The sequence below is a fragment of the Haemaphysalis longicornis genome, unplaced genomic scaffold (assembly GCF_048455015.1).
Source record: "Haemaphysalis longicornis isolate Haplotype H1 unplaced genomic scaffold, Haemaphysalis longicornis Haplotype H1 scaffold_1, whole genome shotgun sequence".
Lineage (NCBI taxonomy): Eukaryota > Metazoa > Arthropoda > Arachnida > Ixodida > Ixodidae > Haemaphysalis > Haemaphysalis longicornis.
Window position 1 is genome coordinate 12,467,454 of NW_027526203.1, and position 144,179 is coordinate 12,611,632.

The 144,179-nt window shown below is 46.5% G+C and overlaps 1 protein-coding gene across 1 annotated transcript; it reads left to right on the forward strand.

Annotated features, from left to right (window-relative positions):
- Window positions 1–9,160: 9,160 nt before the first annotated feature.
- On the forward strand, window positions 9,161–84,868 carry Cdk9 (Cyclin-dependent kinase 9). The gene is made up of 6 exons (XM_077704297.1): window positions 9,161–9,350; window positions 9,616–9,697; window positions 9,890–9,980; window positions 27,122–27,288; window positions 45,342–45,749; window positions 73,036–84,868. Exons 1-6 carry the CDS (start codon window positions 9,226–9,228, stop codon window positions 73,306–73,308), a joined length of 1,146 nt encoding a protein of 381 aa, XP_077560423.1. The 5' UTR covers window positions 9,161–9,225; the 3' UTR covers window positions 73,309–84,868.
- Window positions 84,869–144,179: the final 59,311 nt, after the last annotated feature.

The following is a 144,179-nucleotide window of genomic DNA, read 5'->3' on the forward strand; positions in this document are numbered from 1 at the left end:
ACGTCGCAAAATAATCGGGAGCGTCGAGCTCAGTTTGCTTCTGTCAACACGGGATCCTATGGGACCCGCGCAGCTTTGTACTACCCGGAAGTACTGCCCGGAAGCCGCTTGCGCAGCGCCCCCTGGGCAGCGCAGGAGGCCTATTCGCCGCGAGCTCGACATGTAGGTGGCGACACCGTCGCGCTGCTAGTGTGGATGCTCCGCTGAGCGGCCCGTAAGAATGCACACTGTGGGCGCGCTTCGTGCTTTTCTCTCGCAGTATGTGCGCACGAAAGGTGCAAACAAGAGTTGTATGCTGTAGTTCGGCTCCTCAACGTTCAATGTATAGCATGGAAGCGGCAGTCAGTTTTCATTACTACGCCAAAAAAAGCGACGGCTCATCGGGAGTCTCAGAATGGCCGTAATAGTGACAATGAACTTGTACGCTGTGGCTCGTAGCAAGCTCGATCTTTCCAGACTATGGCTTTGAGCCTTCAATAAAAGCATAAATAGAAACAAATCAGGAAGTTTCGATCTCTGAAATTCAGTTTACAACGGCAATCTCAATCGCTTTCACAGGTAGCATGACGCATTCTTGCATTTGTGGGATGCCCTGAAAATAACACTACTTACTGCCCCGAAATTCTTTCTGAGAGCTTACGATATTTTTTGTGTGTTCAAAAGGCAACATAAAATTACTGAATTTTGATCAGTGCAGAGATATAAATGTAACCGCTCTAACGGGTCTTTTAAATGAAATTTTAGCGACTCTGAAGGAAGGTTTGGTGAATAACGGTTTCAGATCACTTATTTAGGGCTTTCGTCGCAAGTGAACTTGCGAATTGAATTGTCAACGCACGCAGTACAATCAACATCTCATGTTTAGCTAGGTTTTCGCAAAGTGACAAGCTAGCAGTGTGCAAACCAAGCTTCTGGGACCTCACAGTGAGCACAAATTTTCTGTGACGGCTGCTCTGTTGACGATTTGCGTTCCTTTTAAAAGCTAACAGGTGCCTGCAACAGCGAGATGTGTTTGCATTCTTGCGTATAAGGTCGCTTACGAACCCTAAAGATGGCAATAAATGAAGTTGCGCTGTTGCAGATGTAGTAAAACATTTCCTTTTTATTTCTCGTTGCGAATCAGCGCAACGGGTTCCCGGTGACTACTTTGTTTTGTAAACTGAATATCGCTTTTGTCTTGGCATTTAATTCTTGAGGATTGGTTAAAAAATGAAATTCTGTGCATTTAGTTTTTTTTTTTCGGGAAGGGGGGGGGGGGGGTCCTGCCAACTTGCAAGACCAGCGAGAAGAGAACGCGTGTAACGCGAAAAGCCAAACTATAGTTATCAGTATTACTTACAATCGAAACTACACTAGGCGTTGTGTTCTGTAGCGGTGAAAAAGCAGTACTTTAACACGTATTTTCAAAATTAATTAACCCCCTTTGGTCCGAGATTGTCCAGGCACACACCCCTCACACAGGTGGGCAACAACGTGCATTATATTACGTGTTTTCTCCTCTTTCTTTAAACTTAGGTTCACCTTAAGAGGTTAAGCCGTGAGCATATTAGGCATTTGGTTATGCTGAGTGAGACACGTTTCTGGACAAGGTGATTCATGTCGCATTTGAAAATGATATATATGAAAATGACACACGAAATGCCACATGACAGACGCAAACTCACAACTGCTTAATTTTACCGAAAAATCCCCCCTAAATACTCTTGCGCATCCATAAAAACGTATTTTAAATAATACGTAAAATTAGCAACTCGATACAGTTGAATAAATGTTTATTCCTCCTCCGCAGGATAAACAACGACTGTCCAAAAATGGTATTTATTTTAGAAATATACGGGAAGGACACGATCACACAGGCGCTTGCTGGTGTAAAATACGTGTCCGGTAATGTATGGGCGATAGCTCAGGGGTCGTGTGCAGTGTAAATGTTTTTGTTTGTTTGTTCTTTCTATAAGGACACAGCGCAGTTTTACAAGGGTGCGGAATTTGCACGCGTATGCACAGGTCTTGTCGCTTCTTACCCGTTTCGCGTACTAAACTTTTAATCTTTTAAATAATCACCACGCCACCTTCAAAAAGCACCCTTCGACGTTCCTGAAACGGCAGACGACTGCACTCAACAATAGGAAAAGTGCAATGTGTGGAAGCAATCTTCACACTCAAGCGGTGACCACGGCGAAGTTGTTTCGTGGAATTAAACCAGCGCATTAACCCTCAACGGCCGCTGATTATTGCGTTTCTAGAGGAAATGCGCAAGCAGAGGTAACTATGTCATTGCTTACTGCCAAACGAGCACACATATTGGTTGTTTTGTCGTGTGCAGCACGCGTCTTGCGCCGCACGCAACGTTAAAAAGCAGACGACGCGAAAGCGCCATCCACACTAGGAGCGGTTCGTCCCGCCGCCGCCAGGGGCCGACTCTGTTCGCGCTCGGGGCGAATACGGTGTTCATCAACATATCGTATGTTGGGTCGGGCCGGCCGCGTCATTTTTTGTTTATTTTATTTTTTAGTTTTGTGTAAGCAAGTATGTGTAGCCCTGAAGCTTCATTCCTGGGTATTGCCAACTCTCTAAATAATATCCCACGGTGGCTTTATTCGCCTTAATAAGATTTATCAGGCGCCAGGTTGCTCAGATCTCGCATGGTCTCTCATGGCTGCAGGGGGTACAATGTCTCGGGTTCGATTCCCGGCAGCCAGGGCTGCGTTGAATTTACGATGAAGGCGAAAAATTACTGCGTGTACCCGATGTTTCGATCAACACTAAAGATCCCTGAGTGAGATACGTGTCTACAACGCTGCCCCGTGCCTCTTAGCGCGTTGTGGTTTCGGCGGCGCACGAAACACCAGTTTTGATTGACTACGCAGCTGTTAACTAAAGCATGTTCTACAGGAACTCCTGAGTACAAACGGGAGAACATGCACCTGTGCTCATATGTGTTTGTACACCTTGCCTCGAGCTGTTAAAGTTGGCTTTTCCGCGTGGCGGTTAAGCTGTGCAAGAAAGTCACCGGGACTAAATGTGATAGTAAGAAACGCTTCTGATGTAAAGCAGCTCATCCATAGTGTTTAAGAAACGCTTAGAAAACATTCCTTTGCAATGTGACCTTTAAACGTTTCACATCCCTCTTCCCACTCGGCCTTCTTTTGGTAAATAAAGGCGCTTTCAACATGCAGACACAGGAAAAGGAAGATGTATAGAACTTTTTTCTTTCACGTACATTATGTCACATGCTAGCAGTGCCATTTGTCCACCACGTTTTACTTTGTGCATTGTAACAGTTTCTTACCAAGATCCAAAGACTCGCCTAGGAAATTTCACATCACGAATGGTAAAAAAAATTATCTCTGTAAATTATGTGGAAGCAATGCCCATCTCTTCATTGTTGACACTTTCTAGTTTATCAGAGCTGCTGCAGCCAAGCGTCATGTTACATCTATAAACTAGAAAATACAGGAAAGAGGCCATTTCTAAGCAGACGGAATTATATTGATTAGCATCTGCGTTGTTTGAATTGTATGTTTTCCAACTGGCAGGGCAACTGCTACTATTTCTATGCACATAAGATGCCCATGATTTTGCTCCAGTATGTGACTCTTAGGTAGTTACATGCTGATAAAAGAATTCTGTGCTATCTTCATTCATACAATGCAACTCGTCCGTGCTCATGGTGAGCATGCAGGGTGCACGTGTGACGCTTAGCATGGTAAACGTCAGGCGATGTCTGCTCAGTTGTAATGAGAATATGTCTACTCCAGAATGCTTAAATAACTGAACCAATCGTGAAAAACAGTCAACTCAAAACAACCTGAAAAAAATAGGAGCACCCTCCACCCTAAAAGAAAAAGAAGACAAGAAGAAACGAGTTAACTATTTCACATTATTTTCAGGTTATCCAAAAATAAGTCTCCATGCAGAAGGTCCAAGAAAGCAGGGGTTTCCCCAGGCATCGAATCAAGGGGGGGGGGGGTGTCTCAATGGCTCTGGGGGGGAGGGGTTCATATAATAGAAAAGCTGTTTTTTATCCCACTAGTTAAATAATAGACGTCTGCTAACCAAACGCTCATCCCCGTGACGTACGTTTTTCATTTTCTATATATATATATATATATATATATATATATATATATATATATATATATATATATATATATATATATATATATATATATATATATATATATATATATATATATATATATATATATATATATATATATATATATATATATATATGTGTGTGTGTGTGTGTGTATATATATATACACACACACACTTGAGAGGCGGTGCTTTCTATTTAATCTAAGAAAAAAACAAATTTAGAGAAATTCATTTTTTACCATGAAACGTATTCCGTTTTTTTTTTTTTTTCATTTCTCGCCATTTTTCAACGTATAAGGACATTTTCGAACTTGTTACCAGGGCCAGTGACGAAATTTGAGTTTTTGAAACAATGTTTAGGTAGTACACGAATTATGCAGCACTTATACATCAGGCACCGATTGTACGCTCCCGATTTATTAAAACGCCAGGATTAGCTTCCGTAGCGCTTCGCCTCGCCAAATTGCCCATTTTAAATGTACATGCTGAAAGAGCTTCTGCAAAGATTACGGTTGTAAACAAAGAACGGCATCGAATCAATGAAGAAAAGTAATTTTATATGTGTGTTTATGTGCGGGAGGAAAAGGTCCATACAAGGACTGACAAGAGTGAAATTTGGGGATTCAAGGGGGGGTGTCCAGAAAAACTAGGGGTGGTCTACACACCCCCTAGGGGGAGTGTAGGGAAATCACTGCAAGAAAGACTGTTGTTTCTTCCACTTTCAAGAAGACATCAACACTGCCATTGTTTTACAATATAAAGTAAATTTTTATTACACCATATCCTCAGCTTCAGTTGGTGTTGTCCTTTCTGGGTGACCTGTAAAACCAAAGGTGCAATATAATTAGCAATACGGCTGTGTTCCTTCTATACATGATAGAAAAAGAGCAAAAAAATATGCATGGCAAAACCCAGGATCTTCTTCATTTTGTGTTATTTTTTGTTCTACTGGCCCAATTTCAATTCTTGAAACCAACTTTCGTGAAAAACCTATTGAGCATGATTTTCCATACCAACTCTTATTACATGAAATGGCTGTACAATACTTTTTGCCTGAATGTAAATGTGGCTAAGAAATTTCTTCATTATTATTTTGAAGCAGCCAGTTTTTATTGCCAGTCACAGAAAATTGGGGCAGATGGTGCAGAACTGTATGCGACCACACAGTGTGAAGTGGTGTCCAATTTTTTTGCAAATCACTTGTTAGCCCAACTGGAACCACACCACATACAGAAGCTGTCGTAGTCTTTGACACAGCCTTATAAATTGACGCGAACCTTTTTCCTCCGCAGTTAGAACTGATATCCTTTTTTTGCTGCCTGGTGCTGTTTACAGTAAGAACTACATTTTTTTAGGAAAAAGTAATTGCCACCCAAAGAAAACCACTTCTGATTCAAAATAGCAATGTACAAGATTAGAATCATATACTGCAGAATGGGAACGTATACATGTTGCCCCCCCCACCCCCCCTACCCCAGCACTTGCACCTTCCCCCATGCCCTCTGCCTCTTCCTTCGTGAAACTGGATTTGCCGGCCCCCTCAAGATAAAATCCTGCTGACGCCCATGCATAAGGAACCAATAAAGTGTGCCGCTGGCCGAACTGGTTCTCAATGCATAAATACGAGACCGATTCAAAGAGAAACGATAAGAAAAAGGGCACGGGTGCCTTCATGGTCTGTTCCACAACTTTCACTACAACTTGGAACGATGTTTTGGCCTTGAGAAAGGTATACGCCTCCATGCCTATTCGGCACTAGGAAGCGGATCCAAGCATCAGCACTGACTCCCCCCATCTATCATTACTAATAGCGTCACACTTGTTGATTAAAAAAGTGCTTGTCCTTATGCGTCATCCCACTTGTAACAATGCATGCAACGACATTTAACAAGGCGAAGGGGAACGCGCTGAAGGCATACAATACGCGTTCGCACCGTTCAGTTGCACGGGCCGGCTGTTAACTCTTTCGTTACCACGCCTATTCAAATCGATCACCGGTGATCGATGATTTATATTGCCTATTTCGACATGTTGTAGTCATTTCTCGTACACCTAATGCAGCCAGTGATTAGTCTAGGCATTGCCCTTTTAGAATCAGTTTAAATTTTCCCGCTCCGGCGACATTGAGATTTTTGGCGGCGTTTTTTGCGAGCTGAGGTGCGCGTGTTTTTGGCGAAGGGGGCGTGGCTGCTGCACTTGAGAAAAAAAGATGCAGGTCGTGGTTAGGCTGCATTACCATAATATTTTTTTTGTCAAAAGGCTCCTGGCAAGTCAAATACCAAATAATGGGGTCAGCTTTGTAATCCGGCAGCGTTGAGAGGTGATAATTACTTGAAAATGGCCCCAGCTATTCACTAATGATCTTTGGTTCGGCCAAAGGGCAGCTTTATTCTCCCAAATCTTATTTCTGGTGGTCCCCCGCATGTCTAGCAAGTGTGCTTGACATTTTCAACCAGTTTCCAGCAGTTTCGGTTTCGTTTTCGCATTGCGAAATTCATATTTGGCGCTACTACGCAGTTACCCAACTACAAGCTCATTGGCCATGGCGCCTCCGTTGCCCGCTACTGCTCCTCAAAACAAGCATGCCGCTCGCGCTTCCACTTTATCTACGCCTTGCTTCTGCGATAAGAGCTTCCGCTGAAAGTCAAACGATAACACCAAGTCGTCGGGTATCAGTTCAGACGAGGAGAACGCTTCCAATTGGCCTTGAACACCGCCAGCTGTTCACCAGCCAGTTTCGGTTTCATACGAGGTTATTTCCAGAAGTCTAGTGTCGCTTCTTAGTAGTACTGTTTATTCTGACAAAGTCTCCAACAGCCTTGTATTTGTTTCTTTTCGGAATTGTTAGGTGGCGCTGCAATGTAGTAGGCTCGTAGTGCTGAACTCGCTTCACAGTCCGACGGCGGCTTGGTGAAAGCTTGCTAGACATGATTCTAGCGCATGGTACCTTATTCCTGCAAGCAGGGCTACCATAGTGAGTCAGAACATGATAATAAAACGCAAATGAAAGTTCTGACTGATGAGCGATCATCAGAACGTCAACAAGCATCCACCAAAGAGTTTGGTTCTCAACTCCAAGCGGATTTTTTCACATCGCTTGCTTGCCTTCAATATTGTGCCGGTCATAATCATTGACAAGGTGTTTTTACATCACGCGGAGGCTAATTTGGGCCTTTAATAATGTCAAGCCACCAGATTTCTTCTAGAGAACTATCCAAAATAGCAAAACTTGAAATAGAGGTTGGGCTTCACCACATGGCATGGGCACCACGTGGGCTAACATTTTCTTTTATATCTGCCAAATTGTACTGCGCAACTCAATTTTTTTTCTAGGACGGGTTTTTGAAATGTCTACCTACCAAATGTATATTCTAAATTTTTTCTACTGCACGTGGTTTATTATACATAACTTACTTTTTCCTTTTTTCTTCGACGCGCGTACAGAAATTTTGAATTTGATCATTTTTTTTCGGAATCATTATTTAGGAAAACATTAATAAAACTGGTGTCATTGGAAAGCGCCTGGAATAATCTGCATTGTATGTCACTGCAATGTGTGCCTAACCAATATGTATAGCACAAAAAAAATGTTTTGTTAGACCCTTCAAAATTGGTCAATTTCCCGCGGTAACACGAAATTTCAAAGCTGAGATAACTATGTAAAACGCTTCCTTTTTATCAGGAGATATCTCCCAGCAAGTTTCAACAGCAACCGTTCAGCGAAACATATTTAAAATCCATTTTAATCTTCGCCCGCACGAGAAAGCCCAGAGCGGGCCGACGTGACATCATCTGCTACGTGCCCCAAACTGCCGACGTCGGGGCTCCCGTGACGAAGCCGACGCGCTGGCTGTGGTTGGCGCGCGCTGCTCGGGAGTGTGTACACGTCATGGTTTTTGGACTGACGTCATGCTGCCCGGGCCTGTGGGGACGGCGAAAACCTCGGCCGGTCTGGGCGCGCGCTTCCAGAGAGGCAGCGATACGGCAAGAATGGTGACGTACATGCTGTCATGGCGGCCGCTCGGCGTTTTTTCGTCGAAACCGAAACTGGCACGAATAAACGACGCCGTAAATGAATGTTTACGCTGCGCTCGACCGTCTGTCATTCTATGATTAGTGGGCCGGTAGGCACGCATAGCAGCGAAAAAAACGTAACATATACAACGCATGCATGCTCGCGCATCGGCTGGAAAGGCTGGTGACGGAAACACAAGCTCGGTGGTCGATGCGGGTCTCCTACTTCAACATCAGTAAAGCAAGCGTTACGGGACAAACCAACGAGGCCAGAAATACCTACCTTCAGATTGGGCAAGCCGTCTTCGAACCACTGCGGTGTGTTGACGGCGCGATCGGAAAGTTGCCACGCCAGCTTGATGGCCCTGGCGCGAATCGTGTACATCAGCCCGGCCCACGACTCAAGACTTGCGCTTTATTACCGTGATTTGTCGCAACAAGATTGGTGGGATCGATCCATCCATGGATCGGTCAAAAGCACGTCAAAAGCGACGAAAAGCAGCCATGTCGACCGGCCGGACGCTTGAGACCACGTACGTTAAAAAACATAAAAAAAAGTGTTTTTGACAGCACCCATAGATGGCGCTGTATGGGTAGTGCGTATAGCAATTTCCGGTGGGACTTCACTACGTAGTACATATAGCATCGTCCATAAACCAAGGCCAAAAATAAGTCTTGATATTGTAATATTAATGTGTCACTGCCAAAAATATATGCAACAGTATTGAAATAATTGCATTTTAATTACAATTACGCAATTTTTTTGTTGAAGTACGTCACTTCTGTGGGGCGCAGCAGCCAGTTCGAGGGGAATCGGCTCGGAAGCCCCGGGTTGCAGCAGACGCAGCCTTCCGGAAATAAATTAGTATTTTGATGTCCTCACAAACTTCAACAATTTAGCCCTTACCAATCTCCCCTTGCGGGTACGTGCCAGAAACTTTGAGTAGAACGAGTACAACACTGTACATGCACTGTACTTTGAGGGCACCTTCATCATCATCATCCTTTCTGCTTCCGCTTGCAACGTCGTTCCTCCGTCGATCGGAGCGTCATGTAGCACCAGTAGCACCACTATTCCATTTCGCTTCTCTTCACTCTCGCAGATGCGAGATGAGCTCTAACGCCAGCAACCAACAGCAACAACTCGTGAACAAACTCGAAGACTTCGAATTTCCCTACTGCGACGATGTCGCAAAGTACGAGAAGATCGCGAAGATCGGCCAGGGAACGTTCGGGTAAGTTTTCTCCCCTCACACACGTCGCAGCGCGTGAGGTCATGCCGCCGTTCCAAAGACGACAAAGTTCGCTGCGCGATGACTACTCGCGGCAAACTTCCAACCAACCAACCAACTTTCGTCGTATGCATTGATCGAAGTTCACTGCGAGCGCAGTGGTTGTGGGAAGGATACGCTGGAGCGGTGCCTTGTGTTTTCTCTTGCCTCACGGATGCGGACACTTGTTATTGCTGATTGGAACTTTAAATGGACGTTCCGTTCGCAGCGAGGTGTTCAAAGCCGGGCACAAACAGACCAAAAAGCTTGTCGCCCTCAAGAAGGTGCTCATGGAGAACGAAAAGGAAGGGGTGAGTACTGCTTTTTCTTTTTCTCGTCGAATTCTCGCGAAGTGTATGCAGTTAGAAATGTTGCTGATCCTCGCGCAGTGCGTTGTCATGGCGCAAGGAACGGCTACCAACAAATGCGGGCCGCGTGTCGCGATGTGATTATGTGACTGAAACGAAGCGCGCTCATGTTTCTGCTCGGTGTTTCCGTCTCAGTTTCCCATCACAGCGTTGCGGGAGATCAAGATCCTGCAGCTGCTGAAGCACGAGAACGTGGTCAACCTAATCGAGATATGTCGGACCAAAGGTACGTGAGTTCCAACCCTAGCAGGGCTCTTCACGAGCCGTGGCGACTGTGTTATTTTGAGAATAGAGCGCAAAATGGAAGGCGGAGAACCGAGGGAGACAAACAGCTGACGTGACTGTGTCAAGATCCCTCCGTACCCTTTATTTGTTAATGAGGTTCTCGAGGTTTCCCCGTTGTGAAGCTGGGCATTCTGACTGTCTTGGCTTGGCTCAACAAGAATTTTAAACAGAAAGAATTGGCGCCGCTTGCGGAACTCGAACTGGAAAAGGCAAGGGTGCAGCTGACTGAAAAGGAACAATTTAGCGCCCCCAAAGTACGTACAGAAACGTGCGCAGTGGCAGGAAAAGTGTATAAAGATGAGTAAACAACTAGAGGAGGAAGACTGCAACACAAATTCAAGGTCTACAAGCAGGGATTCATGGTTACTGGTCGTGCTGGGCTGTGAACAAACTGGGGTACAGGGAGATAAAACTGCGTAGAACTCCCGTGGGTTGGAGGGGGGGTTGGCCTATTAGTGGCTGGGAAGCCAGTGTAGAAACGCAAAAAAATAACATGCCTAGAAAAATGGTGCTGATAAGTTTATCACTGATTAATGCCCACATTTAATGCATGAAGTTGGGACTAATAAAGTAGGGTTAATAAGTGTGACATGCCAGTAGCCTGGAAATGCGGTAAGATGCAGTCCAGTGTAAGCAGTAGCCTACTTGTTTTGAAAGTTTGTGACATGGTGTAGCTGAAATTAACATAGGGGAGGAGTGAATAACCAGTCTAGACAGTTGTCTGGAACTCAAAACACTGAATGTAACAGTTATAAAACCAAAACTGTGGCAGTTTCACTGTGGCAATTGTGGCAGCGCTGTGTGTAGCCTCCTCCTTTCTGTCCCGCCTTGAGCGCTGTTTTTGTTTGAAGTATGAACCAACAGGCCCAAACACTTCCATTGCGGCAGTTTCACCTTGTGGCACAGTGAGAACACTGCTAAGCCCCCTATTTTGGGGGTCGTAACTTTTTTTTGCAAATTGGGGCATATGGTACATATTTGCGATGAATAAATTTCACTAGTGAAACCAAACTTCGCCACTTGAAGTGGACACTGTAGCAAGTAGCGCCGCTGTCTTGCTACAAAATTTGGAACATGCTACCAAAACCAGCAACAGTCATCATACCAAAATCACCCAGGAGCCCTTTTTTTTTTCATAGGGAGCTAACAGCCACATGTGAACAACTCCCTTTTTTTTTTTTTTTTTTTTTTTTTTATTGAGAGTACCCTTAAAGGCCCCGACAGGGGTATTACATAAGGGGGGGGGAATACAGATCACGAGAAATGAAGCGAACATGGGGAATATTTAGTGCAAAATGGTATGAATATTTACACATAGGTGAAGTTCACAAAATGAAAAGTATACAGATATCCAGACAGCATAAAAAGACAGTACTACTGATATACTGACTGCATTGAAAGAAAGTGTGTTTACAGCTGTGATAAGGCATTGCAAAACGCGTCGTAGTCACTTATTACAGCAGTGTTACAAGGCAGGTTATTCCACAGTTTTATTGCCAGTACAAGTGGTGAATATTTATACATGTTGGTACGTGCAAACGGTAGAAATACTTTCAAGGGGTGATCGGTACGGGGGGAGATGTGGTTTGCCGGTTTGATATGCAAATAACGAAAGGTTGATGCGCCATGGTATAACTTGAAAAAATGCTGCAACAGGAAATTTTCGCGACGCTGTTCTAAAGTGGGTAATTTCAAGTTGTTTCGGAGTAGTGTAATGCTTTGATGTGTGTAATTACGTAGAATGAAGCGGATAGCGCGATTTTGGACTGCATCGAGAGATTTTTTAAGGTACATCTGATGAGGGTTCCAGATGATAGCCGCATATTCGAGCTGTGGACGTACAAATGAATTGTATGCCATGAGTTTTGTCTCCCACGTTGCCATATAAAGGGATTTACGTAGAAGTCCCAAAGTCTTACTTGCTTTGTTTGTGATGTGGTCAATATGGGCGTTCCATGATAGATTAGATGTCAGAATTACCCCTAGGTATTTGTAATGGTCTGTACGTCCAATGTTGGAACCGGAAATATAATAATCGCAGGAGAGAGGAGAGCGGACACTAGTAAACGTCATCACCTTTGTTTTTTCAGTGTTTACACGCATCAGCCACTTGGAGCACCATGATGATACAGAGTTTAGGTCGTTTTGAAGCAGTATAGAATCGTTGCAGTCTTTAATTTCGCGGTACAACACACAGTCATCAGCATAGAATCGGAGTTTGGATGAAATGAAATCTGGAATATCGTTCACGTACATCAGAAACAAAAGCGGACCCAAAACGGAACCCTGCGGCACTCCAGACGTGACAGGAACAGATGAAGAGACGATATCATGAATTGTGACACACTGTGACCTATTCAATAAGAAATTTTGTATCCACAGGATCGTGCTGTTGTTAAGGTAAAAACTGTGTAGTTTTGATACTAGGCGCTGGTGAGGAACTAAATCAAAAGCCTTGGAAAAATCAACGAAGACTGCATCGGTTTGGTTACCCGAGTGTATACTGGTGTGTAGGTCGGTAATAAATTCAAACAATTGAGATTCGCAGGATTTCCCGCGTTGAAAACCGTGCTGATTCGGGAAAAGTAGATTATTGGAAGAGAGGTGTTGCATAATTTGCGTGTACAAGATGTGTTCCAAGATTTTGCAAGGTATAGAGGTCAGAGATATGGGCCTATAATTGGAAAAGTCAGTGTGGTCCCCTGCTTTAAAAATGGGAACAACGAAAGCGAGCTTCCAATCGCCAGGTAGTAAATTCTCGTCGATGGATTGCTGAAATAACTTACAAAGAAAAGAGGAAGATTGGGTTACCGTTAATTTTAGCAATTTAGATGATATTTGGTCAGGACCGGGACTACATCTGTTTGGGAGACGCTGTATGGCTCTCACCACACCTTCTAATGTTATCAAGATATCGGGCATTACGGCACACTCGGGGTGAGAGGTGACATGCGGAGGCGGCAGAGAGCTTTCTGTGGTGAAAACAGAGGAGAATGCTGTGTTATGCGATTCGGCTATTTCCAACAGCGAAGGTCGGTTTGTTGAAGCATGGTTTTTGCTGTCGTTACGTTTATTAGGATCATATACTGCCATATTTCTGCCTCATCCATGGTGTGCACAGTGAAATTTGCAAGTAGGGAAATTCGTTTCTATTGTGTGGGTGACATGCTGTGTGAATGACAGCATAGTTGCTGATTTCAGTGAAAGTTTACTATTGCAATCATAAAAAAATTTTGTTTGCCTTGGCAGAAGAATGCGTTCTATGGTATGGTAAACTGATCAGAAGTATCCATGGAAAGCTCACAGGGGCAAAGGAAGAAAACTGCTCGAAAGAGACTAAGAGAAGGTCAGGTGGGGAGAGGACACTGAAATTGGATAGGCCATGAGGGAAGTCTAGAAGTCGAGGGTGCCCCATGTCAGGTGTGCACGTGATTTGAGGGCTGGATATCAGGTGTGTATAGGAATAGCAGAGTCACTCTGAGGGAGTGCTGCAGTTACATAGTGGGGGTTCCAAAGTCCTTGTGACTAAAACAGGTGACATAAAGGACTACACTGAAGTTAATGAGTGTCAGATACTGAAGGAGAGGGGAAGCACATGATATTTATTTGATTAGCTGCACAAAAATTGACAAAAGACCTCATCTTGCTCACGCAGCAAATAAAGAAGTCAGCAAATTGAGAGCTTAAAGGAGCCATGAAGAGAAAACAAAAGTTTGTTTTATTCGAAAGATTAGGTGTTTCATAGTACCCTAAGCGCTTTCCCGGAAGCAAATGATGCTTTATTCACTGAGAAATAAGACAATTTAAGCCAAAATTTTAAATCTCCCGCTAAAATTGAACATTCCGTGACGTGTACAATGGCGTCATAGCGCCGGTCCATGAAACAAATACTTAGGGTCTATTCGATTCAGCCTGCACCTCTTGAACCAGTTCACAGCGGTGCAAAGTGGGTTCCGCCATCGGCGGAACCAGCCCTGCACTTTTTTCGTCTGCTTCTGCACCTCCTCGGCAGGGAGTGCAGGCAAAGCTGTGAACCCGTCCTGCACCCGTCGGCACCACCGGTGAATCGAACGGCGCGGTTCAGGTGCCGCGAGCTGCACCGCTGAAACGAACGGCGAAGTGCGGCACCGCCTGAACTGGTTCACGCGGTGCAGGTGAAACGAATAGACCCTTAGTATGTCGACTCCATATAGCACCCACACGCAGTTCGATCGAGACGGCGGCCATTTTAAAAATACTAGTAAAACCTAGTGCACCCGCAGCCCTAGTCATGGAATCGCCTGATCCGGAGAACAAAACTCTCGCCGAGGAGCTCGGGCTTGCATTTAACAACCTCACACCACTTGAACGCTCAACGCTTCTAAGTGCACGAGCGGCAAGAGTTGTGGGATACGCGGTGGACGGGAAAGCGACCATTCCGCGATAGCCACAACAGACGAACGCCCTGCCGTCGGCACCGCTGCCTCGTCAGCGCCGTCGCCACGGACGAATACAGACTGGTACGTATGTGCCGTATTTTTATTACGGTTAATAATAGTTCAACTTCAGTAGCAGTATCGCTTATGCCAGTTAGCCGGTGTCGTGTATGGAAAGCCGTTCGCGCGAGCTCTCTGCTTCGACCAGAAAGATACGAGCGTTAATGCGCGGTGTTTACGGCATTTTTCCTCCAAGGTCAGAGCGCTTCGAACTCGAAAATTCGTCTGCGCGACGGCGAGATGTCGAGCTCGGCCAGGCGGTTGTTTCGTACGCATTGGCGCACACGCTTGCGTGTTCGTTCGGAACTTCAACCGTTTACTCCACCGTTCTTTGTCATAAAAAGAATGTGCAGTATGTTTCACGGGCATTTAGCTCGCTATGCAAACTGTAAGCCCTGCCTAACATGCGTTTGCTTTTGCCGGCCTCCGCCAATCGCAGAGCTTAGCCCATGTGACGGCATAGGTTCTGTTGCGGGAAATGAGCTGGTGGGTCGCATGACCATTCCCGTTTTTCCTAATTATGTAGCTTATTTGAGCGAAGTTTGCGTTATAAGTGGTGTCGTTATGGTTCTAACGAGGCAATCTTTCGAATGAACCAAACTTGTGTTTTCTCTTCATGGCTCCTTTAAGTTAGACTTTACTTGTGAGCATTACAAGTAAAAACATGTTCCTTGAAGGGTCCATGCAGACTAGATACAGGTTTATTTGAAAGGTTTCATGTTTTATAGTGCCCCCAGTGCTCCGGCAGCAAATGATGCCGTATTAACTGAAAAGTTTATCAATTTAGATTAAAATTTTGATTTTCCCACCAAACCATTCGTTTTCGTGACGTCAGCAATGAAGTCATAAATGCGCGTATTCAAATGAACTTCCACTGCGTCATTTGGCTCTCAGCATGCTTGCCGTCAGTCCTCCCACATGGCGCTGCCATACTCAGGCACAGACTGTTGTCCGCCGTTGCTTTGTTTTTGGCCTTATTTGCACCTGGATTGTTTTTGTTACTGCAAAAAGTAATCGTTTCGTAAAACATTGGGTATTCTCGACAAACAAGGTCACAAAAGACGTCACTTAAGACAACTCCAAAGCGGTGGACTGTTGTGCAGCGAAAACAAAGCATAGTGCGCCCAGTACCAACAGCACTGCGCATCGGTACTTCTATGATTACGTGTATTTTCGTAACTTCATTGTTTACCACACCATTCTTACTGCTGTAAACTGAATATGCATTACATAAATTTAAGTGCCAGCTTATAAGCCATGCCAAATTTGCATTTGCTTTTGCCAGTCTCAGCCAATCGCACAGCTGGGCATTTATGACATCATAGGTTCGGTTGCGGGAAATGAGCTACTGGGTCGCATGGCCATTCCCTTTTTTTCTAATTGTATAGCTTATTTGAGCGAAGTGTGCGTTAATACTGGTGTCAGTATGATTCTAACGAGGCAATCTTTCAAGTGACCCAAGCTTCTGTTTTGGCTGTGTGGCCCCTTTTAAAGGAGCCATGAAGACAAAATACAAGTTGGGGTTATTAGAAAGAGTGCTTAGTCCCGATAACAATGATACCAATATCATCGCAATCTTCGAACAAATAACGGAGATATTAAAGAAAACGTTTGAAGCAGTCGCGACCCCCTAGCCAATTTCCTGCAACTTTTCTATGACGTCACGGAACCTTGTTTGTGCGATTGGTGGCCGCCTAACTGACCTGTCGCAACGGCACATGACTGGACGTCTGTAATGGGGCCTCTAGTTCCATTTGACTGCATCACATGAATGCTAACGTGCAGTTAACGCACTGAAAATTATGTTTTATTGTTGGCCCGTATGACGTCATTCTTGCTCATAACACGTCACTGTGGCGCAAAATTTGAAAGTTTTTAAATACTTCTTGCGTTTTTTTCGTTCAAAAACAACTTTTGTGGCTGTAATGGAGCTGAGTGAGATACTGAATCCTCGTTCTTTCAAATTAAACGAAGTTGTATTTTCTCTTCATGGCTCCTTTAAATACAGCAGAGCGGGTAAGGCGTTGTGCTGCTAAGTCCAAGAACATGAGGCCAGTCCCAGCCGCAGTGTCCAAGCTTTTTTTTTGATAGAAGAGAAAAATGCTTGTGTGTAAAATTATGGGCACAGACGAAAGGTGTTCAGGTGGCCTAGTTGTTCTGTAGCTCCTCCATGAGCTGCCTTATAGCCTGGGTGTAGCGTTGATCATAAAAGACCCTAAATTTGAGGTCCTAATACTGTATTTACTCGCGTAATGAACCCACTTTTTTTTTTTTTTTTCAGAAAATTAGTCATTGATTCGGGGGAGGGTTGATTATGCGGGAAGAGTTGCAACAGATTTTTTAAATTTGAAATTTCATACAATAACGATGCTATGAGAAGCGCTGTCAAAGCCCTACACTTCTAGCAAAAACACGTATGTAATTATGTAATAAAATTTCTTTTTTATTCACAACATGCTAGTGGCCTCCTCGCCACGAAGCTGTACTCACTGAATTTGCTTGGCGCTTCACATTTGTCGTCGGCCCACAGGGCGTCGTCTTCCGTGCCGTCAAGGCACTCCAAAACTTCTTGTCCCACAACCAGAAACTTCCCTTCTTACACGCGGTGATCCACCGCCAGCAGCATACACGCACTGTGTCAACACTGAAGTTCCGCCCAGATGCGCGGTTTCCGCGTGCATCAACACGTGCTCCACAACCTTCAGTTTAAAACCGGCTTTAAGGTCATGTACTGGCCCATCAGGCGCCGCGCACCAGGAGCACAGAAAAAGGTGGCAACACAGCTAACGGTAATGGTAATGGAGCGTAACGGTAGAGTGAACTAGAGGATAGAATGGTTCAAATGCTCCATAGGGCCCATGTATAAAAGTGAGGCAAAAAATTCACTGCATATCCACGGGGTGAATGATGATGAGTGGGCAAAGCTCCTGAGGGGAAATCATCGGTAAAACCGTGAATCTTCAGTGAAAGTTCGCCCACTACATCTGTGTCCGAACGTAACGTCTAGAAGGTCTCGCTTAAACCGCGCGTCGGCACCTTGGGGCTGAGCTCGCCTGATGCGTTTTGCAGACGCCTCACGAGCTCTCACTGCATCGGGGTCTGCCTGCCGATACGCGCGCTTTCTCGCCGCTTCCCGTTCTCCGACGTTTTGGAGATCCTCTTCGCGTACGGCAGGGTCCTCGCGCCGTTGCTGTGACACTTGGGCCTCTCGTTCTCGAACGCTGGGATCTTGGCGGCGGCGTCGCGCAGCCAGACGACACGCTTCGGCCTCCCGCTCTCGTACGGCAGGATCTTGGCGGCGGCGTCGCGCAGCTTCATGGAGCGCTTCTGCCTCGCGGGCTCGCACATCTGCAGCCTTATCCATCGGGCGACTCCGAGCGCGCGCCAACAGCGAACGGATTTTATTACACCGCTCCCCGCCATCTAGTAAACAATCCAAGAACTAAACTAGAGGTAGCCACGCCATCTAGTAAACAATCCAAGCGCATCTTTTCATCATATACAAGTACCGCCATCTAGTAAACAATCCAAGAACTAAACTAGAGGTAGCCACGCCATCTAGTAAACAATCCAAGAACTAAACTAGAGGTGGCTACATACATACGTCGAGGATGGACAGACCCACGCCCTAAGGAGCTTCGCCCCTAAAAAAAAGGGTCTAACCGGTTAGGGGCGCTGCGACCGTTACCCCTCCATCGTGGCGCAACGAAAGCCGGTCGTGACGAATACAGTACTCAGCTTCTACGCAAAAGACCTGGGTTCAAATCTCCCTGCATTACTTTTTCTTTTTGTTTAGTTGGGTAAACTTCTGGAGCTGTAACATAGTCAGTGCCTTTTATTTTAGTACGAACAAAAGGTAACATAAGCTAACCCCATATGCAGGGGTGGAACTGCCGCGCCAATTGCGCCATTGTGCGCCAATTCGCCCTGCTGCGCCAAGCTGCGCAGAAACGGCAATTTGCGCGATTATTGTCCATTGAGAGCATACAACGCCAAATTTAGCCGAGTCTTGTCGTCCGGGCAACACTGTGCGCTAACTACACAGACGCAGCTGCATCCACGCCGCATCCATAGCCACGGCAGTTCGGTGCACTCATGGTTCTCTCGTGGAGTTCATCACAACGTTGTTAAGGCCCGTTCACACTAGCGACGAAAGCGACGGGAATTCCGTCGCTTTGTCGCGCGACGATCATTTTTGGCGAATGGTCGGGACCAATTCTTGTTGTCGCGCGACTAAGCGACAGACTTCCCGTCGCTTTCGTCACAGTGTGAATGGGCCTTTATCGCCGTGGATTTCCCGGAAGGCTGTCACCAGCATGAGTAAAAGTACTTTGAACAGTTATCTAGTGGTATAACTTGAGGCATAGCCTCAGGAATTTGAAGTAAGACGAACGACCGCTTCGCACATCCTTCGCATCTGTAGTTTTTTTTTAATCATTATTGCGCGAGTGCGCAGTTGCTGTGGTGAATGAAGTCTAATTTTACGAGACCTGCACGAACTTTTTTAACAACAAAAATATAAGGAAGCTTGCACTCGCGCGCAAGACGTGAATCGCGAAGCTGTTGCAGGCGAGCATTAGGGAGTTTTAGTACAGCGTTTGTTGCCTTTGCGTACGATAAATGCCAAATTTTGCGTCCCGCTACGTAAACACCGCGAGCGGAGTTTTAGTATGCTCGGTGACAACTTAAGAACGGCACCGGAAGTTGCCGCTGTGCCTTATCACTGTAGCCGGATGTTTCTCCGCGCGGCGCAAGTAGGGCGTTACTGGGATAATTTTGAGCATGGCGTGAGCCGTTCCCGTGATTTTTTTTGGACTTAATATGCTTATAAACGACTCCAGTGACGACAAACAAACTGCGTGAGACAAGGCAGACGATATCACGCATTCATAGCAAACCCCTTTCAAAACGCGCGCGCACTGACGTCACAGGTCCGGCGCTTTGGCGAAGTGATACACTACATGAGGTGGTGCCGTTCTTGAGTTTAAACCACGGTGTAGTTTTAACCGAGTATACATGCCTTGCACCGACGTCACAACGAGGAATGCTGGGATGCATAATCTCCATTTTGGAGCACCGCCGCCTCCGCGGATACCCTACACGGCGCTGTCTCCGCGCGGCTGTGGAAGCGGCAGCGACTGGACGGCGTTTCCCAATGGTGTTGCGCGGCGTTGTCGGCTGCTCGAACCGTAGCAAGTCGAATTCGAGGGAGAAATCGGCGAACAGCGGCCTATTTCGTCTACCGAAAGTTGTATCAAATCAGTGTGAGCGGACGAAAGACCTCAGTGCGAGACGGCGAAGTCTGTGGCTATCACGTATAAAACGTGCTGATCTCGATCCAAACAGCCGTCACATTCGAGTCTGCGGTGCCCACTTTGTGACAGGTAAGCTAGCAACGTCTACAGCAAATCCAAGCGCCGCGTACAAATGTAGAAAATGCGTATTTTGTCCTTGTAGGCAGGCCAGCCAAGATTTGGGACGAGGTACATACTTACTTGGCGCCGTCGCTTGCGCTTGGCTACGGCACGAAAGCTCGTTGTACCGATCGTTACGAACAATCGAAAAAGCGGCGTACAGGGAAAAAAAGACCGCTGAGACCGCGCGACGCAGCCACGGTGGCGTCCACGCTGCCGACGGACCCCAGCCACGGCGACGTTGCAACCGTTCTAGATAGCGACGAAGTTGACGAGAACGAAAATGACACAGGTCACAAAACTGGAGGAGTAAACAAGATAGTTTCGAGAAACTTCGGGAAACTCGGCAACATCGGTCACGGTGTCCAGTCCTGGCCGCAGCGTGTAGGGATCCACGCTGTCGCACATCCGAATCTTTCCCTCGTAGCGTGCGCGGGCTGATCCGATCAGCTGCGCACGATACGCCGCGTCGAGAGCCTCGACTCTCGAAGCTGGGGGCATCTTGCTCAGAAAGCGGTAAGCCTGTAGTGAGTCGGGTGCGTCAGCCGAGAAACGTACACACACTACGCATAGCGAGCGGCGCGCGGTGCTCCAACATGGGCGGAGTAACTACGCATTAACTACGAGCGGGCGCAAGTGACGTCACGTGCAAGCCATGACTCGCCGGCTGATCTGCGAGCGGAGTGCTTGGAGATTTTACGACTAGCCAAACAATTGTAAACAAACGCTTTCCCGTTAGTATTGAATGCAACACGGCCACAGCACGGCATGAATATTCTGTTAGGGTGCGTTCCAATTTACCCTTTAGACGGCTTTGTTGCCGTCTTCGAGGACACTCCGCCATGTTAAGCCCCGTTCCAATTCGAACGAAGCTTCGAAGAGACAGCATCGAAGTCAACAACGATGCAGACTACGGCATGAATATTCTGTTAGGGTGCGTTCCAGTTTACCCTTTAGACGGCTTTGTTGCCGTCTTCATCTTCGAGGACACTCCGCCATGTTAAGCCCCGTTCCAATTCGAACGAAGCTTCGAAGAGACAGCATCGAAGTCAACAACGATGCAGACTACCTTCCTGTCTAATGCTGCGTTCCAATTCGCAGACAGCTTGGTAGACAGTCTACGAAGCAGTCTAACTAGACGTCTAAAGGAATGAAATTGGAACGGCGCCGCGGTCGCAAACGCAACACCAGCGCAGACGACCAGCAGACGACAGCGTCGTTGCAGACATGTTGAGATGAGCAAGCCGCAAGTTTCGTAACTAATCTTACCGTTGTTATTATAAACGTTACGTAATTTAAAAACTAGGCAAAGTCACCTTCATGACTAGTAAATTTTACTAAATATTTAAGTAAAGGAACAAGTGCTTTTCGTTCAACATAAAATCGCAAAAAGGTAGCGCTGGCGTCGCTTTTCAGTTCAGACAGGAAGGTAGCCTACATCGTTGCTGACTTCGATGCTGTCTCCTCGAAGCTGTCTTCGTTGACTGCTTCGTTCGAATTGGAACGCGGCTTAACATGGCGTACTGTCCGCGAAGACGGCAACGAAGCTGTCTAAACGGTAAATTGGAACGCACCTTAAACAACTTAGCGACGCCAGCGCCACCTTTTTGCTTATTAATGTTGAAACAAAAGCACTTGTTCTTTTATTGAAATATTTGTTATAATTTACTAGTGGTGTAATGACTTTCTTTAATTTTAAAATCACGTAATGTTTGTAATAACAACGGTAATATTGGTACGAAACTTGCGGCTTGCGTTTTTCAACTGTCTGCTACGAGGCTGTCGTCTGCGCTGGTGTTGCGTTTGGGACCGCGGCGCCGTTCCAATTTTATTCCTTTAGACGTCTAGTTAGCGTAGGCTGTCTACCAAGCTGTCCGCGAATTGGAATGCAGCCTTATACTCGGTGACAACTTAAAGGTGTTGTGCCACCAAATTTGTTGCTTGTGCATTCTTTGTTGCAAACGTTTTATAATTCGTTAGAAAGCATGATACATGCTCTCACATGCACATATTCTGAGTAAAAAAATTATTATCGCACGATTCATGTGAACAGGATTCGGTTTCTGGGCGCCGATTCAAGCAGTGACGTCGCAGTGTTGCGAGGAGGCTCTGCCACGGCGGCGCTGCGGTACGTTGCGACTTTACTGCGGCGTCTGCTCCCCCACATACGTGCTTCACCACGGAAGTAAACATGCCGACTCGTCACGTCAAGCCGCGACAGCTCCGACGCGGATTCTTTGTCTGCATCCTCGGATGCAGACAAATGAAAACCATGGATATGCAAACCATGAAAATGCTAAAAAAACGCTAAAAAAAAAAAAAAAAGAAGTTGCCCCCGCCGCGAATCGAACCCGCAATGTTGACCGGGCGGGGGAACGCGCGAGACCACTGAGCCAGCGAACAAACGGTTTCACACAGCGCTATGGGCCTCGTGCACTGCAGTTTCAAATAAACATGTGGCGCCACCTGGGAGCGGCGGCGGAATTTTTTCTGAAGAACAAAATCAACATATACAGCAGTTCGCTACACGGCTTAATTTAAACAACAACCGTAAAATAAGTATACAACAATTACCACGTTTTTTTTTTAAATTCACAGTTGTTATAATAATAGAAATATTACGCTGACGAGTTGTGCGGGAATACAAGCCGAAATAATTTAGAAAGCGCCTCTTCTCCAATAAAAGCAGACGACAGTACACCGGTCAGCTGCCTGCGACGCCGACGTTCACGAAGCACATAGTAGCCGAAAAGAAATAAAAAGAACAGATCCATAAATGCATTTCCGTATGTGCACGCTACTTGGCGTAAGACCGCTGCAAAAAAAAAAAAAATGCCGTGTATCCAGTGCATATTTTTGTAGCGCCTCAAATAGCCTTTGGTGTGCACGCATCTGTGCACGCATATGAAAATACATGGAACAACCCACGGATATGCATGCTTGAATTGCAGGTAGTCATACCAGCAAAATATGAAGCTCTAAAATGAAAACAGAAACGTAAATATTCACGCTACACTGCGACAAAACCGTAAACAGATGGACACACACCAGCCACAATTCGGAGACTCGCATCTACACTTTTATTGAAAGGACTCTCAAATATCTCAAACATGTACAACTTGTAGTTTGCGTTTGAAAAGCGAGTTCAAGTGCGGCTTGTTGCGCAAAATATTTTTGCTGACAAAGATAACTTGCACCAGCACAACTATTCACGCTGGCATGTAGTCATGCCAGCGTAGTCACACAATAATCACGTACAACTGTCAGCTTTGAAACAATCTCCATTATTCAAAATGGTCTTATTTTATCAAGGGCACTCCGAATGCGAGAGGAATCATTCGCGCACAATTAAAGTTCCTGTTCGATCTACCATTTCTGTGCCCGTGTCTATGTCGAGCGATAAACAAGGTAAATAAACATTCAGAGGCTTTCATGAAAGCCTCGTCTCGCGCATCTACGTCCAAAAGTATTCGCATATTAAGTACGCATTTATAAACCTATGAAAGCACTTCAAAAAGTATTGCGATATTTTCATAAGCGCATCCAACGAACTCATCGTAGCTTCAGCAGTTTGAGGTAGAGTTTACTCAAGCAGTTGGCATTTTCAAATACCTGCCTCTACAAACCTGAATCTTCGGGCTCTTGAAGCCGCTTATCCATCGCAATATACACACAAACCTTTTGCCGCTATTTCGCACACACAACACATCAAATCACTTCCTGACGTGTATACAAGGCACAGTGGAGTGTATACACGGGAGAAATTCGCTTCTGCAAGCACCATGAAGTCGCGTAGTCGGTCTTCTCCTCACAATAAACTGACCGCCAACTGCTTGGTTATGCCAGCAGTTCTAACCCAGCCGTTCTGATCTAAAGCTCAATAAATGAAATGCACCAAAGCGACCACAGCCACAGCAACCAAGGCGTTCGTTACTGCCGTGGTTGGGACGTTATGCCTGGTTATGCCGTTATTTCATGCTCTTCGGGGGCCGGCGGCCCCACAAAAAATTTTCCACCGGTGGAGCGATCACACCCTCCCTCACGCATACATTATCGCTTCCGGGAGGCGATGCACACACAGACGCACACTCCTGCCCTCCTCTCGTTCTCTTGGTAACATCGCGGGCTTCCGTCTTTTTATTTTTATCTTTTATTTGGGCGGCGCTGCTAGTGTTCAGTGGAAGCCGTTGCGAAATGACAGCGTGACCGCGCGCTGCGCGGAGACAATCCCGCGCTTATTTAGAACTGTTTTTTGTGTGATGCATCGCTTTCCTGTCGCCTTTGCGAACCATATTCTATTTAATAAAGTACCGTTTGGCTGTTTGTATCGCATGGCAACCGAATAGCGGTTGCCATGCGATACAAATGCGAGGCCTGGTGGGGTGAGACGACTGTCACTTCACTTTGCACAACTTTTGCCGGGGCTCTACACTTGTGCGTAAAGCCGAGTCTGGGATTACAAAAATAACAATTTCGGCATTCACATAATGAAAATGCTTTACGATTGCTTAGTTTTTCAATTCGATATTTTCAACGGCACTGCACACTATCTACACGTAGAGACTAAGAATTTTAAAATGGTTTGTAAAAAGGTAGTGCAGTTCGTACCTGGTGATGCTCTGGTGGAAAAAACTTTATTGATAGGTTGTTTTAGTATTATGTACGCTCAAAACTGATTAAAAAGTGCACTTTTCCCTCGTGAGTTGTCAAAAATTTGATTTTTTAGGCTCCTAAGGTGACATAATAAATGTCGTTCTTCTGCTCCAGATCAAGGTTCTTCTGCTCCAAAACAGAGATTTCGCTGCTCCAAAAACTACTCCCAAATCTGATTCAGCTGTCTCACCCCTGCTAGTGCAATTAGCTTTTAGAATTTAAATAATTTGCCCATACAAACAATAATTCTGCATTTTCCTCTTTTTTTGTTATTGCTGAAAACATGTGTCGTCTGCGTTAGCGAGGAAGTTCATACAATGGTATATTCCATCGCAGACGATGAGTTTGGCTGCATCACGCTGAAGCACAATACATGCAAACGTTACGGCGTAACAAGACATGTTCCATTTAATTTAATCATATCATTTACTTCAAAATATTCCACACAGAGATTTATTTAGAGCAGGGATGAACAATTGCCAGAATTTTGTGTTCATTTCTTAGTTGCAGTTTTTCTCACGTTAGACGTAGCAGCAGATATTGCTTGGATCTCTGGAAATTGAAGCCTTTTATTCGTGGTAATAAAACTTTATTGGCACGCCCTCGTCTAGACTGCACCTTTCCTTCATGTTGCATGTCTTCCTTACAGGTTTTTTTTTTTTTTTTTCCCACTTTATGGCAACTACTGAGAAGCAATGCATAGCATACGGCTGCGCTGTGGTTCCCTGAAATATGTGTTCCCAGTTATGTACGTGTCTGCAGTAGGCAGGAAAGCTGCAGAAGTAATTCCAGCCAGTTCATGGCCGCTGTGTTAGTATGTGTCCTTGTTTCTGTTCGCGCTGTAGCTAGTATTTTTAAATTGTGTTATGTGCATAGAGTAACATACTGACGGTTATGTGTTGGTTGTTTTCAATGCCCGCCCCCTCCACTAACAACCACACAACACAAACCAACTCAATAATTTAGTGCACAGCAACAGTATATGGTGCAGTTTATGCACTTTTGTATGCCTAATGAGGTATGTAAAAAAAAAAGATAGGAAGGCTCCGCCGGAATTTGAACCCGGTCTTTTGCGTAGGAGTCCAGTACTGTACCCGCTACGCTACGATGGAGGGGTAACATTCGCAGTGCCCCTAAACGGTTCGACCCCTTTTGAACCTGCATTTTGGGGCCCGTTTGAACCACTCTATACTTCTGTAATGGCGAAGTCGCGGCCCGTGGCGAAGTCGCGGCCCGCAGAACCACACCAAGGAGGAAAGGAGTTCGGAGTACGTTTCCGGTATAGTGTACTAGCCTATAATTTCGGGCTTTGTTCACACGCCGCCTGAACAGCACAAAGCAGGGAAGGACTGCGGAGTGCGCTTGGTACTTTGTTCGCACGCCGCATCGTTTGAAGGTTTGTTTTGTGTTCAGCAGGTGGCGCATCGCAAGTGCACAATTGTTAAATTGTGAGCCATGGCATTCGTGCTCACGTCTCCGATTATTGTTGCAATTTATTATTGTTAGAATGGGTTTTTTTTTAGTGTTTCTGCGCGTACTGTGGCGTGATATCAAGTTACTGCGATGGTCTACGACATCAAGATTGATTGATTGATTGATTGATTGTGGGGTTTAATGCGCCGATGCTACACAGCCGATGAGGTGCGCTGTAGTGGAGGGCTCCGGATGAATTTTGACCGCCTGGGGATCTTTAACGTGCGCTGAAAATACACGGGCGTTTTCGCTTTTCTACCACATCAGGAACCATGCCGAGATAAAAACACATTCCTGCTGCATTTTTTTATGCAAGCTGACAAGAAAGTAAATACTCAAGAAGAAAAGGGGGGGGGGGTTCATTACACGAGTAAATCCGGTACTGCTTACCAGTGTTATCACATCACTAGGCCCGAGGAGTGAGTCAGAGTTCTAGTCATGTGTAGGAAAATGAACATCAGCTGGTGTATTCACGCATGCTAAAACAGGCACCCCCAAATATAGGGAGAGCAAACTGTTGCCTTACAAGCAACTGGCTGATAGATGATGCTTACACGACAGAGAAAATGACAGCTTACTCAAAGTAGCACCTTTCAAGCCACCTGGCCATTCACAGCTGGGGCAGTGAGTGCATATAAAGGAAGTTTGCATTGCTGGGAAGTGCCGAACCGAGTTGACCTGAGAAATTATCGAGGCTGTAGGTATTGGAAGTAAAAGTGGAGTCTGCACGAATGAACTGTTGATGTCATCATCTGAAATTAAATATCTCGGAAGAGGGCACAGCCAATAGAGTCTGCCAATGAACTATTTCAGGAAGTCATCACTTCTACAAGTATCTTTTTTGCTTAGTGCGTTCCACGGAGTCGGATAGCCCCAGCGCTGCCCTTCCCATTTTTGTGTGTCCCATGCTGCTTGTCATGCTGCCATTTCAATGCTGCCGGGCAGATTATCCCACTCTTCGTGTACTTGGAATGTTGCCCCAGTGTCTAGGTAGCCATGCATGTTGGCTGGGTTGTTCATGCACGTTGCCGTTACTGTCACTGTCCTTGTTTGTGCATGACGTGCAGCGACGCCGTTCAACCGGTGCAAGGCCACGTTCTACCTGGTTTTTGACTTCTGCGAGCATGACCTGGCGGGCCTGCTGAGCAACATCAACGTCAAGTTCTCCCTGGGCGAGATCAAGAAGGTCATGCAGCAGCTGCTCAACGGGCTTTACTTTATACACAGCAATAAGGTGCGTGCGGGGGTGCAGCCTGGCCTTGATTGGGGTGGTCTGTTTACCGAGAAACAGAATGTAGGGATCGTTGTTGGCCCTGGACCCATACCTGCCAGGTTTCCCTAATTGTCCGGGAGACTACCGAATTTTAATGGTTTTTTCCGACTGTGCAACTGAAACAAAAATCTCCTGAATATGCAACCATGTTTGGCCAAACATTTCTCCCAGTCTGGCCACATTGTACCAGAGCTACCTGACAATTCAGTCCAATCCTACACCAATTAACTTTGGCAAGTAGGCTCAAAAAGCATAAAACTGCCATGTGCGCTAGTTGAACTGTTCAGTACCACAGAAACGCTGAATGCGAGAGGCAGTTCAGCATAGTAAAGAAAAATTGCACCCAGTTTCGAGCATCCATGTCTGACACAACCCTCAGTCGTGTCCTTTTGGCAAAGTGTCGCAGGAGTGAACATTGTTTTGCTGGGCAGTATAGACCTTGTGCAAAAACTGGCGCCCTGTTGCGGGAACCGCGTGCGCTTCCGCCATGTTGGGGGATTCCCGGATCTCCGGATACCGCTGTGTACATGATAGCCCGAAGTTAGCGACACGCACATTGGCATTTATCGTTGGCCAAGATGCCCAAATACTGCCGTGTAACTTGCTGTGCACAAAGATGATACGAGGACGACCACGGAAATAGCGTACCTATCTTTTTTTTTATTTCTCAACGGAAGCATGACTCAAGCCCTGCGTGAAGTCGCTTGCGGGTGTCGACTTCCCTTCGCGCAGTAATAGACCCTTTGCAAAATACTATGAGGCATAGCGGGCGAGCGGAAGGCAAGTCGAGCAACATTGTGCGTGGCCATGGTGAAGGAAACAGAGCGATTGTGCCGGCTGCCCGGCTCAGCGCCCTCACGCATCGCCTAAGCTCGGACTTCACGGACTGGCAGCACTGGGATACTGGATGATATGGCGGCTGCGTCACGGGGATTGGTCTTTCCTATCACCGGGTGGGACACCAACCTCTCTGGTATACTGCATTTGAGCGACGAGCGCATCCGTGCCTTTGCAGGAAGGGACGCAGCAGTGAGCCGGCACGAGTCTCCTGCAGAACTCATAACCACATGTGGTGATAAAATCAAAACAGCAAGCAAAAGCTCAGAAACCTATCCGATCAGACTGAACGCCGAGGGGCTACAAGTGGCTCTAAGAGAGCGCCACGCAACCACGCTATGATGGAGCCGCATTTCCTTTATCATGGCCGAAGTTTGCGAATGACCTCAGTGTTGTCATCATGAAAGCCCGCGTATTTACTGTGTTGGCAACTTTTCTGAAAAGGGTCTATATTATAGCTAGATCGCATGCATAGTCACGAAACGACTAATATGTGAACGACTAAAAAAGGTCCCAAAGTGAACTATTTTCTAGCCCTCTATTTGCCGCAGAGCACTCCTCCCTGCTGGTAGTTAAGGCGCACTCAGGGGTGAGACAGCTGCGCATATTGCGCAGATTTGATACAAAGTTGTTTTCCTGCGCCAGGCTGCTCCAAAAGCTTGAAAATTGGTAAAATTGCGCCAAACTGCTCCAAAACAGTCTGAGAGCCGATTTTAACGCTCCCATCAGTTTCAGTGGGGAAAAATGCTTACTGACCGCATAATTTTCCATTACTCCCAAGGTGATGCTGTTTGTAAAAATTAATTGATTGATCATTCAATAAAAAACCTGCATAAATAGTCCCCGAAATGTGCTTTTCGGAAGTCACAATGTCGGGTTGCACATGTTATATTCTGTACGTTTTTAAAGCTTTCCCATCGAAAATCATTGCAAAGTCCTGTATAAACATACTAAGGTTTACTGAGGCTACAAAACTTGTTCAAGACAAAACGGCAATTATCTGAGCGCCGTATGTCCGGAATGACATTACGTACGTATACGGGGCACCACCATCTTGGTATGGTGAAGATCGGAAAACATGGCCAGCGGACGAAGCAGTTGCTCGTAGTTCAGGCTAGTTCACTCTAGTTCAGGCAGAGCGCTCTTCGCAGCTTTCTACCGTGCTTTTTGGTTATGGGGGTGGCTAGGTTTACATTTAGTTGTTTGATCTGTTACGGGAAGTTGCGCCACTCGAAAGGTCTCCGGAGTTCTTAAAAAACAACGCGGTGCCCGCGAATTCGCCGCGTCTCGTGTGAGGCGCGGTGAAACGCTTAAAGTGAAATTTCGGACTCATTGCATTGTTATAAAACTCCAGTTATTGCTGCCTTTGACAGCGAGCTTGCGAGCGGCGGGAATGGTACGGTCGACACTTCAAAAGGGGCGGCGCAGGCTACATCACCGCAAAATGTTCAAGGAGTGTCCGATAGCGGGACGGGCTATTATTGCACGCTAGTAATAATGGTTCATCTATCTGAAGTGAAATTTAATGCCAAAAGGAAGATGGGTAAACATATCGTTACTCAAATTACGATCGATCGTAGTGAATGTGCACCTTAGTGTTTGAAATGGGAAATCTGGTGGGGTGCGACGACTGTCACCTCGCTTTACGCAACTTTTGCCGTGGCTCTACACTTGGGCGTAAAGCCGAGTCTGGGATTACAAAAATAATAATTTCGGCATTCCAATGATAATAAAAATGCCTTACGATTGCTTAGTTTTTCAATTCGATATTTTCGACTGAACTCCATGCTATCGATACATAGAGCCTAAGAATTGAAAAATGGTTTGTAAAAAGGTAGTGCATTTGGTACCTCGTGATACTCTGGTAGAAAAACTTTATTAATAGGCTGTTTCAGTGTTATATAATACGTTCAAAACCGATTAAAAGTGCTCTCCCCCCCCCCGAGTTGCCAAAAATTTGATTTTTTGGGTACCTAAGATGACATAATAAATGTCGTTAACTGCTCCAAACCAAGGTTCTTCTGCTCCAAAATCGAGATTTCGCTGCTCCAAAAACTGCTCCCAAACTTGATTCAGCTGTCTCACCCCTGCGCACTGCATCGGTCAGCTCATACTTTATCGTGCGGGTAGAGTTTTGAGTCTGCCATTCGTGCTTTGCGCGCCCATGTTTTCTTTTTATTCTGAACGTTTGATAGGCTTTTATGGAAGTACTACGCATTCTTTCGTTTGCCAAACGTTACAGGAAATAAGGGATCTGCGAGATTTGCAACCTTCACGTAGCGCCATGAGTAGAGCAAGTAACGTACGTAGTAATTCCGTGCATCGGTCATTTGCCGCTCGTCGCCTGCTGTTCGGCCGTAGCCTGTTTTCCCAAGATCAAATTTTTCGAGCGGAATTTTTTAAGCGCCAGTGTGCACCCAATTTTGTTGTCTACGGCGCAAGCAAAGGACGCTCAGCGGGCGCTCACGAGCACTCGGCATTTTCTCTCGCTCTTTAAAGTTTTCGCAGTTTTGTTTTGTTGTTGTTGTTGTTGTTGTTGTTGTTGTTGTTGTTGTTTTGTTTGCTGAAGCCGTTGCGTGTGCTGGAGGCACTCGGTGGTCGCCGCGAGGCACGCGCTCACCAGCACTCGGCAATTTATTGGTAATTTAATTATTCATTGGCAATTTGTTGGTAATATATTGGCAATTTTTAATGCGTTGCACACCACACACGTTACGTGCTACACATTACGGCCAGCTACAACAGGTCCGCTGTTAAAAAATGCCAGGTATGCATATTCATTTTTTTTTTTTTTTTTTTGCAGTTTTTTTCTGCGTCCTAGAGGATCCTTAGCGTATAGCTATATCGTGAGTGCCCCGCCCCCCTTCCCCATTTCAACCTCAGGACAGCCCACAAGTTTCGAAACGCTTCAGGAATGACCTCCTGAGAAACCCGCAGGATGCGAACTAACACGAATGTACTTTCAATGTTTGCGTTCTCAAAGCCAAAAAAAAAAAAAAACAAGGAGAAGAAACGCGACAGCCTCCAACAGCTTCCCTGCTGGTGCCTCCGTGGCTGCTTTTTCGATGCATAATGCGTATTTACAAAGTCGCCCGCAAATGTGGGCAACAGAGAAAGGTCCACAGATCGCTCCGTCCGTCGCTCATTTTGCTGCGCTTAAATCTGAATATAAAAGGATCGCCAAGCCGAGAAAGCCCCTCACACGCTCCGTACCAAGCAATCCCACGACCGCCATCCCCCAACATGGCGTCGCGTGCTCGTTTCGTTTTTCTTCCGGTAGATGGCGGCACTTTTGCATAAGGTCTATTCCCAAGACTTATACCCCAGCTACACTGGGGTCCGAATGTCATTTGAACCAAATGTAATTTGACTCCAATGGGGTGCTTCGAATGCCATTCAGAATCCGCTGTGCTACACTGCAATTTCAGTGGCATTTGAAAGCTTTAGCATTCGCTCGCCATGCTGCATGGCGCTGCTGCTGTCGAGTTCTGTTTTTACACAATAATGCAACAATCAAATTTAGCTGCAGTCTTTCGTATTAAAATAATATGAAATTACCAATAATGTAAACTTTGACACGGTTTTTGCTTAATTCTGAATCCCAATCGAGGTTTTTTGTGCTGTCTGACCACACTGGTTCGTTGCTTGCTCGCACTGGTGCTGAGAGTACGGAATTATTACATCTTGATATCACGATTTAAGTGAACAAGAAGTAAACAAAGTCCCACAATTAAGAATATTTTGCTCGTTTTAAGTACGCCAGTAATGTATTTGTTTATGCTGACTTGGAACGCTATGCGCGAGAGTGCTAGAAATGGCATTTGAAATCTCAAATGTCTCTCTCGGTGCTCATTTGGCTCGAATGTCATTTGAGCCGAATGGCATTTCAAAACCTAGTGTAGCAGTACAATTTGGCATTTGAGTCAAATGGCATTTGATTCAAATGACATTCGGACGCTAGTGTAGCAGGGGTATTATTGAGAAGGGTGGCATCAGCCACGTCGAAGATTTGGAAACTGCCCAGTGGTTTAGCTTGTTATTAGTTTGGACGACACAGTTCAGTTCCTGCTCTGTTGTAATTAATTTAGAAATTATTCCTTTCTGTTGCTTCTGATTTTTATATCCCTCACCCCTCCACAGTCCCCCCCTGGTCAGATCACCATAATGCCATCCCGGCAAACCTGGCAGGCATGCTAGTCCTGTCTTCTATCTACAACTGCCTCTCACAAATTTTGATCGCATGGGGATGAATATTGGGCCGATGTTACCCCTGCTTAGTACTCTTTGACCTCGTGGTGTGAAAAAGGCGTGCCTGAGAATGCTAGTGAAAATATCCTTAACATTAGATCCGCACACTTCATTGCCGCATGTAGCAGAGTGTGACCTCACTGCTGCTGTCCTCATTTGCTGGGAAAAGTTTCAGCGTTGAAACACGGGGCTTTCGCAGGCTGCCCTCCCTGTATTTCAGAATACTGCTAACGTTTCTGTAAGTGTGTCCCTTCGTTGGCTACTCCTTTTTCTTGAACTGTGGTTCTATCACTTAGGAGCGAGTTCCTTGTTTTGCATGTGCAAAACTGCCGGAACTGCTGAGCACAAAAAAAAATGCTTTGCAACTGCTGAACACAGCACCCCCACATGGCGCCTGCAAGCGAAGGAAAAGTGGAAGCCCGATAACTGCCGAGCAGCTTTTTTTCAGGAATTGAAAGTTATAGAGGAGGCACTGATACCAATTGCAGCAGCAGTAATTGCTTATTAACACAGCAAATGCCTAAAGTAGGGATGTGCGAATCTTTTTTTTTTTTTTTTTTTCATTTCGAAGCACATTCGCATTGCAAAAACAAAGTTCAGTTCAAATTGAATATTTTTAGATACGAATACTTGTTTTTTATTTTAAAGTTTTCACCATCTGGAAAATGTGCAACTTTAAGGCCAACTGCAACGAAAATTTACCTGCCCTAAATTCTGCTTCAATGTGTGGTATGCACCTCTAAAGTCCCTTGTGACCTAATTTTAAACTCCACAAACGCGCAGTTTTTTTATTGAAACCATTCGAAAACACACCACTTCAGCCAACGCAGCACCTAGCGGAGTGCCGCCGCAACATGTCGCCACTGCGGCGGACTTCCGGATGTGTTGTGCCAGTCAGGACTCCCATGCGGCCGTCGCCTCTCCTCTGTAGTCCTTTTACGTGCGGCCTCACGCGAGTGAGCAGTGTAATTCGTGCCTCTTGCATGAATAATTGCTTTCACGCGTTTCGGTAATGCGACAAGCTGAACAAATTCTGGGTTGCCGATACATAAAGAGCAAATTCGAAAAGTCATGGCCGGTCTAGAGGGAACACGGCAGTAGCAAAACAGCCGATTTCGTGGTCGCGACGGCGGCAGCAGGCTCTCGGCCGACTCGACGAGCACGCGAAACGCGTGTACGGCCTACGTGAGGCGATACGCTGTTGGCACGGCTGGTCGGTGCGGCGGCGCGTGAACGACTACGGCAGCTGTGCGGCGCACTGCAAGCTCGCGGCCAGGCATCTCTACGAGTGCGCAATACTTAGAACGGTCGACGCGACATGACACACTGTTGTCGCGGCCGCTCGGTGCGTCGGCGCGCGAACGACTACGGCGGTTGTGCGGCGCGCTACAAGCTCGCAGCCGATCGTCTCTATGAGCAGAACGGCCGGCGCGAGACAATACGCTGTTGTCGCGGCCGGTCGGGGCGTGAACGAGTACAGCAACTAGCTGTGCGGCCCACTGCACAATTGGCCGGTCTACTTTTCGAGAGCGCGAGTACGCCGACGCCATCGAAGAGCTCTGCGCCGACCCGAGGTCACTGTTATCGCGCCGGTCGGGGCGCGGACGAGTACAGCACACGGCGCACTACACGAAATCGATTCAGTTCAAACAACTTCGTCAAAAAACAAATAAATGCTAGCCGCTGTTGGCAACATTTCTCTCACCAGTTAGAAAAAAAAAATACGAGGCCACATTTCGCAGCACTGAGCCTCGGGGAAGGTCACTGCTTCACATGGAGGAAGTTTCTTCCTCCTTGCTGCTTCACGAGTGAAGACACTGCAGTGCTTTCATCGCTGCATGGCATCATTATCTAAAGATTTGGTGCGGGCACCCTGCTAACAGGAACAAAACTGCTCGTAAAAACAAAAATAATAGAATTCTGGATTTGAACTTTCACAACGTGCGCTGAAACCGAATTCTTGTACCCCAGCTACACTAGGGTCCGAATGTCATTTGAACCAAATGTCATTTGACTCAAATGGGGTGCTGCGAATGCCATTCAGAATCCGCCGTGCTACACTGCAATTTCAATGGCATTTGAAAGCTTTAGCATTCGCTCGCCGTGCTGCATGGCGCTGCTGCTGTCGAGTTCTGCCGGCGCCCATCTAGCGCTCAACACTGCCTTTTGTGCATCCAGATTCGCCACGACGTCTCGTGATGCCTGTGTTTTCGTTTTACCGGACGACTATAGGCGCGTCTCAGCAGCTCAGAACGAAGTAATAATGGTTGCACGAACTTCCCAACCCCTGTTCGCGCATGTTTTAAATGTCTGAAGCAACACACGACCCGAAACACGTCGAATGCACGCCGTCTTCTCAAAGGCAGCTGTGGGAAAATCCGCCGGCTGCGCCCACTCGATTCCTGAGTAATGTCACTTCCGGCCGGCCGTAATGGCCGCCCTTTTTGTCCAGTTTCGGTTTGAAAAGAGCGTTTTAAATCTTTGTTTATGATGCAGCGAAGCACATTTTGGCCTCCAAATTTTGCAGTTAGCAACTTTTAAGGTTATACTACACGAAAATAGTGCATTTTAGGAGCCGAAAATTTCGTTGCAGTTGGCCTTTAATGCACAACAAATAGCACAACGCAAACTTACAAACCGACGGGTTACGGACTACACTCACTTAAATGTTGTTATGGAGAAAGGTTAGTTGCTCGGTATGTTCAGGCAGCAATGACAACCTTCTGCTTGTCACAACTCCACCAGATACAGTCTACGCCCGTTACAACGGACCCTCTGAATCCGGAAAAAAACGTCCGCTGTAGCCGAAGTATGCAGTATCCCATGGGGGGGGAGGGGGGGGGGGGGGTAGGGAGATGGGGGGGGGAGAGGTATGAGCCCTACAGTGGGTACTTTGACCGATATTGCATGCATAGTACATACACTTTGTTCTTTCTACACGCCCGCAGCACCTCTGCACAGTGTTCGCACGAGGGCAAAGAATCGCGTAAACACCGTTTCCAAAGCTTAGCACCGGCACTTCAAAAAGGCCTAGCGCATGCGGTAAAGCGTGTAAAGACGCAAGATAAGCTGAGCAAATAAAGCAAGAATATAACAAGGTGCAATTATAAACCAGCTATAAAACATCAGTCGTGCCCATCAGCATTAGCTAGGCTCTTTTAAATCCCTTCACGACGAGGCAGGTTTTCCCAAACCGTTCGTCAAACAAATCGGATCGCTGCCTGACATTCCCTCAAGGCAGCTTCCACATTTTTAGCGATTTTATTCTGGTCATTGAAACAGCTGTAATGAAATAATCTGATGACGGACAGCTGCAAAATCGAAAGTCAGACCAGTTGGACTGGGCACGGTTACCGGCAGATTGCACACAATGGATGGGGAACAACCCCTACTTGAGGCATTTCTTACCTTTTTCACTGAACGGAACGGGAACGATGCATGCGTGGGAATAATAAAAGCCGAACTTCACTGAACCCGAGTTTTTTATTACATAAAAAGACTGACGAGGGCAGAGTCGCCTCCGAGTGCACCACTTCGAGTATTCGATAGCCCTGTTTTCAATCTCACCGGAGTCGCGTTTATCGGCAGCGGCCTTGTTCTTGATGGTAGAGCAGACACTCTGCTTAACAGGCCTGTACTTCTGGCGATGTCAGCCTGTTTTTCCCCATGTTCAACAGTGTTAATTACGCTGACAGTGAAATCAGCTACCCTGCCGCTCATGCCGCTGGTCGCACAAATAAAAAAGCCACTTGCTTGGCTTGGCTGCGCCAGCGACCCGGCGGCCAGCAATGTTGCCAGACATGATAGTTTTCTTGCCAAAATAAACAAAGAAAAAGCACATCGGGTGCCGGCCCCTCGGAAGTCCGCTATAAATGTTCAGTCGAAACAATTTTCGCGTAAAATTTAGTCTGTTGTAGCCGATAGTCTGCTCTAGCCGGGTCCGTTGTGAGCGGAGTGGACTCCATTTAAAATGCATGGGGACCAGACAAACCAACAGAAATGGTCTGTTGTAACCGAAAGTCCGTTGTTGCCGGATCCGCTGTAACGAGCGTAGACTGTATTGGAAACAGCCGCTCACTTGAGACACTAGTGGCTGGTGTCGGCAGGTATCTCACGGCAAACAGAGTCAGCAATAGGTAGCCCCGATTACCATACTTACCGTACTTACCCGATTCTAACGCGCACCCTATTTTTCAGGCAAAAAAACTGAAAAGAACTTGCACCTCCGATTATAATGCGCACGAAACTTTGTGCGAAGAAAAACGAATGCGAGAGAAACGGGCGATTTATTTCGCGCAGTAATCTCACTCCTCGTTGATCTCCGAGATCTCCTGTCGCTTTCCGCTGACCACAACATCTCGTCTTCAATGCCATCAAGAGCGTTCGCGAAGCCACACTTCTTAACGAACGTTCAACCATGGTCGATGGTAGATCGTGTCCCACACGCCTCGCACGCACATCCCGCGAGCTTCTCCAGATGCGCACGCTTCAGCCAACCGCTCATTGTGAACGCGTGGGAGCCTCTCGTGAGCCGTGGAAGCGGCGCACCGTCGTTGCTGCTGCTGCCATTGCTGTTATCAAGCGCGTAAGTGGAACGATTTGACGATTTGTGTGAACACCAATAGAAAAGCATAGGCGCCTAGGCATTGCGTTCAAAAAATCGTTGCTACATGGAGGAAGCGTTGCTAAAAGCTTTGGCGCCATCTTGAGACGGTGATGGCGATGGGTGGGATGAAATTTCTGCTGTTTCGACAGTTTCGGTTTCATGTCCGATTCTAACGCGCATGCGATTTCTCGGCTTATTTTTCCGGAAAAAAAGTGCGCGTTAGAATCTGGTAAGTACGGTACACCACCACTCACATGGGTCTTGTTTTCATCCCAAGATTTCATTGTGTGCATATCTCTCAATCTGTGGACGTGGCAGTGGAGGCTGCTGCTGGTTGATTAGATTATCAAAGTCTTTCCACAGTGTTGATCTTCATGTGGAAGGAGTCACTTCTTTTAGTGCAGTTTTTGTGGGTGTTTCTGGGTTCTTTATTGAAATTTTTCTAGCTTCTCCCGAAGCCAGGTTTTTAACCCAGTTTGTCGTTGAATCATCCCGGTGGTACATACATGAACACTTTAAAGCGAGGGTAACACTTATTTCCTTCATGACAGATGTAGATTGACATAGAACCACTCTGATGACAGTTCAGAAAGTTTGCGTTTACAGCGGAGCTACACGTGCAAACACAGCTGCAGGACTGGCTCCATGTCCGCACCGAACATTCTGGGCAAGTTTGTACAAGTTTTGCTTCAAATATCCGAGACCATCTTGCCTCATAAAATTAGTTGGTAATTTATAATGACTGATAGTCTGTATGAGAACATGTGACTGCCTTGAATATGCTAAAGAGAACAGACCACCTACTTATTGACACGCAGAAGCCAACACTTCTTGAGCGTGCTGCATTTGGCTTTGCTGCAAAGCGTTGGCATGTGATTGTGCAGCATGCCTGCCTGATGTGTCAGGGTGCCGCGCACTTGGCTTAGTGTTTTATTCCTAAACCACAGCAGCTAGGCATATTATTCTACTAAGCAGTGGAGGTGGCCATGCTTAGGCAAGTGGCTGTGAGCGGCCTGGATCTTATCTGATAGATAGTATGACATACAAGGGGATCAACGCTACCATTGCAAGCATGACCTTTGTCCATAAGGCCAACACCGGAAAAGTGATGGCTGCAGACTCATTTTGGTTTGTTATCGTGGTATAAACTTAGCATCACTACTTGGAAGAGCAAGCATCCAATCGGTTGGGTGTTCGTCGTGGGCTTATTAATGTAGAACTTTAGAATATTCGTTTCTATACTCGGGAACAAGTCAAGAACGGCAATAGCTCATGTACGGTATCACTCCGCCTAAGCGACGGAGCCGGATGTCAACGGACGCGCGCATTTTGAAAGGAGATCACTATGAATGCGTGATATCGCCTGCCTTTTCTCACGTAGTTTATTTGTCGTCGCTGCAGTATTTTATAAGCATATTAAATCCGAAAATCAGGGAAATGGCTCAGGCCACGTTCAAAATATTCCCAGTCACGCACTACTTCATGGTGGGAAAAGCGCTACAGCAACAAGGACAAGTGAGTACACGGGACAAAGCACTACTAGCAACTGAAGATTTTATTACTGGAAAAACATACATATATACAAGGAGTAAACGCCGCAGTCATCACTTCAAATTTCACAATCTACCATCTGAAAAGATCAAGGCGCACCGACAACCAAACATTTTATACATATTCACACCGCACGTGTGCTGACAAGAAAGGCATACTCAGTGCCAGACAGCAAGACCGATGGTTGGCTGACACATTCATTCCCTTCTTTCTTTATACAGAAAGCTTCTATTATTTCTCTTGTTAGTCGTTTTTTGTATTTATCAACAATTAGCGTATCTCGCAGTTTTGGGCGGCATTTGCAGTCTCTGCAATGAACGGCTAAATGTGAATACGGTGACTTTTAACGAGCTCTGATGTTCGCGAAGGCGTACGTTCAGGCATCGGCCGGTCTGCCCTACGTATTTCTTTCCACACGTTAATGGAATACTATATACTACGTCTTTTTTGCACTCTAAAAACTTCGTGCCGTGTTTCCTACCACATCCCTTCTTCCTTGTTGCTTTCTTTTCTGCCACCCTTTGCACCGCTGGGCAAATTTTCGCCGACTTGTTTTTCGCTGAAAACACCACGCGCACCCCATATCTTGACGCTATCTTCTTTAGGAGATGAGACGTGCCATGAAGGTACGGAATCACCGCTATCTTCTCTTTGCCGGAATCTGCCTCTTTTCCCCCGCATGATCGGTGCTCCCTGGCCTTTTAACCTCTCGGCAATTCCTCTCACATGCCAACAGAACACACTCATCTGGAAACCCGGCCGCTCTTAACCGGTCTACCTGAGCGGCGACACTTTGTTCCACCAAATGTTCGCAGGAATTTGTTAACGCAGATCTGATGCAGGAAATGGCGACGCCATTTTTTACTAGCTTTGAATGGGCCGATTCGTAGCTTACCAATTTTTTTTTTTTTCCACCAAAAAATTGATAAGCTGTCGGATACCGCGGGGTCGCAGCGCAGCGCAAGAGAGAAAGTACCAGCGTGGCAGGCTTTCAGAATCGAACTGCCCGTGCCGTGCTGGCGCACCAAGCACGCGCCGCTCGTCTCTTTATTCTCATCTTTCATAGCCGGCGCCAAGGCGCCGGATAAGAGCGCCAACCAGAGGGCACTACAGGGCTACAAATCGGCCCATTCAAAGCTAGTAAAAAAATGGCGTCGCCATTTCCTGCATCAGATCTGCGTTAACAAAATCTTGCGAACATTTGGTGCAACAAAGTGTCGCCACTCAGGTAGACCGGTTAAGAGCGGCCGGGTTTCCAGATGAGTGTGTTCTGTTGGCATGTGAGAGGAATTGCCGAGAGGTTAAAAGGCCAGGGAAAAACAAGTCGGCGAAAATTTGCCCAGCGGTGCAAAGGGTGGCAGAAAAGAAAGCAACAAGGAAGAAGGGATGTGGTAGGAAACACGGCACGAAGTTTTTAGAGTGCAAAAAAGACGTAGTATATAGTATTCCATTAACGTGTGGAAAGAAATACGTAGGGCATACCGGCCGATGCCTGAACGTACGCCTTCGCGGACATCAGAGCTCGTTAAAAGAGTCACCGTATTCACATTTAGCCGTTCATTGCAGAGACTGCAAATGCCGCCCAAAACTGTGAGATACGCTAATTGTTGATAAATACAAAAAACGACTAACAAGAGAAATAATAGAAGCTTTCTGTATAAAGAAAGAAGGGAATGAATGTGTCAGCCAACCATCGGTCTTGCTGTCTGGCACTGAGTATGCCTTTCTTGTCAGCACACGTGCGGTGTGAATATGTATAAAATGTTTGGTTGGCGGTGTGCCTTGATCTTTTCAGATGGTAGATTGTGAAATTTGAAGTGATGACTGTCGTGTTTACTCCTTGTATATATGTATGTTTTTCCAGTAATAAAATCTTCAGTTGCTAGTAGCGCTTTTCCCACCATGAACATGTACTAACACGCCCAGCTCGCAGTTCTTCTGCACGCACTACTTGCGCCGCGCGGATTTGCATCGGCTGCGGTGATGAGGCACAGCGGCAACTTCCGTTGCCGTTGCCGTTCTTAAGTTGTAACCGAATATAGGAGGCTTCTTTTTCTTTTCTTACGTATTCCGTTTTCATTTCGTCGTGTCAGCGTCATTTAACGCTGGCCACTTGTAATTTCGTGGGTTTTTTTTTTTTTTTTTTTTTTCCTTCTTCCTTTTTCCCCAGGATAATTACAGCATTGCGTGAATGAACTGAGCAGTGACATGGTCTGCCCTAACTCATAGCAACATTTCCCAATTTTGGAACTTCTGCTGTTCCTTAAAGTGCAGTCACACAGTCTACATTGGCTGCCCACGCCGGTTAGTGCCATGAAACGATGCTGTGTGTCAATCCTCTGCACTCGTGCATCATCAGCAGGAATTTTATCCAGTGAAACAGTGCCAGGGGGGGGGGGGGGGGGATTTTTGTGCTGTGAAATATTGCCATGTTTTGATGAAGTACAGCACAGCATTAAAAGACGCTGATTGTGTAACCTGCTTAGGCGACAGGCAATAAATGTTTTGACGAGCGATCCATGATAGCCGCCTACACCGCCAGATCAAACACGACACGTTTGATCGTATGGGGAGCGGAAGTTGAAGACAGATGCATGCTTGTTAGTGCAATAAATTTATACCTTGATCAACTATATTATGCCTTGAGGCCGGAGCAAAACAGATGCTTGCCATGCCCCATTTAGCATCGTGCCTTCGCCGCAAGATGGGCCGCTCAACGCGTCGGTGTTGCTGCACACTGAACTCGAAAAATAAGGTTCGTCAAAGCAAACGGACTGAGTGAATGTATTCTTTTGCTGCAGTCTGCCAACACTGGCAGCGGAGGGTACAAGGCTTCTAACTTTGACTATCGTGAACTAATACCTACCGGTAATGTTTTAGTGCCACTGTTGCAAGCCCCGCACTAACCACATGTGGCTGCTATGTGTACACTCACAATGACAATGAACCATTTACCATATCACTGGGTGAGAAGGTAACAAAACAATCAGTACCTTATGTAGAGCACAAAATCATCCTGATAATTTTTATTGAAATATAATTGTTGGCTTTGGTGTATTATATATATTTTTGTTGCTGTTTACATTACTTTCTCCTTTCAAGCTTTTCTTTTCCCCCTCGACGTGAAATCGTGCGTGTGCCACTGTCTCCAGCTATGCAAGGAGATTAACAACAGGCAGCATACGCGCTGCCTGAGGCACTACTTGGCGTAAGCGGACCTCGAAAACAGAAATGAATAATGCACTTTCCTTGGTATGTAGCCGACACTAAGCATTCTGAAAAACATTATTGGAACGCGTTGCAAGAGCACCAATCTTCAGAATGGCCCCTTCTAGGCTGTTCTGTCACGCACTGATTATTCGAAAGCATCAATGCCTCAGTTGCCAGTTAACCACACGGTACACAGCTGTGTTGCAGCAAATTTAGGTGCAGAAAGTCTCGTGGGGGTGCGACAGCCGCAGTTTGGCTAGCTAGGCCTGTAACGTAGGTGGCCAGCGACAGTGCAAACCAACGACACATCGTTACTTTTGGAAACCCTACAGCCAGGTCTGGCTGCTGGTGGAGGGACGTTTTGCCAACCACCACGTCATTTCGCGGCTGCCACTCTGCGCCCCCGTCGGGCATGTGCGTTTCGGGACATCATGGTGTTTACATGCAGGGAGGGAGAGGTCCATGTAATGCCAGTGAGGACAGGCTTTCAGGAAGAGGGCAGCGATCGAGTATTACTGGGCCTGGCTCTCTCTGGCCGCTTTCTGACGTCTTGCGAAATGTCACAAAAAATGTAAGGAAAACGGGAGAGAGAAATGCCAGCTCTGTTTATTTCTCTGCAAACAAGGCATCGTTGGCAGTCGAAAAAAAGCTGAGGGGGCTACTAAGCGCGCGATCTTTCAGCTACAGCATTGTTTGGCGCAATGGCTGTGTTTGGGACATATTTTGTCTAATATTTTTCGAATGGAGCTTCTCAAAATTTCCAGGGGGAGGCACACACTTCAGTGTGTGCACTAGTCCATTTGGATCAGACAGGGCTATTGGACGTGTGATTATGTCTCGCTGTGGACGGAAGCCAGGAAGTTCCAGTGACGTCACCAACCAACAAAACATCAAAATAAAACAAAAGCTGCACAATCAGGAAAGTTTGCATGTCAGGTTTATTTGTAAACCTAAAATAGAAAACAATAAAAACATTTCATTGAATAAAACCTTTCATTTTGCAACTACCTGTGGACATCGTTTACACAAGTTGTGCCATCTGTTGAACACTTGATAAAACGATGAAAAACAAGAAAAAATGAAAATCGAAAGAGAGCTCCACCCACAATAGCTCTGCTGGCTCCGCTTAATGAGTAGCGAGTTAGCCGCTCTTCTTCCCTGCTGCAGCAAGATTGCCCTTTGAACGCGCCATTTTTCTTCATGGTTTGCTCGTTTCAATGGGTTCTTTCACAGTGCGAGGGTCCACTTTTTTCCTGACGGCGTAAGGGAGTATGCGGACAACTGTCAACTTTCTGTGGCAATGGAACGAAAGCTATGGAAGGAGGGGGAAGGGGAGCTAACTGTTCTGTGTTAGTATGCCAAACTACTTCCCAATAAACTGGTTTCGGTTTCAGTTTCGGCGTGACAGGTATACACATTTGATACAGCTAGTTCATTTCTTCGCATCAGCTTTGTGGTGAGTGCGCTGAACCACGATCATCGAGCATGCAGGCATATTGCCGTCTCCTTTCTTTCCTACGCTTCGTTTGTGTGTAAACATGAGCCAACGCTTTGACTGGAGAACTCAGACCTATCGTGGACTATACTGCCCAACTCTGTATCGTTCAGAAGAGAAGTGAATTTTGTAAGCTCTATAGTTTTGACAGAATACACCGATTTGTAAACTCTTCTGGACCTCAAAACTGGGCAGCGCCACCGGCATGTGTTGCGTACTTACATAGCGCGGGTGCGGTACAACGAAAGAGCAGTGTGCACACATGCTTACATTCATGCTTGCTTTCGCCGGCAAAGTGGCTAAATGAACGGATTGCGGTAACGGCGGAGGGCCCCGGTTGTATCAGTCGCACTTGGGTGTACACTTTGCAAACCACTGGCTTCGTTTGTTTGGATAGCGTAGCTTCTCGAAAATCCTATGCGGAAAATGAAGTGGCGAGCTGCCGAAAGCCGTCGACAAGGACGCCATGTGTTTTTTCTTTTTTTCGGGAGGGCACCACTGCGATGCCAGCAGTGGCAGCCTCAACCAAAAAATTCAAAAACGAAAAATTAATGGTATCTGTTTCATATATTCTGGCTTGTAATTCAGTGGCATTATCAATCCAAGTGTAAAGCAGAAGAATTATGTATTTTTGAATTGCTGAGGTTATCACCAGCCAATTATTTTTGTTGAACTTCTTCCAGGTGCGCAGCAAAAAGGCATGGTTCGGCTCCGTAGCCTTGACTGCATTGCCACAGAAAGTTGTCGACATTGACAGTGCAGAAAGCGCAACTGAGTAGGTCAAGTGCTTCGGCACGGCTACAAACACCCAAATTGTGCCACCGGCGTGCCAACAATCATACCTGCTAACTCTTCCGAATTTTCCATAAAATGTACGAATTTGGACTAATCTTGCGATATTACGAATCTTGCCTGAAATTTTACGGATTTACAAAGAAATGGGAACATCTATTAAAATGACACTGTGGTGGTGCCTTCTGCCGCGTGCACGAGGGCAATACATTGTGCTCTTGTTATCATCATCCGCTGTCTTCTTTGGATGGACCATGCCTCAGTATCAAGTACTCGCTGCCATCTCGGCAAGCTTTCAAGTACTCGCTGCCATCTCGGCAAGCTTACTTATAACACGTTGTTCGAGGGCCGGTTAAAACTTACGCGTTCTCGTCACTCTTTGTATGACTGCCGCGTCCGATGCAGTACGTCTTGCGGTATGACCATGGTCTGCTTCGCAGTGGAATGGCGGGCTCAAAGCTGCGACAGTACTACCATGTGTTTTTGGAATCCTACATGTCAGAATTTGCTCCTCCTGCCCAGTGGGTTTGTGTGAGGATGCTTGTCCCAGAGCTTAAATTCTTTTAAACTCAAAATTATTTAAAAACATAAAAGTGTGATTCCCCCCCCCCCCCCCCCCCCCCTTCCCTGGTCTACAGGTTTTACGAATTTCCAAGTCATCAGGTCGGCAGGCATGCCAACAATGCTTACGCAGCTCACTAAAAGGCATGAAATGGTATGCTTGATGAATGCACGACACTCGACCCTTTTTTCTTTGTTTATAAACAGATGGCGCAACATGCGTAAACGATCTCTGAAGGTACTGGCAGAAAGGAAGGTTTTATTCATTGAAAAGTTTTTAATCAGTTTTCATTTTAGGTTTACAAATAAACCTGACTTGTAAATTTTCCTGATTGTGTAGCTTTTGTTTTATTTTGGTGTTTTGTTGGTTGGTGACGTCACCGGAACTTCCTGGCTCCCGTCCACAGCGAGACAGAATCACGCCTGGTGGACACCAAAAATGGCCCCCATCACACACACAGTCACAAAGTCAGTGTGTGGCGAGCAAATAGCAGGAGCTGCATAGAGAGGAAAAGCAGCCAGCAGCGTATGATGCGGGGTCTCTCGTCTAGTTTGGTTATGCCAAGACAGTGCTTGTGCCACCTTTACTGACACTTTCTACATGGAGTAAAGTACGTGTGATTTTGTGTGCCTCCTGTGGCAGTTGTAAAGGCATGTGGTGCGGCGCAGTCGGCCAAAGGATGGCTGGGCAGTGAGTGCATCGTGCCTGTGCAGATCCTGCACCGGGACATGAAGGCGGCCAACATCCTCATCACAAAGGCGGGCGTGCTGAAGCTGGCCGACTTTGGGCTGGCGCGGGCCTTCTCGCTGAGCAAGACGGGCCAGCCGAACCGGTACACGAACCGGGTGGTCACCCTGTGGTACCGGCCACCCGAGCTGCTCTTGGGGGAGCGCAACTACGGCCCCCCCGTGGACATGTGGGGCGCGGGCTGCATCATGGCCGAGATGTGGACCCGGTCGCCCATTATGCAGGGCAACACGGAGCAGCACCAGATCAGCCTCATCAGCCAGCTGTGCGGCTCGCTCACGCCCGACGCCTGGCCGGGCGTCGAGAAGCTCGAGCTGTACGCCAAGCTCAACCTGCCCAAGGGACAGAAGCGCAAGGTCAAAGAGAGGCTCAAGGTGGGGGACGAGAAGGGATCGCTGGGAGCGCACGCTGGTTGCACAGGGGGAGGCTCGTTTTTTTAATCTTCCGGAGTTGTGCTGTGGGACCTCTCACATAGAATGAGCTATTGTGGGGGACTGCCACATGCACGCTTCCGGAGTTGTGCTGTGGGACCTCTCACGTAGAATGAGCTATTGTGGGGGACTGCCACATGCACGCTGCGAACGCACCGCATCCAAACCTTGCCTCTCTCTTCACCCTGCTTTTTGCCCTTCCAGCACTATTCTGCCTGGCCTGAAGTGATTTATTTATTTTTTTTTTATTTATTTATTTATTTAGATAAGTGCCCACAAACAGCATGACACCTTCAGCGTGGTGCACAGAAGAAACAAGGGAAAGGATAGAAAAGGGAGATGTGTACAATGGGGAAAAAAGAGTATAGTAAAAATAACATCAATGGATCAAACATTATGAGGCTGACTCACACGATTCTACAACACAAAAGAAGACACTCAGAACACACTCAGAAGATGTGTACCATAGCGAAAAAAGAGCATGAGAAATGAAAATAACCTCAATGGAACAAGCATTACATGGCTGACTCGCCTGATTTTACAACACATAAGTACACACTCAGGCTTTAGATGATTTTTTAACAGCTTGCACAAAAGTGCTGTAACGATCAAAGATACTCAGATCAGGCACTTCAAGTGAGTTGTAAAGGAGTTGCATTCTCTGGACAGGACTTTTATGATTGACGTCAGGATAAAATAGCGGCGAGGAACGGCATCGTGTGGGGACATGAAAATTGATGGAAGTTAGCAAATCGGCAGAGTCAACAGCTCCATGAATGAGCTTGTGAAGAAAGCACATATCGAGGAGTGTTCTTCTGTCACTCAGTCTGCTTAATCCAGTGTGGTCGAGTATTCTGTCATACGTGTAATATATTTTCCTGAAAAGGTAACGATCATAATAGATTCTAACAAATCTCATCTGGACTCGTTCCAGAGACAGTGACAAGTATTGAGGAACAGAGTTCCATACAACCGAGCAGTACTCTAGCCGGGAACGTACAATAGCCCGAAACAGGGACAAATAGCAGGTAGGATCAGTGAACTCTTTCGTGACACGTGTTACGAGTCCAAGGGATTTCATTGCATCGCTGGCTGTTTTTTCAATAACGTGTTTAAAACTTAGTGATGAGTCAATGTGCACACCCAAGTCCCGCACTGTTGACGCTCGAGTAATGGAACCCCCATGCAGCTTATACAAAAATGGAATCGGCACCTGTCGACGATGGTATGATATCACATTGGTCTTTGATGGGTTGATGCGAAGCATGTTTGCTGAACACCATGCTGACACGGTGTTGATGTCATCTTGTAGAAGAGAGCACTCACTAGCCCTGTCTATAGGCCGAAAGATCTTAATGTCATCAGCAAAGAGAAGCATTTCAGAGTGTTGCATGCGCTCAGCCAAGTCATTGATAAAAATCAAGAACAACAAGGGGCCCAGGTTGCTTCCCTGAGGCACTCCAGAAGTTGAGCGAAATTCACCAGAGAAACAGCCCGAAACTCGCACAACGTTTGTACAGTTAGACAAGTAACTTTCAAAAAGCATCAAGTACATCTTACATATTCCATAGTTGTCCAGTTTCTGTAACAGCAAGGAGTGTGACACAGTGTCGAATGCCTTTGACAAATCAAAGTAGATTACATCAATTTGGTGTCTTGAATGCACTGCAGGGACCACTTTGCTAAGAAAAGCACACAGATTTGTCACAGGTGAACGATGAGGAATAAAGCCATGTTGTTGTGTCCACAGCTTCTGGGAGAAGTAAGAGTAGAGACGGCTGTACAAAATAAGCTCCAGAACTTTGGACAGAGAGCAAATCAGTGACACAGGTCGATAATTGACCACAAGGGAAGGGTCGCTAGACTTAAATATGGGTGCAACAATTGAGTGTTTCCAAGTGGTTGGAAAGACTCCAGATTGTATACAGAGGTTGAAGATGTGTCTCAATAAGGGTGTAAGTATCGGTCCGCAGCCCTTAACAATGAAGCTATGGATGCCGTCGTGGCCACATGATTTTTTGGCCTTCATTTTTCTAAGGGCTTCACGAATTTCCGTCTCTGTCACTGGCGTTGCCGCCAGGCAGTCTGTCTGTAAGGTCTTATCCGCATAGTCAGTGTTGCTAGTATTACCAGCTGAAAAACTGGAGCTGAAGTGGCTAGCCAACAGGTTGGCAATTTCTGTTGCGTTGGTACATGCCTTGCCTGCAGCTGTGTGGATCGTTGAAATTTTAGATGATCGTGAGCCATAACTGTGCATGAACCTCCAGAACTGTTTGGGGTCCTGCCTCAAAGATGTTTCAACTCTGTCAATGTAGGCTTGCCTGTCCCGTTTCAACAGCTGCTTGGCCTGTCTTCTACAATCGCTGAACATTTTATACGCTGTTGGGCAGCCTGATACTTTATGAAGGTGGTGCAGGTGTGCCTTTCGCTCGAGACACTGTCGCAGCTCTTGAGAGAACCAAGCCGGATACACGGATGGACGGGAAGTGCGTTGCGGGATGAACCTGGCCATTGCGTCTTGTAGTGCAGCAGTCAATTTGGCCGTGGCCAGTCCTGAAGTATAAGCTGTATATTTATTTATCTGTATTTATTTTAGGAATTTGTGTCAGCACCTTGCATATATAGCCAGTTGAAGTGTAACTTGCTCTTATAGACAAAAGTGTTGCACTCTACAAGCTTACATGTGGGCCTTATCTGCATGGAAAAGTGTTGATATGATGGGAGGATTCAAGCCCCATCAGTTTAAATGCCGCTTCCCAAAGAAAAATTAATGTGGTTTGGACATTAGCTTTAATAACAAAGATTGTCTGCCCTAAAAAGCTATAGTGGCCACATTTACAATTGCATGGGTGCAGTAGCTGGGGTCACACTTCGAATACCCGCTGCCCCTTGCAGAAACACTGGGAGCAGTGCAATTTAGCAGCTGCTTGCAACGCTCAACAGATCGTGGGTCATGTCTGTGCACATCCTAGTGACACCTTTGGCACTGGCCGAGCTTCTTTTCAGCAGACATAAACGTTGGTTTATGTTACATTTCTTGGTACAGAAACAACTGATGCTGTGGGTGTTGTATAATGAACCAACCCCATGCTTTAGCCCTTAAAAATTTACTTGTGCAAATTTAAAAGGTCTGCAGCAGATATTTAGTACTTTCAATTGTAGAAGCGAATAACATGATACTTAATTTGAACCCGAATTGAATAGCATTACTCGAGAATTTTGAATTTTTTCTAAGCATTTTGAAGTAAATTAAGTGTGTACGAATATTTAAATTTTTTAATACGAATCGAATACGAATAAGGTCCTTCGAATATCATCAGATATGTGTGCAGTAATTAAAGGATGCAAAACAGGAAGTTACAATAGTTCTTGTTACACTTTTAAAGTAAATTGTTACGAAATATATAGACGTGGGGTGATGCACTCATAACAAGTTATCATGCGGGATAATAAAAGTTCACGGCTCAACACATTGAACCCGCCGTAGTGGCTCAGTGGCTAAGGCGTTCTGCTGCTGAGCACGAGGACGCGGGTTCAATTCCCGGCAGCGGTGGCCGCTTTTCTGATGGAGACAAAAAGCAAAAACGTGCGTGTGTTACGAGATTTCGGCGCACGTTAAAGATCTTCAGGTGTTCAAAATTATCCAGAGCCCTCCACTACAGCGCGCCTCATCGCCTGCATTGCATCGGCGCGTTAAACCCAGGGTTTGCACAGGTCCTTGAAAACCCTTGAATTTAGATGTGTAAATTTCAAGGCCTGGAAAGTCCTGGAATTTTTAAAGGGTCCTTGAAAACCCTTGATTTTTCTGGAGAGAACCAATGGCCCTATCTTTTCACAAGAATTTAAAGTGTTTGTTGTGAATTTTAGGTGTTAAAAATGTAAAGAAACATTGTAACAATCAAGTTTTAGTGTATTGCGTGAAATTACGAGTTGTGGATTCTCATTGTTACGAGGCAACATTGGCAGCAGCACTCCTCAATAGAATTCATGTCACGATACAATCCCATTAAAGCCGGCTTCTGTTCTCTGTCTTGCATGTTCCATCTGGTCTGTGGACGGCCTTTCATTGCATGTTTGCTGTGCCTCATACACTCTATCTGCGTTTGCTTTTACGTGCAAATGGTGGACGTGTACATAGTTCATCCTGCCTTGCAGCAACACTTGCTGAGTTCATTTCAGCTGATACTCTTGCTGACAAAGCAGGAGATGCAGGCAACATTAACGAAGTTTTGAAATCAAACAGCCTCAGCAAAACACCAAGAAAAAAGAAAAACCTATAAATACAAACTATGAAATAAAAATGAAGCTGGGGGAGCACTCATGTACCCATAGCCCTATCTAAATGTGCATTAATGTTCTTAGGTGTTGGGCAATAACAAAATTTTGCATTGTGTTGGAAAAGTTATAAATAATCCCAGATGAAGCATAAGATGGGGGCCTTGGAAATGTGTTTTCTGGTCCTTGAAAGTCCTTCAAAACCCTTGAATTTTCGCTTTTGAAGCTCGTACGAACCCTGTAAACCCCACAATCAATCAATCAACACATTCAGAAAGTATGCACTTCCTATGCTCCCTGACAGCTTTTGCATAAAGAAAACAATAAAGAAAGAAAACGCAAAGGTTCCCTTTAGTAGAATGCGTAATGTGCATTTAATTCGTTATTGCACGAATATTTGCCGGTTTTCCAGAATATTTGGTCATTGCCGAATATTCGGGAATTTTCAAAAACCGTATTTACTCGAATCTAGGCCGGCCTCTATTCTAGGTCGACCCCCGAAATTAAGAAGGTCAGAAAATAAAAAAAAATTGCCCCCACCTCCCCGAAGGGAATCGTGAGGAAGTGCGATTGCATATCTTGCGCCGATAGTACACGGCGTAGTAATTCTGCCATCGCCTTGAGAGGCGCAGTACCGGCGAGGGGGAGCTGTCAGGCGAGGGGAGAGGCGCGCGCCGAGGGTGAGTGCAAACCTAACGGGGGGAGAGGCGCGCCAGCTGCAGAGCATGTGACGTCACGGCGCGAAGAGAGGGGGAGCAGACGCAAAGGCGCCAGCGCGCGGTCACGTGGGAGTGTGACGTCACGGCGCGAGGAGCGGTGCGGGAGCCGGCGCGGGCGCGCGCAGCCACGGCGCGGGAGGCGGAGCGCGCGCGGGTCACGTGGGGTGTGACGTCGCTGCGCCGTTGCTACAGACGCTCCTCTCCGCTCCTCGCGCCGTTGCTAGGGGAGAGGAGGAGGAGCGCGGATGACGGCGGATTCAGGGTCGCTTATAAAGTGCATCGCACTTAAAAAAAGCTTTCCTCAAATGTAAGCCAAATGAAAAAAAGCACTGGACTGAGGCTAGAGCATGCACTTCATTACGCTTGCGGTGCTTGTTGCATAATGTTCAATGCTCACTCGTCGTCGTCGTCGTCGTGGTCGACATCGCTGCCCTCATCGTCACTGTCCTCTTTATCACTGTCCTCTTCCCACAGCGCACTGTCCTCACTTCCATCAAGTGCATTCGAAATGCTGCACTTACGGAAGGCCCGCACAATTACCTTTGCCGAAATTTCAGCCCATGCCGCGGAGACCCAGTTCGCCAGTTGGCTGAATGAAGCACGCTGATGTGCCCGGTTGGTGTCAGTTGGTGATCTTGCAGCGTCAGCTAGTCGTTGTAATGCTTTTGAATCCTGTCCTTAAGAGGACATGCGGGTCAAAAAATTGCCATTTTTTTTTTTAAATATGTCGATTTTTTGTTTTCACTTGCATTATCATCTTTGACCATCCGTCTTTCATGGGAAAAAAAAGAAAACGAAATACGAATGAGAACTTAGTGAAAAACAGGTCTGAATCACTTGCGGTGACCCTAGAAATCATGCAATCAAGCCGAATTTCGGCCATCCTCGAGAGATCTTGCTGCACGGCAGCGTGGCTGGCCGCCATTTCGGTCACTTGAAAGAGGTAGACAAAGCCTTCTTCTCTCAATCAAACCACTCACCAGCTTCATATCTCCGCGTTAAACAAAACAAAACAAAAAAAAAATCTTCCCGCTTGTTTTAACAGCTCCTACTGGGTGACACGAAATCGGGACCGCCATTGGCCCTTGCCGCTTGTGAGCTGCCATTGCCTCCATCATTCCATTCGCTACTTTCCGCTATCTTTTCTATTTCCTTATCGTGTGTTTTTAATCATGAACGGTGAGGAGAAGTGTGACTTTTGTTGCTGCAAGTCCCGGACTTCACGCCCATACAAGGGAAAGTGCAAGCAGCACAGCATTGCGACGACCACGGCCAATGCCAGCACGACCAGCTCCGCGAGGCCTAACAGCGACGCGCCTTTAAGCGTTGCGAGCACGGCTCAACCTGGCGAGGCTGATTTTATCAGTGATGCTATCAGCTTTGTAAGCGCATCGGAGAAGAAGTTGCAGCCTTCCAAGGCGGAGAAACAGCTGGCAGTGGGAGTGGTGCAAGCGCAGTTATCTGCGGAGTCGACAGTCTGACTGACCTTGTGAGTGGCGCCGTGTGCGCAATGTGTGGGAAGTGCGAACTCGTCGTAGTTGAGGTCGTGAACAAGCGGAAGGACCTCACATTGGTACTGGAACTCAATTGCAAACGTGGAGTGCTCTGCAAGAGTCATTTCTTCTGTCTACTCGTCGCATCGTGCTGCTGCCATCGGCCACTGAGGCCACAACCTTTAACTCTGCACTGGAAGTGTACATGGTAGTTTTGCCTTCATTGTGAAAGCAGTACTCGCTGCACGTGCGGTTGGCATCGGACACGATCGTCTGTCCAGGTTTTGTGCCATTCTTCAAGAACTGGGAATCTCCCCTTGAGAACAACTGGTCAGACTAAGCACTGCAGGTGACCAGCGGAGGTTGTGGTAAATGTCTGCCAAGCTGACCGCTAAGGCTAGATCCCATCGCCGCATTCTGGTGAAGTGTGCCCGCACCGAGGACCCCACCTGCTAAAATTGTGAGGGCGTAATTTATGCGGCAGGAGAGTTCTAGCTTTAGGACCTCAGTGTGGACATTTCAGATTATAAGCCCATCAAGTTTCATGATGAACTTGAGAATCTGCCAAAGAAATAAACTTTTGATTGCGTTTTTCTCAGTTTGGCATTTTTTGTCAGTTTTGGGAGTTTGTGCACACTATTTTTCCACTTGGAGTTGTCGTATTGCAATGAAATTTTGGAGGTGTTTATTATGACACATGGAGTGCACAAATCTTGTTCATTATGCAATTTGTGTCCTCAGATATTTCTGAGTCATAAAACAAAAATATACAAAGCAAGAAAAGGCACACTACCTGTCATTTTCGTAGTGGTGAGGGAAATGAGTATAAGGCTTTTTCAGGTAGATTTGCGCACTCTGCAGTACATAAGGAACCACCTAGGATATTTTAAAAGTTTCAGTAAAAATAAAAAATAGTGTGCACAAAGAAGCCACTTTTCTGCACGTCATGCTGCGTAAAATTTTATCCAAAGCAGATATTTAAAATCTGATTGCATATATGACAAGAGGAGCTCAATCTTTACAAGCTGTGAAAATTTCAGCCTCCTAACTTCATTATTAAAAAAAAAGTTGTTTCGAAGAGCATGTATGGCTTGTTGATGGCCACGTCGAGTGGTTGTAGCTGGCTTGTTATACCACTGGGTATTACTGTAATGTCTGTACTGCCCTCCAAAAGCACAGTCTTAATGGCATCTGTCATGTGGCCGCGGTAGGAGTCCAGAACCAGGAGTGACTGCTTAATCAGCAGAGCACCTAACAGTCTTGACCCAATCTTCGACGAGGCCACCACTCATCCAACCGTTCTCGTTGGCTCGCACGTTGACATTCTTAGGGAAAATTTCCCCAGCTGGAAGGGTCTTCCTCTTTAAAAATAATGTACGGCAGCAGCTTTTGCCCATCGGCTGTGCAACACATGACTGGCGCGCTGCTTCTGGTAGCCTGCAGTTTTGACCTTGACTTCTTTCGCGCCCTTGTCATTCACGGTGTAATCCACAGGCATGTCAGAATACACCGGGGTCTGGTCGGTGTTACCAATCTGGCCCCGTCGGTACTCCTTTTCCACTCGCTTCTTGATGGCAAAGTGCTGGAATGCGACTAGCTTCTCCTCAAAGTCAGAGGGTAGATTTTGGTGCACAGACGTCCGCCGCCGCAGGCTGAACCGGAACCGCTTCATAAAGTGAGTGACTCAGCCCCTGCTGGCCTCGAACTGAGTCTGTGCGACGCCTCGCACATTTGCGATCTCCCTCGCCTTCGCCTGTGTAACCTCCGTCGTCACAGGCATTCCACCCTCTCTTTGCTGCCGGATAAAGTCAGAGTCTTCCTTCTCCACCTCGTGGTGTCGACCTTTCTTGGGTCCTGTGAAGGCCATTCGCTTGGCAGCACAGCTGAAAAGTTCTTTTCACTGCTTCCACCATCAGTGTACATTCTTCTCATTGACGCCGAATTCGCGCTGTATTTGGATGTTCGAAGTTCTCTTGGCCTCCAAGACTACCTTCCGCTTAAAAGCCGCGGTGTAGTGGCACTGCTTGGTGGGCGCCATTGTGCCGCGAACATGGGCTCTTCTCGAGGTCACGCGGTGATGAACACAAGCAAGCACGGAACGCTCAGAGCCGAGTTCACAACGTTCAAACAAGCAAAATGTTGCCTACAAACCTGCAAGCTGGCAAGCCTATGGCCGGGAGATGGCGTTGAGTGGCTAGCGGTAGCAGGAAATCCTCGAATCTAAGCCGACCCCCGACTTTTGTAAATGACATTTTTAAAAAAGTATCGGCCTGGATTCGAGTAAATATGGTATGCATATTTTGAATTGAATACACTTTGATTAATGAAACTATTCCATTTAAGGAAACCATTTAACTCTTCCGCTACCGCGCCTATTCAAAATTGTCCAATTTGATTGATACCTTGGGAGCGCATTTTCATAGCATTCCAGGTGTTGCTCGAACAAGTAAAGCTGTTTGGAGTTAGATCAGAAAATGGCCTTTCAAAATCAGTTTTGTTTTCATTTTTGCAATGACAACGTGATTTATGACACATTTAAATCACCTGGGTGTGGAAAAGGGGCGTGGTCATCGCGCGTCACTGCTACCAAAGAAGAATGCATGCCACTCGTAAATACTGTGCATCAGCGTTTGGCTTTTGTTATCAGGGCATAAATGGTGAACCAGAAAACGATTTTAAATCGTCAGGTTCGCACTCTCACAGTAATAATCCCAAAAATCGGCTGAAAATGTCAAGCAGTGCCTATTTGCAAAGCTACTTTATGATTTGAGGCAGTTTTATTGCCTTTGCGCACATTGTTTTAAGTTCTGTGGTAGTTTTACTTACCCCAGGACCATTCGCGAACAGTTCACAACAGTTTCAGTTTTCTTTCTGCATCACCAAATTCATATTTAGCACTACTACGCAGTTACCCAACTTCAAGGATACCTGCCATGGCGCCTTGAGCGTCCGCAACTGATCCTCGAACAAGGCACGCCGCTGCTGATTTCCCCCCACCCTAACCCGATTTCTGCGATAAGAACTTCAGATGCAAGTCAAAAGATTACACCCAGTCGCCAGATATCTGTTCCGCCGAGGACAGCACTTCAAACCGGCCTTACACTGCCAGCTGTTCGCCTTCCAGTTTCGTTTCCATACGAGGGTATATCTGGGTGTCTAATGTTGCTGCTTAGTTGAACTGTCTATTCGGACGGAGTCTCTGATAAGTTTTTGTACTGTTTCATTTTAAAAATGTTAGGTGGCGCTGCAATAGAGGAGGCTCGTTGTGCTGATCTTTTTTGTCACGCAACTTCTACTCGGGCAAAGATCGCAGGGCACGATTCTAGCTCATCGTACCTCATTTTTGCGAGCAAAGCTACAATTTCGAGTAAGAAGATGATAATAAAGCTCAGCTTTATGTTTTGAGAGATAACTGACCGTGAACGACAACAAGCATCAGCCACGGCGTTCTGTTTTCAACTTCATGCATGTTTTTTTCCACATCGCGTGCTTGTCCCAAATATTGTGCTCGCTGTAAATGCAAAGTCAGCCATTGACAAGATGTTTTTATGTTATGTGGGGCAAATTGGTGCCTCTGATAATGTCAAACCGCCAGATTTATTCCAGGGAACCACCCGAAATTGCACATTTTGAATTGGAGGTTGGGCTAATCGCATGACACGAGCACTGCGCGTGCTAACATTTTTTTTATATCTGACAAACTGTTCCGCACAAGTCGACATTTTTTCTCGGGCGTGTTTTTTAAATGTTTCCCTACAAAATGTATATTCTAATTTTTTTGTACTACCGGTGGTTTGATATACACTACTCCTTTTTTATCATTTTTTTCACAACTATGATATGTAAAAACATTTTAAAAAACTGGTGTTATTGGAAAGGCCGTTAAATAATCTGCATTTTGTGTTACTGTAATTAGTGCCTAACCAATTTTTTTAGCAGAAAAAAAAACGTTTTCTTGGACCCCTAAAAATTGGTCAATTTTCTTGTGGTCACGAAAGAGTTAAGGAAACTATTCCATCGATAAGGAAACTATTCCATTTGTATTTGAAATTTCTATTATTCGCACACCCCTATTACAGGGTTCGCACAGGTCCTTGAAAACCTTGAAAACCCTTGGAATTAGAACTGTCAATTTCAAGGCCTTGAAAGTCCTGGAATTTTTTAGCAGTCCTTGAAAACCCTTGATTTTTATGGGTGATCGTCAGTGGATCTGTCTTTTCACAAGTATTTAAAGTGTTTATCTTGGAATGTAAGTTTTAGCTAAGGCAAAAAAAATGTTGTAACAATCAAGTTTCAGCATGTTGCACAAAGTTACAACACATTTAGCGAATTTTCGTTAAGGACGAGGCAACATTAGAAGCAGGAACTTGTCAATCCAACTTGCCATGATACAATCTGTCATGATATTTTTGGTCCGCTCTACGGGAGGTATAGCAATGGTCCTACGACGTCCTGCTTGATGAATCCACAAATTATGACTTATATCGAAACAAAGAAATGTTCCAACATCTTGAATCTCAAAAAAAGAGCAGCTTGTAGAAACAAAGCAGTCAAAAAGACGTATTCTTGAAAAGGCGATTGACAACATCAGGGCAACAGATGCTGATTTAAGGGCATAGGGTAAGCCCTATACTTCCCATGCATTTGTGGCCATTTTGAGGTACATTTTTCTCGGCATCTAATAAAGGTATCTGCATAATGTATATATCATTTTCTTTCAAATTTTGTGCTCTTTTAACTGAACTAGAATTATAAACATCCTTAAAAATTTGTTTTTTTATCATTTTTTTTTCGTTAGTACCTAAATTTTGGCACTAGTTTAGTATTAAAAGTAATGTAACAAAAAAACTGTTGCGTGCATATTTTCAATTCGAGTTCAGCAGGTGTGACAAGTTATGTACATGACAGGGAAGAAAAATCAGCTCGTTGTCCTGGAAGATATAGGAAATAATGGTACCTATACAGTCCACGCTCGTTACAACGGACCCTCTTAATCCGGAAAAAAACGTCCGCTGTAGCCAAAGTATGCAGTATCCGACCGGTGTTGGGGGTGGGGAAGGACGTATACGAGCGCAAAAGTGCGAACTTTGACCAATACTGGACATAAATGCTACAGACACTATTCTTTCTACGCGCCTGCAGCACCTCTGCACAGCGTTCACGTGGTGGAAAAAATCATCTGAAAACCCTGTTTCCGAAGCTTGGCACCGGGCCTTGGAAAAGGACTAGCATAAGCGGTCGAGTGCGTAAAGACGCATGCTAAGCTGAGCAAAGAAAGCAAGAATATAACAAGAAGCAATTACTAACCCGCTATAAAATCAGTCGTGGCCAGCAGAATCAGCTAGACTCTTTTAAAACCCTTCGTGACAAGGCACCGTTTGTCAAGCAAATCGGATTGCTGCTTGACGTTCCCCCAAGGAAGCTTCCGCATTTCTTACAATTATAGTCTGGGCATTAAAACAGCTGATACGATATAATCCTATGTACAGCTGTAAATGTCCCAAGTTCTACCAGTTGGACTGTGCACGGCCACTGGCAGATTGCACACAATGGATGGGAGCCAACCTCCTACTTTAGGTATTTCTTACCTTTTTGGCCGGACGGAACGCGAACGATGCATGCGTTGGAATAATGAATGCCGAGTTTCACTGCACCTGAGTTCTTTATTACATACAAAAAACCTGTGAAGATGGAGGGCAGACTCGACTCCGAGTGCGCTGTTGTTCAATCCCACCAGCAGCGTTTATTGGCAGCGGCCTTGTTCTTAACGGTCGAACGGACCGTCTGCTTAAATAGGCCTGTACTTTTGGCGATGTCGGCCTGTTTTTCGCCGTGTTCGACAGCGTCAATCATGTTTAGTTCAACCATCAGTGAAATCAGCTAGCCTGCCGCTCATGCCGCCAGTCGCACAAAAACATGAAGATCCATGGACAAAAAAAAAAGACCAGTGGCACTGGCTTGGCTGCGTCAACGTTGCCAGACATAAGTTTCTTTGCCAAAATAAACAAAAAAAAGCATATCGGGTGCCGGCACCGTGGAAGTCCGCTATAAGCATTCAGTCAAAAGAATTTTCGCCTAAAATTTAGTCTGTTGTAGCCGATAGTCCGCTATAGCCGGGTCCGTTATGAGCGGAGTGGACTTCACTTAAAATGCATGGGGACCAAACAAACCAACAGAAATGGTCTCTTGTAACCAAAAGTCCGTTGTTGCCGGATCCGCAGTAACGAGCGTAGACTGTATAACAAAAAACATTGTTTTGAGATAATTGAGTTTAAAGTTAAAAAAAAGAGGTGAAAAACTATACTTTTTTGCCAAAAACAGCAGTGGAGCCATGTATTTAAAAAGCACCAGCTTCGTAACCACTGTCAAAGTCAATTTTTTGCTTTTAAGCCGGTCGTCTGTCCTTCCTCGACTATTTTTGGGCACCATCGTACGATCTGTTCACGTAGTATTTCGCTAGTGGTCAACATCTTTGAGGTTTTGGCCTGAATGATTTAAAAATGCTGGCTCATGCGTCGCTATCATCATTTAATGAAAGAACAGCATCCAATGTTGCAATCGTGAGAGTGTGAAGCCCAAAAAAGATGTTTGTTCGTGCGTGGCTTCGAAGGGCAAATGTGGAAAAAACGTGCAACAGGGTCTTTGGATTGCCCTCACAGAAAAATCAGCTATGCAATGGTTTCTAAGAAATTTCTTAATACAGCTGGTTCCAGAAAAGCGTTTTGATCTGGAACTGGGGGTTTTTTTTATAAAAAAATGACAGTAAACACTGACAAAATTCTTAAAGAGGATGTGGGCAATTGAAAACTGTTTTTTAGCGAGAAATAAGACTTTTTAAGGCAAGTGTGTATATGGAAAATGTGCACAAAGAACTGAACTTTCCTAATTGCAAAGAAAAACAAAAAGTCATTTTTTCAAAATTTGGCCTTACCTTGTGCCCTTAATATGTGCGAATATCGAATTTTTCAAATACGAATCTAATATGAATATCTAGCTTCGAATATCGAATTGAATATCGAATAATTATGGGGGGACGTGGCTTTCGAAAAATAACTTCTTAATTTCTTTGTGGATTTTTATAAAAGTTAGCGCAGTAACTGGAAATGCTTCTGTGATAACACCATAAAAATTTCAAAGTAATATTTTTATTAGAAGACTTTTTTTTTTTAGTTTTCAGTTTTTCAGAGGTTAATGTACAACAGTCATATAGACCACGAACGTCTATTTGAATAAAAATTCAAAAAAGTAAACCTGAAAAAAACCAACAGTGTGACGACCTGAACTGTTCATCAAGGCATTTAGCGCGAAGAACGGAATCAAAAATAGACCTAGCGATCACGAAGAGACTGGGTGGCAAAGAAAAAAATTACACCATCTTCCCGTAGGGGGAACCCTGAGTAGTATGCGAGGCGGCCATGGGGTCGACTGAAGTTCCCATTAGTTTTCAGTTCATCGTTTCCGTTGACGTTCAACTTCGCGTGCCTTCGTTGTATCAGTAGCTTCTTGACGTAGTTTGAATGAGTGAAGGACATGAGGCGCGTTCGTAGCACATGCTCCCGTCTCGGTTTGTAGCGCAGTGGGAAGAGCGCCACGTACCTCCCGTTGCGGCCAGGGAGTCGTGGGATCGAAACCGGGCGCCGCCTAACTATTTCCAAACGCTGACAGTGCTGAAGAGACGCGCATGCGCAGTAGAGTGCGAACGACGGACGACAAGGGAGGGAGGGACACAGCCCCGAGCATGAGATGCTCCGCATCTAAAAACTGATTTGAGAAAGCCGTTTGTGCGTCTTTCTTTTTCTGCCGTTCGTGCGTTTGTGAATGAACGGAGATAAAAGAGATGGCCTGGACAGGAAAGAGGATCGCTCAGCCTATGCAATGGTGCCAGAATGGCCGCGCGGTGGCACTGTTGCGGAGATACAGCGCTCCGGAAATTGCCGTTTTTTCGCCCTTTTAAGCTCACATTTTGTCACCGCAGCTGGAAAAAGTATTTTTTATGCCACTCTGTGATGGTTTTTAGTGGAAAAACTTTGCAAATGCACAGGATAGGAAACATAGAAGCCGAACATGTGGCTTTCAAAAAAAACTATGTTTTGGTCATTTTTCCGAAGTTGAAAGCCGCGTCCTGCCTTTAACAATCAAAATATTCGATAATAGCAGATTATTCGAACCCTTTCAAATATTCGAAATGTTTCGAATACATAGTTTTCGAAGCGAATACGAATATAACATGTTCAATATTCGAGTAATATTAAAAATTTTCGAATATTCGCAGACCCCTATTTAATATCTTAGCTGACACCTTTGCTGACAAAGCAGGTGATACAAGCAACATTGCATACATTGTGAAATAAAACGGCATGAGAAAACAGGAAAAACAAAGAAAGAACTTCTTCTAAACAGCAACCAAAAAATAAAGCTGGGAATACTTTCAACTACTTGTTAGCACTTATTTGAGTATGTATTTTCTGGTCCTTGAAAGTCCTTTAAAATTGAATTTTTGCCTTTGAAACCTGTACCAACCCCGCTATTAAAAATGCAAGTGGGCCCTAGTTGGCCTTGCGCAGTAACATCCAACCATCATAAAATGGGCAGTTGTTTCAATGTAGTACTCGGATGCATGAAATTATGCCTTGGTGGCAATGCAAAATGCCCGGCTAAAATACATGCAGAATATGCATATTCTGTGTGATAAATTAGGCCTAGTTGGGCTCTGCATTTACGATCAACCTTGCCAATATGTACAAACGTTCTGATGATGATGATGATTGCTATTGGTTTCCCCTTTGAAGCGGGGTGATGACATGTCATCTTACCAAAAAGGACTAATGTAACCATGATTTACAGTCTTGGTTTAACACTAGCGCTGCTTAGGGCAGGCACTAAAGCTTATTAGGCCCGAAATACTTTTTTCCCGGTTACAGGTGGTAACTGTCCTAGGCAATATTCCCCTCTCTGCTTTTCGTCCACCAGCGTTCTAATCTTCTTTTCGTCCCCTCGACAGCCTTGAAGTTAACTTCCTCTCTGATACCCTTAAATCCTAGGGCTTCTGAAAGCCCAATATTCCCTTCATGTAGATTTGGATGGATACCCTCATATTCTAACACTATGTGCCGCATAGTTTCTTTTTCTTTTCCGCAGACTACGCATACCCCATCATTTTGTGAATACTTCCCCACAAAACTCTTAGTCCGCAGGCAACCTGCTCTAGCGTCAAAAAGCAAAGCACTGCCCTGGGAATTATCGTAGAAATTTTCCTTTCTGATGTTCATTTTCTCAGCCCTGTACATCTCTAACGACGTTTTAGCTTCCATTTTTTCCCTCCATTTATTCGTTTCAATCTGCCTTACCTCTTTTTTGGTTCTGTTCTAGTGGCGGGTGGGCTTTCCCTCAATGCACCAGTGACGTGCGGCTAAGCGACATAGCTGTTGTGCATCACGTCACTAAATGTTTTAGGACTCGCCACTTTAGCAAAGCTGTCAATTTAGGTCAACTGCAGCCCTGATTCTTAACTTTGCCTGGGATTGGCCGTATCGAAATGGTACCAAAAAGACATATTCTGATGGCTTTGAGCCTACGTGTTGTAACTGGAAGCATATCAGAACAGGCTTCTGGAAAAATAGCAGCGCCTAGGTGAAGTTGAGAATAGGGTCTCTAGTAACTGTGGCAACGTGCTTGACGACATACCTACACATTATAGATAGTCAAATGACTTGGATCACCTGTCTTTTCAAATGCTGAATTCTCAAACTGTCTAGAGTAAACTGCCCTGGAAAATTGAGCAAATTTGATGGCATTTAAAAGTTATCTGTGAATGTAAACAAACAGTAAAAAGCAACAAGGAAAAACTGGTACACAACTGCCAGAAAAAAACAATTCGAACAAAACGAAATCAAGTCCAAACGTTTGTCCGTTTGCGTTATTTGTTTGTTCTATACTGAGCAATGTTTTTCAGCGCATTTATTTATTGCAAGGTTTAAAGATAAACTTCATTCACAGAGAAACAAAGGAGAAAAAAGCTTGTGCAGTGATACATAGTGGCTGCCTGATTCTGTTTTGAGAATTTTCCAAACGAAATATTACCAGCACCAGTGTGCTCAGCCAACTTTGCCTGCTCTGCTGTTTGGTAGTTCACCAGCACTTCATCAACTGCATCTTTAAACGGGCCATGCATAAAAAACACAAGTTTGTTTTAATCGAAAGATTTGGGGTTTTATAGTGCCACTAGCGCTTGTGTGGCAGCAAATGATGCTGCATTCACTGAGAAATTAATCAATTTAGGTTAAAATTTTTATTCTTCCACCAAATCGTGTGTTTTTGGGACGTCAGCAAGTAAGTCATAGCTGCGCATAGTCAAACGAACTTCCACTTTGTCATTCGGCGCTGCAGCCTTGCTTGCTGTCAGTCTTCCCAGGTGGTGCTACCATACTTATCCACTGACCAATGTTCACCGTTGCTTTGTTTTTGACCGTACTTGCACCTGGATTGTTTTTGTTACTGCAGAAAGTAATAGTTTCGTGAAACATTTGGTATGCTCGATAAACAGGTTCACGTAAGACAACATCGCTTACGCCAATCGGCCAGTGTCGTCTAAGACTACTCCAAAGCGGCGGACGGCTGTGCACCTAAAACAAGCCTAGTGGGCCCAGTACCAACAGCAGTGCGTGTCAGTACTTCTATGCTTTATTTTCGTAACTTTCATTGTTTATTGCACCATTCTTACTGCTGTCAAATGAATGTGCATTACGTTTAAGCACAAATAGCTCGTTCGGCAAGCTTATAAGCGCTGCCTAATGTGCGTTTGCTTTTGCCGGCCTCAATTAATCTCACAGCTGGGCACATATGACATCGTAGGTTTTGTTGTGGGAAATGAGCTAGTGGGTTGCATAGCCATTCCCCGTTTCCTAATTGTACAGCTTATTTGAGCAAAATGTGTGTTAAAAGTGTTGTCAGTGTAATTCTAACGAGGCAATCTTTCGAATGAACCAAACTCGTGTTTTGTCTGCATGCCCTTTTTAATATTAAATGCAGATCTTCAATATTTGGGGGCTGTGCATCATGCACGTTACATTGCCAGTCAACATAGTGGTATGAAATTTTGATGTGAAGAAAAAGAAGTCAAAACCTTTTCCTCACATTATGATATGCACCCCCCAAATTTATGTCAATTTTTCTCTAGAATAGGTGAGTACATCATGCAAGCAAGTACATTAGTAGTTCTGCCAATGTAGCCGTGGCGGCTGGTTTTCTGATGGAGGTGAAAAGCGAAAACGCCTGTGTGTTCAAATTTTCAGCGCACGTTAAAGATCACCAGGTGGTCAAAATTAATCCGGAGCCCTCCATTACGGCGTGCCTCATGGCCTGTGTAGTGTCGGCCCGTTAAGCCCTACTATTCAATTCGGTACTGCCAATCTAACTGCCATCTTACTCTCCCCTAGATGGCAACTGGCATGGCAAGTGTGCAGTTGGCTGGTGTTTTCATATGGTTAGCCCAGAATCCCATTTCATGACTCACTGCAGCTCCGTGCAAGGTAGTACAGTCAAAGCCCACAATAACGAAACCGCCGAGGAAATTCAAAAAGTTCACTTTTGCGGGAACTTCGTTGCCATGAGAATGAAACATAGAACGGAAAATCGGTCACAAGCCGAAAATTTATTTCCGAAAGCCAGTTATATGTATTACTATACGGTCCTTACCTTGCAGCAACTTCACAGCTCAGCTCTCACACTACAATAAGGGCTTCATTGCTAGTCATTGTGCCCGCCTAAGAATGACAGGGTTGTATCAAACTTTTCCAAAACATCCCATAGGTTCGCCTTCTTTACATGTTTTTCTCCTTGGCCCTCAGCACTGTGTATGTCCGAGAATGCAAGCGAAGTTGAGTTTCTTCTGTTGACGAACTTTTCTAGATAGTGCACCTTGTTACTAACCGTGCACAGAGCCAAGTGAGCAGCGCTTTAGTGACTTCCAGAAAGGCTGCAGCCGTCAATGTTTTGTTTTGCGCTCTTGCACCATTAAAAGTGGTAGCCTTGCTTTTCAAAATGGTAGAGTGAGCTTGCGGTGGTTTAAAAATCGTTGGCACTATCCTCCCTTCCTCCACTTGGGCCTTATCTTTTAGTAATAAAAACTTCCGCTTTTGGGCTGGCGGAGGCATCTTACTGAGAAAAGAGCTAACACGCCGATCACCGCACACACAACAAACGCACGCATGCTGTTCAGCAGTAGCGAGCTAGCGGAGCCAAAGCTGCACCATGCGTCACCCCCGGGTGGTGTCGCTGCGAGGCTGCCTCCACGGCCGCCTGCTGCACGGTCTTTTTGTAAACAAGCATGGCGGTGGCCATGCAAGTGGGCTTTGGCAAAAGTTTATACACTTTGAGTCTGAAAAAAATGCATTTGAGCACTTTTTGGACTTTATTAGCCTCAAATGGGTAGGTAAAATGCCGACCGGACTTGCAGCGAATTTTGTTAACACAGGATCGCTTTCCAAAAACATTTCGTTGCGTGAGATATGAAATACAGTGGTATCTGTGGATGTTTGCCGGGGATCTGAAAATATTTCGTTGCCGTGGGAATTTCGTATTCACGAGATTTCGTTATCGCGGGGTTTGACTATAGTAAACAAGGAACAAAACATTTCCAGTAGGCACCAGTGGACAAGCCCCGGCAATGGCTGCCATGTGGAATCGGGCATTGGCAGCTGAAGTGCGAACACTGGCTAGTTTCCAGTACACGAGCTGTTGTTAGTAGAGCTGTTTCTGCTTCATTCTTGGCGGTCTATGTGCCTCGTGGTTTCTGTCATGTTGCGCCAACTCCTCCTTACATGCATTCATTAAAGGGGCCATGGAGACAAAATACAAGTTTGTTTTATTCAAAAGATTTGGTGTTTTATAGTGCCCCCAGCACTTGTCTGGCAGCAAACAATGCTTTATTCACGGAGAAATTACGATTTTCAGGGTCAATGACTTACATGTACATCGTCGCTGGTATCGAAACTGAGCCTTTTTCGATAATTTTTCTCACTTGGCATGTGCTGCCACACTGCAAAAATACGTGAAATTTTTTCTTGCACCGATAGCTCTCCTTTTCTCACTTTACACTTTACTACAGCGGTGCGCCGCTACCGCTTCTGCACCGGGACAAGCCCAGGCAATGGCTGGTTTCGTTTCGTCCTCCGGGCGCTTCCCACTTCTCGTGTCCGCAAAATTTTCTTATAAATTTTTTTTTGTTATTCGTGAATAAACCACGTGTATGTAGTAACACAATTTTTTTGTCGCTTTATGACCTCCGTAAAAAAATTACGACAATTTTTTCTTGAAATAGATTCGTCCGAAGAATTCATGTCAGCGATAAACAACATCAACCCTGGGGGGTTGCATTTGGCGAAAAATTTGGTCCTCAAAGGGTTAATCAACTTCGGTTAAAATTTTTGTTCTCCCACCAAATTGTGTTTCGTGACGTCTGCGATGATGTAACAAGTACAGGTCGTTGTTTACTCTGCAGCGGACTCTGGAATGTCCTGTTTACCATCAGCACCACCGCACTGCGCAGGACCGCTGTCTGCCCTCGCTTTGTTTCTGACTATGTTTGCACCTGGCTTGTTTTTGTTGTGGTTGGACGTAATCGTTTCATGAAACGCAAATAGGGTCATGTAAAACAATGTCGCTTACAGCCAGTGTCTTGTGAGACAATTCCAAAGCGCTGTACTGCTGTGCAGCTATGACAAGCATAGTGTGGTGTGCGCAGTTCCAGCAGCAGTACGCACTGGCACCTGCGTTGTGCAAACCTATAAGCCCTGCCTAACTTGCATTTGCTATTGCCGGCCTCAGCCAATCGCACAGCTGTGCATAGTACATCATATCTTATCGTCTTATCTTATATATTACGTCATATCATATCATATCTAGTCATATCTTACAAATCATTTTTAACCGATCTCTGGACTCTGGTGTCATTCCGGAAGACTGGAATAAGGTCATCCCTGTACACAAATCTGGAAACCGTTCAGACCCCTCAAACTATTGTCCAATTTCACTAACATGCATCGCTTGCAAACTGCTAGAACACGTAATCTACTCTCACATAGCAACGCGTTTGGACCTAAATTCCTTCTTTTTTCGTAACCAGCACGGCTTCCGGCGAGGACTTTCGTGCGAGACGCAGCTGTACGAATTCACCACCGATCTTCATTTCAAAAACCTTCGACCGTTTCCCCCATCGCCGTCTGATAACTACCGTATAATGCGGAATATAGGTCGACCGTCCCCTTACCTTGTAGCCGAAAAATGCAAAAAAAAAATAATTAGGTACCAACCATTGTTTTATTGAGATTATAACTTGTTTAGTCTCAGATTACTCATTGAAAACTGTCTGAAATATCGTCGGACGACTGCTTCTGGCTCGCTGTTGCCCACACAGCAGGTCGTCCTCGGTGCAGTCCAGGGAATTGCTTATGCAGCATTTCTCAAACACTCGCAAGACGATGTCATCGTGAAGCGAGCGCAAAGCATGGGACACTCGTGTGCAGACCGGAGCAACAGCCAGTCTGTGCAGGCGGTCAGCAAACATCTTGGGATATCCATTCGTAGAGACATCGCACAACGCTAGCGGAGGTGCACAGAGCAGCACCCATGAAACGAGGCCTTCCGAGCGTTGCATACCGAGAGCTGCCCCTTCAGCTAACGCCGCTAGCAACACTTCTTTTGGTGTGACCGAACTGACGCAAGGCGGACACGTCATTGGCCTTGGAAAACCCCCAACCTTTCTTTTAAATGCTGCTGTAAACTGGCACCAAGTGCCTAAACTCATTTTGAGCAAGAAGAAAATTGCACGCACACATTCGCCGACAGCGAGAGAAGCAAGAAAACAAAGATGGCGTCGCGTCCGATTGATGGTGGTGGCGATGGTGCCTTTGGGGTTTGGATGGGCTCGATGGGCTGCCCGGTCGCCAGATGACAACTGCCAGCGACTGCAATATAGGTCGAGGGGTGACTTTTCGGCAAATTTTTCTGTAAAAAATCTCGACCTGTATTCCGCATTATACAGTAAACTTTCCTCTCTCATCATTGACCTGTTAATTATATCCTGGGTTAAAAATTTCCTCACTGATAGGGCCCAATTTACTGTTGTCGCTAATCACCAATCAACTCATGTCAGTGTAATATCTGGTGCTCCGCAAGGGTCCTTACTTTGGCCCTTTTTATTTGTAATATTTATTAATGACATTCTAGACGAAATTTCATCAACTATCCGCCTGTTCGCAGACGACTGCGTGCTTTATCGCCGCATTCCAAGTAGCAGTGACCAAGATATTCTTCAGGATGACTTATCTAACATACAAAAATGGTCTTCTTGATGGCTCATGCAACTTAATATTAACAAATGTAAAGTCATGCAAGTTTCGCGCAAGTGCAGTAACTTTTCCTTCCAGTATTCCGTAAACTCGAAATTCTTAACCCAGGCTGAATCGTACCGATACCTTGGCGTAGTCATATCAAGCAATCTAACGTGGTCCGATCACATACAACAACTAACCGCAGCCTCGGCTAAATCACTTCACTTGGCTATATCAAACGATCCGTAACATTCTGTCCCCCCCCCCCCCAAATCCGAAAACTGGCTTATGAAACTTTCACGCATACTAAACTGGAATATGCATCGGCTATTTGGAGCCCCCACCAAAATTACTTGATAGATTCACTTGAATCAATTCAGAATCGTGCCGCTAGATTTATTTCTTCACAGTACAACCCGCACTCAAGTATTACCACTATTAAATTATCTCTGAACCTTCCCGCCCTCGAAATCCGCCGTAAAGTTTCTCGACTCCGCGTTTTACATAAACTTTTTTATAATTTCCCTTCACAACGGAATACAGTCCTCCTCCCTCCTGCGCGCTCATCGCGTCACCTCTTTAACGTTAAGTATACAGTGCCTACATGGGTCAACCTAACGCTTTTAATAAATCTTTTTTACCCAGAGCCATAGAAGGTTGGAATAACCTGCCCGAAACCAGTCAACGAACGTGACCCCTCAGTATTCAAACAGTTAATCGTAAATTATTACAGTTGTTAGTTTCTTTCTTTTTTTTATTGTTAAAGTTTCATCATGTATATATGTATTTGCAAATGTTGCTGCCATGTCATTATGAACCTGCCTCACGTGTATGCCTGTACCATCGACCATCACCCATTGTGGAACTTTGTACTTGCCCCCCCCCCCCCCCCCCTATGTAATACCCCGCAAGGGGCCCTTAAGGGTACAATAAATGATGATGATGATGACAAGTTCTAGTGCGGGAAATGAGCTAGTGAGTCGCCTGGCCATTACCTTTTTTCCTAATTATATAGCTTATTCGAGCAAAGTTTGCGTTAAAGGCGTTGTCAGTATGATTCTAACTAAGCAATTTTTCGAGTGAACCAAACTTGTGTTATGTCCCTTTAAAGGGTAAACATTGCGGGATTACTAGGACAAATTGTAGTCTGGAGTCTCTCGGCATGTTTCGGCCGCTCTCACTGCATTTGCGCGACTTCATTCATTCCGCAGAAAAATCTATTCGAACGTGCTGTCCTCCTCTGCATCCTCCTTGCCGATTTCCTATGACGCTCAAACGAGATGCTTTGGCTTGACTGCGCTGCTGCACAGCTCGTTGACGCTCCGACAGAAGCAGTCAGCCCAGCCGCCGGCGGGATGTTGCAATTTGTTTGCTCATTTGAAACTAAGCCACGACACGATCTGTGCCTGGAAGAATGCGCCTTTAGTTTGTCAGTTTGTACACTAGTCCAATTAATGGCGGGAGAATAGTCAGCAAAATTAATATAGCTAGTAAGGAATTAAAATCAGCATAAACTTTTATTTACAGCACAAAAACCAAGGTGCGGGATGCACTTTTTGCATGGCTGAACTAGCACAGCGGCCAGCAGCATGACCACACATTTGCGATCGCCTTTCTGCCTAAGGAATGCAGTCGCTAGAGATGAGACGTTTGTGGGAATTTGAGGGACGGTTACTGCATGAGTGCTATTCAAGAAATAGTTATCTAAGCTGCTTGGAATGCTAAAACTAAATAAAAATGTAAACATGTAATACAATATATACTTTATGCTTCCGCAATATATACTTTATGCTTGACAGCGCTGGCTCATGGCCGAGTGGTCATAAGCCTTAGATGCATTTTTTTTGCAATTCGCCAGTTCCATGGAGGAAAGAAAGGGTTAGGAGAGGCCCTGACGTCACATTTGTGAAGCCGAGTCCCGCCATGACTTGAGCCCACGGAGCCCAGCACTCTATCCCATCATCCTTTGCTGTCTCCGGTTTGATTTGACTAACATGGCGTCGCCCTGCCCTCCCGCTTCGAAACGAAAACAGCTTCGTCGGTAATTCCTCGGTGCGATATCATGTTCTAAGCTGTTGATTTCGCCTTCAATTTGCCCATTCTAGCCCTCACCCAAAGTTTCAATCGAAAAAACGGCCTTCGTTTTTGAGATAGAAGGACGATTTTTCAGCTCTCAAGCCTGGCAAAGTAGCGTTTGTTGTCGTCATAGCAACAGGCTCGTGGGATGGCGAACGCAGACGACGGGAGCATTGTTTGGGGTCGTACAGCACTGCGGTCTTTGAGCGCTACGTCTCAGCAGCGATAAATTTCACTTCACTTCACAACGAAGAAACACAAAGTGAGCAAAGAACGAACTGTGGCTCTCGCCAACGCTGAGCGAAGGGGATTTTCCCGGCAGGTCGCCGGCGGCGGCAGCGGCTCGCTCCGCCGATCTCGACGCGACGTAAGAGCCGCTGCGGCCGGGGTTAAGGCAGCCTCCGACGGCGGAGTTTTCAAACTGACATAATCTAAAAACGTTTGTCGTAGCGACTGCGCTGGTTTGCAAGCGTAGCGAGGCAGCGACATACCAAAAGCTTTAAAAATTTGTCCGTTCTATTTGCCCAAATTTGGCCACCGCAGTTGTAAACAAGTAAGCAACATTGTCCATGGGCTCAAGAAAAATGACGTAACTTCCTCCACACTTTTTGCAATGCATTGGGATGCTAGGGGCCTCTCCTGAGTATTCTTTCCTCCATGGCCAGTTCGAATCCCCAATACTGCTTGTTTTTTGGGGCAATGTTTTCTATTGGCGGTGAGTGCGACCACAGGCGGCGCTGCGAAGCGCGCCTCCATGAGGTTGGCTTAGGGATTGTTGCATTTATCGTCTGCTTTACTTGGGCTCGCTCCTGCTGGTGTTTCCTTGCGCTCGGTTGACGTCTGATGCTTGTCCGCACCAGATTTTGCTTGTTCGTAACTTTTTATCATAATAATAGACTTAAAATCGCATCCACTAGATCAAGGCGTGAGTTAAAACATAGTTTTGGATACCGCTACGAGAGACACAGTGCCGGCGTCGCCCCATTCCTTGGAAAGCCGGTCCTGTGCGGAGCGTGAAGAGTCAGAGCTAGGCGTCAGCTTCTGTAGTGAGCAATCTTTCGAACAAAGGGAACGGCCAGCTGCTAGCCTGCTAGTAACCGACAAAAGCGAAAATACAAGACCAAAACAAATTCAAAAGGCCTGCGGGGCTGTCGGCTTTTGCAGAAGGCATTACGATTCCCCGTAATCATATGTAAGGTGAAACACTTTTTGCAACCTTGTCAACTGCTTGAAGGTATTGTATCACTTCACTTTACGTTGTCATGGTATGAAAGTATGCCAACATGCACTATGGGCTGCAAAAACTGTAGGCTGAGTTCCAAATAACCCACTGTGTGTATAGGGGCGTGCTGGGCTTATACCAAGCTTCTAACCAGTATGGAGGTTTATTGAGCAAAATGAGTCACGTCTACGGTAAAGGTACAGTAACGCTATGTTTGCTTTGACCTGGAGGGATATTTCGGTACATTGTCCACAGCCATATCTTCAAAATATTCAGATATGCGTAAAAGGAAAACTGCACTCAAAACTAGGAGGAGGAAGGGTAGGAGGAGGAGACAACTTTATTTAACAGTAAAATCTAGCTGATCAGTCCAGGACAAGAGAGTAAAAGTAGTTTGCTTCAATTCATAGAACGCCATAGAGAAGACCAGGATTTGTTCTTTACGCTTGGAAGGGTTGGAAAATAATAAAATCGAAGCTGCTTGGAAATATTCATCGGTTTCGATTCTTGTAATATATGCTTGTATACTATATATTGCGTTCATTAGCGAGTATATCAAGCCTTCAACTTCGTAATCATGCCATAATTATTCGGGTTGAGAGTCAGTTCGGTATGATAACGATGGTTATGATAAAAATTTGTAGCACGAAAGCCGCCTTTGAGTAATCTTGGCAACATTGTCTGGGGTGCGATCGCGGTGGCGTAGCCCAAACCTTCTCATTGTAGTTGCATGTGAATAAACAACTCATGCTGCGGATATGCACCTTCTTGCATGCAACTATATTGAAAGCTGATTTTTGAAGCAGGGAATGTCTGCCACACAACCTGAAGAAATTGTCCACACAAAATTTGTGAGCCTCCCAAACATCCCCAAGTCTCCTAACAAAACATTCGTAACGGCGAAGAAAAATTAAAGCGTTGTGCATAGAAACGTTCATCTGATGCAAATCAACAACAACGAAATAAATAGAGGACAGCCACTTTATTTCCTGCTGTGCGATGCGCATGTAGGGGCCGCTGCTCAGTACGTAGCTTTAGACTGTTGAGTCTTCATAAGAGTATCTCAAAAATACCGTAGGGAAGTCTACGAATTTTGAATACTTATCGAGGAGCTCTGAGCGCTGAACCTTGCGAATAAGCTAGAAAGGACAAGTTACGCACAATCTTCTGACCGATGCTTTGAAGAAAGTTGTTCTCTCTCTCCTTGTTGACTGCAAACTTGTAGTGGATACAGCTTGATATAATTCAGATGTGTCATAAGCTGGCGAAAATAACTGAATTACCAGAAATACGCTTTTTAATGCACTAAAGCATCAAAGCGGCACATTCTAGCGCAGGCGCTGCTGCCCCTCACAAGCGGAGTGTAGCTGACGACAGCGGCGCGAGTCCCTAAGCCGACATCAGAGTGCCACTCAAACATCTCACCGCCAATACTGAATGTACCATTTTTGCGCTGTACTGTAGCATTCATTGCTCCATGAGCGAGTTCGTAGAATGCGTGCAGACTGACACTGACGTGCTGGTGAGTTCTCGTTGGTGTGGTGTTGCCATAAGCACCGACTGCTTGTGGGCCCAGTCCCGAATCAACCGACCCTTGGCCTGGTGCGAACACGCCTTCTTACAATACAGGCGCGAGCCAGGTGAGCTCCAAAGATGGAGGAAAAGCGCATTGCATTTGAGCATCCCCGGTGACGTGGAGGGCGTTCATCCGCTGCGTACGGCCTCGGCTAGTGATCGTTGCGATTCCAAGCCATGCTGGCAGGCTTATCTGATGCATTTTACAGTGGGCAACATGGCAGAAGTGCAGTATGCCGATTACTGGAACGGCAAGCATGTTGTTTCGCAGAACCGAAACTGAAACTGGTTTTAATTCTAATCTTGGACGTCGTCCAATCACAGTAGCACCTTGTATGGATGTCGCTGCTTTAGTTCGTGCGACCGCCGCAAACTGCGCATGGTAGTTTTCCATCTTTCGGGCTTTATAAAATAAATGTCGCCTTGTCGGCTGGATAAACAATGAAAAGTGTGTTTGTTTGAGCCAGTGAACGCAATGCAGGCAAAAACAGAAGATTGACAAATCCACTTCAGTGTCCCTTTAATGTGCCTCTCGTGCAGGCATACGTGAAGGACCCGTACGCGCTGGACCTACTGGACAAGCTGCTGCACCTGGACCCGAGCAAGCGGTACGACAGCGACAGCGCGCTCAACCACGACTTCTTCTGGACGGACCCGATGCCCTGCGACCTGGCCAAGATGCTCTCGCAACACACCCAGTCCATGTTCGAGTACCTGGCGCCCCCCCGCCGGAGGGTCATGCAGCAGCAGCCGCCCCAGGGGCACGCCCCCAAGGCCCCCACCGACGGCCAGTACCATGACCGTGTCTTCTGACCGGACGACGGCCGCTGCTCGGACTGCGCCCACTTGCCGGCAGCCACGGCGGCAGCCCGCGCCCCCTTTTGCATGCATGCGGTGGACTGCTGACAGACAGCTGCTCAATGTGTGTGTGAACGGGACATTGCTGTGTTATTTTGTTTTGTTGTTTCCACACGGTTAGGTGTTGTGAGTGAATGCAAGTGTTGTGACTGAGCTAGATTGTGTGTGTACGAGAGGTCTTGTTTTGTGGCCTTTTGTGTGTGAGCCTCGCCTGACGCCAGTGGCCGATTCTGGCACAGAGCTTATTCTATTGTTTAACCGTCGTATGTACATGAGAAGCCCCCCCCGCCCCCCTCCCCGAGTTCCCCGCCGCCATACTTATTTATGGCATTTTATGCGGTGCAACTGTTGCCAGATCACAGGAATGAGCAGCGCATGGTGTATGGGTCGTACCTTCATTCCATTGCAGCTCCAAAACTGCCCAAACTGTTTTGTGTTGTCGCCTACAGTTAGAACAAGCGAGCCGGTTTCGCAGTACAGTTTTGTAGCTTCTGTTTTGTTGTTAGGATGCCATTTTTCTAGCGATGCTTACTGACCAAGTCAGTCAAACCAGATGTATGTGTGTATGCGTCGTTATATTAAAAATCTAAAAAAAAAAGCAAATAAGAAGGGGCTAGTTGGCTACTCGCACAAATGTGTTTTAACTCTTTCGTTACTGCCCCTATTCAAAATCATTCAATTTGAATGATACTTTGGGAGCCCTTTTTCATAGCGTTCTAGGCGTTTCTGAAACAAGTAATGCCCCTGTCACACGGCAGACCTAATGACATTTAGAGCAAATGTCGTTCGCTCTAAATGTCATTAATTTAGCGCTACAGGAGAATACCGAATGACATTTGAGGTAAATGACATTTAGTGGCTGAGGTTCAAAATCTCATTCAGCAGCCAAATGAGTAGCCTCGACAGCAGTGGCGCGTCACTAGAGAAGAAAGTTCAGTAATAAACCGAAGAATACTGTTCCTAAAAACTCTTAGTAAGCTTATATTTTCCCCTTCATGTTGTTTTTAAAATTAAGACAAACAAGTACAGTGTAGACTATTTATAACATAACCGCTCATAGTGCGGGACCGGATATAACACGGGTTTTTGTGACCACTGGTTCACCTCCCATAGAACTCAATGCATAAGCAACCGGTTAGAATGCGGTTGGCCGAAGCACAATACCGTTTATAGTGCGGTTTTCTGGCGGGACTTCTGATCGACCGGCGCCGGTCGGTCATTGTTTTAGGGTAGCAAAAGAAAAAAAGAAAGTATGAAATCGGCCATCGAACGCAGTGCACACCCCTTGCTCTCTTCTAACTTCGACACACAAGAAAAGAATGGGCACCCTTTAGTTCACGCGTACGTGGTAACTACAACTGATCTTGCTTGACGCACCTCGGAAGATAGCGACCCCCCCTCCCCATCCGCGCGCTGCAAGTTGTTTCTATTAAGCGTGAACCGCATGGCCCATTTTCGCATACGATTAGTGCACGTCGGCATTGCATGTGCGTTTTTTTTTTTAGCACGCGTATCGACGATTTTGCGCTCGCAGTGGCTTCTTCGCGTGGCAGTGGGAGGAGCCTGATGACTTGCACCAATGGGGAGATGCGCACGTAATGGCGGGAGATCCGAAACGTTCTGACCAGTCGGCTGGCCGCGCCAGAGATGTTTAGGCCTACCACCGCGGTGTTTTTTGATGGGCGGTTTCACAAGCAATGTGGATGGAAGTTTATATTTTTCTTTTCGCCCATATTATCAGCTTTGTTCTTGTGTGAGCATCCTCGCTTGTGCCTCATGCAGCATTTTTGCGAGAAGTTCAAAGCGGTCGCTGTAGCTGCCTGCACCACTTCACGGCCAGGGCCGACGCCATGTTGCCGCCTCTTACCGCGCTGCACACCGGGCCGGCGTCACTGCGCCTGCGGTGTGCACTCTATGTTTTCGTGAGAAGAAATCGCTCCATGCGGTTCACGCTGCGCTGTGCAGATAAACGTTGTGGAGATAAGCCACCACTCTTTCCCTTTCCGAACAAGCGAGCCGCGCGAAACCGAAGATTTCCACCTCCAGTATGCTGCGCTGATAAGCAGCCGCCTTCGGCATCGTGAACAACAAGGTGGGGTAAAAAAAAAAAATCCCGCTGGCGTTCTTATCATGTTCCGCGGCATCTGTTCATTGACGCTAAAAACGCAGCCACGATCCTCCAAAACACAAACACAACGGCCGTGCTCGCTGTTTGTAAGACCGCACTTGCAATGTGTAAGACCCAGCAGCAGCGGCTGATCTGAAAAAAACACGATATAAAGACCAGGCCTTTGCTTTTAAGTGCCGTGCGTTTGAGTGATGATAAATAAAGGATGACTTGAGAGGTAGGTTGCAATGTGGTTGGATTCGCGCATGCTTTGGTTATAGTGCAGTACCGCTTATAGTACGGATTTTTGCGACTCCTGCGACATGCATTATAAGTAGGGGTGTGCGAATATTCGAAACTTTCGAATATTACTCGAATATTACATATGTTTTATTCGTATTCGCTTCGAAAACTATGTATTCGATACATTTCGAATATTCGAAAGGGTTCGAATAATCGGCTATTGTCGAATATTTGGATTGATTAGTTGAAAGAGGGGACGCGGCTTTCAACTTTGGAAAAATGACCAAAACATCGTTTTTTTTTTAAGTCAGATATTTGGCTTCGATATTTTCTATCCTCTGCGTTTGCAAAGCTTTCCCGCCGGAAACCGCCGCGAAGTGGCTTAAAAATACTTTTGGCAGCAGCAGTGGCAAAATGTCAGCGCAAAAGGGCGAAAAAACGGCAATTCTTGGAGCACTGTATCTCCGCAACGGTGCCACCGGGCGCGGCCATTTTGGTACCATTGGATCGGCCGAGCTCATGGAGTTTCATACTCCGTGTTTCATACTCATGTTCTTTCCGCTCCCGGCCGTCTCTTTTATCTTTGTTCATTCCCGAACGCAAGCACGGCAGAAAAATTGGCCTTCCGGCCCTCCTGATTGGGTGTCGCTGCGGCAATGCAAGATGGCGGCCGCCTCAACTGCGTAGTTCGCTTTTCTGAGTTCATTTTCGCTGCTTCTCTCGGCCAAGTTTCTGTTCAGTCATTTTATCTGCTGCGGTATTCAACACGGACATTATCGCGATGGGAATGCATGAGATTACAAGCCAGATTACGGGAAGTTGCGTGGCTCCAAAGGCGAAGGTCATCGAACGCATGGTGATCGAACGCTTCGGGGTGCACGTGACTTTATCCCGGAGGGTGAAACGCGGTGTGCGCGCTTGTGATAGCGGTTTGCGAACTTTTCGTCTGATTTGCGATGCTAACACGCTTAGTTATTGCTAAGGTTGAGTAGGCTCCCTAGCCTTGGGAAAGAAACGGCCAACGCCACAAAAGCTGCGGCTCGCACGGCGTAGCCACTGCGCTTTAGAGCATCGTCTGAATGCGCAACCGGATGCGATTGAACGCCAGTAGCTGTAATTAATGCCTGTGTCGTTAGATCTAATCTTAAGAGCGACCTGAGTGGCAATGCCAGAGACAATCAAAGTATGACATGATGATGATGCTTAGTGGCTTCCCCTTTGTAACGGGGTGACGTTGCACAGCGGCCTTAGTCGCAACGCCACTGTACAATCACCTAGCAAAAAAAAAATACAAACAAAATAATTTAAGAAAAATAATGTCAAAATAAAAAGAAGATACTTTTACGAAATTTTTGTGCTAGACTGACTTCTTTGTTCGCATGTCTTCCCAGATTGTTCTCTGCTCTTTTCCCACCAACATTCTAACCTTCTTTTACTAACCTCTACCGCTGTCCAATTCACTTTTCCGGAAGCTGGATGGCTCCATCACTGAGGACTGGACGGATACTTTTGCACTCCGTTACAATATGTCGCATAGTTTCTGGCTCATTTCCGCAGCCTGCGCATAGTTCTTCCTGTGCCGGCTCGCGGATAAGCGTTTATGTCCGCAAGCAACCCGCCCGGGCTTCAAAAAGCAATGCACTCCCTTTGGTATTATCGAATAATTTTTCCCTTGTGATCTCCTGCTTCCCCATCCTGTAGATATCTAAGGACTTCTTCGCATCCATCCTCTTTTTCCAGGTCATTGTCTCTGTTTCTTTCACTTCATTTTTTATTGCCTTGGTCGTTTTCCCTGCACTTCCAGGTTTCATATACTTTGTCCTGAGCCTCCTGGTTCTTTTCCTCCATCGTGTGTCCACGCTTTTCATGTAAAGATACTGCAACACTTTGGCCGCCCATCTCTGATCATCCATATTTTTAAGTCGTTCTCACTTGTCGAAGTATGCCCATCCCATGTCTCTCTGCACTGCCTCATTTGTTGTTTTACTGTGTGCTCCTAATGCCAATCGACCTACGGCCCTCTGATTTACTTCTAGCCCTGATTGAATCTCTGATTTGACACACACTACTGCGTTTGAAAAGGCGAGTGCTGGTACCATCACTCCCTTCCAGATTCCTCTCACTACTTCATATCTGTTTTATCCCCACAGTGCTCTGTGCTTCATGATAGAGGCGTTTCTTCTGCCTTTCATTCTTAAATGCTCCTCATGAGTTTTTAGATACGCCTGACCTTCGTTTAACCATGTTGCGGTATACGAGCGCCGCGATGCGGGCGAGCCATATAGCTTTCTTGCGCAACGTATCCCGTGCACTTCGAGTAATCATGCAAACAGGCCTGAGTTTGGAATAAAAACGTGTTGTTGGTGTTAGAAATCTACGTTACTGTCGTAGCATTTAACAATTTGTATTTTTATGGAAATTACAAATACAAACGCATATATCTATAGTGCATAATAGTTGTGCTTCGAGGAATATTGGGTGTCCTGAATTTTAAGAGTACTAAAACATTGTGCATGCATTGAAGTTAGAGTTATGCAGAATAGTATGCAAGCTTCAAAGTAGTTCATTTGTATCCTTGTTGTATTGAAGTTAGAGTTATGCAGAATAGTATTCCAAGATTCAAAGTAGCTCATTTGTATCCTTGTGGTATGTAAACTTTTGGCAATGAACACCTGCACGTACGGGACTAAGTTGCTGCTCCAGGCAACGTTATAAAACATTAAAGTCGAAACTCGATTTTCAAATTTAAGTAAAAAAAAAAACGCACTTCACTTGCTGCCACAGTGACAACACTACGAATTGAAGTTTTCCAGTGCAATACAGGCAACCAGCTAACCTACTTTGCATTGAAAGCTATCTCCCGTCTCTTTGGTCCGCAAACTAGGCTATGTACTCTTCACAGAGGAGCTGGAAATGGTGTTTTGCAAAAAAGAAAAAGGCTGAAAAAGGCACTCCAACTTCAAGGCAAGGCATTCCAGAAGCCCCGTATTCAAAAGGACACGAATGGCTACAACCCCAGCGACGTTTGATGAATGAAATCTATGTGGCAACTTCGGAAGCCGTTTTCTCAGAACATTTTTTTTGCCACCTGCATCGCTTGTTCCAGTGATCTTTTTTTTGTGACCGCTAGGTCTATTTTGATTCCATTCTTTGCGTTACATTTCTTGATGAACAGTTTAGGTTTTGACAGTCTTAGATTTTCAGGTTTACTTTTTGGGATTTTTTTATTCAAATAGTCGTTCATTGTTTAAATGCCTGTACATTCCTTGATGAACAGTTTAGGTCTTGGCACTCTTAGATTTTCAGGTTTACTTTTTGGGAATTCTTATTCAAATAGTCGTTCATGGTCTAAATGCCTGTTGTACATTCCCATCTAAAAAACTGAAAACTAAAAAAAATTGTGTTGTAATAAAACAATAGAAGACTGTCACGCCCTCGTCCATTAATTTCGAAATGCAAAGAACAGACAAGTTTTCTACCATGTTTTATAGGTCACTCAAGCTTGGTACAAGGTGAACAGAAAGAAACTTTTATAGATGAAAAAGTTTTTTAAATATTACTTTCACATTTTTATGGTGTTATCAAGAAAACATTTCCAGTTGCTGTGCGAATTTTCATTGAAATCCACAAAACTAAAAAAGTTGATTTCGAAACCCACATTATTCGATATTCGATTCGATATTCGAAGCTAGATATTCGTATTCGATTCGTATTCGCACACCCCTAATTATAAGTAGTCTACACTGTACTAACAAAAAAAAAAAAAAAAAAAAAAAAACCTCGTCCCCAATGCGCGCGCTACCCTAATCCGGATTTTTTGTGGACTTGTCTCGACTTGTGATGTCTATGGTGGTTGTCTTATTTTAATTTTTTTTGTAAATATTCTTTTGCTGTGTTTTAGAAAGATATTATTTGTTCTGAAAACATTGTAGATGAACTTGAAATATATTTTTGCAGTTTTGTGAGCTCGCTTATTTTCACTGCTATAACTCCCAAATGACATTTTCGCCGTGTAGACCCGCTAGGCCAAACAGAATGTCATTAACAGCTGATGTCATTCACTTCGAATTACATTAGATTTACCGTGTGACAGGGGTATAAAGCTATTTGGAGTTAGCTCAGAAAATGCCCTTTCAAAATCAGTTTTGTTTTCATTTTTGCAACAAAAACGCGATTTTTGACATGCGTTTGTGTCACCCGGGTGTGGAAAAGGGGCGTGGTCATCGCATGTCACTGCTACTTAAGAAGGCGTTCCACTCGTAATTACTCTGCATTAACGTTTGGTTTTCATTATCAGGGCACGAATGGTGAATCGGAAGATGATTTTCAATTGTCAGGTTTGCACTCTGACAGTAATAATCCCTGAAATCGGCTGAAAATATCTAACAGTGCCTTTTTGCAAAGTTATTTTATGATTTTAGGCAGTTTTATTGCTGTTGCACATGTTCTAAATCGTGTTGTAGTTCTACTTACCGCAGGACCACTCACAAACAGTTTACAACAATTTGTTTCTGCATCGCAAAATTCATATTTGGGGCTACTACGCAGTTACCCAACTTCAAGCCAATCTGCCATGGTGCTTAAAGCGTCCACTACTGATACTTGAAAAAAGCATGCCGCTCCCAGTTTCATCCCACCCTAACCTGATTTGTGCGATAAGAACATCCAATGCAAGTGAAAAGATAACACCCAGTCGCCAGAAATCAGTTCTGACGAGGAGAGCGCTTCAAACCAGCCTTACACACCGGTGTGCCAGATGTTCGCCTGCCAGTTTCGTTTTCATATGCGGGACATCTTTGGAGGTCTAGTGTTGCTGCTTAGTTGAACTGTCTATTCGAACGGAGTCTCCAACAGGTATGTTATTGTTTCATTTCAAAAATTTTAGGTGGCACTCTTTCATCGCGCAACAGCTACTCGGGCAAAGTTTGCAGGGCACGATTCTAGCGCATCGCACCTCATTCCTGCAAGCAAGGCTACAATAGTGAGTCAGAAGACGATAATAAACCGCAAGTTTGTGTTTTGAGAGATAACTGATAGTGAATGTCAACAAGCATCAACCACGGAGTTTCGTTTTCAACTCCATGCAGATTTTTCCGCATCGCATGCTTGTCCCGAATATTGTGCTGACTGTAAATGCAAAGTCTCCATGCAGATTTTTATGCATCGCATGCTTGTCCCGAATATTGTGCTGGCTGTGAATGCAAAGTCAGTCATTGACAAGATGTTCTTGAGTCATGTGGGGACAAATTGGTGCCTCTGATAATGCCAAACCGTCACATTTATTCCAGGGACCCTCCCAAAATTGTGCATTTTTAAATGGAGGTTGGGCTTCACCGCATGGCTTGGGCACCACGTGTGTTAACATTTTTCTGACAAAATGTAGGGAATTTGTCGTTCCCCTGATGTTTTCCCTACAAAATGTATATTTTAAATTTTTTCTACTGTTGCTGGTTTGTTATACACAACTCCTTTTTTATAATTTTCTTCGACAACTTGACAAAAATTTTGATTTTGCTATTTTTTTCCAACCTATTATGTATGAAAACATTTGAAAAACTGGTGTTGTTGGAAAGGGTGTTAAATTATCTGCATTTTGTGTTTCTGCGGTTAGTGCCTAGCCCATATGTATAACGGGAAAAAAAATGTTTTGTTAGACCCTTAACTCTTTCGTTATGGCGGAACAACGGCCGAATATGAGTGCTTCCACAAAATGTTTTTTTTCTCTTGAGCTACTGTACACACTTAGCCTTGCTATGCATGAAATTGTAGCTTATAGATTGCTCTTCCAAACACAAAGCAGCAGTTTTGTTAAAGGTACAATTACTTACAGTTTATTTGTCCAGTAATCAGAAAAAAGCCCCCAAGAAAAGTATACGAAAAACACAAATTGGCAATTTTACCAAGACTAAAAATTATTTCAGGAATTTTAAGATATACAAAGTGTTCCTGCGTTCCTTGGCTATGATTCAATATATAAATCAACAGTGTACACCAAGTTTTGGATTTTTGAGGGCCCATCAACCTAGCGGAACTGACGGCTGTGCTACGCCGCGAAGGCACTGAAGGGTGAGTGAGTCTCTGTAAAATGTGCATCCAAGCATACTCTTTTGTGTTCTCGCACAAAATCCTTATCAGTTCGGTGGTAAAAAAACAAGAAAAAAAATCCAGCGCTCTCGAGAAGCGTCGTGCATCGCCCTGCAGCACTAATCTGACATGAGCGCCAGGTTAGCTTGAAGGTGATAGCGCGATACGGCGCGGTGCATTTGGCAAAATATCCTGGCTGTACGTTGTCGAGACCCTAAACACAAAAGTAAAACCGCAGTCGTCAGATAAGAAGCTCGTTTTGTTTATAAATACGGCGCGGAGTCGCAGCAAAATTACCTGCCAGCGCTTGTTGAAGTGCGAGGCACCTGAACCGGAGCTTCGTTGTCCAAACTGAAATCTGAACATTCCACATCGTTGCTTGACCCCTCACTGCTGCTGGAATCAGAAAAATCGACAGCAGGAGCTGCCGAAGTGCTTGCTACAGCAGTCTGACTGTGCGGAGCGCGGCGCGAACCCGACGCCATTTTCCTCCTAATCCCCTCTACCTTCGGTTCAAATTTCTCTTGCTACACCGCCACCACACGTGACACATAAACAAATGAAACCAAAACTGAAGGAGAAGTTGCCAATGAACACACCAGATGGCGATAGTTGTCTGTGGAGCGCGGGTTTTAGATTTTGCGGGAGATTTGAAATCATCGTCAGCCAGCTTCCGATTACCTATGGCGCCGGAGTGAAAGAGTTAAAAATTGCATGCTGAAGGGAAGGTGGAACTTGTTGCTAGTAACGTGGTGCACTGGTTAAACCTTTGCTGTCGCTCCATTTTGCAGCAAGGTAATTGTAGAACGTGCCTTTTGTGCAGCCACTTTCTGGGCAACGCAGTGTTGGGCTGACTGACGGCTCAACTATAGCCAATTGTTCATAGTGCTCAAGGGAAGAGGCCAGGGCAAAGTTGGAGGAGCTGACGCCTTCAGCTTGGTGGCATGACAGTGTACGTTAGTGCGCATAGCTGACAGCACCTGCAGTATTAATGGCCATTCAGAGTGGCACACACAGTATGCAAGTGGTCTCCTAATGGCTAGGTTCCTAACAGGCCCTAGGGATTTCCAGTTGTGATGGTTGGAAGGAGAGGCAGCTAAGCATGCTTCGTGTTTGCCAACCGAGCTCGCTCACTTGTGAGGCACTTGTTCGTGCACTCTTTGTGCAGGTCAGGTCATCCACTGATCACTGCGGGCTATCTGGTTGCTTCTGGAGCTGCAGTCTCGGGGATTGATCGTGTTATGCCCGTATTACGCCAGCCTATGCATAGTTTGGGTGTCGCCTGTATCTTGTGAAGGCGCCACACTTGACGGGCATGGGTAGTGTTGAAGTCCTCTTAGCTGAGCATTTGGTGTAAGCAGTGTTTTCCGAGCACCGCTGTAAATATCATGATTGCACCCCACCTTTCATCATTGCTCCATGCTGTTTAACAATCGCCCTCAACTTGCTAGAGAGAGTGTAAAGATTGGCTTTTCAGGATGTATGGAAGTGAAGTGGCGCAAAACTTGTAATGTTAACCCTTCACTGCAGAGTGTTTTTATGTCTGGTCCTCACTCCCTGCTGGCTATTTTTTTCATGTTCGTTCTGTGCAAGTTCATGTTTGTTTTGTGCAAACATGTGTTCACCTGTTGTCTAAAATTTCCCAACACGATCTGCGCATTTATGTAATTTTTCACCAGATGGCACGACATGCCCACAATAATTTTTTTCAAAAAGCACGAGTTGACTCGGGAGTGCAGGGAGTTAGGTAAAAAGGCAGTACGAGTATACTCGGGTGTGGCAGAGGTTGGACGCGTGTGGTTGCACGAGTTATCTCAGGAGGGGCAGTGAAAGGGTGAATGTGCTCCTGGTTTTTGCAATCAGTTGAAGAGGTGAAAAAAAAATTTTTAGGGGCACGCGGAAATTCAGCACTGTGTGATGCACTCCAAGAAACAAGAGTGGCAATAGAAGAGCTTATTTTATTGCAGTATTTTTCTTTTCCAAATTAGCGTGCATCTGTAAAGCGTTTAAGGATTTGAGCGTGATTGCCCTGCAGGCAGTTGATTGATTGTAGGGTTTAACGCGCCGACGCTGCACAGGCAACGAGGTGCGCCGTACTGGAGAGCTCCAGATTAATTTTGACTACCTGGGGACCTTTAATGTGCGTCGAAACTACAGGCAGTGCCAGACTATCTGGTGCTGAAGGATCCAGCAATCCAGCAAAAGGTCGTGAGATTGCTCCTACCTAAGGTTACGGGATCGCTGATCTAGAAAGAGGCCCTACAGAACAGTGTATCGAGGATTATGTCTATCCGAGTGGCCGCTCCTGTCTGCCTATGGCCTCGGGCAGTGCCTTGTGAAACTTCCGGTGTGGCCTCTGGCCACGGAGCAAGAATATATAGGAGGCGAAACGGCCCATCGCAGCAAGCGCGGGTGAGCGACCATATAATGTCACAATGATAACCAAGGCAAACTGCAAAGCTTCATAGCTGCGAAGGCGAAGGAGAGGGTGGGGGCACCTGATGGACGAAATGATAGTGGCCGCAATTCTTCAATGGCAGCTCAGTAAAAAGCCGATCGCGGTGGCCACTCAGTTTCTGCACCCCCGGCAGGTGCCGCTAGCTTAACCTATTACGAGCGCTTGTGACGCTATCTGGCCGCGCTAGGAAGCCTCGTTTCCCCTCCTGTCTTATTCTTGCTCTTTGCTTCAGGCCTATCACGATCTACTGCTTTCTCTTGCTGGGGCTGTCTTCTGCGTGTGATAAGTGGACGACAGTGAGAAGCTGCAAAGGACATACTTGAAAACCGCTGTCCCAACGCAGGGTGTCCCACTGCAGGTTGCAATCGAAAGCACTGACCGTGCCTCCTGTGAAAGCTGTCCGTTGTTTGGAATCCACTCCAAGTGGGCAGCTCGAGCTGAAGAAGTGTAATTCTGGGGGCTGTGGTTACATCCACAGAGGGTGAATCCATGAAAAATGGAGGCCACAAATTGAGTCTCGCAATATTTGGCAGATTTGAGCGAGTGCTTGTATTGTGTGCAGTACGTTTGTAGTAATATGGTGTTACGTGTATTTATTTATGGTTTTTCACCAATAAATATTAGGTATCAATTAGTGATTTGTTTGTTGTCTTTCCTTATGCACAGCAAGTTTTACAGCAAAGCTGTATATGCCTCCATTTCCACCTTAGCGTGCGTGGATAAATCGGTATAGAAAGGAAAGGAAATTTTTTATCCCAAGAGCTAGTGTATTGTGTTTCCTTCTTGAACAGCTCCTGGTGTGACAATTTGGCCGGTGCTTGTTTTCTCATCCAGCTTGAAGGGCTTCTGGATCGACATTTTTTCCAGTGTCTTTTCGCGTCTAGGCGCGTGCACATCACCAGTTGCTCCTTTATGCGTGCACCGGGGGGGGGACATGCATGCACAGGCAGGCTTCACACGCTCACTAGAGACATGCCTGTTGTGCTGGTGGGAGATTTCAATGTGGACGTCTCACAGCCCGATGCAACTCGACTGCTGTCTTCAAGTGGTTTGGGATGGTGTGTTACAAAGATGACAAGACGCCTATGGTGCAGGAGGGAAACAGACAGCCCCCTGTTTGTCCCAAGTAGAGTCCTTCCAAGTTCCATTCAGCTAACTGGCTAGGAAGTGTGCTCAATTGTGAATTACAAACGTGTTTCATTTTGCACACTCCTTGGACTGCACCCAGGTTTGTTGGTCATCCTTCTTCACAGAGTGGAAGGACGCTGAATTTTTTTGACTGGGAACACACACTGCAATGATTACAGCGCAAGTCATTGGCAATACAATATTGTTGTGCACTACTGCATTTAGGCACACCAGCCCATTTCTTCAACGTTCCCGTGCACCGCTTTCAGCTGTAACTGAAAGAACAGCGTGGAACTCTGTTATGAAATGTGTCGGCAAAAATATGAACTTCAGTTGAAAGTTGCGCTAGTTGATTTCTGTATTCATAGCTCAGAAAAGTATGCAGAGATGGGAACACGTAGACAGCGCAAACTCTGTTGTGTACAAGTTTACCTTTGATACAAGCACCAGTAATCTAAGGAATTGCTAGACATGCTAAAGTCAAAGCAATCTCAACCACACAATTACCCCGGAGAGTGGCTGGCTGTTGCGGCAAGTCTCCAACAGCAACGGGAACTGGCGGACCAATCATCAAGGCCCTCAGCGGCTGCCTGGACCGAGGCGGCTGATTCGCCCCACCTTCACTTGAACAATGAAGTTTCTATCTATCTATCTATTTCCAGACTCGTTCTCCACCCCGCGTAGTGCAACATAATGATGCTGAGATATCACCATGTTTGCGCTCATCAAGAACACACCACTTCTACTCCCCACACCGCCTTGTCGGAAAACTGACACATACATGAGAGTGTGCGAATAACAAGCCTTTAATCTGTTGGTTGCTGTGGTTCCATTACGGGTCGGTGGAACTGTAACGGTAACTCGTTAGGTTTTTGAAGGAACGGCAGGAACGGCGTTCCTGCTGTTACATCCCTAGGATTTGGCTGTTTTTGATGCCAAGGCTTGAGTACAAAAATCCACAAGTCGCTACTGCGTTTCTGTTCCTATAAGCTGGTCAATTTGCCCACCCGTCAACCGTACGTGCTTCCTCGACGGTCAAAGGCAGACAAATAACCACGCAGCAGGCCGCAGCTTCTGCTTGCTTTCATGCTGGTTGAACTTACGTGGCGTTCGACGGATGAATAGGGTAGCCGCGAGAATGCTTTCCACCTTTCATTGTTTGCCTGGGGAGGCCAGGACGCGCGTCTGTCCGATAGAACTGGTCCATGGCGGGAAAATTTCTAATACGGGATCCGGAGATTTCGGTGTGGGACATTTAGGTGCAGTGCGTTTCGGTGCGGACATTTCTGTGCATGGACATTTTGGTGCATGACGTCTTGGCCCAGACTTTTTCAGTCACGGAATGTCCCAGGCACTCTTTGAACATTTTAGCTTTAATACCTTAATTTCATGACTTGATTGATTTTACGTTCGAAACTTGTGCTTTCGCCGCCGTGTGTGGAAACGAACGCTAAAACCCGGCAGAGCATTGCCACGTAAAACCCAATTTCTGTGGTAGATGGTAAAAATTAAGGTTGTTAATTTGCATCCGTTCAACTTTTTTTTTATTTTAACCTTCATGTGAGCAACCCTACTACTTTAAGTGTTACCAAAGCGCTTTGCGTTCACTTAACCTCACCAAACGGTGCTAGATGCTGCTGCTTTAAGACCAACCACCTCCGCTCCCCCCCCCCCCCCCCCCCCCCCCAAAGCAAAACATCCGCGATAAATCAACAACAGAAAAAGGAGGTAGATTAATTAATTATTTTCTGAATCAATCTCGTATTCGTTGCATTCGGTGTCGGTTCTACTTAAGGGGGCTGGTAGCCCTGCCGGCTACCAGCCCCCTTGGTAGAGAGACAGGGGTGTCACTTGTGCTTCACCATTGCGTCAACTGGACTTCGAAAACTTTAAGACGACTGTTGGCACTCTCGTCACACTAGCCTATTCAATTTTTTTGCTCCTTATAATGGGAGAAAGCAATGTGTGCGTGGGGTGTCCATGATATGCGCGACTTGAAGAGTTAATTCTCAATGGGGAGACTGAAGGTAAAGAAAGAGCGATTACTGGAGTGGGGGTGCCATCGGTATGACCGCGACACGCGGAAGGGCGTAGCCAGCAAACGATACTGGCCATTGTGTTCTCAGCCGCTTTTTGTTGCACAATATGGAGGTTTCGTGAGCTCCTGGGGAATTCTTTTTCCTGTATCACTGCGGTGAGGCTTCGGAGACCGTGAACTCGGCCACGCCTGTAGGATTTTCAGGGGAAACCGAAAATAATATGACTGAAAAAGAAATATGGTCGAGATTTGAGCGTGCAGGCGGGGAGGGGGGTGGGGGTGGGGGGGTCCTAGGACAAAGAATTAAAATGTGGTGAATGTAGGCATGTAAACATAAAACGAAGTGTGGTTTTCCCGAACAGGATGGGTGCAATTTGTATGCACAACCCATACGCGCTCAATCAGCATTTAGTACATTAGAAGCTGCGGCTGTTTTCAAAAAGGCTCGTTGTTCCTCCACGATAATATCCTAGACCAGTGTTCGCAAATTCATTTTGGCAAGGCAGCCCAGCCTACGTAATACCTTCCCAAGGTTTTCTTCATTCTGTGGGGCTAGCTAATATATAGCTAATTTTATAGCTAATAATAGGTATTAAACAAAAATATCTAAATGTAAAATTTCTTTAAAAAATCAAAAAATAAATTCACTGCTCCAGATTGTTGTTCAAACCCACGTTAAGCGGAAATAAAAACATAACGGCTGTCGCAAACAGGCAAACACCGGATAATTTGGTCGGCAAAAAGTTTGCGCTCCGAAATGTCCGTACACCGAAATGTCCATGCACCGAAACGCCCGTAGACCAATATGTCCGTACACCAAAATTTCCGCACCAAAACATCCTGCACCGAAATGTCCTAGAGCCGTCTGGAGTTAGTCCGGTGCTGCCTTAAAAAATTCGCCAAGGAGATTTTCTTTTGAATATTTCTATCTCCAGATAATCTGCTGCCGTCGGTGTTAATATTCGTATAATATATTCACTTAATTTCGCCCCAGGATTATCCGACGCTATACTTTAATTTAAAACCTAATTGTAACGTTAATGTAACCACACGTTCCATTTTTCGAAGTGGAACTGGAACGCGTTCCTTTCACGGGAAAGGAACTTGTAACGGGAACTCGTTTAAAAATTGGGAAGGAATGAGGAACGAGCTTTCGTTTCTATTTTAGAGGAACGTGTACAACACTGCTACTGCGCAGCCGACTGGTACCCGTTGGCAAACCTGCTTCCCACACAACAACGCAAACACATGCCTGTTGCATGCGGCCTGCGCGCATTTTGTTTGTCTGCGTGGAATGGAATGGCTGTGCCAGCAGGAAGCAGCAGTAAACAGTCCCCAGAAAAAATTTCCACTGGCAGATTCGCATACTTCGAATGGCAACTGGCAGGCTCCATGGTTCGACACAGTGGTTATTCCGGTGTGCCACCGATGCAACAAGTCTCTCCATAGTATCAGGAGATTCGAATATAGGTTAACAAGGGCGGTGTGACAACTGTCGCTGTGCTGAAAAATGCCGCTACAGGGGCTGTACTGTGCACAGATTTTTTGTTGCCACTCCCGTCCCACTGAGTTGTGCCAGCTTCCTTGTTTACCCCGTATCATTTCAAATTAACTGATGTTTGCTGGTGTTTGACAGATGCAAGCACCTGTAAAGTGAGTCTGTCGTCTTTAGCGCTAAAATCATGTTCTCAAGGGGAAACTGAGTTTAACGAGGTTGCGGACCTGAAAGCTGGCAGTGCTCATGGGGGTCATAGCAGAAAAGTTGCAGCATGGTGTTGTGCTGTTTTTGCTATGTGGATGTTATAAAGCGCATGTGGTATTTATATGGGTCATAGGTTTCAAACAATTAAGGCACAAGTTGGAAGTCGTTGCTGTCTCTTCCCTTTGTTGCACTTGGTAGTCGTGCTCTTTGTTTGCAAGAATTATTCGAAACTAGCTAGTGTAATTACAATTATAGAACTAATTTTCTGGGAAGGAAATGCTGCCTTGTGCCTGCTAAAGGATATACCCTCTTTTGGCTACATCCATACGCAATACTCTACACAGCCCGTGCACAAGCTGCTGCCTTGCATTGGTCTGACCCACAAAATTGACAGGAACAGCTCCCCAGGACTGATCCCGAGCAAAGGTTCTGGCTCGCTCATGCCCCTCAACTTCACAGAAGTCAATGAAACCTTGCTACACAGGCGGCGGCTTGAAGTAGCATTGACCTGAAAGTATCTGCACACAATCGGACGCGAGGACAGCCCAGACTGCCTTCTGTGTAAGGCTGTACAGAAACAATTGGTCATTTGCATAGTATTTGACCAAGGTATACTAGTGGGTGAAAAGACCTTGAAGCAGCCTTACTACGCTTGAATGCTTACCTTCTGTCTGAACGAAAAATTTTGGGCACGTGGGCTGACACGAAGAAGCAAGATCGAGCTGTCAAATCGCTGCTTGTCCTATCTGGAATTTTGGGTCTAGGTGGTGAAATTTCACAAACTGCGAAACTTTTTTTTATGGTCGGTAAATAGGTTATGCGAATTATACAGTGATTACCGTAAAATCCCGAGAGATGCCCCATCCCCGAAAGATAACCCACCCCTGTTTTTGGCACAATTTTCCAATTTTTTCAAAAGCACCGAAAGGTAACCCACCCCTGACAATAGCATCATCCCAGCCAGGGATGACGCCCGCAGAAACGAGGTTAGCTAGCGTGGGTAGGGTGAGATAATAGGTCACAGGAACCTGAAAAGGTGCAGTATTTCAACAGTCCTCGATGGATAAGAAGACTCAGAGCATCATGAGTGGCTCTTTTTGACGATCCTTCTTCTGCTGCCTGCCAACCGCGTCGAACTCCGTGGGTGAAGAGGTGGTCAACCTTTTGTTTGACAGTGAGAGCGACTGTTCGTTCGACGGTTCTGACGACGAATGAATACAGAGCTAATAAACGCGTGTTCGTTCTTTGGCTGCAATACATTTCTCAACTTTTTTTACTGCACACCGAAAGTTAGCCCACGTCATATTTTTACTCGATTTGCTCTCGATCTTAGGTGGGCTATCTCTCGGGATTTTACGGTAGTCTGTTTCTGAGCCCCATTGCATGTTATACATGCTTTAAGTGTACAAAGTTCATTGGTTGATTTCACTGTCATCTCTCATACCCTCAGTATTCAGTACCTTCCTTGCCCAAGTGGGATTTGAGTAACAGGCCCAAGTTCAGTTTCTCAGGCTGGCCTCTTCTCCTTTAAAAAATCTTTTACTCTCTCTACCTCTCTCTTGCCAGCAGCAGGTGCTTGTAACGGTTTACTAGGATTCGCAACGGTCAACATACGATAAAAATTACTTATGACTACTTTCATTGCTGAAGTTCACTGCAGTCAGTGTACTAGGGTGTTTGGCGCACAATAGTAATTATGACTGCAGACAGCCTACAGACAACCTACAGTTCTTAAAGCACACATTGAAATCTTGCCACATACCGTACTCGTTCTTGCCTTCACTTCGATAAGGCTGTCACAAATCGGTTGATCAGCTGAACATGCTGGAAGGGATGTTTTTCTACACTCTGAATTAATGTTTGATCAATGTGCATACATTAAAGCATTTGGCGTGGTTCTTCCTTTTTATCTCTTGACACCCAGTGCAACCAATGGGCTGGTCAAAGCTGTGGCTTGTCATATGTGTTTCCAGTACATAATGGTGCATTCTGCTTGTTGCCAAAGCCAACTGCAGAAAAGTTCTTAAGCCGGCCCTAATGCAGTGCTGGCAATGGTCTTTTGTGGGCTATAAAAGAAAAATGTACTGGTTGTCGATCAAATAAAGTGAGTCAATTTTAAATGTTTCTTCCCAATGCCTGATGTGTTTTCTTGGAGGTTGTGTGTTTGCTTAGTCCTTTTGGGAACAGAAGGGCATGTATGGCTCGTGTTGGCCATGAGACTAATCAGCATTTGAAGGTTCATGGGACAGGTACAACTTGTACAGCTGGTGAGCAAAGGATATAACTATTACATTTTCGATTTTCTTGCGACATGTTACTAGCATACAACAGTTAGGATTTATAATTTAGCTGCAGTTCTTTTTTACGACAATACTGCTATTGTGCTCATTATAAAATGAATAATTATTCAAGAACAGTTATACAATGTCAAAGATGTTTCATTTAAATGTTGCTAGTGTTAAGACCCAAAAGATAAGTTTGTAGTATAGTGTTCTGAAGCAGCACCATGAATATGAGGCATGCCATGGTGGAGGGCAATGAATAAACTTATACCACCTGGAAGTGTTCAATCAACAGCAAGATCACTTACTCACAGACAGCTGGGTTTTCCGCCTCCTTCACAAAAACTGGTATTGCCCAGGAAACCTGCTGCCTCGTGTTCAGTAGTGCAACACCTCAGCCCATGGGCTGCTACTTTGGATTGGTGTTTGTGTTGACATTAAATACATTTAATGCTCTTAAATTCCGCATAAGTTTTTACGAGTGCCCTTCCGTGTGCATGGATTGATGGAGCTGTTGTTGCTGGCCGTAATGTGTGCGGCGTCATCAGAAAACATCATGTCACAGTTACTCCCGCCATTTACCGGGCACGCGTTTTGCGATGAGCGTCCGGCATCGTCCTGGCTTGCGTGTGGCGCTCGCAAAAATACCAAGGAAACAGTCACGTGCGTCCGCGGCACAAGGAAGAGCACAGGACAGCTCGCAGACGCCCAGCTCGCGAAGCCGGTTCTAGCGCGTGCCGATGCGCTCCACTCTTGGAGGAATGGGAAAGCCTGCGGACAAAACGATCTGGGTCAGCCAGTCATGCATGCGGAAGATAGATGGATATGGCGATGACTACTACTGCCACAGTGAGAAGCGACGACGGAACACGTAAATAAACTGGTGTGTCATTCAGTGCTTACATAAAAAGAAATCCTCCAGCTTCAGCTTCGCCTTGTGTCACTTAACGTTTCCCCATGTCGCATTTCCCCCGTCGCAGTTTTCCCGCCCCGCTCCCCCCGTGTCTCAAAATCCCACTGTCCATAATCCCTGTCTCTCTTCCCCCGTGTTGCGCCTCCCCCGGCCGCGAAAGCCCTCTTCCTGAGCTGGAGAGGGGAACGAGCAGGGGAGCCCCGCCTGGCATTGTGCGAGCTCCGTCCGCCTGGGGGGCAAAGACGGTCGTACCTCCCTGCCTGCAAGTAAAGAAAAAAGAACTGCAGCAGAAGACTGAAGTGTCTGTCCTTTCTGGCGAAATTTTAAATGCTTCAGTCCTGCCGGGTCGTCAGTGTTAGGCCCCGTAAAGAGAAGGGATACTTAGGGAGGAAGTAAAGAAGGATGAAGAAGCAAGGCAGGAAAGTTAACAGGGCTAGAGTAGAGTGAACTCTAGCTAGAGTCTTTTACCCAAACTAGATTCCGCCACTACATATACCCTCCTCCCCCACAACGTTTACGGCTTTCGTCGCTCTTCTCGCTCCGTGGCATCCTTGCTCTCGGCATTCATAAGGCCTTCGATAATGTTCAGCATAGTGCAATTCTCTTTAACTTAGCCAAAACGAACTGCGGATCTCGCATCTATACCTACATCCGCTCTTTCCTCTCTAACTGCACCGCTTCTTTTAACAGCGAAGCTGTTTAGAAAATCGTAATTTTTCGTGTCCGCAGCTAAAAATACCAAGAAATTGCGAGCGCGCGCCCGAGAGCGCGGGCCTCGCGGCGACCGCCCGGCAGTTAACAAAACCAAGGAAATGCCTAGCGCTCTGTGTGCGCACCTCGCGACGATCGCCCAGCGTCCCCGGCGCACGTTTGTCAATGCAAGCATACCCACTTGGGGTTTGGCCAAGATTGCGGCGACCACCCGGCAGTTTAAAAAACCAAGTTAATGCCGAGTGCTCGTGGGCATGTGCGTGCCTCGCGGGGACCGCCCAGAGTCCCCGGTGAACATTTGTCAAGCCAAGCATACCCACTTAGGGAGATTTGCAAAGATTGGCAAAAAAAGAAAAAAAACTACAGCGTTCGCTGTAATCGTAGCAACACTTGCTCGGAACGAGAAAGACACGTCATAGCGAACGCCCTTCCAAGGTGATGTCCAATGATTGTCACTTCCATAAAAATGAAAGAAGCTCACACACAGAAACAATGATGAAGTAAATGTCGTTGCGGCAGCGAAGAAGCAGCAAATCGACTGCAATCGTGGACTTCGTGACTGTCGTGAAGGTGGCGCGCAGCTTCGCTACCTTCAAGTCTTACGAGTTAGTGTTAGCTTCCTTCATTAATTTATCTCTGGCTCTATACTTCCGCCCTATTCTAGCTAGCAGCTGGTTCCCCTCAAGGCTCCATCCTGTCACCCACCCTTTCTAGCGTCGCTTTAGCCTCGCTTCCTCAACTATTAGATGCTATCCCCCTTTTCTCCTACTGTATATACGCGGATGAAATCACGCTCTGGTCAACCAAGGACAGCCCAGGCCAACTGCAGGACACTCTCCAGCAAGCGTGTGATTCATCCAAGGCTACGTCATGTCTGTCGGCCTCTCTATTTCGCCTTCAAAATCCGCTATTCTCGTAGTTAGTAAAAAGCGTGGGGTGTCACTGGACAAATTCCTCGGGTACAAGTTTTTGGCAGCCGCATACCGCATATTGACACCCTTCAGACCCTGGGTCTCACCTTACATTATGCGGGCAGCTCTATACCGATACTGCGGACACTCTACAATCAGATCACTCAGCTTTGCCATCTCCGCCGGGTCGCTAACCGAACAGCTGAACTGTAAGAACATCACCTGCTCCGCATCATCTATGCTTTTGTTGTTCCTTATACTATATACAATTCTGTACTTGCAGCCCTCGCCGTCTCAGCTCTCGTCCCTCGACGCCTCTCTCCGCACACTTTACCGCATCGCTGTGAGAGTGCCCTCCTACGCCCCCAGGCTCTACTCGAACGCCTGCAGGCTTCTGCCCAAAGTCGCGCCATTCTTGACACACTTAACTACCCCACTTCCGCACTACCCCCCAAACCAACGGAATTCCCTCCTTGGGCCGCTTTCACTAATTTACGGGTTGAGTCTTTGCCCCGCAACATGAACCCTGATCGACATCCTGCTCTGCGTGCACTGTGAGTTCACGCCCTCTCCAAAAGGCTTCATTATCTACTTTCACGGTTCCATCGTTTACTTTACTGACGCCAGCAACATCCCCTCAAACTCAACAGGCACGGCTTGATTTCTCCAACTCCCCTCGTCATACACTGCCTCGGTTTCCTTTATTTACACCCCTGATTCGACCTCCCTCAAAGAATATTCCATTGCCCTCGCAATGAGCACGCTACTCTCACTGTTCGTACCACCACGCCAGTTTTCATCTTCTCCGACTGTCAATCAGCCCTCCGTAATTTCGCTCACGATGAGACCCACTGAATTCATCACTTCGATACTTGCATCGAACCCTCGGCCACGTTTCACACTGGTTTGGGTTCCTGTCCACGCTGGCATGTGCGGAAACGCCCTAGCAAACGCGCTAACCCGAGTACCTTTCCAGGGTCCGCCCATGTCCTGTACCACCCGCCGACGGTTCGCACTCAGCACCGCGCTTCCTGCCGTTATCAATCACACGCCCAGCGCCCATCACGCACCGTGTATCCACGCTGGCCCCCACTTCCCGTCTAACTCGTAAGGCTACGTGCCTTCTCCGGTAGGCTCAAACCCCTTCATTCCCCTCCCATCACATTCTTCACCGCATCTGTCGGCGTACTGGCCATCCTTCCTGTCCCACTGTACTTCCTATCCATCCATCCCTCATTATTATTGGGAATTCACCCCACCATCTCTTGCCCCATGCCTCGCCTCCATCACTTCTTAGGAGCTCTGGCTGTCTTCCCCGCCGACAGTGAACATCCAGGCTGCCCAGGAAGCTCTCTGGGAACATGCGCACCGGATCCGCACGAACATTCTGCAGCACTACTGGGACCCGGTGAATTGAAGACTGAAATTAGGACCTGAACCTAGGTCCTGTGGACAATGAAGATTGTTCTCTCTCTCTCTCTCTCGTTGATCGCTACCCGTGCGTGGTTCGTTCCTGTCAAAAAAAAAAAAAAGGGCTGACAGCCAAGGCGCCGGCTAGCCAAAGCTTATTTTCGGTATCATACAAGCACACAACCTACTTTTTTACTCGCAACGACAAGGACTGCTACTCCGGCAGGTATTTTAAGGCAAAAATAACTGCCAACAGTCGGCTTCATCTCGATTTATAGCACCGCGAAGTCGGAATTGCGCCTAACTTCATTAGCCTCGGCAAAATGTTAGTCGAAGTTCTTCTGTGGAAATAACAGCGCAGAACGCGACGCTAACACGCGAATTTGGAGTCTGCTGCGAGCGGCCACCGGCGCGTGCACGCTCGCTTCCGTTCCATCACCTACATCACGTCCGGCAGCTGGTAATGGCCGCCTTTTCTTCCATGTCAAGCACCTGTCCATCGCCACCTCCAGTGCGTGCGGCACCAATGGCGGAAAAGCTAAGTGCCTCAAACGGTGAATCGCTACCCGTTCGTGCGCCCTCCCGGAATGAACCCGAAAGCTCCTGCAAACGTGACTACCGGCGCTCCAAGTTCACTACTACTCAACGAACATCGCAGTGGAGGTTCCCTGCCAAGCCTAAAACCTCAGTAGGCGCCCAGCACGAGACAAACATAGGGCTGTCCGTCTCCCTTCCACGTCGTAGGCATCTTATACTGTCTGTGTAACGCACCAACCCAAACCGCTCGGCCACAGAGGACAGCAGTAAAGTCGCATCTGGCCGTGGGACGTCCACGTGGGACGTCCACGGTGATTGCGTGAAGCCTCCTGCGCGTGCACGCATCCCCCTGCACCCCCCCCCTCCCAAATTCCCGCATGAAGGAGCAACCAGTGATGTGCACGTGCATAGAAGTGAGATGCCGACCAAAACGTCACTCCTGGAGCCTAGAGCCACTACATCAGATTTAGTGGCTCTACGGGAGCCCTTAAAGTTGAATGGGAACAACATCGGCGAAAACGCCACTACAGGAGCCCTTGAAGTAGTAAACAATAGAAGATGTAGCTACGGTGTGTTTTGCTATGGTAGAGTTTTCATATATTACCGTTATTGGCTCACGTCGTCGTTCCAAGCGGGCAAGTCGTTCTTCATCCGGCAGGGTTCGCAGTTAGTCAACGAGGTAGAACTTGAAGCGACAACATCGGCGGCCGCATGTTCTGCGGCAGCGGCTTTCCGTTGCTTTCGCGCCCATCCGCGCTTCTGTCCTCGCCATCGCTCCTTCAATTCTCACCCTTTTTCCTTCAAGCGAACGACTCGCGCCCGTCCCGTAGCGAGTTAAAAGGTTAAAAGCGCAACTGCTGATAACGGCACTGGCGCCGTTATCCGCCGATTAAGCAAGTTGTAACAGGGGCATTGGTGGTGGCTTTCTTTTCTCCATGGGTGGTGGCGAGGGTATAAAACTTGCGATAGAGGCGTCGGAGGTGGTGAGGAGGAGGTAAAGGGCGGTGGCGAGGAAGAGGAACCGGTATCGTAGCCATATATAGCTTCGCTGTAATAAAACAAATTGACAACACACAGATGTGCTTGTGTATTACGTTATTTCATTTACCGATAAATTCACCGATTTCAACAGTGTTTTTATCTTTATGAGTGCCGGAGGAGCCTACTAATCTGTACGAGACATTTCTTGTCTCCAATCACTTGAATTTTTAATAACCGCACTGGTGAGCATTAAAAATAAAAACGGGGAAAAGGGCCGAAAAGAGACTTTATTTAACCTCCCCAAAAGTCATATGCATGCTATCATATCATCTGCGCGCGCCAGTATTACAAGGCAAGGTAGGTTTCCGGGTTTAAACCCGAGGCATTGATTAGGAGAAATCTCCTACAAGTAGTTCTAGAAGGACTCACTAAGCGTCAGCTGCAAAGAACAAGACGTGCCTAAGGCAACTAGTGGCCAGGAAACATCGCTAAAGCATTGTCGAAAACACTTGTTCAAACCGAAAAACGTTGTGTGGTAATATGTTAGCGAAGCGTTCAGCGCAAATACTGCACGTGCGCACTCAAGAAACTATACCCTTGACGATACAATTTAACGCTATTAGCGAGAGCTGTAAAACTAGCGGTCAAGGCTATCGCCAAGATGCCAAACACGACTTTCCAGCAGACCCATAACGTGCTGTGGATCCACATTCCAAGATAGCATGCTAATTAGGCAGTTGGTTATTCCACGTTCGTCTAATTGTTGGTTCAGCTTGGCGAAGAGCGCCGTAGCGGCCGAACTCTGATCAGTGGGTGTTCACAAAGCGCGCCGTTTACCCTCCCTTGCATCGCGTTCGGCCAATTGCGCGTGTTCCGCGGTTGACCGAGCTATACCCACATTATGTGGTTAGAGGCGTTCGCGCTCTGCTCTACCCGTGTTGCTTCACGTACTTCAACGTGTACCAACCAGAGTTGGGGCGTTTGAAATCGTATATACACACCCGTGGAAAGGCGTTTCAAATGCGTTTGTTTACCGTTTTTACAATTCTGAGAACAAATAAAATAACAGTAAAATGCGCCGTTACAAATTATGTTGACATATTTATCAAAACAAAGCATTCAATACACAATAAGTGCATGAATATTGTCTCATTTGGGCCTACCATTGTCGCTAAACGATGGCCTGGTAAGAAGGACTAACAAAATTTCATAGAAGTTTGTTCATAACTGTCATGTGGTGATAACTGTTCTGAGCTGAAAATTGTCGTGAACTTTCGAGGATGTAATCTACAGTGGTCTTTCAGAGTAATTGTGCTGACTGTGCTTCTAATAGTGTGAGTACTACTGAACTGAGGAGTGAACTGTGTGTAGTGAGTGAAGTGATTCAAGTGGTGTGTATGGTTTAGGCAACCCGTAGTGAGCACAGCTGGTCTTTGTATCGGCTATTAATAAATTTTCTTGAAGAGACTTTATTTAACGGTGGTAACGGAAAGTTATTGTCCTTTTTTTTTTTGCATCCCTCGACGCGTTCATGCTCGAACCTTACCCAACATTCTTGGTGGGCGATTTTAATTGTGTGACCGACCCTCGGTGTGATGTGCGGGGACGTGGGCAAGGTCGGCCATAGCTATAGTGGTGTCCGGGCGTCGAAGGACCTGATCGGTCAATTCCATATTTCCGACGCGAGGGTGCAACTTCACGGCGACAGGTTTGTCGCTACTGTCGGCTAGATAAGTCGGCTAGATAAGTTCTATTTTCCACCCGAGCTGAGCTGCTACGTGGAATACCGTGACGTCCTCTCCTTCCCGGCTGGAGTTCATCGCGTGTCCGATCACCGGCCTGTGTTAGCAACGCTTAACCTTGGCAACTGTACGCCCTGCCACCAGATGTGGCGGTTGGACGAGCGTCTGCTAACCGACAGGGACAGTTCTGCAGCACTAACGGCTTCGTTGACTGCTCTGTGCGAGTACAGTTCTCTCCCTTGGGATGAGTTAAAGGACCACTGGCGCGTGCTTTTAGTTAAGGAGGGTTGTGCGCGTAAGGTGCGTATCACGGCCGCGCTTAACGACACGTTGAGGAGACTTCGCATCGTACAGAGAGGGGGCACCTTAACCTTCGCGATGCGGGACTAAGTCAACCTGCTGAAAATACGCTACGAGTCCCTCTTACGGCAGTCATCACAAGCGACGAGCCGCGCGCAGACCTTGGGCAGGCCTGTCTCGGACCCCTCCGTACTCCGGCATATTAGAGCTGGCTCGCTTGACGAGGTTGGGTTAGCCACAAGTTCCACTCGCCGATGGTTCGGTTAGCACGAGGGTTGAAGACATAGCCGAGGTATTCGTGGGACATTTCGCCACGCTTTTCTCGATCGAGAGCGTGTCTTGGGATGCAGAGGAATTCGAGGACAAGCTTAACGCATTTTATGGGGTGCTGCCATGCGTGTCAGATCACCTGGTTGATTTGTTCAGTTGCTGTGTGCTCCTGTGGATGCCGACGAGTTGAGTCTGTGTTAAAAAATTGAACGGTGCGTCAGCGCCTGGGCCTGACGGTATCCCTGCTAGATTTTACAAGAAGTTTTTTCCGGCCATTCGGGGTGCACTCCTCGACATGGTGAACGGCTTTCTTCAGCGCGGAGTGCGACCTGACTCCTTCCGTGAAGGCCGTGTCATCTTGATCGCAAAACCAGGCGGGGATCCTACGCAGCCCCAGGCGTATCGACCAATTACACTACTGAACACTGACTACAAGATTGTAGCATCCATTTCGGCCAGACGCCCCAGTACTGTTTTGCCCGATATCATAAGCCAAGCGCAAACGTGCAGCGTACCGCACAATTTTCTCGTCCCTGGCATTGATGCGCGATTTGTTCAGTTACGCGACAAAGATTAGCGCTTCTGGGCGCTTCATCTCTCTCGATCAAGCGAAAGCTTTTGACAGAGTGGAGCACCGATACTTGCTGGGCGTTTTGCGCCAATACGGCTTTCCGCCAGACTTTTTCGCTATGCTCGAGCTGTTGTACTCGGACGTGAGCGTTTGAATCCTTGTCAACGGGCTTTTAAGTAGTCCGTTCTCTGTCACCTGTGGGATAAGGCAGGGCTGCCCTTTGACACCTTTGCTTTTTGTCATTTGTCTCGACCCACTGCTCCGCCGTGTTGATGCAAGCACTGCCATCCGCGGCTTTCCGTTGCCAGGCATAGGCTAAGTTAAAGTGTCCGCGTATGCGGACGACGTGTCCCTGTTCATTCTGGACGAGGACAGCTACCGAGCGTTTATGCGGCTATTTCAGGAGTACGGTGAGCTGTCCGGAGCTCGACTGAACAGGGGAAAAAGTATGGCGGTGCGCTTCGGCACATTTGCGTCTGGCTTGGCGGGCGACGTAGAATGGGTGAGGGGTGTCCGAGTACTTGGCGTGGTTTTCCATTCCTCAGGTGATGTGGTGCGTAGTACGTGGAAGCGCCTCCTTGAGACTGCGGAGCAACGTCTTGCAGTTGCAGGAAAGCTACATAATTAAGTCGTCCGTCTCGGCGGTGCTTTTTTATGTAGCACGCGTAGCAAAACCGCCGCGCCATTTCACCCGACAGTTCGCCACGAAGTTTGGATCGTTCTTCTGGGCGGGCAAAACAGAAACAGTGTCACGAGCGCTGCTGAGGCTGCCCAAGTCAATGGGTGGTTTTAGACTGCCTTGTTTGCAAAAAATGAGCAGCGTGCTGGCGGTACGGGCAGTGATCAACTTTGTAGGAGTACCCAGGAAAAGCGCTGCTACAGTACTTTGTGGGAACTTCCCGGTCATTATTTTATGACGCGCACATCGCCGGTCCTTTGGCTGAGCAGCCGCCGCCATTTTACGCGTACGTTATAAAAACATTGCGAAATCTCCAGTCTTCCTTGCCAAGCCTACGTTTTAGGGAAAGTACGGCAAGTGAAGTGTGCGAAAAATTGGCAATAACCCAATTGGACAACCAACAGATAGGAAGGTCACGCGGTGTCCGTTGGCATCAGCTGACTTCGGCGGCACTTCCGGCTGATGTTCGGGATTTCGGCTGGTTACGAGGCTGGGAAGTTCTCCCGACGTGTGACCGTCTGGCGAAATTCGGCGTTGTGCGTTCCGCATGGTGTCCGCACTGCGGCCACACTGAAACATCAGAACATGCCTTGTTTCACTGTCGTGTAGCCGTAACGTTCTGGACTGTATTAAGCAGGTTGTTCGGACTCACACTTCGAATGAACACTCGTTCAAATGATGTGTTGGTGAATTTTCTGATGTGCGCTGGTGCTTTTGTTTTGTGGAGAAATCGTGGTGCTGCATGTCTTCGAGCCCGGCCGCAACGGGCAATATGTACCCTCTGCTGTGGCGTGTGCGGTCGATTCTCATGAGTCATTTGGAGCATGAGTTGGCAGCTTTAGTGGGAGAAGCCTTCCTTTTGCGTTGGTCTACGCGCTTTATAGTGGTCAGGGGCAACATCCTGAGCGTTTCCCTAGTGCCGTACTGAGTTCAGTATAGTTTATGAACTCTTTCTTTGAACGCTGGTGGGCTTTGTGTGACTTCATTTGTAGTAGCTTGTTGCACCCGCCAAACATTTTTGCGCAGTGTGTAGAATGACCACGTTACATGAAAACTGATTGGATAAGTTTCTGTACTTATGACAGCGCTGTTATCATATAGTCGCTGCGCCTTGACACGTGGGTTATAATAAATTCTCTTTACCCCCCCCCCCCCCCCCCACTCTTTCTTTGAACACATGTGAACTTTTTGTGCATTGATTTCAGAGTAGCTTAATTGTTTCACCACCATAGAGAATTGTTGTGCAAAGTGTAGGCTGCCCGGAGTACTTGAAAACTGATTGGATTTTTTTTTCTATTTTTCTGGCAGCGCTGTTACCACTAGTCGCTGCGTGCTGATATGCGGTTTTATAATAAATTCTCTTCTCAACTTGGAAAATGAGTTGGCAGTTCTAGGTGAAGAAGCCTTCCTGTTACGCTGGTCCACGTGTTTCATGCCAGGAACAACATCCTTAGCATCACTATTGTGCCGTATTGACTTTCAACGAGTTTATGAACTCTTTCTGTGAACGCATGTGAACTTTTTATGGATTAATTTCGGAGTAGCTTGTTTTACCACAATAGACATTTGTCGTGCAAAGTGTTGACTGACCGGAAACTGATTGGAATTTTTTTTTCTGTTTTTTGGGCAGCGCTGTTACTATTACTAGTCGCTGCGTGCTGATATGTGGTTTTATAATAAATTCTCTTCTGCGAGGCTCCGGGCACCCTCTACCATATCATGTAGGGCTGTGATCAGAACCCCCACCTACCCCCCCCCCTGCCTTTCCCCTCCCCTGAGCACTGGGAGAGAGCACTGTCCAGCTCGGACCCTGACGACCAGCTTTGGCTGGTGCAGCGAGCCCAAGAAGCCGGACGGACTCAAGGGGTCCTGGAATGAGGACCCTTCCCCAGGGCTGACAGCTTCAGATATACGTTTATTCCTCCTCCTCCTCCTTTTCTCACGATAACTCTGTTTAAGTTGTACCCTGCGTGGTACAAAATGTTACAACTTGTGTGTAGGTCAGCGACAGCCACTTCTGGATTGTTGTTTTTGTGTGTTTTTACCTTTTGTAATTTGTATTTGTTACCCAATGCATAGTTCCATCGAGGCAAGTTATGTATGTGCTTCGATGGACAAATAAACCTCTTCACTATTATGGATTGACCACATCTATTGAAGTGCCAAAAGCATATCCACACTTTCCGCGTACCCCTCTCAATACCCGTGACCCAAACCTTCCTGAATGAGTTTGGTCGGAATGAGGTTGTGCGAAGTCGTCTACTACAGCCTCCCTGCTACCTTTTCGTGTGAGTAAAATCGCATTCAATTAGCCGTTATGCCTCAGTTAACTGTGCAGTTAAGCCTGCTCACTCTTCTCTAATACGTTGACAAAGAGAACAGAGAAAAAACGAGTGTGTGGCTACAGTGGCGCTTCCTTAGCACTGCTGCTGCCAACATGGCTGCTGCCAACATGGACGCCGAATGGAAGCGGGGCTCCCCTCTGCCGGCACGCTCATCGCACGCCGTCTCGAAGGGGCCCCGTGACTACCGTCATAGAGAAATCTACCGTCTCCTATTGTGCGCGTTGTAACATGGAGTGTGCAGCCAGTGCATATGGCGCCAAAAGGGGAAGTAATGGGAATGCCGGCGACGAAATGGCGATACTGGTGGGCAACAAAAGAGGGCGGGAGGCAGCCATTTCGCCGCTAATGCGCGCAACCGTGACCACGAAGACAGTTAGAGCGCAAAGCACGGATACGAGGGGCGCTCGAGCGTTGCGGGCGTATGAAGCCGGAGCAGGGTGTGCGCATCGGTCATCGTTCCTATCCGCGAGGGATAGGGACGAGACGCTCACACGTTCTTATATATACAGCCACCAGTGGAGCTTTCGTTAATTTTTAGATGCGACGCTGAGAGGAGCATCTCTTGCCGGCGGCCCTGTCCTGCGTGCGTCCGTCGTCCGCGTCCGCACAGCTGCGTCTCTCCTCCGCTCGCCTCCTCTCCTCTCTCCGATAGCGAACACTCTCTCCCAACATCTGCGGTCGCGCTGCGCGCGGCTGCGCACTGTGCGCATGTGCAGTACTCTCTCTCTCCGTGGTCTCCTCTCCTTCGGACGCTCCCCCCGGTCTCAGTCGACGGTCGTCCACGCTTGCGCTTGCGCTTGCTCTCTTCCCGTACCCGACGATTGCTTGATGCGGCCGTATCTCCTAAACAACGCCTAAACGACTTTCATTTGCATGTATGCATGGTCAAAAGTGAAAATTACGCCCACCTCCCCTCGCGGGAACCCAACGATGTGATGGAAACGCAATGGACGTTCACTACGCGTTTCACGCAATTCGACTAATCGACCCAACGGAAACGCCAATGGAACCCCCTTCAGCGTCGCATCACACCAGGGTTCCCGCGAGGGGAGGTGGGCGTAATTTTTTTTCGCTATTCTTTGCAAGGTTTTTTTTTTTGCAAGCGACGTTTTTTTTTTTACTACGGTCCATTGACTACGAACTTCGGGATATAATGAACGGAGGCCGCGTGACGCTCAGGTTCATTATAAGTGGGCTCGACTGTATATATATAGACCGTTCCAACGAGGGCGCTGCCATCTTGCGTGCGCAGCGCCCTCTCTTAGCTGGCCGGTTTGCTGGCTTGGGCGTTTGCTCCGCGGCGCATGCGCCTACGGCGGCTCGGTGAATTTTCCGTTGTAGCGCGTTGTACGTTCTTTTACGTAATATACTTTAAATGGGAAAGTTGTTGCATAGGACCAGTTTAAGCGATCTGGCTTAAAGGGACACTGAAGTGATATGTAAACATTGCGGGATTACTAGCGCAAATTGTAGTCCGGAGTCCCCAGGCCATGTTTCGACCCTTCTAGGCGCGTTGACGCGATTTTACTTAGTAGAAAAACTAATTCGAAAATGCTGTCCTCCTCTCTTTACGCTCGCTCATTTTCTGTGGCGTTTTCGTGTGACGTCAGGAGGGGATGAGCTGGCAGTTGGCTGCGCTACTGCATGGCTCCCCGGCCTTCAGACAGAGTCAGTCAGCCCAGCGTTTCGTCCGCCGGCCGCCGGCGGGTTGTCGCAATCAAGGAGGTTAAAAAAAATTGCTTGGTCGCAATTCGTTCGCTTAGTTGAAACGAAGCCAGGACACGTTTGTGAATGGAAGAATGTGCCTTTCTTTACTTGGTTTGTTTGCACACTGTATCTAGCTCCAAGTCAAGGCCGCTTCACACAAGCGCTGCACAAGCGCACATGCGACGCATCGCCGACTGGTACGCCAGTAGGAAAATATAAGGCCTCTTGAAGGCGGGAGAAGAGTCAGCGAAGTCAATATAGGTACTAAGGAAATAAAATCAACTGATATTTTTACCGTACAGCGTAAAACTAGGGCGCGGGAAGCACTTTTTTGCGCTGGGCGAACAAGCACAGCGGTCAGGAGCACGACTACGTATCTGCGAACGCTTTTCCGTCTACGAAATGCAATTGCTAGACGTGAGCTACTGTGGAAACTCGGGCGACGCTTACTGCACGAGCGCAGTACAACAAATAGTCACCTAAGCTGCTTGAAATGCCAAAACTAAATAAAAGTGTAAACCGGTTGTACAATATATACCCTATATTAGCAAGGCCTTCGCATCCCGCTTTGTGGCTCAGTGGTCTGGGGTGCTAGGTATATCGCCGCAAGTGTTTTGCAAGTCACGAGTTCGAATCCCCGCGGGTACGTGCTTTTTTTTGTAACTTAACTTTTTTGTTTTCCGCCGATGTTTTCTATATTGAATTCACCTTTTTTGGGGCCGCAACGTTCATGGCTACACGAACTAGTTCACAAAACGCGCGCAGGCTGGCACTGGCGCGCTAGCGAGTTCTCGTTGGCGTGCTGTTGCCATAAGCACCGACTGCTTGCAGGCAGTGGGCACAGGCCAGAATGAACGGACCCTTGGCCTGGTGCGAACACGCTTTTTACGATACAGGCATGAGGGAGGCAAGCTCCAAATATGGGGGAAAAGCGCATGACATTTGGGCGTCTGCGGGTATACGCGGAGGGCGTTCATGCACTGCGTAGGTCTTGGCTAGTGAATGCTACGACTACAAGCCGTCCTGGGAGGCTTATCTTGTGCATTTTACAGCCGACAACATGGCAGAAGCGCGGTACGATGATTACTGAGATATTGAGAATGCCCATCCAACAACGCCATTGGTTATGTTAAATTAAAGCATTAAAGCAGTAGTAGCATTAAACAAGGGATAGCATCCGCAACTCTTACAATGCGATGATAAATTTGACGTGGGCGTGCCCTTGAGGGAGTTTCGATGTTCGCGGTCGTGTATTGCGTTTCTTTGAAGTGCAAAAGAAAGTACATCGGGCGAACGGGGCGATGCCTCAATGAGCGCTTGCGCTCTCCCCACCGTACAGCACACGCCCTCCTGGCTCGAATAAAAACTTCAATCAGTCAATAATGCTCATGGCGCCGGTGACACTTTTTGAGCGAGTCCTTTCCCGTTCAAGTCATTCCTGTGACTGCCCCATATTACTGCTTCGCAAATTGTCCTATTGATTGATTGATTCATTGTAGGGTTTAACACGCCGACGCAACGCAGGCGATGAGGCGCGCCGTACCGGGCTCCGGATTAATTTTGACCACCTGGGGATCTATAACGTGCGCCGAAATCTCGTACACACGGGCGTTTTTGCTTTTCACCTCCATCAGAAAAGCGGCCACCGCGGCCGGGAATCGAACCCGCGACCTCGTGCTCAGCAGCGCAACGCCTTAGCCACTGAGCCACCGCGGCGGGGTTTACAAATTATCCGCATACGGTCTATCGTTCTGTCATTGGTTCGGCAGTTATTTAAAAGGCAGGTCCAATTGTGTCTGTTATGAAGGCGTCACCTCCCGGCCTTTGGCGATGATATCAGCGGTACCTCAAGGTTTGACACTGGGCCTTCTTCTCTTTAACATTTTTAAATGCGAATGCATTTATTAGTCGGGGGTTGTCTTGCGTCCATCGAGCGGCGTGCGCCTGCATTCCTCCAGCGCGAGCGCACGTGAGCGCGCGCCTCGTAGTTCTGCCTTCGTCGTCGTCGTCGTCGTAAATGCGAATGCATTTCTTAGTCGGGGGTTGTCGTGCTCCGTCGGCGTGCGCCCGCAGGTGTTATCTCTCCGCACTCAATGCCGAACGCGTGCGCTTGAAACGAGCTGTACTAGTTTGCTCGAAGCGGTAAGGACGGCGAGTACTGCGGTGTTAGTCTCGTGTCTAACGTGTATGGGAGTTTGATATCGCACGCCGTTGCCACGTCTCCCGTTCGAGACACGCCTCCGTACAAGGACTTGTACACCCTTGCCTACACCGGAGACGGAGTATTTGTGGTGACCGTGTACCTCGCGCCCAACCTCGCTCGAGACGCCGTCGCCGCGCAGCTGGACGCGGCTATGGAAAGTGTGCGCGTGCGCTCCAAACCCTCTGACCCCATAGTCTTGGTAGGCGACTTCAACGTTGACGTGCGCAAGAAGAGTGGCGAGTGGCTGGTCGAGTACATGCAGACCAGGGACTCTATGCATTGTCTCTCTGCCGGCTTCGACACGTGCCCCACTACCATTCACGGGAGTTGCATTGATCTGGTCTTTACGCGAAACTGTGACGCGCGTATGCTTCTCAAAGACCCTTTGACCGTGCACTTTAGCGATCACAAGGCAGTGATTGTGGCCGTCAGGTACAACGATAACACAAACAGGTGCTGAAGAATAAATGATTACGTTCACACTCTCGTCATTAATTACGCCATTACTCGCAACACACTCATCGGTGCACCCAATGCATTCGCATTTCTACACGATTCCCTTCGGGGAGGTGCGGGGGAATTTGTGTTAATTCCACCCTGTTATTAGGCACTGTACGCTCTCTCAGTATGCCGCTGATATGAAACTCTATCGCGCGGTTTCTTTACTGTACGATCACGTCCCGCTGCAAAATGACATCAACGCAGTTTCGGCATGGTGCGGCAGCAACTCAATCTCTCAAGCTCAATCTCTCCCAAACTATCGTGATAACATATACTCGCAAGACTGCTCCGCTCATTTTCCTACACTCCCTGCTTGGTGTACCCGCAAGACGCTCTACTTTAGTGCGTGATTTGGGTGTAATATTGGACGCAAAACTACTTTTCAACCCACACGTGAACCACCTGACCAACTCCTGTGTCTGAACGCTTGGCGCAATTTCCCGGGCCACCAGTGAATTCACCGACCGACCATGCTTTGTCTCCCTCTACCGCACCATAATTTTACCGAAGCTCGACTTTTCCAGTGCCATTTGTAATTGTCTAAGCCCTTCGTCGTCTCTTCGTCTAGAAAGGATTCAGAAGCGCTTCAAACCGCAATTTACCTGTACTCACCAGTGAGTTATCTGCACGGGGAGCTCTCAAGCTCCTAAAGCTTGATGAGCTACATATTAGGCGTTCCAGGCGTGACCTGGTTTTTCTTTTTGACTGCATTCATTCCAAGTTTGACTGCCCTTGCCTTGTAAGCCCTGCTCACCTGCGAGTTCCAAGCAGACCACTGCGGCCGCATGGCTGCTTTCATGTTGACAGAGCACTGAGCCAGGCTCCAGCTGAGCGATGCCAACATGCCTATAACAGTCTGTTTTTATCTTGCATCGAAAGTTTTTGCAATAACATGGCTTGACTTTTTGTATGCACATGTTGTAGGGAGGTCGCACATGCACCTCTCCCTCTGTTCTTGTGTTTCTGCGCCAAAGTGAAAAAGAAAGTACAGCCGGTAAAACGCTTGTCTATAACAGCGATTTCAACTTTAACCAGCTACATCCGAAAACTACCGAAACATACTCATTCCAAACATGTCGGAGGCAAAAGCGAAAGGCTAAGACTTCAGAATTCCGCAGTAGTTTTATTCAAATCCCGCTCCGGCGGGGCAGGATAGGGCTGAGAGTACGAACGCTGTGTTATAGACAAGCCTTTTACCGGCTGTACATTACTGCATACTCTCCCTACGACCTCCGAGCTCTTATTGTTCAGAAAATGTTTTGCCTTCTTTGATCACTAGCCTGTTTGATATATATCTACACATTTATTTTTACCCTTTTTTGAATTACTATTTCCCTTCCTATATGTTGTCTTTTGTATGCCTTATATTCATGTACACAGTGCACCCCTCGAGGATGTCCTTGCGGTGTTATCGAGAACTTTAAAGAAATAAAAAATACTAAATAAATAAAATAAATAAATAAATAAATAAATAAATAAATAAATAAATAAATAAATAAGACTTTAATCACCTGAGTTTGGGTGGGTTAGAAGGAGAGGTAAATAAATAAATAAATATTACGGCATTTCATCCTGAATGTTGCAATGGCAAGGTATGAAATGTTTGTTGTTACTGCTCCTTTCTTTTGACTCTATTGTTGGTAATTATTTCGGCCCTTCTGCTCTTCATCTGCACAGCACTCTTTGACGCCTGCATTTCCGGTGTCTCTGCGGCTTAAGATGGAGGGAAAGGCAGGGACTCCTTATCGGTGAAAGCGATCCCCCCTACCAGTACAGCAGGGGCGCGCTCATTGTACATCCCCGCGCACGCATTGTAACATTCTGCACCCCGCGTCAGCCACTGCCCCTTTGTTCGTCTCGGGGGCAACAAAAGCCGACCCAACCTTCGTGTTCGCTGAGGAGAGGGAGAAAGTCGAGGGGACACGAGAGGGGGCAACTGCTAATATGTGCATATGAGAGGAGGAATTTTGAACACGAGGGGAAATAACCAGTTTATTTTGAGAGTGGGATTTTGCGACAGGCAAAACGCGTTCGGGTTGTTTCGTGGTGCACCCGTCACTTAGTGCAAGTTTCACCAATTTTAAAGACGAAGGTGGAACATCAAACGCGAAAAGTGACCGTATACACCATTTTCCTTGCTAGAGATGGGCGCCGCCATTTGCTTTTTCTGACCGGACGCTAGCGCCGTCTATGAAGCGACCGCCGAAACTTCCGCGCTGGGCTGTTAAGTGCTCCGTTCTTTCCGTGCGTCTGCTCGGTACCCGTGCATTACCAAGTGAACCGTAGTGGTTTGGCGTTAAGTTAGCGGTTGCAGTGCTTGTGTGTGTGTGTGTGTTCTGTTTTGTTTTCGTCATCTGCGGACGGATTTTAGGTCTTCATTTGCTGCCAGAGCGGAAAATGCCGATCCCGGCTGTTGCGAGCAGCAGTAGCAGTGTGGTGGTGGTGCCGGTGGTGCTCCGCAGTTCCGCGATGCAAACGTACCGGTATGGCACCGACTGACATAGAAATCGATATCGGGGAGTAAATACGTGTTTTCAATGCCACCGTGCTCATTATGTTCACCGATTAGTCATGTTTACGGAAGCGCGGACGTCGAATGCGAAGCGCGCACAGCATATGTGGGTCACGGTGATCCGTGCTCGCGATGGACTTTCGACGAGGCGATTGCTACGCTGTTGACATTGCAATGTAATATAATCTTTCTTAACTAGACTTATGACGGTTACGGACGAAACGAAATTACCTGGGCGGAAAAATAACGCGACCGCACAACCAGTCAAATTACTATTCGGAGGTTGAGCAGAAGGGTCGACGTTCGGGCGAGTTAATTCTGGTTGATCATGATCGTGATTATGATTGTGGCCTGTCGCATGTGGCCTGTCGCTGGGAGCCCACCTTTGTGAAACCGCTGCTTGCACCACAAATGCTTTACGTGACCAGCAGTAACTGTTTTGTAATTGTAATTAGATTCCGTGACAACGCAAAAGGATTAGAAGCTTTTCCTTTGACCGCGTTGTGAACAGGTTGAGCTATTTTCCAAATGCAGCGTTCACGCGTATCTCGAGCTTCGTTTCCACATTGGGCTGCCTGGTTATCCTGCTATCGACCAGCAGTGTGCGAAGGAGAAAGTTATCCTTTCATATCGTTTGGCAGTGTAATGCGTTGGCCTGAAAAAAAGTAAACAAAACGCCGTGATTTTAAAGGTTAGATTAGATGAAAACGATATTGTTTAATGCCAATCGGCTGTAATGACCAAACAATATATGGTATTTTAAATTGACTACAAGGAACCAGAAGTTATTGTAATGTTGTATTGTATCGGCGCTCGTGAAAGATCCCCAGGTGGTCAAAATTAATCCGGAGCCCTCCACTACGGCGCGCCTCATCACCCAGAAGCGTCGGGGCGTTAAACACCATAATGAATCAATTAATCAATCAACCAATCAATCAATGCTGTATGGTAAAGGATAAAGTTGCTTCTAACATTTCAGGGGGTTCCGTTCTCTGTCGCAGCTTTGCGTGTGATAAATGGATTTTGCTCCGTCTGCTTCCCGTCCAAGTGCACCCAACAAACCCTGGAGTTGGTCGTTGGTACAAAGTCGTTGCGATTTATCAGCGGCATCCACCAATATCTCAACTCGGTGTGTATTTGGAAGCGATGCAGCAAAAACACGCCGCAACCGCACTGCATTTTCTCCAGGCAGTGTCGTGCACATGCGTGCTGTCAGCGACTGTTTCTCGCTTTCTCTGGTTGTTCAATAACCCACCACCGCGCAGTGCTGACCAAGTGACGTTTGCGCCTTGAACGGCATCGCAGCATTGGCTAAAAACAGTTGAAAGTTCCACAAAAACTAAGCACGCGGTGCGAAATACCCCCTGTATACGCAGCGGAGCATACTGCGCCGAGCGATGTTAACAGCCCAGCGCGCACAGGCAGCACTGGTCGGCCGCCGAGAGAACTGGTTTGAGAGTATTTTCCTCCTTTCCCGGCTGCTTATGGAAAATGGTGTATATTTACGTGGCCGTCGGCGGGGCCACCGCCACAGAACAGGGAGGATTTTAGAGAAGCAAAGGTCTAGCTTTGCCTGTAGTGCCAGAAAAAGCGTAGTGGCGGCGTCGTGAACTACCCAGTACGCCCGCTTGATGGCGCTGTAAACACGGCTTTGTGTCGAGGTGTGTCGAGGTGTGCGGACGTACAGAGCGCGGCGGAGGCATCGACGACGAAAACGGATAAGTGTTTTATATTTATTATTCCTTTTTTAGAGTGACCATGTTTTAGAGAGAGATGTAGGTTAGTTGAAAGGGGCAGTAGTTGTTAGCGTAGGGAAGTGACCGAATCAGAGGTGTCGCGCGGTTGTTGCACGTGGCGGTTTGTAAGCGTTGGTAATTCGTGAAAGAAGAATTGATGCTGTAGGAAAGAATCGCACGTTGCGGCTTACTTTTAGATTGGAAGGGAACGCGCGAGAACGCGGCAGTGAAATCAGCCAGAGTTGGGCACGCCTTGGACGGGCAGTACCATGCCTCAGAGGAAGAAGCCGGGTGTGATGTGCACGGGGTGCGAGCACGAATACCCGCTCGAGGAGACGAGATTCGAGTCGGTCGAGGACGCGGAAGGACAGGAATTCATGTGCAGAGTGTGTGTGCTAGCGTCGCGCCTCGACCGGCTCGAGGAAGAAAAGGAGCAGCTCAGAGTTCAGGTAGGCAAGCTACAGGAGGAGTTGAAGGATGAAAAAGAGCAGAGGAAGGCACTCGAAGCGAGGCTGGCGCAAATGGAGGTCAAAATGGCGACGAAGGGTGACATCCCAACAAACGATGAAGCAGGTCACGAGGCAGATGGGTCGGCAGTGCCTGACCCCGAGAAGGGAAAGGAGGAGAACAAAGACGCCACGCCGGAAGACGATCCCGAGCTGGCGCTGACTCAGCCGGTGCGGGAGCAGGTGGCCGCGCCGGGGGGCAGCCAGGAAAAGGAAGAAAGGCGCATGGTGATCGTGGCGGGGGACTCCAACATGCGGTACTCAGAAATGGAGATTAGAGGCCGGGTGAGAGAGGACGAGAGAGTGCAGGTTGGCGTGTTCCCGGGGCAGACGGTCAGGGTAGTGTTAGAAAAGGCAAAGGATAAAATGTGGGAAAATATGCAGGAGCAGAACCTAGTGATTATCGCAGGAGGAACCAATGACGTTCTGCAGGGAAGGGGCGCGGGAGTGCGCAAGCAGCTAGAAAAGGGGGTGAAGGAACTTCGGGAGCTGTGCCCACATGTGCAGGTCGTCGTGAGCACAGTACCAGAGATAATTGGGAGAGGGGTACATGTGGAAAGGGAAGTTGTAGCGGTAAACCGAGACATACGGGAGCTGGGCAAGGAGCTGAGTTTCGCTGTCGCAGACATCAACAGGGATGTCCGATGGATGGGCCGGAAAAGGGCGTTCCAGCGTGACGGAGTGCATTTCAACGGGCAGGTGGGAGCAGCCATCGGAAGGCGACACGCGGCGCGAACTGTGGCTTTTTTAGGGGGCCCACAGGTCTTTGCGAAGATGGCGTAGACAAATGCAAGGGGCAAAGGGAGATAGCGGGGTCGGTGCAGATCGGTGCAGGCAAACGAAAGGGACGACGACGGCGTGTAAAGAAGAGAGGGGCGAAACTGAATATCGCGTACATAAACATGCAGGGTGGCAGGAAAAGAGAGAAGTGGATGGAGATTACTAAGCAGCTAGAAGAGGAAGATATCCAGGTATACGCTGTGACCGAGACGCACCTACGGGACTTGGAGGAACCTCCGGTAATCGGAGAGTATGCATGGGAAGGTTGTAACAGGACGGCTGGATTGAGAAAAGGCGTAGGAGTAGGTATGCTGGTACGGCAGGGGACTAATTGGAAGAGAGTGAAAGAAGACTGTAAAGAACATGTGTGGATGAAAGGGATAGTGGAGGGTAGAGAGATGGCTTTAGGGGTGTCTTACCTGTGGACGGGTAAGGATAGCAAAGAACAAAACGAAAAACTGGTGGCGTGTCTAAAAAAGGACATCGAAGATTTGAAACGTTCCGGGGAGGTACTATTGGTAGGGGACATAAACGCCCACATTGAAGATCTAGACGGGTACACCGACTTCAACGGAAATCTAATGCTAGATATGTGTGAGTACCAGAAGCTGATCATAGTAAATAGGGAACAAAAATGCGAGGGTCAAATAACGTGGGAGTGTGGTAGGAGACAGTCGAGTATTGACTACTGCCTTATTTCAGAGGGACTTTATGAATGGTTGGATGGCATGACCATAGATGAGGAAGGGGGCCACAGTCTGGGCAGTGACCACAAGCGCATAAACCTGAGTTTTGGGAAACTGGGGGGCGAAAAAACGGGTCGACCGGGGCAGCGCACAAAGTTAAACAGCAAACAAATTGCGGATATAGCCAAAAGCATAGAGGCGGACATAGAAAGAAATCCTGGAGAAGAGTGGGAATATGACAGGCTTATCAAGACTATGCAGGAAAAAATAGTCAAGGCAGAGGGGGCCAATCGATGGAGAGGAAAAAAAACACCCAAAAGCTGGTGGAACAAAGAAATAAAGGCGGCGATAGAGAGGCGTAAACAGGCGTCTAGAGAGCACAGGCAGGCCAAGAGGATGGGGACACATAAGGAGGAGGTGGACCTAAAATGGGAGCAGTATAAGAAAATGAAACAGGAAGTGCAGCAATTAGTGCAGGCGAAAATAAAGGGGGACAGCGAGCGATGGGTAGCGCAAATACGAGGAAGGGGTAGAGACGCGCCGAAAAGGTTTTGGAACCATGTGCAGGCATTAGGGAAACGTACGAGTCCCACAGAAGGCGGTGCTATAGAAAACGAGCAGGGGCAGATGCTCAAGGGAGAGGAAGCATTAGCATACCTGCACAAAATCATCACGGAGAAGTTTGGTAAGGTGGATGAAGAGGCCCCGCAGCGACACAGAGATGTTGCGGCGGGTAGGCCGAAATGTCTGGAGATAGATGGGGACAAGCTGAAATGGAAAAGAGCAGAGGAAAAGGTCCCCAAGAATACTGCGGCAGGCACGGATGGGATACCGATGGAGTTGATTAACCAGTTAGGACCAAAGAGCAAGGGAAAGCTACTGCAAGCCATCAGAACAAGGATAGAAGAAAAGGCAATACCGGCCGCGTGGCAAATGAGCAGGATGAACTTAGTGTACAAGGGCAAAGGAGTCAGGACAAACCCAAGCTCGTATAGGCCAGTAGCCGTCACGTCAGTGCTGTACAGGTTAGCAATGCAGGCAGTGAAGTTCGAACTAGAGCAGTGGGTGGAAAAAAATAGGATATTAGGGGAGCTTCAAAATGGGTTTCGAAAGGACAGAAGACTAGACGACAACTTATTCGTGGTAAGCCAATGCATAGAGGTGGCGAAGATGCAAAACCGACCTTTGTGGTTAGCCTTTCTGGACATTAAAGCGGCTTATGATAATGTAGACATGGAGCGGCTTTGGAGTATCCTGGAGGACGAGGGAGTTGGGGCAGAATTCATTCGCTTACTCAGGGAGCTATACCGGGAGAACCAAGTGCAAATAGTGTGGGAGGGGGAAACATACAATAGGCCTGTATACACCTACAAGGGTCTGAAACAAGGATGTCCTCTCTCTCCGCTGCTGTTCATGATCTACATGACGGGGTTAGAAAGGAAGCTAGAAGTCAGCACGATGGGGTTCGACTTATCCTACATGAAAAACGGGCAGGTGGTGGAACAACGGGTTCCGGGACTAATGTATGCAGACGACATATTGTTGATGGCGGACAACCAGATAAGTATGCAGGGCTTGATGGATATATGCGGTGAAGAAGCGACGCACCTAGGGCTACCCTTTAGCCGAGAAAAATCAGGGATCATGGTCTTTAATGACGGCGAGGAGCACAAAACAGTATCAGTGCAGCAAGTAGAAATACCATTGGTGAAAGAGTATAAATATTTAGGAGTATGGCTGAACAATAGCGAAGATTACACGCAGGCGCATGAGGCTCACCTTAAGACGAAAGGAAGACGGAACGCGGCTATAATGAAGCATAGAGCCCTCTGGGGATACAGCAAATACGAGGTGGTAAGGGGAGTTTGGAAAGGGGTCATGGTACCAGGATTAACTTTCGCTAATTCGGTTCTGTGCATGAAGTCAGAGACCCAAGCGGGCCTGGAAGTAAATAAGAGGGCGGTAGGCAGATTGGCCCTAGGGGCCCACAGTAAAACTACAAATGAAGCGGTACAAGGGGATATGGGCTGGTCGTCTTTCGAGGCGAGGGAGGCACAGAGCAAGATAAAGTTTGAGGAACGACTTCGTGACATGGAGGACGAAAAATGGGCCGCGAGGGTGTTTAAGTACCTGTATTTGAGGAGCGTGGACACGCGGTGGAGACGGAGGACCAGACAGCTGACCAAGCGGTACGGAAAGTCGGTAGGGGAAAGCGGGGTTTACACAACAGTTAAAAAGCAGGTAAAGGCAGCAGAGACGACGAAGTGGGCAGAGAGAATGGAAGCGAAAAAAACCCTGGAGACTTATAGGACAGAGAAACGGCAAATTAAGAAGGAGGGATTCTATGGCAATACGAGAGGCAGTGCGTTGCTCTTCGAGGCACGGGCAGGGTGCCTGAGAACCCGGGCATACACGGGTAGCTACAGGCAGCAGGATGAAACGTGTGCATGCTGCGGCAGTGATCGGGAAACTATAGACCATATTGTCAGGAGCTGCACAGAGATACGGCCACCGCGGGGTGAGGGGGAAACGACGCTGGCGGAGGCCTTGGGATTTGGGGCGAGGGGGAACCTCAACTTCAAGGCCATAGAGGTGACGAAGAGGCGACTGGAGTGGTGGTGGAGGAAAAGCAGGGAAGGGATGGGTACGCAGGTGGAGTAATCATGCGGACGAGAATTTAGAACAGCGAGGGGAGAAAAAAGGGGGGTGGGGGCGATGAGTTTAAAACAGAAAAGAGGGAGAGATGGGAGGGAGGAAGCAAATCTATAGGTTAACCTGGGAGTAGGGCATGTAAACGTAATAAAACAGGCAAGTCGGTTGCTGACAACCGACGCCCCGATTCAAAGGGAAAGCCACTAATCATCATCATCATGTAAACATGGCGGATGCTTTTTGCACAGGCCGCTTGAGCTCCTTAATAACATGGCTGCCCTCGCAAGGCGGCCGCCGGCTTGCTGCTCCACGGCCGGACTCGACTCTCCTCCTCTCGCGCGCGAAAAGAGCGTCGAGTCCGGCCGTGGCTGCTCCTGCTGGTTCCTGGCTGGCACGCTGGTCGCGTGTTTACTTGCGCCGCGCTAGTGAAGTGATGTTACGCCAGGTGACCAGATGGCCTCGACTGGCACAGACCACAGTGAGCAGCAAGTGAGAACAAATCGTTTATTGACATCCGCAAATTTACAGAGGCCAGGACATCATTTCATTTCGATCGCTGCAATTGTACGTCGCTTCGATGACAACATTTTTTTTTGCCATAACAACTCGTTCACTTGCGCAAAGATTTCGAACGAAGGGCACGAATGAGGTATTGACGGCGACAACGGTTTCGTTTGCACAGTCTTTCTAGCGGAGTGCATAACACTCACCTCCTGTTGGAAGAATCAAATATTCTGGCCTCGACAGCTGTCTTCCGATGCGGAATTTCCCACATTCGTCACTCAACAAGCACTCAATTCCCGTGTTTTGCCAGTCCTCTCAACAACTGATGGATGCAAAAGCAGATAACAGCAATAACAGTCACGAAACCAGTGCTCCGCGCACATAGAAACGGTGGGCCGTTGCAGCATTCATGGTTGCAGCGGTTTCAATTTGAATTGGCGGCTTTGTGGTTGCGAATTCAGAAACGAGGTGGTGCACCAGTCGGCTGTTCGTAAAAAGTTGCGTACATTTTTGCTCAACGGATGTTTGATGTGGACCTTGTTAATAATATTTTTAAATAACACATTGTAAGCGAACTGTGTGGGCTCTGAGTCACGGAATGAATGTTTTGTATTCTATACCAAAAGTAACCTTTCGCTTGCGCTGTCTGGTGGACTTGATGGTCGAAAAGTGCCCTGTAGGTTGTTCACGTGGGGCGTCGATTTTTACGCCGCCTATAGGGAAACCAGGGAACGTCCAAGCTTGCGAGGCCTGCCACCGCTGTATGGACTGCAGGCAGTGCTGCCACAGTCAGAGAAAAAGTAGTAGTAGATTTTTTGTTTAAAAATCAGCAGAAATCGTTAAAATTTGGCTCAAAATTCAGCGGAAATTAGCAGATTTTACTATTCAAAACAAGTAAGAAAGAGCAACTTTCCATTTCAAACTTCTTTTTTAACGCTCGTGCACGTGCACGTGTATCGGTGGCGCCGCGTAGGGGGAAGATGAGCAAATGCAACTATGGTTTTCTTTTTATTTCTCTTCGGGTACTATATGCTTTGTGCACGTCGGCGTCGCAAGCAGCTGATCCGTGTACTGCGGGTACTGTAATCGGCTTTTATTAGGTAAATTCCGGTGAGTTTCATTAAACTGACATTTATACCCCTTATGTGAATTACATTGTTACAATAAAAAACGCATTTGCTTCTTTAATACTGAATTTTGAGGTGTTTGCAATGAAGTCATATTGGAAACATTTTTAAAGTAAAGCTTTCTAGCTCTACGAGCCAACGGTTCTTTCGTGGCGAGCGGGACAACAGGGGAGTGAAACTTCCTATACCTTGCATGGGACGCGATATTCGATCGAAGCGCCGGACAAACCCCTGGTGTTTGGGGGCGGTACTAAAAACATGGCGGCGCGCTGCAGACACGCACTGCGAAACGCCATCTTTATGAGGACTGAGAAGCCGAGCAGGGGGGGGGGGGGACGATTCAGTGCCAAATTCAATTGGGATACACACGCAAGGTAAACTGAGCGAGTGGAAGATATTCAATGTGCGAGCGCGCGACCTTCTTCCGGTTGCACAACCCGCCACATGATCAAAAGGGAAATTGTTGCGTTGTGATAAATACACGTTTGCAACCCCCTATTTTTGCACCCCTTATTGTAAGCATGACTTTCTTTTTTTGTACTTGTACACACACACTAGAGAAGAACAAAGAGCAGATTTTTTGTAAATGTTTTATTGCAGAAACGTACCATCGTACAGTAAAAATACAACATGAATATTTTACGATTTTAGTCGCATGCAAAAGGGTACGCCACATGCCGGCATGCTAATAACTAGGTATCAATCCAGTGCATATACATTAGAGAGTTTTAGCATAGCGTGCTCCGTCCACTAACGCTACGGCGGCGGGTAGCGGGACGCGACTGGGGAGAGCAAATTCGTCACGGTGGGGTGGATTAGTTCCGCGCGGCCCGCCTTCGCCATGCCCGCTCTTTCCCTCCGCTGAGGGGCAACCTCCTCGCACTCCCCGCGCGCGCATGCGCAGTCCAGTCCCGCTACCCGCTAACCTTAGCGTAGCGTACGGGAGCCGCTATGCTAAAACTCTCTATTATTTACGGAGGCTTTTTACAAAAGAAAAACACCAAAACCTTTACACAAGTTCACAGCACTTACTCCGATATAAAATCATCCCGTCAGTGGGACAAGACATTGAGGTATACCCGCACACTTAAGACGTAAAGGAGCTCTAGGAAGTGGATAGAAGAATCCTAAGGTACCTGAGTTGGACATTGACACATTTTCTATTCCGCAGACATTTTTTTTATAAAAACTTAAGCATAAATATACAATATATTGAAGCGACTACAAGGTGACATGGGAAAATACCACGAAGGGTTTATGCATTCTTCAGCGGGACATATCTGCATTGTTTAAGGATAAAACCAAATACAAGCAAATAATTTGTACACACATACATGCCCCCTCCCGAGGCAAAAAATAGTGACACATTATACAAACGAAATACTAACAACTACAAAAATTTCCTCATGTTCCGTGCCGCAGCAGATTTTCTGCTGCGTTGTTTTGCCAGGGAAATATTAACAAAACGAATGTGCCACAACAGGCGAATCCTCGCAAAAAGGTGCACGAAGGCTTCCTTGCACTCTACCGTGCAGAATTCTTGCCTTTTCACATAACCGTGCAAAATGCTTGCCAAAACTCGATTGACGTTAGGCAGGTGCGCCACAACACCAATATGCTCCAAAAAGCAAGCTTCCATGACCTTAAGGTCTTCAAAGCAATCGTCAGAAGGCACTGTAATACTTCCAAATAAATCTGGGGAGTTCTTATTTGCCTTCAACATTGCAAAATATTGGTGTGAGGCACTAAGCCGGCGATCGACATTCTTCAGAAGGGCGCTGCACACACAGTGCGGAGGCCTCTTCAACAAAAATTGTCGCACAATATATCCCCCAACATAGTAGAGAACGTTATCTTCCACTATATCATGGCTAGCTGGCTGTTCCTCATGGGGAAGGATATCAACTGTTGATGCTGCATCAAAAGTAGTAGCAAGTGAAGGAGGTCGCTCTGACATTTGTGCCAGCACAGTGCAGCGATCCTGCTCACAGTTTCCTGCGGAAAAAAGCGCAACCAGTTTGCCAACAGAAATGTGTTTCAGACCTGATGTGAACTGAAGCACGTTTGGATTGTCATTGCAGCCATGCTTTAACCTAAGCAACCCGAAAAGATTCTCTAGGGGGTCCTGCTGTAACCAGCGAGTCAACAGAACACGAAAATCAAAATCTTGAAAGAGGTCGTCCCAGAGGAGAAGGATAGCCTTTATGGTGACCTTCCATGCTTCAACTGTGTGTGGTTGTCGAGACCCTTCAAATTTCCAGCTTTCAACCCATGACAGGCACTCCCGCAAAAAGGCTAGGTGTTCGGACCCTTCCGAAATTGCATAACGCAACTTGTCACCGTTTTTTTTCACAGAAGAGCTGTTGAGACAGTCGAACAACTTATCGATCTTCTCGAGAAAATCAGCTGTCGGTTTTGCGAGTGCCGGTAACTCGCCAAGAGCAATGAACACGTCAATGGCCACTGAGACCGATTCGCTCATCACCTGGCTGGCATATTTAACTTTCATGTTATTGAAAGGCTTCCGGTAAATGTGGTTGTCGGTTAGTTTCTTTGCCAATTTTAGTTTGAGAGGATGCGAGCTTTCGTATAGTTGCGTAATGAAAGCCCAATCAACAATTTCTTGCCCGACATGGAGCTTGTGAGGTGCGCGAAGATTATTCCTTGTGCATTTGAGTAAGTATGGCGTGTCATATAAGAAATAAATCTTACGGCCTTCAAGCACAAAAAATGGCTCTTCAGACGTCACACCTAGCTTATTTGCCACAGTGATGTTGCTCCCACCCTGGTCACAGATGAGCGCCTTCACAAACAACTGGATTCCTTGCAGCTGCTTAATTAACGTTATGATTAAATCATGTAGAGTATCTGCGGGCGCCTTGGTCCTTGATACTGTGTAAGCAACAGGTTGAATCCACGTTTTTGAAATGCCTGCAACAAGCATCAGGAGCGCTGAATTTGCCACGGCCGGTGTTCTTTGCGTACCACTATCGGAAAATCCCATCACGATGTCATGCCTTGCATCGTACTGAAGATTTTCCTTCAAAGACATTTCGTCAAATATTAATGTACACGCACGATCCGTTAAAGGCCAATCCCGAGTAGCTTCTTCGAGGGCTTCAATAACGGTTCGAATAACTCCGGGAGTCATTGGAATATTTGACAACCACTGTTTTAGCGACCTCACAGTTGGCATGTCAAGCAGTGTAGACAAATGTCTGTACGCTTTGGGACCATGAAAGTACAAGTTTAAAGCGAACTGACGGTGCTCGGGCGACCACCTCCTTCCTCTGTGTTTCATACCATTACTTTTCACTTGCGCCTCAAGCAATCTAAAGAATTTCTTGCTGACGTAGGGCCTGATAGCATTCAACGCGTCTGACTTGGAAGTCTTAGTAACTTTTTTCTTGCCAGTTCTTGACATTGCCTTCCGAAGCCTTGCGTTTATCTTCCGCAGGTTGTCGATTTTTCTGGCTGTCCGGGGCGAGCACCCAGAAGCCTTGTGTTGCCGACCCGCTGGCATGGAACCTGAAACAATTATAAATAAAAGCTCAATATCCTACTGTATCTTTCCGAAATGCCACGATGATTTTTAAACGCACTAAAACTTTGGGCCGCCTCTACAATTAAAGTATTTTAATTATCTGTTAGGAAGTAATCACTTGCTTATATTTAGTTCTAGATGCTTCCCTTATTCAAACTTGAGGCATTGGGAGCAGGCCTCCCATCAGCACATTGCTGGGTATTAAGCTTATTATTGGCCTATATAAACACCTAATGCATATGTATAGAGAAATCTTCATAATGAAAAACAAGAAGTGCCGACTAACTATCAGTAATCATTAGCATGTTACTTCTTAACATTATTGATTATGCGTTGAAAATTGTATGTTTAAGAAAAAATAACGAATTGGTAGACTTTTCTTTCAAAGAAAATAATAGCGTTTAGTAGACAAACACGCAAGAAAGGGATCAGACAAGCGCTCGTCTTCTCTAGCCTTTAAGTAGTTCATCGCTCTTGTTCTCGTCTTCTAGCAATGTACGAGCTTCCCGATCTCCCATAATAGTGCATGTTAAGATCTGTCAAATGATTCGTGACATTAAAACGCTAACTTTACGACAAAATGTATGTGGAATGGTTTTAAAGAGCTTAAAAAGTAAAATAATTTGCGTACATGAGGGCGTAGTCTGTTGAGCTTGTTTATCGGCGCTGTCAGCGGACATCCTGCTCTTTTTTGCGGGCCGAGGAGAGCCTGTGAAAAGAGTGTAAAATATCACAGACTTTAGAGTGACGTTTTTGAAATTGGTATTAGGCGCAACATCAAACAATTACAAATAATCTCTTTTATAACACTTCGAGCATTCATGCAAAAAACTATCACGCCGCCTAAAGGTGGCTCATGGCATTTAAAAAGACATAATTAAAAAGGCATAAGGGTTGTATAAAGAAAAAATGACCGTTTACACATTGTCAGTATTTAGTGTTGTACTAGTTTAAGGTCAGCTGATTCATACTTCTTGTTCGCTCAGGGACCGTGGTAGGCTTAAAATTAACCCTGGAGGTGCTAAATGAGACTGCATTACTAAACACGCATTAGCAATTTAAGTGATGATTTTTAAAGAGCTCATAAAGTAAAACAATTTTTTACACGTGGGCTCATCTTGAACTTGGCCATCTTCGCTGTGAGCAGGCATCGTAGTGGCACGGCCGCTCGATCTTTGAAAAGAGTAAAATTGCACAGTATTTAGTGTGACATGCATAAAGCTGCTATTATGCGTCACAATAAATACTTATACTTAGTTTCATATCTAACATTTACAGCATTCATGCAAAAAACTATTACACCACTTAAATGGGGCTCAGGGAATTTAAAAAGGCATAAACCTTGTATAAGGGAAAAATCACTGTTCACATATTTTCAGTGTTTAGGTATGTACTAGTTTAAGTTTAAGGCTAATTTTTTTACCTGGCTAGTTATATTTAGCAGCAAAGTTATGCCGGCGAATTTATGGTTGCTCTGTGCACCATGCATTGGTATTGTTGGTGTAATCTGCGGGGGAATCTCCAAAATACTGCGCCATGATAACGTTGGCAGGGAGACATTGTGTATTAAGCACATTTCTTTAAACAGATGTTGCAGGTAATAAAGTTTTTGCTGTTGTATGTTAAATTTACAGTAATCTCACCTGGGCTCTGGATGTGTGTCTGCCCATCGCCAAAGATGGAAACTGTTGGCACAGCACATCTTAGAAGCCTTGTCTGTCCAGGGTCCGCGTAGTCTCTGCTGGTGAAATGGGCAGAGCACAGCCGGTAGCTGCTGTAGATCTGACGAGGCGGCAAATGAGCCAGGTCTTGCCTTCTCGCATACTGGAGCCAAACGCGAGATCTGGAACACCAACGTTTGCATGTGTAGTATTTCGGTTCTAATAGATTCTAGCTTCTTTCTATTTTCAGGGGCACATGAAATAGTTTTGAGTGAAAACTGTTTTCGAAATTAACGTTATTTGATATATTTCAAATCTTCATTTATCAATTTGATTTTTCCTACAAGAACGACTTGTGACAACATCAATAATGCAGCATGAACTTTGATCGCTTAAAATAAAACGTGGTTTTATTATTCAGAAACGCGAATACATAATTCTATGTGTGTGATCATAATGTTCTGTGGCAACGACCCAGCTTTCCTTTTAACCGAATATATATTTCTTGAGGCAAGAGCAGTCATCTCACATTAGGATTTTTAAACTATTATTCATGCATATATACTCTCCCGCACTGCGTAATCATCAAGTATTTCTCGGGCGTTGCAGTAAACCTGTAATTAATTATTGGGATATGTTATGCCTTCATTTTGCAATTATTTATCGGCTTATAGTAGTAACTGCATCCTTGCGAGTTTATTGTAATTTTACTTAAAGCTGAAAACCAAAGCATAAAATTGAAACATTGAATTTCAATACTTATAAATTATAAGTATTCGAATTATTATGATTATGATTATTATAACAAACACATGCAGTAATTACTTAGTTTGAGTATTAATTGCTACCAATCACTCCTGCTATATGCCGTGGATTCATGTGAAGTCAAAACGCTAAACACACAATTTAGATGCAGTAATTTAAATAGCCCCCATGTAAACTCACATGTGTAAGTAATTTATGTAGTCATGAATTAATTAACATAGTGCTAACCACACCTGCTATGGACCCTCCCTTTGAGTCATGGACCTCGAGATGCCTTCCTCTAGGTTTAGACATTAATAGGCTGATGCTGCTGATGCTAATAATAATAATAATAACGACGACAACAAGAATAACGCATTCTACGAAAATAAACTTAACGCAGGCAATGGAACGTCAATAAAAAGAGTCCGGATAAGGCCACGCTGTTCTATTAGTTATTTATAGGGTGCTACAAATATAATTTTCTGCATACCGTGAATTCACTTGAGCCAAAATGCAAAACACACAATCGAAACACAGTAAATTAGAAACCAACAACGCGTGTACCTAATGTAGTAATTGGATTAATTACCGGATGATCTTCCGCGCATGTCATGTATAACTCAAGACGCAAAACAGGCAACCGGAAAGTAATTAATAACTAGCCTGCGTGTATGCTCAATTAAATTACGTAGCTACTGCACAAACCACATCCTGCTATGCCGCGCAAGCGTAGAAAATCAAAACGAGTAGCATGCAGATCGTACCTTTCGTCTGCCGGGATCCGGAAGAATTTTATGCCGGCGTGGCGTGCAGAATTTCGGCACCACTCAGCACAGCAGGATTTGTGATGACGGCGCGAATCCATGCATGCGTCTATTTCGCTGAAGGAAACTTGACGATGGTAAAAGCGGCCTTTCGAACACCTGAGACGGTATCATACATGTGCTCGCGACAAGAAACGCCCCTTTTCAGTGGTGCGAATTAGAAAGGCGCGGTTCCCGTTTTCCACTCCGGGTGGCGCTCGTATTTTCGCAATCTCAAACTGCAACTTCTAAATTCACTTGCATATTAAAAACTCCGTTATTAATAGGTAACCTGTAAATAAATATAAAATGCAACAACAACGTTCATTTATGCTCGTATGTAGTACCGCCCCCCAACGTTAGGATCGCTGCAGTCACGGGACAGGAGGACGGCGGAGTTTCATCCCCCTCCCAACGTGGCGGAGATGGTGGCGGGGGGAGAAGGGTTTTATTCGCGGAGCTCACTGTAGACGACACGGAGAATTTACCCGGCGTTCCCCGCGCGCAAGTGCCTGCTGGCCGGCGGCGTCGTCGGCGGTACGTCTTTGTCGTCTGCTTTAGCGACGGTTGTTTTGGGCCTGTTTCGGCACAGCTTCGCGTACATTGCGCTCTGCCTTCGCACGGCTTGATTAACTTGTTCGGCAGGGTAACCCGCACCCGAAGGAATGAAGTGGTCGTACGGCGAACATACATTAAGGATTGGTTTTCAGGGTGGGAAAACAAAATGTGCAAACCACATACAGACATTTGGCTGCTAGAGAAACGCTACCTTCGGTTGTGTTTTAAGAGGTATTATAAAAGGCGAGAGGAACAACTGGTTCTGATAAATAGCGATTATAAAAGTTCCCGCTTTCTCGCAATTCTCAAACTTACTAAACTAACTAGTTTAAATCGGTATAAATGGGAATCACTAAGCTCACATGCCGAATCATTCCGGTGTCTGCGCTTGTGTGGCGCGGTGGTGTAGCACCAAGCTAGCACATCAGGATGGCTAGGCTGCTCTGCCTCACCCTTTGAAAGACGCTCCTTTCCGTTTTCTTTGCCCCGCCTCACGGCCGGGCTACAGCAGCGGCATCCGCCGCTCTAGCCCGGCCGTGGCCGACTTTGCCGTTGCATTCGGGACGCCGCCCCTGCGAATTCCCGGTAACGACTGGCGGAATCTCTTCTTTCACCTTTTGTAGAGTCACGTGCGTGAATACAAGTGACGTCGCATGGGAAATTGCTGTGGGTGCCATTTAAAGCTTTGCTTTCCAACCACATTTACAGTGTGGATTGGAGCAAGCCAATTTGTTTTGGTGGGCTTTTAGTTCTGGACGGCCCTCAAAGCCAATCAGAACTGGTTCTCGGAAAAATGGCGACGCCCCGATTAATTCGAGCTAGGGCTCAAAATAGTTGTAGTTTCTGTTTACCTGATCTGCAGAAAGCAAGAACATCAGTAGATTTTGCACTCTTATCACTAAATCAGCAGAAATTGAACAAAATCAGCAGATCTACTGATAAATCAGTAGCAGTGGCAGCACTGAATGCAGCTGTACGACTTGAACTCATTTCGCCAGAGCAGCAGCCAAATCCTTTCACCACGGCGCTAAACCGGCACCTTGGCAGAATGGAACCTTGCTGCCCCGTGCTGCCAGGTGCACGTGGCAGCACGTATACGCGTAAACGGATGCGCACACATAGCTCTCACTGCGGGGAACTTCAGCGTGATCCTGTCTGCTTGTCAGACAACGAAGGCCTGAGTGCTTCTTTCTTTTTGGACAACAAACGTCACATGGTTGTCCGGTTCTTCAGCACTTGCAGTGGTGGGCGGTTGGACAGCTGCTGATATGACCAGAAGCAACACTACTTACATGAAGTTTGTATACGTAATTATGTGCAACAACGCTGTTATCAATTTGGTGTTGAGCTGTAGGCACAGTTTATGTGAAAGACCATTGTTGGCGCTACATTTGCTGCCCTTACCAGCGTGTGGTACAGAGCTGTGCTCTCGCTGTTTATTGATTACGAGCACAATTTTAAATGCATAGCATTTTAGTAACTCACAATGTCACGCGGCGTTGGCGTGCCTTGTCGTAGTCCGCAGGCGCGCCTTGTCGTAGTCCGCAGCCAGGCCACTACACTATAAAAGAAATAACAGTTTCCGGCGCCCGGTTTCGAACCCATGACGCCGCGGGCGGAACGCAAGGCGCCCGGGGAACTACCGACTGAGCCACGAAACCGACACAGATTTCGATGCACCGAACGCGCCTTATATCCTTCACTCATTTCTGGTTTGTTTCGAAAGCGCCACAAGTTGTCCCGCGCCTCCGAAAGATGGCGACACGGGTCCCGCGATCGAGAGATACGACTTGTCGGCGCACCCCCTCGGAAATGCTGTGCATTTGATCGTGCCCCTAGCGAGGGGGATGTCTTTTTTACCGTGCATGCCACGTAGTTGTTTACCTTTTTAAGCTGGCAAAAAACTTTTTACAACGGTGTGTGAAGTTGGTGAAATGAAGTACAGTGTATCTCCTGGATTGGTCGGTGCTTCCTGCTTCGGCGTGGTTCTTCCCAGGCCATCACTAACAAGGGTGGCAATGGGAAGCCAAAATTTGACACTTTGTCATCAGTACTTGTAGCACTGCAGTGTATCCCTTGCAACTTTGGAAGCTCGGAAAAGTTGGTACAACATGACCAAATATACTGAGTTGTAGGCACGACGAAGAGGCATTAACAGTGTTTACTCCAAGCGTCTTTTGTCACATCCAATAAACTTTAATTCAGGCCTCTTTTGTACCAGCTGTGCTGATTTTACCCCCCAAAATAAGGCACCTGCGGGTCTTTCTATGCACAGAAAGTATGGTGAGGTTGCAAAACATTTCAGGCTGCATGCGCTGGTGTTCAGGGACGTGTACTAGAGTGCACAAGAGCCACTAAGATGCAGTGGGCCCCAGCAGGGGCGGATCCAGGTTTTCTCTGAGGGGGGAGTCAGCTTCTACCAGTGATGATGATGATTATGATGATAAAAAGGAGGATGAGGATAGTAGTCTTTTTTTGTTCACGGAAATATTTCAAACCACAAATACAAGAAATAGAAAAAAATATTCAACTAGACTTTTTCTACGACCTTAGGGGTCATCTTCTAGTGGTACAAATTCCCAAATTGAGGGGGAGGGTCAAGACATCCGGACCCCCCCCCTCTGGATCCGCCAATGGGCACCAGTAATCTATAGGCCCAAGAGAACTCTTGTCAAATGAGGGCCTTTAAAGGTATTCCTTCCGCCTATTCTTCTCCACAAAAGCCAGATTCTATGATCTAAATGGGAACGCAAGCAGCCTTCATGCAACACTATTTAGACCTTTGCCGGCAGCCTCTTCAGCCAATGCCCACGTTTGAGGACACAGACCCATTCTTCCCTATTGAGCCACAGCAGATCAAACCTAATGGCGTGAAATGGCGCGCGCACACACCTTTCAAAATAAAAAGAAAGAATTGCGGTTACAAAATCCGGCGAACTTAAACGTGCAACGCAATCCTCCGAATCCTCCACTCGGAGTGGTTTTGCCTTGCCCGCAGGTGCGCAGTAGATAACACAACACTGAACGACAGCCGCTGTATCAAGGAGGAGAGTTATCAGCCTGCGCTTACGGCGCGTAAACAATGAAAAGCACAGCCGACGTAAACATGAGTGCCGGCACGGCCACTTTGCACGGCCGGCATGGTACTTGGTACTAGTTTCGGCGATCAACAAGAACGACTAAATCCAAGAAATAATAACAAAAAAACAGGTGACGTCACTTCCGTGGGGCGGTCCAGCCGTCAGCGATCGGGCGAGGCTGGAGCACCCCGGGGGAAAGGATCCCCGGGGTGCAGCAGCCTTTGCCAAAAATTAAGCGGCTATCGCCCAGATACAAGGTGTGGCGAAAAAATTCAAATATTCCCAATATTTGGATCTCCCAATGTTGGTAGCTTTGCCACACCTCAGAGAATTTTGCGGGAAACTACGAACTATTTTTTACTAGAGCTGAAGTCTTCCCATAACTGGAGTCTTGACTGCAAGGTCTTGGTCAGTCGAAGGTCGGGCATCATCAAGCATGAAGTGGCAAGCATTGAAGGCAATAGCATAATGTGGGAGCCGTTCCCTGTGCAAACAACCGCAACACTTTTCACAGCCTAGTGGTTGGCTACAGTCTTGGGCAGTAACTATGGTTACTCGTAACGCGTTACCGGTAACTAGGTACTTTTTTCAGTAACTTGTAACTCTAACTAGTAACTTTTTAAGTTAGGGGAACTTGTAACTGCAACACTTACTTTTTTACAGAGGAGCTGTGACAGCAAATGCCGTTACAGTTACTTCTAGTTCGCTGCACTTTGGCTGCCGTTACTGCGGTGGCGATGGCGACGGCCCATGCACGGGCACAGCGGCGGCGTTGTAGCAGCGTGAGCGACGACAGAAATAAAACTGCACAGGAAAGTGTGGCAAAAGGTTTCAGGGGAGGGCAGTATGCTGTGCCCGCATAAGACGCCAGTCTGGGCGACTCTTAGAGAAAGGGTGAGGGGAAGGCGTGCACGTGATGATGATGTGCGTTCACTTCCTAGCTAAGACGCAGTTCACGGGCCCGACCTGAAACGTACTTTGCGCCGCCTATGCAGAGGCTCACCATCGCTGCCATCAGAACCCACAAGTGAGTGCTGCCTCAGCGATGATGTGTGAATTCGCTTCCCAAGACTCGGTTTACCTGCGCACAAATTTCAAATTGGGCAGTATCGTAATCGCCAGCCACATTTCATTATAGAAAACTATCAATTAGCAATGCGAAGGCCGATGTACAGTTGGCGCTTTCTACTTTTTCGGAGTTTTTTTCTCTCCACCTTTCACCTTTCCACAACATCGCTCCCCTCCCAGTTTAAAAGAGAAGGTCACTACGAGCGAGCACAAACAAGAAAAAAAAAATTCCCCGCATTTCCCCGAGGGGAAGAATGTGAAAGTGCGAATGCAGGAGTTGAATTTGCGCGGTTCGGTAATGTTCGCGAAAGAGATATCACACACACACACACAACTACAAAGAAAGAAAGATGCATTTATTCACAGACACCTATTTGTGTTGTCGTTGTACTTGATTGCTAGAGCGGATCTCAGCTTTGAAATTTCGTGTCAGTACTCCTTTAAGCGGGTGCATTAGCCCTTCTCACGCCCGATTCCTGGCCAATCCCCCACGTGGGTATGTGCCATGCACAGACACCTATTTGTGTTGTCGTTGTACTTGATTGCTAGAGCGGATCTCAGCTTTGAAATTTCGTGTCAGTACTCCTTTAAGCGGGTGCATTAGCCCTTCTCACGCCCGATTCCTGGCCAATCCCCCACGTGGGTATGTGCCATGTCAGCGGCCAGGCAGCGCGCGCCCATCTCCCCCCGTTGCCAAGGAAGACGAGGAGCGCGCGCACCCGCTGCTGTTGCTATGCGGACGGCGGCGGAATGCGGACGGCGGCGGAATGCGGACGGCGGCGGACGCTTCAGGCTCGCTTAAGAAGTGCATTCGCACTTAAAAAAAGAAACTGGAAAGTAGTCCTCTGAAAAGAGGGAAGCTCTCGGATGCCAATCTTGCGATACAAACTCATCCTCAGTTAGAGTGAGTTTTTCAAATAAATTCCCCGACACCGAGGGTGCATCAACAGAAACGCTGATGCAACAAAATGAGGTGTACACAACGATTGTTGGTGTTGGGCTTGAGTGCACCCCCTTTTAGGTTAGCTTTGTCTAGGGTTTTACCACCCGCACTGCTTCGTACATTAATACGAAGCAAACTCTATTACTTCATTTACGATCTGTTACCTAGTTTTATACAGTAACGGAGAAGTAACGGCGTTATTTTTTCACAGTATACCTGTAACAGAGTTACTTTTTTGGCTTTGGTAAATGTAACTGCAACTGTAACACTATTTTTGCTGGTAACATGCCCATGACTGGTTGGCTGTTTGTTTGCAATCCGACTTCTTGCTGGATTTTATTTCAGTGAAAATCTTGGGTGCATTAATTGTGCTGGGTAAAAAAAAAACTGAACTTGTAAGGACCCCTGTCTCCTCGCGTTCGATAGCTCATAAATGTTCACGTCTCGGCCGTTGTTGGTTTGTGTGCCCATCACAGAGCCCAAGTCGTTATGCTCAGAATTTTTCTTTAGTTTGAAACAACTGAAATTGCCACGCACAGCCGGATATCAGATTGTGCATAATTTCACCACCAGCTGCAATATTTACATTCAGTGGTGCCTGCTCTTTATGTGACATAATGAACATTATAGGCTACCTTTTCCGCTTAAAATAATGGTATAAAAGCAATGCATACTGCCGCTGATGACTTGCGAGGCAGAAACTTACGGACTTGCTAAACACGTGGAAAGAAAACTTAGGTCAGCCCAAAGAGCCATGAAAAGAAGGGTGACAAGAGCAACACCGAGGCACAGAAAACAAGCACCGTGGATCAGAGAACACACTCACGTGGAAGACATCCTAGTTCATTATAAAGTAGTGAAGCTGAGTTGGGCATAGAATATGACAAAATGACAACCGGTCGACCCCCAAGGAAACGGAATGGCGATCGAGAGACAGGACCAGAAGTACGGGAATACCATCAACTCGATGGAGGGCCGAATGCTTGGCAGCAAAGAATCTACTTGAGCAGGCCGCAGGACAGGACAGGACCGGTAACGTTGGACGACAGCAATAGGCTGATGGCGAATGATGCTCCAGTTTTAAATTACCCCGGCACACCAAGCTGCCGGTGTAACGGAAAACGGTACATGAACGGTGCTTTCGCACAGCAGGAAAGCCAACACCTTTCTGCAATACAATTTGTCTAGCATAAAGCTTTTGCTAGATATGGTCTTTCACACATGCCACAGACATTGCAAGGCAAGTGTTTTTCATTTCATCACCAGTTGCATACCACTTGCTTAGTTGTTTCAGCTAAGTTTTCCCACAAGCACAAACTGCAGTAACATGGCCCCTAAGTACCCCTTTTAAACATTCAACCACTAGCTGAATTCACAAGAGATTTTTTCACTTACATGATATGCTTATAACAAAAAGTGCTATAAACTCACTTTTCACTGCATGCCACTCTGCAGATCAAAGTTGCAAATGGCTGAACTGAAGTGTAAAGCATCATTGGTTGAAAACTGGGAACAATCGGTTGGCATCTTGCATGATGCATCAACTGTATCACGTTAATCAAAAATTCATATGAAATTTTTCAGGGAAAACTGAAAATTTCAGAGAACTTCGCAGAAAGTCCGGGAAGAACAGTCAATCTTCCTTTGTGACCCACTTACATGCAGACAGCAGGGCACACATACTTGCGCAGACTCACCCCTTTGCAATTGGCAGTGACAGGCCAAAACCTCAAAATTGGTAATTCGGACAGGCCATGTGCCTACTCTGCAAATGGGTTCTTTTGAGTACGATGTGTGATTGTGCATACCCAGTACGAGCTGTGCTAGCTCACCAAGATTTGGACGCAATAAGAGTCACTGAGAAAGTCTCAACATAAGTTGTCAGCGCTGACGGACTAATGTTGCATGCACCCATAAGAGCCGCAGACCTCCCTATGGTACAAGCAAAGCCACTGCTGAAGGCATTCCCCAAGGCTAGGTGGCACCAGCTATGAATGCTAATCATGCTTAGAAATGTCGTCAGATTACACTGATTGCTTTGCTCGCTCTTTCACCCAATTTTCAAACACGTCGATTTTTGATACAGTTTGACTCCTCCACCCGGCGCGGTGGCTCAGTGGCTAAGGCGTTGCGCTTCTGAGCAACTAGGTCGTGGGTGCGATTACCGGCTGCAGCAACCGCTTTTCTGATGGAGGCGAAAAGCAAAAACGCCCGTGTGTACGAGATTTCGGCGCACGCTACAGATCCCCAGGCGGTCAAAATTAATCCGGAGCCCTCCATTACGGCGCGCCTCATCGCCTGCGTCGCGTCGGCGCGTTAAAGCCTATAATCAATCAATCAGTTTGGCTCCTACCTATTTTCTTCCACACTTGACATGGGCAATCACGCTTAATTGTACACTTCACATCGAACATTCGGTGCTCATACACCTTTCTGCCCTACTTCAGAGCACACTGTTGACGCACTTAGCCAGAAAGAGCCCCAAATCTGTAATTAGTTTGCACAAATTGACACAATGTACCACTGTACCCGGCCATTTGTCGACTGCAAACACTTAAAAAAAAAAAGCACTACTTTGGCGTTCATTTAATCGTGAGCTAGTTTTCGCTTGTTTTTCACTCGTCGTGCAGTTCTGTTCTCGAGCATCAACTCCTGCGCAGTGATGCCAATTTAGCGGATTTTCCGCTAAATCTGGCGGATTTCATTTTATTCTGACGGGGAAAAAATTAGTCTAGCGGCTAGTGGATTTTTTTGACGGGCCATTTTTATACATAGCGTATTTCTGGCGGATACCTCACGCAGTGCACCGATTCAAAATCGCCCTGCAAGAAACCATTTCCGTGTCCTCTAAAAATGCAGAAATTGCTTAACTTCAGGGGTTAGGAGGGCTCCTGTTCACTTGCTCCGCCTATCTCAGACAAACAAATCCGTGAGGTTTCAAAACGGCTCTGAGACAATCGAAAAAATTCAAAACCAGTGGAGCAAAATCACCCTCCTGGAGTGGAATCAAATATCGTCCACGCAGTCGTTCTGGTGTGAAGTTCACTTCTATAAGGACGCCTGCGGCGAAAACCCGTTCGCCGAGCTGGCCGGATTTGCCATGTCGATGCTCGGGCTGCCGTATTCAAATGCCGAAGTAGAGATGAGGTTTAGTCAGCTTAACATAGTAAAATCCAAGATGAGGAACAAGCCGAAGCCCGAAACAACAAACTATCCTCGTCGTAAGAGCGGGACTGAAGTGACACCAGAAAAGTTGTTTTGATTACGAACTTCCCGCAGCAGTTGTTAGTGCGATCGGGACATCTGCAACGTATGTGCAACCAAGTCACCTTTCTGGTCCCTCAACGAGTACCAGCGGTCCTGTGAAGATGGTGTCAGCTCCCTAGCAAAAATTACCAATAGACAAAACCAATAGCCTATTGGGTTATTGACACCAATAGCTATTGGTGTATCAGTCTATAGGTGTATTGGTACCTATTGGTGTATTGGTCTAGTCCTATAGGTGTATTGGTACCTATTGGTGTATTGGTCTAGTCCTATAGGTGTATTGGTACCTATAGGTGTATTAATATCATGGGCCCACTGGAGCACCAATTGAAATATGGCCAAATGCATGCCAAGGCCTTTAGTTCACTGCATTCATTTGGCCATGCTACACTTGCTTCAGCAAGTTTATAAACACAACGTGGTCCCACTACCCTTCAAATACCACAAAGCCGTAAGTGCTGGTTGACTGCAGCTTTATTGCCCAACAGGCTGTCGAATTTCCGGTGCATATATTCCTCGAGTCAGAGCTGCAAGACCTGCAAAAACAGTATGGCAATAATTAGAAACTTCCGCAATAACTGCACATTTTTATAAGTGTGTCTAGCATTTTGTCCAGGCGAAACATACCACTCTACGGCAGCACGTACGCCGCTCGACCCCAACGAACTACGGTGCGTCAGTACGCCGATGTGGTCGGAAGGCTTCTAAAGCTAGACATTCCGTTTCGATTCCATCTGGATGAAACGTTACCCGCGGCACTTCGTTTCATCTGTGCAAAACGCTATATGCACAGTTGTTAATCGGAACACAAAGTCCTACATGCACTTGTACTCAGTTCACACGTGGTTGCATCGATAGTGGCTTTTCCAAAAATGAAAGCGGCGCTTGTCGACCTGCTCTGCTATTTTTAATAAAAATTTTATCAGGCAATAAAAAGCTTCTACGGCTTCACTGGGAAAACAAATGTTTACATACCTTCAAATGCAAAAATCCGAGCTGCGTAATGCGATCACGTTCGTCACTTTGCAGTGCGTGAAGACAATAATCCTTGAATACGAGCGACGTCGAAGGTGTCTTTACATTCTAGTGCTCCACAAATGATGTCCTCGTAACATTAAAACTAACAAATAAAATGTGTGGCACTAAAATTCCCAATCACGGTGGCTGGCCGCTGAGATGAACGCCCACGTCGGGGATCGTGCCGAAGTGACCATGGAGGATGGGAGTGACAGACATGGAAGAAGCCATTTTGCTTTTTCTTGCATACGAAACCTCCGCCAGGTTCATATTTTCAGAGAAGCATTATTGAGCAGTTTTAATTGATGTAGTTCACCTTAAAATTATGATGCAATTTTAAAATGCGGGGTTAATTATTTTGGTTTTAATTTTGATTTTGTAGGCTCTACTTTCTGCAAACATATATGAAGTACGACACCGATCCTAAGAATCGGCCGTTGAATCGGCACTTAAAACAAATATGGCCGCTCCCTTACCGCGGCACAGCGAGTTTAGAAAAATTGGAGGCCATGGTTATGGCGAGCGCTGACGCTCGCGAAAAAAATTTATAACTACTTTAGGCACTGAATCACACGCGCGGTGTTTTTTGCTTGTCGCAAGCATTGCGGGCAAACACCATGCACCGGCGGCTGCAACTCGTTGCTACCAGGAAATTTTTAAGCGCTACAGGGACATTATTTTTGAGGCGTGCTAAATGCAAAATGCTTGCAGCTAACGTGAATCGAATGTCTTCGGGCAGAAACATTACTTGCAGGGCTGCAGATTATTTTGACCACCGGTGGTGTGTACCGAGCGCGAGATCGACACACGCGCGGTTTTACCTTTCGCCTTGATGTGGAAAACAACCTCTGCGGCCGGGATCGCACCCCCGTCCTTGGGCGCAGCAGCACACCGCCTAAAAAAACTGACAGCTCTACTTTTTTATTAGTGCCTGTAAACCAATAGCACTGGACAATGTATTTGACCAATAGATATCCCCTATTGGTCTATTAGACTGCTACAACCAATAGCTATTGGTCCCACTATCCCAATAGCTTTTGGTCCCAAAAGCTATTGATTCATTTGGACCAATCGATCCAATACGAATTGGTCTATTGGACCAATACATGTCACTCTATCGGACCAATAGATTTTGTATTGGTCCTATAGATACTGAAATAGAACCAATAGCCTGCCCTATAGGACCAATACATTATTTCTATTGGACCAATACAAATTTCTATTGGAAGTTTTGCTAGGGAGACGACGACAGCGGCGACGAAGACCTCGATGTGTTTTTCGTTGACCTGTGATTTTTTTTTCATCAGTGTGAACATTTATAACTTTTAGCCTCTTCTATGATGAGGTTGACCAATGACGACCACTGCAGCACTGAAACCTGAAGTGTTCTGTTAGACTCCTTAAGACTCTTTTATATATTATTTCAGCTCTCGTAGTTTTGGGGAGCTTTTAAGAATGATAAAGGTATTTATCATACGAAATTGCACTGTTATTTTAAATAAAATAGGCAGCGGGAAATTTAGCGGATATGTTTTAGAATCTAGCGGAATTTGGCGGATTTCTCATTGCTTTTTAGCGGATGTCTGACGCCCAGCGATGGCAACACTGCGCGGCGTGGTGTGTGGGATCAGTCATGTGCCGCTCTACGAAGGATGAGTAGCCAGTAAGGATGAGCAGCCTTCTTAACCCAAACATATTTTGCACTAGACCTAGCCAGTGCCTTCTCAACTGCTTTGATTGGATAACAAACCAGACTGCGCAACATTATGGCCTGCCCGCAGACCCTTTAGGTCCTTTCCAAGAAACACAACCTTGCATCAACAAAGTATACTCTGTAGATGCCTGGTTGAGTTACCACAAGTAGGGCAATGACTGACGTACTTATACCACGGCTATATTGGTCACAAGTGAACTTGAGCACTACGGCATACTGCAATTATAATCGCACACCGACATGTGAAATTTTGAAATTCATGCATTTTGATAACAACCTAAATTTACACACTTCCGCTGCACTATGCAGAATTTCTCAAAATAGAAGGGTAACAATAGAAGTAAAGATGGCCCATTAATAATTTCCACTGGTTTCCACAGCACAACCAAGCTGTGGCACTGTGCTTTCCTCCGCACAGATGAGCATAAGGCAATAGTTGGCCTCATAGGTAGTATTGCCGGCAAAATGGTAAGCCAGGTTGTGCAGCTGACGACACGCTGGGCTGGGATGATCAATGAAAGCCATGAATACTCGATGCATTATAGAAATAGTGCCGTTCTACATGTACAGTCATGGACAAATGAAATGCGAACACGAAAATATGAACCAGAACATGCAAAACTGAGAAATACTGTTCACTGAGGTTCAATAATGGCGCGCTATTTGTATATTTGAAAAGACACATTTCCCAACTTAGTTTTTGTACCTAAGCCACGCGTCATTTTGACTTGCATGGAAAAAGACCTCGCTATTTGTTTGTTCTTGTTCATTCGTGTTTGCGTTTTATTTGTCCATGTCTGTACACTCACTGCGGTAGTGGGCTCACTCACTCTGGTGGTTCGGAATGACACAAGCGGCCGTGCTCACCTTAATGTGGTCGAATAACACAAGACCCAACTTTGGAACCCCCCCCCCTCTTTCCCCCCAACCCCACCACCCAACAACATTGCTTTTATACGTGACCAGACATTATTCCACGAAAAGCCGGAATCGCACTTCAATTCCATTCAATAACAATGTATAGGCTCCGTGCGCTGGTATGGTGGCGACACAAGCGCCTGAACAACTAGCGCCATCTACGGCCACTGGAGGCATTTATCGGATGTTGTGGTCGTCGCTTGCGCCATTCCCCGTACTGCCCGTGCTACGCTCCGATGACTGATTGCTCAAACCAGCGCGCTCGTTTTAACGGTTTAGAGACGTGGGAGCTATTGGCTCGTTTTCTTTTTTGTCTACGAAAACCTCAAAACGCGGTCGCCAGCTACACGCCGCAAACGATGTTTACTGCGTCCTGGAGGAGCTAGCGAACGCAACGGACCCGTCCGATGTCTCCAGCAATGGCGTTGGGCACATAACAGGCGTGACCCTGGGCTGCAACTTTTAGTTTAAGGCGGGTACAGTGAATGGTTATGAGTTCTGTTGTAAACACGCGGCTCACGCATCTCTGCACATTATTATGAGTTCAGTGGGTCTAAGCGAGGTAGGCGGGGGAAGCTGCACGCGCAAGGCCGGAAGGAAGGAAGTAAACTTTATTTTCCTGAGCACCCTTAGTCCAGGGCGCCGTCTTGGGAAGCCGTGGCCATGGCTTCCTCCGCTCTGTACGTCAGCAGGAGCTGTGTCGCAGCGCTGGGGTCAGCCAGACTTGCCTCCCAGGATGCTAGAGTTCGATTCGGGATGGGGGTCAACTTTGGATGTCGATCACAGGCCCATATTGTGTGGAATATGTTTGGATAACCTCCGCAGAACGAGCAAGGCCGGGTGCCACGGCTCGCGTAAACATGCTGATGCAGTTGCTATGTTCGTCAACTCATAACTGTGAGAACCGGGCAACTATTGCCAAATTTTAGCGCCGGTATCAACGCCGGTGTTGCAGCTCTGTCCGAATCAACGAAATGTTAGTCGTATGGAGTTGGCTGCGATATCTGCGTAAAAGCAGCCGCCGAGGCCGCACGGACAGAACTTCCGCGCGTACACCTAGGAAGGGGTAAGCAGCGATGAGCACCATAATACAGAAGAGGAATTACCGATACAGATTGGTAAAGTATAAGCAACACGTAATGCTAAAATGCCGGGGAAGCATAAGCTCAGGGACAAAAAGAAAACGACCGACACCGTCACTGCTTCAAGATGATTGACGCGCATATTAATGGACCATTCGTTTAGCTGCGGTGGTTGCCTGTGGGATCACTGCAGTTTCGTGTCAACCGTTACTGTGCGTCATATTGCGTGGCACTAGGTAAGATTGGTGGGGTGCATGCTGGCGCGCTGTTTTTGTTGCCGATGAAGTTCGCGTTGCCTATGCAAGTTTCGCCGGGCGCCGGCTGTCGCAGGTCCCCTGCGAAGTTGATGGCGGGCGTTCACAGAAACAAGATCCTAGACTATAAACCACATTTACACAAAACAGCAAAACGAACGCTTATGGCCAGAAGTCGATCGGCGTTGTTTACTATCCCGTCGCACTGGACGGGTTCATCGCTGTCGCCTTTCCGATTCATTTCAAGGGAACCGAGATAAACTATTTTTTTCGTCAGCCTCCTCGCGTCCATTTTAAGAAGGCTGCGTCTGCTGCAACCCGGGGCTTCCGAGCCGATTCCCCCCGAACTGGCTGCTGCGCCCCACGGAAGTGACGTACGTCAACAAAAAAGTTGCGTAATTGCATTACATTGCAATTACTTCAATAGTATTGCATATATTTTTGGCAGTGACACACTAATATTACAGTATCAAGATTTATTTTTAGCCTGAGTTTATTGTCTTTTAATATAACGTCACCTAGTCACCGTGCCGTCATGGACATGCTTTGTAGATGTTTGCATTATATTTTTCTCTGCGAAACTCGAGTTTGTTATTCTTTTTGACACTCGCGTAGAAGAAGTTGTGTAAACAAAGCAGTTTTTATAGATTTACCACGGGTTTTACGGATGACCTACGGACAAGCGGCATGGAGAAGAGGCCGAATTCCATCGAAGAGCGAATTTTGGCCCCGTATTGGCATACGATACGTACGGGTAGAGTTCACTCTAGTACGGGCTTGTCTGTTCCGAGTTTGTTCCGTTGGCCTATTTCAAGTATTCCGACTTCGCGCGGTGCCAAGGCAAGCAAGAATGTTACGAGCGTCGGCGTTGTGTGGAGTCGCTCACGAGTGGTGCGGTGCTGCGCTGTGTTTTCGTTTCATATGAGGTGTTCAGCTCCAAGCCTGTGTCACCGCGCTTCTATCTTCTGCAGTAATTCACAGTCTTCAAAGTCCGATGACTATTCGTGGCAGCAACGCGAAGTGCTGGTCAGCGCTTGCGCAGAGCGCAATGTTTTCATATCAAATACGTACGTATCAGAACCAAATGTTGCCCCAAAATGTGCAGTAAAATACGAAGCACCGTGTTGCCTTCAAAACGTGACCGATGTGTGTGGTGCGTCATAGTTTTCCAGAGGTTTGTTTGTGTGAAGCTGCTGACGCCGCAGTCATCGATGCTATCATCACAGTCATTGTTATATATACGGTGTTGTGTCGGTATCACCGCGAGGCAAATACTTTGACACTGCTCCGTACTCGACTTGCTAGTGTCCAGATTCGTGTCGCTGCAGGAGTGTATACGTGAATAATCTAGAGCCCCATCAGCTAGCAATGGTGCGTCGCAGTGACAGCGAGTTTTCGTTCGTTCGCTTCAACTTGCCGTGATCCCTGTCGTTACAAGCGTGGCCAAAAAATGCGCCGGATATCTGTCGTGAGTTACTGTGGCATTTTCCGTGTGTGTTGTGTTCGTGTGCTCCAAAATTTACGATGTCGCCAAACGTACGTGATCGTGCCCATTTATGACAGGCTAGGTGATGCGTCAGTGGCTTCAGCAATAACAGATGATACGTGCTGTGTTGAACTGTTATATCTACATTCTAAGCATACCATCTAGGTGACTCTGCGTAGTTGTTGTTTCTATTTGCTCTAACCTCAGTTGCCTTGTTCATCTTTTTTGCAGGGTATTTTTATTTGCGTGTGCACGCAGCATATTAGCACTAGATCAACCTTACACACTTACCTGTACATGACATAACCCTCTTTGTAATCACGTGTGCATGTACTATTCTTACCCTTCAGTATTTCGTCAGCTACTGTGCATGCTAGCAAAGATTGTTTGCATGTCGTTCTGAGCCATTGCTAATAGCCTGAATTTCCTTTAGTATTACTAGCATACCTTTTTCTTTCTCACCAGCTGGCTTCGTGTTGCTTTTAAAAGGAATGAATGATTTAACGCTTATGTCGGACAAACTTGTAAAAAAAATACACGGGATATACCTGCTAAATTTCTCAATGGTACAAAGCACGCACGCTGATCGCACAGGCTAAAATTATGTCTGACGTGCTCCACACTCTTCGTCTGCCCCTCAACACAGTCATGCTTGATTTTTACCCAACCGGCAAAGCCACTTCTGCTCACTGACGAGCCAGGGTCACTGTCACGCCCACTTCACAACATATAGTGAAAGCAGTCAGTTCTGATTTTTACCCAACAAACCAAACCACTTCCACTCACTGACTAGCCATGCAGAGTCACTGTTAATAATTAATCGTTACTCATAATTAAAAAAATCCAGATGTAACTGTAACGATGGTGAAGGCAGTAGTGAAAGTCCGGGGTGGGCGACTTTGACGGCGCTTGTGGGTTTCAGTGCATTTGGACTAAGAACAGCTCTCACGGGGTGGAAGCCCTAACATCCTTCTGCTCGCAAATCCATAAAATATTTCTCTGTCTCGTTGTTTAATGCAATGCAAAGTTGAGGCCATTGAAAAGCACCATCAGAGAAACATGAGAAAGCGTTGCTTTTGCCTCCGTGGAATGAACCAAGGTGGACCCGCTAGGTATATCTGCATCTAAGCATACATTGGGTGCTACTGCGCAACCGACTGGTACCCGTTGGCAAACCTGCTTCCCACACAACAACACAAACACATGCCTGTTGCATGCGGCCTGTGCACATTTTGTTTGTCTGCGTGGAATGGAATGGCTGTGCCAGCAGGAAATAATTCATGAAGCACTGCAGGGCAGTGCAACAGTCGCCTGAAAAAATTTTTATCGGCAGACTCGCATACTCGAATGGCAACTGGCAGGCTCCATGGTTCAACCCAGTGGTAATTCCAGTGTGCCACCAATGCAACAAGTCTCTCCATAGTATCAGGAGATTCAAATATAGGTTAACAAGGGTGGTGTGACAACTGTCGCCGTGCTGAAAAATGCCACAACAGGGCTGTATTATGCAACAGATTTTTGTTGCCACTCCCATCCCACCTAGTTGTGCCAGCTTCCAAGTTTACCCCGTATCATTTCAAATTAACTGACGTTTGCTGGTGTTTGATTGATAGATGCAAGCACCAGTAAAGTGTGTCTGTCATCTTTAGCACTAAAATCATGTTCTCAAGGGGAAACCGAGTTTAACGAGGTTGCGGACAAGAAAGCTGGCAGTGCTCATGGGGTCGTAGCAGAAAAGTTGCTGCATGGCGTCGTGCCAGTTTTTGCTATGTTGATGTTATAAAGCGCATGGTATTTATATGGGTCATACGTTTCAAACAAGGCACTAGCTGGAAGTCGTTGCTGTCCCTTCCCTTTGTTACACTTTGTAGTCGTGCTCTTTGTTTGAAAAAATTATTAGAAACTAGCTAGTGTAATTACAATTATAGAACTAATTTTCTGGGAAGGAAATGCTGCCTTGTGCCTGCTAAAGGATATTCCCTCTTTTGGCTACACCCATCGTAAGACAAGATAGCAACGCAATACTCTACAGAGCCCGTGCACAAGCTGCTGCCTTGCATTGGTCTGACCCACAGAATTGACAGGAACAGCTCCCCAGAACTGATCCCGAGCAAAGGTTCTGGCTTCCTCATGCCCCTCAACTTCACAGAAGTCAATGAAACCTTGTTACACAGGCTGCGGCTTAAAGTAGCATTGACCTGAAAGTATCTGCACACAATCGGACGCGAGGACAGCCCAGACTGCCTTCTGTGTAAGGCTGTACAGAGACAATTGATCATTTGCATAGTTTTTGACCAAGGTATACTAGAGGGTGAAAAGACCTTGAAGCAGCCTTACTACGCTTGAATGCTTACCCTCTGTCTGAACGAAAGATTTTTGGCACGTGGGCTGACACGAAGAAGCAAGATCGAGCTGTCAAATCGCTGCTTGTCCTGTCAGGACTCTTGGGTCTATGTGGTGAAATTTCACAAACTGCGGAACTTTTTTTTATAGTCGGTAAATAAGTTATGCGAATTATGCAGTGATTAGTCTGTTTCTGCGCCCCATACATGCTTTAAGTGTACAAAGTTCATTGGTTGATTTCACTGTCATTTCTCATACCCTCAGTATTCAGTACCTTCCTTGCCCCAGTGGGATTTAAGTAGCAGGCCCAAGTTCAGTTTCTCAGGCTGGCCTCTTCTCCTTTCAAAAATCTTTTACTATCTCTACCTCTCTCTTGCCAGCATGCCAGGTGCTTGTAACGGTTTACTAGGATTCGCAACGGTCACCATACGATAAAAATTTCTTGTGACTACTTTCATTGCTGAAGTTCACTGCACTCAGTGTACTAGGGTGTTTGGCGCACAATAGTAATTATGACTGCAGACAGCCTACAGTTCTTAAAGCCCACATCGAAATCCTGCCACGGACTCGTTCTTGCCTTCACTTCGATAAGGCTGTCACAAATGGGTTGATCAGCCGAACATGCTGGAAGGGATGTTTTTCTACACTCTGAATTAATGTTTGATCATTGTGCATACATTAAATACATTAAAGCATTTTTGCTGGTTCTTCCTTTTTATCTCTTGACACCCAGTGCAACCAATGGGCTGGTAAAAGCTGTGGCTTGTCATATGTGTTTCCAGTTCATAATGATGAATTCTGCTTGTTGCCAAAGCCAACTACAGAAAAGTTCTTCAGCCATAATGCAGTGCTGGCGATGGTCTTTTGTGGGCGATAAAAGCAAAATCTACTGGTTGTTGGTCAAATAAAGTGAGCCAATTTTAAATGTTTCTTCCCAATGCCGGATGTGTTTTCTTGGAGGTTGTGTGTTTGCTTAGTCCTTTCGGGAACAGTTGAGCATGTATGGCTCATGTGTTGGCCATGAGACTAATCAGCATTTGAAGGTTCATGGGGCAGGTACAACTTGTACAGCTGGTGAGCGAAGGGATTTAACTATTACATTTCCGATTTTCTTGCAACATGTCACTAGCATATACAACAATTAGGATTTATAATTTAGCTGCAGTTCTTTTTTACGACAATACTGCTATTGTGCCCATTATAAAATTAATAGTAATTACGACCAGCCGCCATACGTTGCTGGCCGTAATGTGTGCGGCGTCATCAGAAAACATCATGTCATAGTTACTCCCGCCGTTTACCCCGAACGCGTTTTGCGATGAGCGTGCGGCATCAACCTGGCTTGCCCGTGGTGCTCGGAAAAATACCAGGAAAACAGTCACGTACGTCTGCGCCACAAGGATGAGCACAAGACACCTCGCAGACGCCCAGCTAGCGAAGCCGGTTTATACCGCGTGCCGACGCATTTCACTTTTGGAGGAATGGGAAAGCCTGCGGACAAAGCAATCCGGGTCAGCAAGTCATGCATGCGGAAGATGGATATGACGATAACTTTAGGGACCTTATATGACGATGACTACTCCTGCCACAGTGAGAAGCGACGACGGAACACGTAAATAAACAAATTTCGCAATACGTGGTGGTGTGTCATTGAGTGCTTCAGGAGGATCTAAAAAGAAATCCTCCAGCTCGCCTTGCGTCAATTAGTGCAAGTTTCGCCAGTTTTAAAGACGAAGGTGTAACATCAAACGCGAAAACTGACCGTACATAAACGTGGCGTCGGCGGGGCCACCGCTGTATGGACTGGTGTACTTGAACTCATTTCGCCAGAGCAGCAGCCAAATCCTCTCACTACGGCGCTAAACCGGCACCTTGGCAGAATGGAACCTTGCTGCCACGTGCTGCCAGCTGCAGGTGTACGTGGCAGCACGTATACGCGTAAACGGATGCGCACACACAGCTCTGACTGCTGGGGAACTTCAGCGTGATGAGCATCCAGTCTGCTTGTCAGAAAA

Bases quoted from the DNA above. Each gene is read 5' to 3' on its own strand.
- Cdk9 (XM_077704297.1), top strand. From the start codon at position 9,226: ATGAGCTCTAACGCCAGCAACCAACAGCAACAACTCGTGAACAAACTC. The intron at 9,698-9,889 runs GTGAGTACTGCT...TTTCCGTCTCAG, and splicing joins TGGAGAACGAAAAGGAAGGG to TTTCCCATCACAGCGTTGCG. The intron at 9,981-27,121 runs GTACGTGAGTTC...CATGACGTGCAG, and splicing joins CGAGATATGTCGGACCAAAG to CGACGCCGTTCAACCGGTGC.